This window comes from Balaenoptera physalus (genome assembly GCF_965194825.1).
Source record: "Balaenoptera physalus genome assembly, chromosome: 7".
Classification (NCBI taxonomy): Eukaryota; Metazoa; Chordata; class Mammalia; order Artiodactyla; family Balaenopteridae; genus Balaenoptera; species Balaenoptera physalus.
The window spans coordinates 104,688,818-104,832,996 of NC_138886.1; the positions used below are offsets into that span (position 1 = coordinate 104,688,818).

Sequence of the window (144,179 nt, forward strand, 5' to 3'; positions counted from 1 at the left end):
GTCCCTTGATATGTAGTGAAATGAGTAGAAAACTTATGTTCACAAAATAAAATCCTGCACACGAATGTTTATAGCAGGTTTATTCATGATTGCCAAAACTTGTAAGCAACCAAGATGTCCTTCAGCAGATGAATGAATAAATAAACTCTGGTACATCCAGCACTAAAAAAATGGGCTAGCAAGCCACGAAAAGACATGGAGAAACCTTAAATGCACATTACTCAGTGAAAGAAGCTATTCTGAAAAGGGTATGTACTGTATGATTTCAACTATATGACCTTCTGGAAAAGGTAAAACTATGAAGACAGTAAAAAGATCAGTGGTTGCCAGAGGTTGGTGTTTAGGAGGAATGAAGGAATAGTCAGAACAAAGAGAATCTTTAGGGCAGTGAAACTATTCTGTATGATACCACAACGGTAGATAACATGTAGATAAAGGTAGATAACATTTGTCCAAACCCATAGAATGTACAACCCTGAGCGTGAATCCTAATGTAAACTATGAACTTGGGGGGTGATTATTTACCAATGTAGGTTTACTGATGGTAACAAGTATACAACCTGGTGGGGGATGTTGAAAGTGCAGGAGGCCCTGGGGGGGGGGGATGCAGGGAGTGTATGGGAAATCTTTGTACTTTCCACCCAGCACCTCCCCCTTTTTGATCCACATTCTCCAGTCTCACATATGGTGCAAGACCACCACCTTCCTGTTTTTGTTACTTGGTTTTGAAGGACATGTCAGGCAGTTTTTAATTTTCCTGGCTGATCACTATTTTACATGATGTTGAACCTAGCCTCTCATTAATGCCCTGTGTAGATCTGACCATACTTTTGCTTTTTCACACAACCACATATGCATTTTTTAAATTGAATTACTTTAAAAACTTTTTAGTCAGTTGGTCACTTGTTTTGACCAATATAACATCATCCTTTTTTAAGTTAAAATAATTAATTTTTAATGTTCTGATATGAGTGGTGGTTTAATGCAATTATTGCTTATAATTTTCTCAAACAAGATACCAAATTAGGGATATCAAGGTTTAGGATCACTTGCAAAGGAAAATAAAACAATATTAATTGGCACCTATTAGTGAATCAGAATCATGTTCAGGAGTAAATATTCTTGTAAACTTCCAAATTTGCTGGCACATTTCTTCTAAGTTTCTGTGCAAAAGCCTTTTTCTTCCTAATGATGACCATGATGCTGTGTTCCCTTCATTTGATTTATGAAGGCTGTCTTCTTTTGGCTCAGGGTCAGTATGCTGAGTTTCTTCAAAGAGAACACACTCACTTTACCCCCTATAAAGATTACTGGTCCTTGGCACACATGGGATGTGGAGATTTACGCTTCCCGGGTATGTCTTGTTGCCTGAGGATGAGGGAGGCGTGCCATAAAGCTGCAGTAATTCCTTAATGGAGATCCACCTAGGGGCCTGTGAAATATTCATGCAGTGAAAATAGAAATCTGATTTATACAGATTTTTAGTATTATCCCAGGACCACTGCTCCATGAACTCTAAAGGTACCCTGAAGTTACTTTCAGTAAATCCATAACTGGAATGTGTTTGGGCATGTTGTCTGCTCTTGACAGGCCCACTGAAAATACGTTTGGGGTTTTCCAGAGTAACATTTTTAATTCATGGTAAAAAGTAGTTCCCAAACTTTTCAGAAATAATACCATTTGCTACTAGAGAATAAGTCAATGGACAAGACAAAATACCAGATTGCAAGCTTTTAAGAAAGAGATGTTGTTTCACTGAGAAAGAAAAATATCTCCTGCTAAATCCGACGTTAGCACCACAGTGGGCTTCTGAGGGACTTCTTCCTTCTACATTTGGCCCCCTCTCCTTGTCCTAAAAATGGGATCCCCCATGGTGTGTGTGTGTGGTGTGTGTAAGTGTGCAGTATGTGTGTGTGTATCACGTATACGTATTTTAATCAAGACATAGTTACAAACAGTGGAATGAATGTGTCTTAAGCTCACAGTTCAATGACTTACCAAATGCACATAGGCCTATGCAAACAATACTACAGCCAACACATAGAACACCTGCATTAACCTCCAATGTTCTTTTCCAGCAACTATTCTGATTTCAATTCCCGTCTATTAGTAAATACAATAGGAACAATTTTTGTCCAGCTTTTTTTTTTACTTAGCATAATGTTTTTAATATTCATCTATATTGTTGTATGTATCAGCAGTTTGTTCTTTTTAATTACTAAATACCACTCCATTGTATGAATATAACATAATATGTTTATCCATTCTACAGTTGATGGATTTTGGTTGTTTCCAGTTTTGGCCATTACTGATAAAATGGTTATTCTAGTGCAAGTCTTTTAGTGGATATATGCTTCTGTTTTCTTTGTGTGTGGTGGGGGTATAAGGAGAGTACGTACATATCTCCAAGTGGAATTCTTAGATCGGAAGAAGAGTGTATGTTTAATTTTATAAGATATTGTCAGCTTTCTAAATAGTTGTATAATCTTACACCACATCCAGCAATATATGAGAATTGCAGCAGCTTCATACCCTCACCAACACTTGGTATTGTCAGTCTTTTTAATTTTAGCCATCGTAGGGTTTGCAATGGTTGTACTGGTTGTAATAACTTTTTATGTGTTCATTAACCATTCATACACATGCCTTCTTAATTGAAATACTTGAAACAAATACACATACCGTTGCTTCTGAGAAACTAGAGATAAGATTATTTATTGATTCTTTTCCTATAGCCTTAAAAAATATAAGTGATAGGAAAGAATGAGAGTTCTTAATAGAGAATTCACTCTATTAAGCAGAGTGAATGCCAACAAATTGGCAAAATAGGTTTAAAATATTGTGGGGTTTTTGCTTTTCTATTTTGTTTCTTTGTCCCTCAGTTTGGGTGTTAGAGTCCTTGTGATGATATTTATCCTTATTTACCTACCTAATGAGACAAACTGTTTTCTTCATGACCTTCAAGACTTAGCTACCTGTTGTACATTTCTCTTATGGCCTTGCCAAAATAATCAGATATCAAAAGTAGTCACAAATTTCAGCCAAGGTAATGACAAATTATGAGGGCCACCATGTTACCTGCACACATTTTACTGTAGTATACATACATACCCACATACACAATTCATGAATGTTCAGCCAAACGAATTTGTATAAAATGAAGACGCTCAGATCAAAATGTAAACCATTTTTAACACTATAGCATATTCCCTAGCACCCCCCTCAATGATTACAACCACAAAGATAACCATTATTCTGATTTTCATTAAAATATATTGGTGTCACTTGTTTTTCAAAGTTTTATAAATGCAGTTATCCTATATGGACTCCTGTGACTGGCTTCTTTCCCTCAGCATTATGTCTATGAGAATTACCCATGTTGATGTGCAGAACAGTGGCAGCTTATTTTTCATCACTGAATAGTATTCCATTGTAAAAATGCACCACAATTCATTTGCCCATGCTAGCCAGGGGCACTGGGGTTATTTCCACCTTTTGGCCTTTGCAAATAATGCTATTAGTATTTATTTATTTATTTATTTATTTCAGGTGCACATATGTATGAATTTCAGTTTGATATGTATTGGCTGTGTGTATGTTCTACCTTAATAAAAACTAGTTTTCTAACATAGTTGTACTAATTGACACTTCCCAGACGTGCATAAGATTTCTTGTTGCTCTATATTCATACCAACATCTGATATTATCAGGGTTTTTTTGGTATTTTAGTCATTCTGGTGGGTGTGCTATTATTGTGTGTGCTCATTGTTGTTTTAATTTGCATATTCTTGATAATTAATAGAGTAGAGAATTTGTTTTTTGGAATAGGCTTTATTTTTCGGAGAAATTTTAGGTTTAAATAAACTGAAAGTAGAATTCCCATATATTCTCTCTTCCCTGCCCCACTAGAATTTCCTGTATTACTAACGTCTTGCATTTATGTGGTACATTTGTTACAATTGATGAAGCAATATTGATACATTATTATTAACTAAGGTCCATAGTTTACATTAGGGTTCACTTTTGGTGTTGTATGTTCTGTGGGTTTTGACAAATGCGTAATGACATGTGTCCACGGTTACAGTCTTATACAGAATAGTTTCACTGCCTTAACAATCCTCTGTGCTCTGCCTATTTATCCTCTCCCTCTTTCCCAATCCCTGAAAATTACACAATTTTTTACTGTTTTTATAGGTTTGCCTTTTCCAGAGTGTGATATAGTTGGAATCATATAAAATGTAACATTCTGAGACTGGCTTCTTTTACATGGCAATATACATTTAATGTACCTCCATGTATTTTCATGGCTTGATAGCTCATTTCTTTTTATCACTGAATAATATTCCATCATTTGGATGTACCATAGTTTATCCATTCACCTACTAAAGGACATCTTGGTTGCTTCCAAGTTTTGGCAATTATGAATACAGCTGATATAAATATCCATGTGTAGCCTTTTGTATGAATGTTAAATTTTCAATTCCTTTTGGTAAATACCAAGATACATGATTGCTGGATCATGTAGTAAAAGTATGTTTAGTTTTATAAGAAACTGTCTTCCAAAGTGGCTGTACTACCACCAATATGGATTTCTACCACCAATGAATAGACTTGCAGAACTTTGATATATTTATTAACCATTTGAATATTTTTTGGTGAAGTGCCTGTTCAAGTAAACTGCACATTTTTTAATTTGGTTGTCTTTTTTCTGTTTATTTTTAGAAGCTTTTATATAGTCTGGAAACCAATTGTTTGCTGATGTATATATATATATATATATATATATATATATATATATTTGTTGGATACAACTTTTGATGAAATGAGATTCTTACTGGTTGTTTTTGATGAAGAGAGGCTCTTAATTTTAATATAGTCCAAGATATCAATCTTTTATTTTATATTAGTAACTTGTGCCCTGTTTAAGAAATCTTTGCCTACCTGGGGCCATGAAAATACTTGCTTGATACATTCTAAAATCTTTATCATTTTCCTTTTTATACTTAGGTCTTCAATCTATTCAAAATGGATTTGTGTGTGTGCAGAGACATGGATCACTACTCACATTTTTCATAACGATATTTAATTGATACAGCACCACTTATTGAAAAGACTCTTCTTTCTCCATGCCCTGCAGTGGTACCCCTCTCATACACCAAAGTGACCATAGAGGTGTGGTCATGTCTTGCCTCTCTTGTTTCATCCTGATTGACTGTTTGACATTCCTTCTGCCAATGCCACACTCTTCATTGCTATAGTTTTGAGTCTTGAGGTCTGTAGTGTAAGGTCTCTAACTGTGTTCTTCAAGATTGTGTTTGCATTTATTAACTCTATACATCTTATATTAATTTTGAATCAACTTGTCAAATTTCCCAAAAACACCTGCTGGAATTTTTATTGAGATCGCACTGAATCTATGGATCTGTCCAGCAATATCTTGGCTTCCACCTCCAAACACAATCTTTGTTTTCATGTATTTTGGTCTTCTTTAATTGGTAGTGTTTTATAGTAAATTGTGTAATGGGCCTGTATATCCTTGGTGAATTTATTCCTAGGTATTTGGTATTTTTCTGATACTTCTATGCGTGGCATTATTATTAAAAATGTATTTTCTAATTTATTTCTAATACATAAAAATACCATTGATTATTGTACATTGACCTTTTATCTAGTGACTGCTTATTTCACTAATTATCCTGATATTATCTGTAGATGGCTTTGGACTTTGTACAAGTATGATCTTCTGAATAATCACAATTTAATTTTGTGATTAGGTTTTAATGAATATTTTACATCTTAAGTTCAATGATGAGATGACTGCTAATTTAGTAACTATCTGCTTCTCAATGCAATGAAATTGGGAAGGATATCAATGACTTCATGGATTATTTGGTCAATAAAGTGAGGGTTTTGAAGCCTGTAATAGTATGACAATGCATGGGATATATTCCTAAGTGACATCAGGAGGGTACAAAAGTGTTTGTATAGCTTAATTACAATAACTACTAAAACAGGTGCATGTGTGTAAACATGTTTGCACTTGAAAATCTGCATAGCTTTTGACTCAGCATTGCACTTCTAGGAATTTATCTTAAGAGTAATTTTAAATATGTTTGAAATTTCATCTAAAAGGATATTCATTATACCATTTTTCATCAAAGTAGAAACTTAGAGAAATAGCTTAAATGTCCAACCATATAGCCTGGGTTCATTTCATTATGATAGTATGATGGAATTATCGATATATAAAGACATTCAGAATGATATCATAGAATTAATTAAGGGAGAAAAATGTTCATGATAAAATAAGTGAAAAAACAGGTTGCAAAATCAAACAATCCCATTTTATCTCTCAGTAATTATGGGTGCATATACTCAAACCATATTGGGGGAACTTCCGGATTTGTCAACAGTAGTCATGTCTGTGTTGGAATTGGGGCAGATTTTATTTTCTCATTTCTGTTTTTACTGCTTTAAAATAATCGCCTATGATGAAAATGCACAAAATTGTATTTTAAGTAATTCATACATGTGTATTTGGAATATAAATGATATACGCAATAAACTATAAATAATACTTTTGTTAGGGGATTAAGATTGTTTGAAGATTTTTATCTTCTCTCTTATTTTTTTCAGTTTTCAGTAATATTGCTTCTAAAATGGAGGTATATAATAATTTGGAAGACCTCCAACAGGGAACAGTTTATGATGAATGTACTAAGAGCCAGAGTGACATTACTGGAGGAGGCTGATTCCTGGTGGAGGGTGAGAACAAGTCACAGCTGTCTTATGTCAAGGCCGTTTGGGCTGTAAATTGCTCCTTCAGGCTGGCATAGGGCTCAATTTCTTGGACAGAATTTACGTCACTAACATCTCACCAGAACAGGTTTTTAAAATAAAAAAGAATGCACTAGAACAGTAGAGAATCTTGTGCTGTTATCTCATTTTTTAAAACTTAGTTTTAAAAATAAAATCAAAACTACTTTTTCCCCACTTCTCTTTTAGGCATAGAATGGCTAATGGACCTGTAATAGTTTGCTAGGGCTGCTGTAACAGACTGCATGACTTAAACAACAGAAACTTATTGTCTCACAGTTCTGGAGGCTAGGAGTCTGAGATCAAGGTGTTGGCAGGGTTGGTTCCTCTGACAGCTGTGAGGGAAGGATCTGTTCCAGGCTTCTCTCTTCGGTGGTAGATGGTCATTTTCCCCCCTGTATCTTCATATTGTCTTCCTTCTATGTGTGTTTCTGTGTCCAAATTCTCCCTTTTCATAAGGACACCAGTCATGCTGAAGTCACACCTAATAAGCTCATTTTAATTTAATTACCTCTTTAAATACCCTATTTCCAAATATGGTCACATTCGAAGGTACTGGGGTTTAGGAGTTCCAACACATGAATTTTTTTTTTTTTTCGCTTGTTGAGTTTAATAACCACATTCTTGCAAAGGGTATAACAGAAAGAGGACTGAGTCATAAAAAGCAAAAGATGTTTGTATTACTATCCTAGGGCTGCTAACTCGGTGACTTATGACAAAAATTTATTCTCTCACAGTTCCAGAGGCCAGAGTCCAAAATGGAGCTGTCGGCAGGGCCATGCTCAGTCTGAAGGCTCTAAGAGACAAACTTTTCTTGTGTCTTCCAGCTTCTGGTGGCTCCTGGCATTCCGTGGCTTGTGGCAGCATCACCTCAATCCAACACATGAATTTTGGGCGACACAATTCAACCCACAAAAGTGACATTCTTATTTGTGTACTTATATGTTTGTCAGCTTAGTTTATGAGAGTTATAGCAATTATTTATGGTCAATTTTTTCCCCTCACCCACCTAACCTGGCATCTGGTTCATGGTAATGGTCCTGTGGTAATGAACAATATAACCAAGGCTTCTGATTGGACTGTGTTGTGGTATCTGGATTTTCATCTGCTGGGCATAGATGAACTTCTCATAGACCTTGACTTTCAGTGGTTTTCGCTTCCCAGAGGTGGGGAAGTCCTTCAATCTGACAGGACTTTTGTGATGGCAGATCCTAGAGCTATTGGAAGGAATTCTTGTCTCCAGATCATATCCTACCTTGTCAAAAGCACTGAGCACAAAACATAATAGCTGGTAGCCATTGTAACCTTTACATATAATAACTATCTGCTTTCACCCTATGGGATTCTAAGTGAGGATGAAGATGGACACACCAGAGATGAACTGGAGAGTTACAGGGTGAACAACAAGGCACAGGAAGATCAGTGGTTTCCAAAATATGGATGAGTTTTTAGAACTGGGATAGGTGTTAGATATGAACTGGCTGTCCCACTCCCTCATTTATGATAGGACCCTAAATGTCCAGTAGTGAGAGAATGGTTAAATTCAATAGAATAATTACATAACTACGGCAAACACCTACATGCAAAGCAGGATGGAAACCCATTAGTAGGTCTATGCCTAAGAGAATAGAAACATATGTCCACACAAAAACTTGCATACACATTTTCACAGCAGTATTATTCATAATATCCAAAAAAAAAATGGAAACAAACCAAATGTCTTTCAGTGGATGAATGGGTAAATAAATGTGGTACATCCATGCAATGGAATATTATTTGGCCATGAAAAGGAATTAAGTTCTGATACATGTTACCACATAGATGAAGTTTGAAAAAATCATGCTAAGCAAAATAAGCCAGACACAAAAGGCCACATATTGTATGAAAAATCCAGAATTCACATGAAATATCCAGAATAGGAAAATCCACAGAAACAGAAACCATACTAGTGAGGAACAAGGAGTGACTTCTCCTGGGTATGGGATTTCTTTTCATAAAATTTCCCGATGGTGACCGTGGCCTAACTGAGTATGGTAAAAAACACTAAACTGTACATTTATAGGGATGAATTTTATAGTATATGAATTATATCTCAATAAAGCTGTTATAGACTAAGGAGATGTATGAGAAGGCAGGAGAAAGCTGTATACAGAGGCTCTGGTTTTGAAATGGGGTGTTCACTTTATGACTTAGGTGTTCCTCTGAGTGCTGGAGGGGTGTAGCCTGTGGCCCATTGGACTGTGTAGCGGGAGGGGGCAGGGTCACTGGAGGAACTGAGATTGGATTGCTGGAGGTTGGATGGGTCAGCCAGGGGATGCTGTTCAAGTCACCAGAAAGATGGCAGGAGTAGTAGACAGGAGGACTGTGAACCCAGGTCCAGGGTCTTCCATGAGTGAGTAGGAGAGATGAGAAAGTCAAATTAGGTTTTATCAGCCCCTGTAGCCCCTGGGAGACATGATGACTATACTAAAGACTGTTTTACTTTAGACTATAGATTCTCTTTTCTTCTTTTTTAAAAAAAATTTTATTGAAGTATCATGTAGGTTTCATGTGTATAGCACAGTGATTCAATTATACATATGTATGTTCTTTTCCAGATTATTTTCCCTTACAGGTTATTACATAATATTGAGCATAGAAATCACAGATATTTTCATTTTGTACTACGGTAGTTGTAGATATCTCCAAATATCATTTACTCTCTTGCTTCTTTAGTTATTTACACTAGTTATGAGACTTGTGGCTAGATCTTGTTTTTCTTTTAATTTAATTTTTTTTATACAACAGGTTCTTATTAACTAATAATAAGTTATCTATTTTATACATATTAGTGTATATATGTCAATCTCCATCTCCCAATTCATCCCCCCCACACTTTCCCCCCTTGGTATCCATACATTTGTTCTCTACATCTGTGTCTCTATTTCTGCCTTGCAAACCGGTTCATCTGTACCATTTTTTTAGATTTCACACATACGCGTTAATATACGATATTTGTTTTCCTCTTTCTGACTTACTTCACTCTGTATGACAGTCTCTAGGTCCATCCACGTCTCTACAGATGACCCAATTTCTTTCCTTTCTATGGCTGAGTAATATTACATTGTATATATGTACCACATCTTCTTTATCCATTTGTCTGTTAATGGGTTTAGGTTGCTTCCATGACCTGGTTATTGTAAATAGTGCTGTAATAGAACAGGGTAGAAAGTCCAGAGATAAATCCAAGCACTTATGGTCAACTAATCTATGACAAAGAAGGCAAGGATATACAATGGAGAAGACACAGTCTCTCCAATAAGTAGTGCTGGGAAAACTGGACAGCTACATGTAAAGAATGAAATAGAACACTCCCTAACACCATACACAAAAATAAATTCAAAATGGATTAAAGACCTAAATGTAAGACCAGACACTATAAAACTCTTAGAGGAAAACATAGGAAGAACACACTTTGACATAAATCACAGCAAGGTCATTTTTGACCCATCTCCTAGAGTAATGGAAAAAAAACAAAAATAAACAAATGGGACCTAATGAAACTTAAAAGCTTTTGCACAGCAAAGAAAACTAGAAAAAAGACAAAAAGACAACCCTCAGAACAAGGGAAAATATTTGCAAACGAATCAACAGAAAAAAGACTAATCTCCAAAATATATAAACAGTTCATGCAGCTCAATATTAAAAAAAAAAAACCCAATTAAAAAATGGGCAGATGACCTAAATAGATATTTCTCCAAAGAAAACATACAGATGGGCAAGAGGCACATGAAAGGCTGCTCAACATCACTAATTATTAGAGAAATGCAAATCAAAATTACAATGAGAAAAATCTTCCAAAAAACAAAAGCCCAGGACCAGATGGCTTCACAGACGGATTCTATCAAACATTTAGAGAAGAGCTAACACCTATTCTTCTCAAACTCTTCCAAAATATAGCAGAGGGAGGAACACTCCCAAACTCATTCTATGAGGCCACCATCACCCTGATACCAAAACCAGACAAAGATATCACAGAAAAACTACAGGCCAATATCGCTGATGAACATAGATGCAAAAATCCTCAAGAAAATACTAGCAAACAGAATCCAACAACACATTAAAAGGATCATACACCATGATCAAGTGGGGTTTATCCCAGGAATGCAAGGATTCTTCAATATACGTAAATCAATCCACGTGATACACCATATTAAAAAATTGAAGGATAAAAACCCTATGATCATCTCAATAGATGCAGAAAAATCTTTTGACAAAATTCAACACCCATTTATGATAAAAAGCCTCCAGAAAATAGGCATAGAGGGAACTTACCTCAACATAAGAAAGGCCATATATGACAAACCCACAGCCAACATCCTTCTCAATGGTGAAAAACTGAAACCATTTCCACTAAGATCAGGAGCAGACAAGGTTGCCCACTCTTACCACTATTATTCAACATAGTTTTGGAAGTTTTATCCACAGCAATCTGAGAAGAAAAAGAAATAAAAGGAATCCAAATCAGAAAAGAAGAAATAAAACCATCACTGTCTGCAGATGACATGATACTATACATAGAGAATCGTAAAGATGCTGTCAGAAAACTACTAGAGCTAATCAATGAAATTGGTATAGTAGCAGTATACAAAATTAATGCACAGAAATCTCTTGCATTCCTATACACTAATGATGAAGAATCTGAAAGAGAAATTAAGGAAACACTCCCATTTACCATTGCAACAAAAAGAATAAAATACCTAGGAATAAACCTACCTAAGGAGACAAAAGACCTGTATGCAGAAAACTATAAAACACTTATGAAAGAAATTAAAGATGATACAAATAAATGGAGAGATACACCTTATTCTTGGATTGGGAGAATCAATACTGTGAAAATGACTCTACTACCCAAAGCAATCTACAGATTTAATGCAATCCTTATCAAACTACCACTGACATTTTTCACAGAACCAGAACAAAAAATTTTACAATTTGTATGGAAACACAAAGGACCCTGAATAGCCAAAGCAATCTTGAGAAAGAAAAACGGAGCTGGAGGAATCAGGCTCCTGGACTTCAGACTATACCACAAAGCTACAGTAATCAAGACAGTATGGTACTGGCACAAAAACAGAAACATAGATCAATGGAACAGGATAGAAAGCCCAGAGATAAAACCACGCACATATGGTCACCTTATGTTTGATAAAGGAGGCAAGAATATACAATGGAGAAAAGACAGCCTCTTCAATAAGTGGTGCTGGGAAAACTGGACAGCTACATGTAAAAGTATGAAATTAGAACACTCCCTAACACCATACACAAAAATAAACTCAAAATGGATTAAAGGCCTAAATGTAAGGCCAGATACTATAGAAGTCTTAGAGGAAAACATAGGCAGAACACTCTATGACATAAATCACAACAAGATCCTTTTTGACCCACCTCCTAGAGTGATGGAAATAAAAACATAAATAAAAAAATGGGACTTAATGAAACTTAAAAGCTTTTGCACAGCAAAGGAAACCATAAACAGGACGAAAAGACAACCCTCAGAATGGGAGAAAATATTTGCAAACAAAGCAGCAGACAAAGGATTAACCTCCAGAATATACAAGCAGGTCATGCAGCTCAATATCAAAAAAAACAAACAACATAATCCAAAAATGGGCAGAAGACCTAAATAGACATTTCTCCAAAGAAGATATACAGATTGCCAACAAACACATGAAAGGATGCTCAACATCAGTAATCATTAGAGAAATGCAAATCAAAACTACAATGAGGTATCACCTCACACCAGTCAGAATACCCATCATCAAAAAATCTACAAGCAATAAATGCCAGAGATGGTGTGGAGGAAAGGGAACCCTCTTGCACTGTTGGTGGGAATGTAAACTGATACAGTCACTAAGGAGAACAGTATGGAGGTTCCTTAAAAAACTAAAAATAGAACTTCCATACAACCTGGCAATCCCACTACTGGGCATATACCCTGAGGAAATAATAATTCAAAAAGAGTCATGTACCACAATGTTCATTGCAGCACTATTTACAATAGCCAGGACATGGAAGCAACCTAAGTGTCCATTGACAGATGAATGGATAAAGAAGATGTGGCACATATATACAATGGAATATTACTCAGCCATATAAGAAACGAAATTGAGTTATTTGTAGTGAGGTGGATGGACCTAGAGTCTGTCATACAGAGTGAAGTAAATCAGAAAGGGAAAAACAAATACTGTATGCTAACACATATATATGGAATCTAAAAAAAAAAAGGTTCTGAAGAACCTAGGGGCAGGGCAGGAATAAAGACGCAGACATAGAGAATGGACCTGAGGACGCAGGGAGGGGGAAGGGTAAGCTGGGATGAAGTGAGAGAGTGGCACTGACATATGTACATTACCAAATATAAAATAGATAGCTAGTGGGAAGCAGCCGCATAGTACAGGGAGATCAGCTCATGCTTTGTGACCACCTAGAGGGGTGGGATAGGGAGGTTGGGAGGGAGACGCAAGAGGGAGGGTATATGAGGATATATGTATACGTATAGCTGATTCACTTTGTTATACAGCAGAAACTAACACAACATTGTAAAGCAATTTTACTCCAATAAAGACGTTAAAAAAAAAACTGCAATGAGGTATCACCTCACACCGGTTAGAATGTGCATCATCAGAAAATCTACAAACAACAAATGCTGGAGAGGGTGTGGGGAAACAGGAACCCTCTTGCACTGTTGGTGGGAATGTAAATTGATACAGCCACTATGGAGAACAGTATGGAAGTTCCTTAAAAAACTAAAAATAGAATTACCATATGACCCAGCAATACCACTACTACAAATATACCCAGAGAAAACCATAATTCAAAAAGACACATGCACCCCAATGTTCATTGTAGACTACAGATTTTTTTTTTTTACTTTTTTAAATTTAATTTTTATTTTATATTACAGTTGATTTACAATGTTGTGTTAGTTTTGGGTGTACAGCAAAGTGGTTCAGTTATACATATACATATATCCATTCTTTTTCAGTTTCTTTTCCCATATAGATTATTACAGAATACTGAGTAGAGTTCCCTGTACTATACAGTAGGTCCTTGTTGATTATCTATTTCATATATAGTACTGTGTATATGTGAATCCCAAACTCCTAATTTATCCCTCCTCCCCACCTTTCCCCTTTGGTAACCATAAGTTTGTTTTTGAAGTCTGTGAGTCTCTTTCTGCTTAGGAAATAAGTTCATTTGTATCATCTTTTTAGATTTCACTTGTGATATCATATAGCACTTGTCTTTCTCTGTCTGACTTATTTCACTGAGCATAATATTCTCTGGGTCCATCATGTTGCTGTAGATGGCATTATTTTGTTCTTTTTCATGGCCGACTAATATTCCATTGTATGTATGTACCACATCTTCTTTATCCATTCTTCTGTTGATGGACATTCAGGTTGCCTCCATGTCTTGGCCATTGTAAATAGCGCTGCAATGAACATTGGATTAGGGTGCATGTATGTTTTTGAACTATGGTTTTCTCCAGATATATGCCCAGGATTGCTGGATCATATGTAGTTCTATTTTTAGTTTTTTAAGGAACCTCCATATTCTCCATAGTGGCTGTACCAATTTACATTCCCACCAACTGTGTAGGAGGGTTCCCTTTTCTCCACACCCTCCCCAGCATTTATTGTTTGTAGACTTTTTGATGATGGTCATTCTGACCAGAGTGATGCGATTCCTCATTGTAGTTTTGATCTGCATTTCTCTAATAAATAGCGATGTTGAGAGTCTTTTCATGTGCCTGTTGGCCATCTGTACGTCTTCTTTGGAGAAATGTTTATTTAGATCTTCTGCCCATTTTTTGATTGGGTTGTGTTTTTTGTTTTGATGTTGAGTTCCATGAGCTATTTGTATATTTTGGCAACTAATCCCTTGTAGGTTACTTTGTTTGCAAATATTTTCTCCCATTCTGTGGGTTGTCTTTTCGTTTTGTTTATGGTTTCCTGTGCTGTGCAAGACTACAGATTCTTGATGTGGAGTTTTTAAATGGACATCCTCTGAAATTGTATGCAAAATTCTACATGTGTACAACTAATGTGTATTTTTTTTCCTTTGGGGAGAGGATTTCATGACTCATCAGATTTTCAAAGCAGTGAGTGATAAAATAAAGAGGCCTAAGAATCGCTGCTGTCAAGGGTTTGTGTCAGGAATAACTCAATTTCCCACTCCCCCATGGTGGACCCTGAGGGGATTTAGCGTGGAGAAAAACAGGATAGTTGTCTTAGTTAGTTAAGGTGCATCTTCCGATACACAGAAAAGCACTAAAATCATTAACTTGACTGTTTGTTTTGTGATTAGCAGCAATCTTTTGATTTTTTTTTCCAACAAAAAGTCCTATATACCCTGGCTCCTCCCTTACCTCTTTGGAACAGTCCCTCAGAGCTATCTAAAAAGCTGTATCCCAGGCTATAGTCTTCAGTAAGTCTGCTGAATAAAACATACTTCTCAACTTTCAGGTTGTGCAATTTTTTTAGTTGACAGCACTGAGATTGCAGTTAATTACAGCATTCCTTTTTTATATCTCTCAGCATTTTCTAAATTCACTACAATTAACATTTTAAATCACAACAACAACAACAACAACAAACAAATAAAGAACCAAAGTCAGAGCATACTGCATTTGTTTTTGGTGGGATGGTTGGTGAAAACTTTGCATTTCAGAAATCTCCTGTTATTTATGCAGTTCTGTTAAATCTCCACCAAGACATCAGGAAAGGAGGTTTATAAAAATTTATTCAGCTGGCTTTGGACTGTAGGGAAGCAAAACTTGCCACCCCAAAATATCTCTTTGACATGCGGATTATTTCAAGCTAAGAACAACCAAGGCCCAAAAGACTCAGGAAGAAACTTTGGCCTTCCCCCTAATTTCCTGAAAGAATTTAGATAGAGGGCCTGTTCCTGGACTAGAGCTATCACCAGAGATAGCTGCAAGGAATATGGGCCAGGTGTGGTGGGGGAAGCTCGGCAGGGCCTAGAGAGCAGAGTCCACTGTGTGTCCCATTGTCTCTGCAGGGCCCAGCAAACATTTGTTTAACAAACATTTGCTTTTACCATGTCCTCCGCTTTGAAGTCCCAAACCACTATCCCCAACATCTTATTTCATCTCTAGCTGAAGGTGGTATTAAGGTGAGGGTTTTGGCCATTTTTGCAAGTTACTGGGTCTCTCCCATGTATACATATTATTAAACTTTTGTTTAATATGCTCCAGTTAACCTGTCTCATGTCAGTTTAATTCTTAGACCAGCCAGAAGAACTTAGAGAGGTACAAGAAATTTTCTTCCTCCCTGAAGGTCAATCTTGAAAATTCAGGAGATGGTCTCCTGGAAGCTTCAATACCTGGCACAGTCTGAGTGGTGCTGGTGCTGGACCCTGCTTGCTGTCCTGCAGCAGACCCTGGGAATCCACAAACAGGGATTCTCTTCTCCATCCCTACCTTCTTTCAGCTGAAATTACCTAAAATGAAACAAGAATGCCTTGTGATGGCAAAACAAGCTCTCGTGTGCAAGAGAGTGCAGGTTACTTGTCTGTGTTCAGAACTTAGAGGTGACTTTTAGGGTGAAGGGGACACACACTTTTCTCTTCGGTGGTCACTGGGGCAATGTGGGCATGGTAAGCATAAATGCTCTACCACACTGTACCTGTCCCTTAGACACAGAGGGTTTCTGCATCTCTCCACACCACCACCCCTTCCATGACTTCCAGTGGGTCCATGTAGTAGTTGCTTCTAATGCAGGAAGACTTTACATATGCTGTCTCATTTAATCTTCACAGTGGCCCATGCCATTTGGGTTTTCCTATTTCCATTTTATAGATAAGAAAACTGGAAGCTTAGACAGGTTGAATGATTTGGCCAGAATCCCACAACGTGGAGACAAGGTTCCTGTAGGACCTCTGAGTTTTCCTGGGCAATTATATAAGCTTGGGGAGTGACCGCAGGCTACATGGTGGTCCCTCAGGGGTGTGGACAGTGTGCTTGCTTGCAGAGAATGACTCACTGGGAGTTTTACTGTTCCTGAGCTGGGAAGTATCTCAGGGCTCTGAAGGACACTCCTGTGTGAAGAAGCCTCTGCTGCCCTGTGGGTCTTTGGAGGGATGAAATGACTCAGAAGCTCCCACATATTCTTTTCAGGCACCACAGACCATTCCTCCAGAATAATAAGGGTTCTGCTCTGTGGCTCCTTCCTAGTGGTAGAGGTGGTTCAGCATCATCTGTGGAGACAGTTGAGGGTCACACCTGTATGAAGAGGCTGTAGGCCATGCTCTAACACCAAATGAAGGACCAGATGAACTGTGTGACTGTTGGATTCATGACCCACACGTGTACTATGGCAGCAACACAGAAGCCCGCAGACCTCCTCCTGAGTGTCTTCTGAGGGTATTTCCAGCAAAATCCTGAGATGTCCTGCCAATACAGAGGAAGTACAGACTCCCAACTAGTCTGGGTACCGGAACACCATGCGAACTAGGAGATGTTTCAGAGCAACCAAGCTAGCTTTAGAAGGGCTTGCCAGGAAGCTTTTACACTTGACCCCTCATACACTCATTTATGGGTGACTTTCTTATTAATGGATGCTATAGACATTCCTTCCAGAAAATTCACTTACATGTGCACACAGTATTCGTTGGCAAGCTGGGAAGCTAGCACGTCACTGCACATTTGCACATTACACTGGAGGACATCATTAAAAGACCTCATCTTTCTGCTCCCTTGGGTGTTTTAATTCACCATGTGCGTCTCTGGGAGAGACATCCACCCTCTCCCCTAATGGGCCACCACATCTACAGGGCTCGGCTTCTTTAGACCTGTTCAGAGCAACTCGGGCAACAGACTCGGCTCACCGTCTGCAGATTTGGGCCAACCCTGGAAAGACTGGCTCGCCAAGGTCTCAAAAGAAGGATGATCACGTCAAGAGAAACTTTTGCTCTATCGGATATTTAACATCTATTTTATGATATGGAGCATATCTCCAGCCATTTTACCAGTGATCTATTTTTGATGATTGCTCTATAGTTTTTTCTCTCTATTCACATTCCAATGCTGTACTATGACTATAACAGCACAAACACTACAATTTGCCCCTCCAGGTTGATCCAGATTATACACCTAGGTGAAGATGCAGAAAACAGTTTCACATTGAGAGGCACCAGAACTTAAATAGAAGACAGACCTCTATTTCCCAAGAGCATTTGCAAATGCTCCCTGAACATTCCCACAGAATGTTCCCTGATGCAGCTTTGCATAGTGAAGTTCTGAGATGCCAGATTTAGTACAAGTTCCTCTCACTCTGCAAATGCCAAGATATGTGAACACATCTTTTGCAATGGGAACAAACCCTGAGGTATTCAAATCTTTGATGGCTTTGGTCATATTTCTTGGAAACATTTAACAACATTTCTAAACTGAATATTCAAGTGGTGGCTTCTCAAAGCTCCTTAAATGTCTTCAGCAAGAATGTTTTGAAGTGGTTCTCTCCTAATATGGGTCAGGTGGGCCTCTGTGGGGACTGGAAAGTTCACTCTCACACAGGAGAAGCTTCCCAGATAGGAACTGCCCAACTCCTTGGGAGAGGGGAGGGACCTGGCTGGGAATGGAGAGTGAAAGGGCTCATGCTCAGGTGGGACCAGGCCACACACAGCTGTACTGCTTGGAAGATGTTAGGAAAGGAGGATTGGCAGATGGGCCTCGCAGCCCGAGGGGCCTGGGTCCTCCCTGATTTGCAACCTATTAACTCTGTGATTTTGGGCAGGTCACTTAACTTCTCCAGTGATCAGTGCCCTTGTCTGTAAACTGCAACAATAAAAATATAACAACAATTTAAAATTCAATAGGTTGCTGGGAAGGTTAAATAAAATGATGTATTTAAATCACTTGATATGGTGCCTGGTCAATCGTGAGTGAATATAAAATGGAACACCATTTAACTATCACTGACAGGTTGGTCGTTTAAACTTTCTGAGCTGTGGTTTTCTCAACAACTGGAACCATTGCATGTGGGTTGTCTGGGCACACAGGCCATCATTTTATACCACCACACCCTCTTCTATGACAAAGACTTACTGGTGTCCACCATTGTGTCCCTGTTATATGGGATTAGAAGGGCCCTGGAGAGAGGGCTTTCCATGTCCTGTCAGAGGAACTTCTGATTCTAACAACATCTGCCCCAACTCCTGGGGCTCTTCCCATCACAATTCCTGCCTCTGTAAATCAGTGATCCTGTTTCTAAAAATCAGAACATCCTTAGCGTCAGATTGCTCACTGCTGAGCTGGTTCAAAGGAAGGCGACTTGGGTTCTGTTAAGAAATTTCAAAGGAAGTTTGGAGCAGTGGTAGCATTCTTGAAATGGCCATGTCAGTGAGGGACACAGGGCACAAAGGGCTGAGAGGCAGAGGAATGGTTGGGGTAGAAGGCTGGTGCTGAGGTCACCTGGGAGCAGAGCTTGGGGCAAGGACTGAAACCGAGCAGGACCCTATAGGGATCCTGGGTACAAAAGCCTTTATGTGTCCCATTCTCTGAGTTCCAAAGGGCAGGTTCAAACAGTTGCTAATCAGGGAAGGGAGGGGCTGCAGAGGCAAGGGAGGAAGAGTCAAGAAACAATAGTGTAGTCTTGGGGCAGGGTCCTGGTTTCCCTTCAAGGGATATACATAACATGATCTCTGAGCTCTTCTGCAGAACTAAAACCCCCACCAAATGGAAGACTTGATGAAGCACTCTTCATTCCAGAGAAGGTCACAGTTCGCCTATCATCACCTGACTCCAGATGATCTCTGGATTGAAGGTATGTGGGCCCTGCACCCACCCTAATCCTTATCAGCAACCTCACTGCCCCTTGACTTTAAAACTCACACACACACACCCCCTCCATTGGGACACACAGTTTTGAGGGCATTAGCCTGCTGTGGCCCCCTTTGCCTGGCAAAGCAATAAAGCTATTCTTTTCTATTTCACCCAAAACTCTTGTCTCCAAGATTTAATTGGGTGTCAGTGTACAGAGGCCAGATTCGGCTTCAGGACCAGTGGCTGAACACCTGTGCGGGAAGTTGTAACAGTCAGCTCTGCCTGCCTAACAAAGTACCAAGGATGGGGTGGCTTAAACAGTAGACACTTATTGTCTCACAGTTCTGGAGGCTGGAAGTTCAAGATCAAGGTGTCATCAGGGCTAGTTTCTCCTGAGGCCTCTCTTCTTGGCTTGTAGATGACCATCTTCTCTCTGTGTCCTCACATGGTTTCTCTTCTGTGCATTTCTGTGTCTTAATCTCCTCTTCTTAGAAGGATGTAAGCCAGATTGTATTAGGGCCCACCTTAATGACTTCATTTTAACTTAATAGTGATTAAGCTACTTTAAAGATTCTCTCCAAATACAGTTCCATTCAGAGGTACTGGGGGCTGGAACTCCAACATATGGCTTTTGAGAGACAAAATTCAGTCCATCATGAGGTTAAGCTTGATTCGTGGGCCTGCAGCTTTCCCAGAAAGGGAATTGAAAGGGGGAGGACTGGAGACCAAAGGACAGAAGTTTGCTGCAGTTCTGCTCATTGCCACACCACAGTACCCCAATTTCTGCTGCCCACTTCCTACCAACTCCAGGTCTCACATCCATCACAGAAGCCCTGAGTCCTGCTCTGTGGCTGGACTCTTCAGTAACAACATATGTCCAGTGTTGATGGATCACACATCGTCCACCAGTCCCCAGGGTATTCCATTTCACAGGCTGCTTGTTTGCTTATTTGCCAGGAGCCAAGGGGGAGGGTAGGGGGAGATCCACTGTTTTTTTTGCGTGATCTGTGTGGGTGGCCATAGTTGCACCCAGTTGGTTGAGAACTCATCGGGAAGGTGATAGCTGCTGCTTGAGCCCACCCCCTGGCTTGTACTGGCTACTTTACATCCACATCAAGAAGGTAGATGGGGATTTTAACTTAAACCCATTGTTTTAGATGTTTTTTAGAAGATACATAAATAGTTTGATAGTACCAGTGTTCTATATCATTAGCTAAAATTTTAAAAGTAACACATCTATGGAGCTCCTTTCCATGTGGCCTCCCTCTTTGTCTCTGTGTTGGGAGAAAAATGACTAGGTTTGGGAAACCACGTGCAGGGTTGAATGGTGCATACAACCCAAATGTCTCAGAAGCACACATTTCCCTGAGTGTGCACGCCTGGTCTTACCCAGTTTGGTGACCTCCACATTTGGTGTTGGAGGGGGTGCAAATGCTCCCATGACAGTGGCTGCTGGGGTATGTTGAGCCTGGGAGTGGTGGGCATGTTTCCCTCACATCCAGCTTCTCTGCTCCCAGGCTCAGCAGTCCCCCTCTTGGAGCCTCAGATGATTGTCTGGGACTTAGGGGTGCCCAGTATCACAGGCCACATGCAATCGTTATGAGGACCCTCAGAACAGGGAGTAGCTCAAATATACTCTCAGTGATGGTTATCATTTAAAGGGAAGCTTTCCTCTTTTGATTTGAAACACACTCTTCCAGGGTAAATGCCCCCTTTGGGTAACAGGATTTCAAAGTTCAAGCTCCCAAGGCCATCCCTCCCCTCTCTCATGTCAGCATGGGTAAAGGGGGAGTTTGGTCTGTGTCTGGCCAGTGGGACTGAACGGCCTCCACTAAGTGTTTTTGGTCTTGTCCATGAGGTCCTGATGATGTTTTCTGCAGGCACCTGATGCTGAAGTTCAAGGTCTCTGTCATGCTGCCCTCCATTCACTGGTGTCCTCACAACGGCAGCAACCCTGAGCCTCTGAGGTCCATTGGTCGCTTTATTACCTCCCACACCTCGTCCAGGGGATTCAGGAACTCTGAGTCACCTGCACTCCACAGGTGTGTCTTCAAGAGACGAGGTAATTTTCTCAGGTCCGTCTTTCTAGACCCCTTTTCTGCTCCACCATCCCCGGACATCCTGAGAGGGGCAGGAAAGCTGTCCTGGGCTTCCGGGCTTCTACGGGAGTGTCTCTCACAACCTACTTTTGCCCAAGTGTGGAGGACAAGGGTGCTGAGTCACCTTTCAAAGACTCAGGGAATGTCTCCAACTTTCTTTCTCTTCCTTCCCTGTTCTAAAAGGACATCTGTTACTATCTGGTTGGGAATGTCTCCTCCATAATATCTTCTCACTTCCTTGCCCCAGGACATCTCCATCTCCTGTCCCATCCCTTCTCCTGGGAGATAAACCTTATTCTCTTGATCCTAATGACAGAGGGGTTCAGGCTTAGGGGAAAACTGATTGACTGGCAGAGAAATATTAGGAAATATCAGGAAATATTGTTTATTGATAAAAATATTATCTCTGTTAGTAATCAGAGGAAAGAAACACGGCCTGTTATTACAGAGATGTCAACCCTACGCTATAATTAATCCATTAAAAATCAAAGATAGAAAATCCTTTCATTAGCTGCAGAAACTTATACTATCTTAGGGGGATATGTGTAAGAACCCTCATTTTCTTAGGCTAAATCAGAGGCCAAAGAATGTAGACTCTGTCTGTTTCTGGTGGGTTGGTCTGTTTCAGGGTTTGGCATATCCATAAGAGTATGAATTTGAAAACTTGAGAATATATTTCCAAACTTTCCTTCTATTCAATTCCTGTATCAGCACCGAAATCAAAGAAGTTAATAGGGAGCAGACACACACCTTTGAAAAGGGTAAATTTTATAAATAGACAAACTTGACTTTCTAAAATTTATTAGGGGCTTTTATTTAAAAGTAGGGTATAGTAAGAGGAACACTCAAAATTGAGATGTAAATCCGTGTACCATCAGTGCCAACACATGGTATAAAATGGTTCAAACTGAATCACAGGTGGTAGGTGAAAATGGCTTCTGTTCGGAGCTAAAGTCTGCCAAGTTCTTAAACTTGGATTCCCTTATTTCAGAACTTGATGATAATTTAGATTTCACTTGTAATAGAGTTTGAGGTGGTAGTATAGATAAAGAAAGGGTTTATTACACAAATTAATATTGTATCCAAGGTTGTGGAAATATGTTTAGCCTTGTGAACCAAACTGCTAAAGTACTTAAAATAATCTGTAACAAAATTAAATAATTGCCCAATAAAAGTTTATTATTATATATAATATTAATAATTATATATTAAAGCAGGAACTGGGTGACTGTAGTTGCCCATCAGCATGATCCACGCTTGTCAGCATGGTGTCCGACGCAGCCAACTTGGCTGAACTCAGAGGCCAGGTAAGCCTCGGGTGGGCTGCAATCTACCCTGATGGGTCCTTCACTGTTCATGTGTCAGTGCCAAAAACAAATGGCAAATTAATGGGAAAAGTACTTGCTGTTATCCCATTAATAATAAAATAAAGTAAAAGTACAGGTTTGGGGTCCATATCTCCTACTTAGTTCCTAAATTCCTCTGTCACCCATTAGGTGACAGTAGCAATATATATTTATCCATGATATTCATGTTTGAATGTATGTTTAAGAATGAAAATCATAATTAGCATCCCAGAAATCCTTACTAAAAAAATTAAAAGGTTAGAAAGAGAAAAACAACTCTTCCGCTATGAACCAGCCACACTGAACAGCTGAGGACCTCCAGAATGGGCTCTGTCCTGGTGGAGGCCGTAAAGCCTGGCCGTCCCCTCCCGCCTGGGGCTGAGGAAACACTCCTGGGAGTTGCAGCCCTCCTGGGAAGTGTGCTCACATCTAGGGCACAGCAAGGATGCCAAGGGTCAGGGGGCAAGGGGGACCTCCACTCCAACAGGACCAGCCTGGAATGGACACCTGAGACTCAACCACCGGCTGCTCTGGCCCCAGACGAGGCAGGGAGGATCACTCCCAGCAACTGTGGCTGTTAATGGAGAACTGCCCAGAGCCCACAGCAGTCCCACCGGCAATGTGGTCACACCAAGTACAAATTGTAACATGTCAAATCAATCAAATTAAAAAAAAAAACAACTGATTTTTTAAAAAAAGGAAAACTGGTTTCTTAGTGCTCAATCTCAATATTTTCCAATTAACATGTGAAAGAAGATTATTGATTAGGAAAGAAAAGTAGACCCAGACACATTGGTCCTGGGTTCTGTAACTTTCCTGGATTCTAGTCTGACTCTCTCTCTGCCTCTCCCATTTGTCATTTCTTATAGTCTCTCTCTCTCTCTCCCTGGCTCTGGGAACTGTAGTTTCCCTTGTTGTGGGCAGCTCTGGGAGGGGTGTGGAGGAAAGGAATGAAAGGTCACTGAGGACTTGGAGCAGAACCAGCTCTGAAAGACCAAATTCCAGGCCCTGAGAATGTCACATGGTGTCAGATCAAGGTTGGGAACAAGAAATTGGGGCTGACATTTGGAAGGGTTGATGGGGGAAGGAAGGGGAAAAGGAAAATGCGTAGAGATGGTTTTCATATGTTTAACTTTTTTGCTTGACTTAAACATATTGTTTCCCAAAGGTTGAACACCTCCTTTATAAAGAAAGAATAAAATAAAAGAAGCTTAGAGGTCGTACCAGTAACTAACTTACTTCTGAGTTTCCTGGAGGGTGTGCACAAAGAGGAGACAGAAAGAGCCAGCCCTAATGACAAGGATGAGCTCTGGAATGTTGACAAGGGGAATGACTGAGCAGCAATTTCTTCTTCCACATCAGAGTGGAATTTACATTCAATTCAGGAGCCCTCAGAGGAATTTCCCCCGTCTCTCATTTGGCCCGTGAATTTTCTGGCTAGGAAAATCTCTGAGCAGATGCAAATGTCAACAGTAGGGAGATCTGGTTGACAAAGAGAAGCAGCCTTTGTATCTCACTGCAGTTAAAAAAAAATCAAATTCCTAGTTTCATGGGCATGACTGCCCTTTTGTCAAAATCAGGGATCAGGGACAGGCTGGGGGTTGAGTGGAGCAGGTTCTTCATCCAAAAAGACATCTTTTAGTGACTTGGCCAAGGCTGGAGGAGTGGGGGACAGAATAGACCCCATGGACGTTGTTCCCAGAACAAGAGAGCAGGAGAGAGAGTGAAACTCAGCTCTTGTCTCCCGAGAGAACGGCGACCATGTGCCGAGCAAAACCTCCGCATTAAGGAAAGGATGCTTGTTTGAGGCCCAATTTACAACTGAGCAAAGGTAAAACTAGTGCTGCCTGCTGTTTAATACCCGTAAGGCAACATCCCTCCAGACTGCCCCCTGCCGGTGGCCAGGGCACTGGGCTGCAGGGGAGGGTCTGGTTCTCAATGACCTCTGCTGCTGAGAGCCCGTGCAGCTTCCAACAGGTTCCAGCTTCTCCACACGGAGGTGATCACTGAGATCTAGGATTCCAACCAAGAATGGAGGAATACATTTTAAAAAATTGACGAGACACATGTCTAATCCATCATCATGATTATTGATGAACATTCATTTGTAACTCCTGACTTGTGCCATGGTCTGTGAAGGTCAGTAAGGACAATACGTGGTCTCCCCCTTGGGCTGCCCAGTATGTGGTTAGAAAGGGGTATGTATGTGCTCTTAAAAAGGATGAAACAAGAGCTGTCACATAGAGCCACACACCGAAACCTCCTCTTACTAGATATGTGTATATATACAGATATACTTCGCAGTTTTATATAAATATGTAAATACATAAATATAAGTATATTCATATTTTTGGTTCCAGAACCCCTCTCTCCCCATACCAAAATTCACAGATGCTCATCTCTTACATAAAATGGCATAGTATTTGCATATAACCTACACATATCCTCCCACATACTTTAAATCATTTCTAGATTACTTTTAATACTTAATACAATGTAAATGTTAAGTAAATAGTTGTAAACACAATGTAAATGCTATGTAAATAGTTGCTGGCGCACAGCAAATTCAAGTTTTGCATTTTGGAAGTTTCTGGAATTTTTTTTCTGAATGTTTTCTATCCACGTAGGTTGAATCCTCAAATGCGGAACCTGCAAATACAACCAACTCTGTATATTAAATCTCACAAGGAAAGTAAAATTGGAAAGTCCTTAATTTATTGACTCAGCTCTTTAAATGAGTTAGTTCACAAAATGCATTTTACTAATTTCTAAAATTCTGGATTCAGAAACACGACAGCACTCTGGAAAAACCAAATTGGTGGTCAGTAAATGCATATATCTCAACCACCAAATAGGGGCTGCTGACTCCCTGAAAAGGCCAAAAAGCAAAGTCATCTCATTCTTATTCTTTATAACCGATGGATCTCGTATTTTTATAGGCATCACCTGCTTTGAGGGTCTTCTGCCAAGCAAAGCTATTTCTACAGAAAGAGTGGCAGGTGCTCGCTGGAGGCAATTTCTCATGCCAATTGTGTGCAAACAAAGAAAGGGCAGAGAGCATTTCCCTCACCATCCAAGTCTACAAAGGTTAACCCCCTGCATTTGCTGACCTACAGTGCACTCAGGGCTTCAGATGGAGATTAAGGCAATAACAGGATGCTCTGTAATTTGGACCAGCAGGCTCTTAGATAGGTAGATGCATTTCAGGGAGAATTTTAATGAACCCAGCCTCTTTTTTTTTTTTTTTTTTAATTTAGTTTCGGTTGCACGCAGGCTTTCCCTAGTTGCGGCAAGCAGGGGCTACTCTTTGTTGCAGTGTGCGGGCTTCTCATTGCAGAGGCTTCTCTTGTTATGGAACACAGGCTCTAGGTGCATAGGCTTCAATAGTTGCAGCACATGGGCTTAGTAGTTGCGGCACACGGGCCCTAGAGTGCGCAGGCTTCAGTAGTTGTGGCGCACGGGCTTAGTTGCTCTGCGGCATGTGGGATCTTCCCGGACCAGAGATCGAACCCATGTCCCCGGCATTGGTAGGCGGATTCTTAACCACTGCGCCGCCAGGGAAGTCCCTGAACCCTGTTTCTTGCATCTTCTACACCCTTTTCTACACAGAAAAGCACTACAATCATTAACTTGAGATGTCTGTTTTTTGTAACTAGCAATAATCTTTTACCAAGATGTATGCTTGACTGCATGTATTCCCTAACAAAAATCACGTATAAACTAGCCTCCCCTGCTTACCTCTTTGGAGCAGTTCCTTAAAGCCTTCTGACAGGCTGTCTCCCGGGCTATAGTCCTCATTCAAGACCCTGAATTAAACCTACCTCACAACTCTCACACTGTGTGTTTTTCTTTTCTTGACATGTGTGTCTTGTGACACAATGCTTAGAGATAAATTGCTATATCATGTCTTAAGAGATGGACTTCATCTTTTAAAGCCTGTATTTTAAAATATGGACTTTAAAGAAATCTGGGAAGGAGACTTCCATGCATTTCAAGTGCTGAACAAGATGCTTATAAGTTATTGATGTCTCTGTTGCTGACTCTGGGCTCTTCCATCTTGAAGCTGGGCAAGTACAGGCCTTGTAGGTCTGTGAGGTGCAACCCAACACTCCTACAATAGATGATTATGGAGTTTGTATTTTTCTGTGTCTAACTTGTACATAGGAAGCAAAGCCATGAGTTTCGAATGCTCAGAGGCCATTCCTCACCTCAGCTTAATTTTGTTCAGGTCGATAGCATTTTTTTTAAAGCTCACACATTTTGTTATTTTTAAAAAATCTTCAAGTTCCTAGATTGGGGCTTAAAGGTCCTAGTTTTTGAGCAGGGGTCTGTCCTTGAAATCTATCTGCAATCAAGCAGAAACTCTGCCAGCTTCAGTATTTCTTCTGTACACAAGCAACGTGCCATTTTCATTGGTCCTGGACACCAATAAATTCCTGGGGTGGCATGGTGTCATATATGTTCCTAATCCTCCAGGATGCTTAACAAAATAAGGTAATCCAAGCCCATGAATTAGCTGTTCACTGACTGCTGTGTGGTGATATTTCAGAGAAGCAAAGGGAAAAGAAACTCTAACGCAAGATATTCCCTCTGAAATAACCAAAATTACCATGACAATTGCTGGCACGTGCTGCACACATAACAGGTACATAATAAATGCAGAGGAAAGAGTTCGCAAGTACACAGGCTAATGTTGTCCATAATGCAAAGTGGCAGGGTGGATGGCCTGAATCTCATCCTTTCCATGCTGGCTCTAAGTGAAGGCTCACAAACCCCAAATAGGCCACCTCCTTTCTTTCCCTTTATGTCAAAGTGTAATTTTCAAACAACTAAACACATGACTCTCATACTCTCCTAGACTGAGGGTGTATCAAAGGTTTATTTATTTAACTCATTAAAGAGAAAACTAACAGGCAAAGGATGGCAAAGCCAGTTCAAAGGATGATATGAGGAAGTATAAACATGCATATACACATTCAGTGGGGAAAAAATACTGCTTGAGCTGTATCATTTTTATCACACAGAAATGATTTCCATCTCTAGTGGACAAAAATCACTGGCAATTCAACAACATTGTATTAAATTAACATCTAACTTTACAAAGTCTGGCAGTAAATAATAGTAAGCAGCAAGCCCGATAGTTTTTACTTCTTAGAACATCAGATGATTTTTAGGTGGGCTTGTTGGACAAAGTCGAATTATGCCATTTACTCTTTTTATCATTTTTCCTTTTTGTGATGTTTTTTCTTAACAATCAGTGCAAACAAGGTATATCCTGACTCTTAGAATGTTGAAGAAGGATCACCCTAAGCAGAAAAAAATAAAATGACTCATTATCCTAGTCTGATTTAGGATTTACCATCAATAAAATGATTATCACATTTGATCTGTCCCAAACCCTTTGATTTACTGTGCATCAAAAACAATTGTTCTCCTGAATCTAAGAGCTTTGTAAAGGCATTTCTCCCACTGTATTTGCTTATATAACACGAGCAATTCATTAAGGAAATAATTTGCATTTAATAGATGGTTATAGGGGCTTCCCTGGTGGCGCAGTGATTGAGAGTCTGCCTGCCAATGCAGGGGACACGGGTTCGAGCCTTGATCTGGGAAGATCCCACATGCCGCGGAGCAACTGGGCCCGTGAGCTACAATTACTGAGCCTGCGCGTCTGGAGCCTGTGCTCCGCAACAGGAGAGGCCGCGATAGTGAGAGGCCCGCGCACCGCGATGAAGAGTGGCCCCCGCCTGCCACAACTAGAGAAAGCCCTGGCACAGAAACGAAGACCCAACATAGCCAAAAATAAATAAATAAATTAATTAAAAAAAAAAAAAAGATGGTTATAATAAATTGTTATTAGGATCTACTGCTTGAATCAGGAGAGGAAAGAAAATGAAAACAGAAGTTCCTTATTTGAATAGTCATCTCTGCTTTGTTTATCAAAATAATGGCCAAAATCTGGGCAGGAATGTGTCAGAAGCCCCTTGCTAAAGGCAGTGCTGGTCAAGCTAGGAAAAGAACTTCTTGCTCTTGGGTGGGAATCATTTTCATTCACTGTTATTTTTCAGACATCATTTATCAAGTTAAGGAAGTTCCCTTCTCTTCCTAGTTTGTTAAGAAATTTTATCCTGAATGAATGTTGCATTTTGCTAAATGCTTTTTCTGTGTCTGTTGAGATAATCATATTAAATTAAACTTTTTACTTTGAGATTCTTGTAGATTCACATGAGGCTGTAAGAAATAATGAGAAGGATTCTGCATACCCTTTACTCAATGTTTCTGCCCAAGGTAACATCCCCCAAAACTGTAGTACAATATCACAACCAGGATATTGACATTGATACAGTCCAGATACGGAACATTTCCATCACCTAAAGGCTTCTTCCTGCTGTCTTTTCATAGCTACCCACACTTTTCTTACCTATTTTTGGGTTTTCTATTCTGTTCCAATGATTTTTTTGTCTACCGCCCCCCAATACCACATACTCTTGATTACTGTAGTTATAAAATAAGTCTTAAAATCTGGTAGACTGATTGCTCCTACTTTAAATTTTAAAAATTATTTTAGCTATTCTAGTTGCTTTGCCTTTCCCATACAAATTTTAGATTATGTTGTCTACATCTATAAAAAATCCTGCTGGGATTTTTATAGGAATTGTATTAAAACTGAATGTAAAAAATTTGTAACAATGTGTGTGGTGGATGTTAAGTAGACTTCCTGTGGTGATCATTTCACAATATATACAAATATCAAATCATTATGTTGTACATCTGAAACTAATATAATGTGTCTACTATAATTCAATTTTAAACAACTGAATATTAATTTGGGAAGAATTGACATCTTTACTATATTGAGTCTTCCAATCAATGAATGTGGTATGTTTCTTCTTTTGTTTAGAAGTTGTTTTCCTTCACCATCATTTTGTAGTTTCTAACATATAAAGCCTGTGCATGTTAGATTTACACTTAAGTACTTCATTTTTTGAGCAATTGTAAATGGTACTCTAATTTTAATTTTGGTTTCCACATGTTCATTGCTAGTATATAGAACTATAATTAATTTTTGAGTGTTGATTTTGTATCATAAGACCTTATTAAACTCAGTATTAAACTCACTTATAGAGGTTTTTTTTTTTTTTGTAGATTCTTTGGGTTTTCAACACAGACAACCAAACCACATTATTTGAAAATAGAGCCAGTTTTCTCTCTTTGTGATCTACATGCCTTTTATTTCCTTTTCTTTCCTCCTTGCACTAGCTAGAATTTCCAGTACCACATTGTTCAGTGGTGGTGAGAGCAAACATCCTTGCCTTGTCCCTGACTTTAGAGGAAAACATTCAGGTTTTCACCACTAAGTAGGCTATTAGCTGTAGGGTTTTTGTAGATGTTCTTTACCAAATTGAGGAAGTTCTCTTTTATTCTATTTTTCTAAAAGTTTTTATCATAAATAGGTGTTAAATTTAGTGAATAATTTTTCTTTATTGATTGACATGTGATCATGTAATTTTTCTTTTGTATGTTAATATTATGGTTTACAGTGATTGATTTCTGAATATTGAGCCAGCATTAATTGCATCCCTGGGATAAACCCCACTGGTGATAGTTTATAATTCTGTTTTATATATGCTGAATTCTATTTACTAATATTTTGTTAAGGATTTTGCAACTATATTCATATATTTTTCTGTAGTTTTATGTTTGCAATGTCTTAGTCTAGTTTTAGTACCAGGGTAAGACTAGCTTCAAAAAATAAAGTGGAAAATGTTTTCTTCTTTCTTATTTTCTGGAAGAGAACGTGTAGAATTTGTGTTAAGTCTTCTTTAAACATTTCATAGAATATTCCAGTGAAACCATATGGGCTTGGAGATTTCTTTTTTAGTGAGTTATTTTTTGTGAGTTCCATTCCCTTAAAAGTTAAAGGGTTACTCAAATTGTCATTTTCATATTGTTCAAGTTGTGGTAGATTGTATTTTCTGAGGAATTGGCTGATTCCATAAAAGTTGTCAGACGTGTGTGTTTATTTGTTCATGGTACTTCTTTATTATCCTTTTGATATCTCTAGTGTTTATAGTGATATCTTCTGTGTCATCCTTGATATTGGTAATTTGTCAGTCTTAGAAGTTTGTCAAATTTATTGATCTTTTCAAAGAACAAACTCTTTGTTTCATTGATAGTCACCATTGTTTTACTGTTTTCAGTTAAATTGATTTCTGCTCTCATTTTTATTATTTCCTTCCTTCTGCTTGCTTTGAGTTTATTTGGCTTTTTTCTATGTTCTTGGGGCAGGAGATTTTCCTCTTTTCTAACATACGCATTTAGTGCAATAAAATTTCTCTTACCACTGCTTTAGCTGTATTACACTGATTTTTTTGATATGTTACATATTCGTTTTCATTCAATTCAATGTGTTCTTTTGTTTCTCTTCAGACTTCCTTTTTGACAGTGGATTAAAGTATGTTGTTTAGTTTCCAAGTGTTGGAGATTTTCTTATTATCTTTCTATTACTGATTTCTAGGTTGATTATATTATAAACAGAAAATGCACTCTGTATAGTTTCAATATTTTTCAGTTTCTCAAGGTCTGCTTTATGGTCCAGGATATGATTTGCCTTTGTGTATGTTCCATGAGTGCTTGAATAGAATGTGTATTTTGTGTTGTTGGCTGTAGTGTTCTATAATGTCAATTAGATCCTGTTGATTGATGGTGTTGTTGAGTTTCTCTATAACTTTGCTGATTTTCTTGATAGGTGTATTAATTGGTAAGAGAGGGGTGTTGAAGTCTCCAATTATAATTGTGGATTTGTCCATTTTTCCTTTCAGTTTTTTTTCATTCTTTTAATTACTGTTTTTTTCTTCATATATTTTCCTGCTGTCTTGTTTAGTGCATACATGTTTAGGATTGCCATGTTCTTGGTGATTGACCTGTTTATCATTATATAATATTACTCTCTACCTCTGGTAATTTTACTTACTCTGAAGTCTACTTTATCTAATATTAATATAACCACTCTTGGGTTTTCTAAATTACTATTTGTATAAGATATATTTCTTCACCTTTTTACTTTCAACCTACCTATATAATTTTATTTGTACTGAGTTTCTTATAGATAGCATGAGTCATGTTTTTCAATCCATTCTGTCAATTTCTGTTTTTTAATTGGTGTATATAGACCATTTACTTTAAACATAATTTCTGATATATTAAGGCTTAAGTCAGTCATTTTATTTTTTGTTTTCTGTTTGTTCTGTTTCATGCTTCACTATTTTCTTTTTTCTACCTTGCAGTGAATCACTTGAACTTTTCTTTGGAATTCTATTTTGATTTATTTATAATGCTTTAAACATAGTTTTTGAGACTATAGAGTTATAGTGTATCTCTGTATAGCTTTTTTAGTGGTTGCTTAGGTATTGCATGTATATGTATAGCATCTATCTACTAGTGTCATAATTTCACCATTTTGGATGAAATATAGAAAACATCTCTTTTATGTTTCTTTGCATCTCTGTACCTTCCCCCATTTATAATATACTTGTCTTAAATATTTTTCCACATACACTTAGAACCACATCAGACAGTATATAATTTTTTGCCCAGCCATCAAACATAATTTAGAAAACTAAAGAAGAGACAGAAAGTCTGCTGTATTTACTCATATTTTTGCAACGTTCTTTCTTTCATTCTGATGTTCTCAAATTCCTTATTTGATTATTTCCTTCATGTTTAAAGAGCTTTCTTCAGCTATTTTTTTAGGGTAGGTATGCTGGTGACAAATTCTCTTAGTTTTCCTTCATTTGAAAATGTCATGTTTACCTCTTCACTACTGAAGGATGTAAGATTCTGTGTTGACAGTTCTTTGATGTGTCTTGGTGTGGATTTCCTTGGTTGATCTTATTTGGGGTTTGCATAGCTTCTGGAATCTCTAGGTTTATGTCTTTTGCCAAGTTTGAGTTGTTTTCAGCCATTATTTATTTGAGCCCTGATATCTTTTTTCTTTTCTTGCAGGATTTCCATTCTCTTGTTACTGCCAGTGGGGATAGAAATCTAGTCTCCTCACATGGTCTCCACTGACAGCATGGTGGTGAAGGCTCCTTCTGATTGAGTAGGAATGAAGGTCTTGGCTCTCTACTCAGGCTTCTCTGACATCACCTTGGGTGGAGGACTGGGGGCTGGGAGCACGTTGTTACAGCCTTATGAGGTTGGAAGTCTAGGCTCCCTACTTGGCCTTTGCTAATATTGGTAAGGATGGGTCCACAGTGTTTTCTGCATTGTTTAGCTGGAGTAAAGCCGATATTGTTTAAAAGTTTACTGACTTTAAAGGCTACTCTTCCTGGTCCTTTGGCTAAAGAAAGTCGGCTTTTGTCCAGGCTTTTTTTAGTCTGAACCCATTGGAGTGTCTGGTTGGCAGCTTCTCTAACACCCAGTTTGGGATACATGAGGCCAAAAGAAAACCCAGTAAATTCATCACCATGTTGGTCCTTAGGTCATGGTTTCTAGCTGGTCTTCCGTTTTTTCTCTATCTTTGAGAGTCCTCTTACTTTTTCTATTAGTGTGTGTGGGTATGTATGTTGAGAAATAAGGAAAAGTACATCTACTCCACCTTCCTGGAATTGGAAATGAGAATGTACTGATTGGTTTCTGAATGTGAAACCAACCTTGCATTCCTGAGATAATCCCCACTTTGTCATAATTTATCTTTTTATATGGATAATACAGTCCTCAATTTAGAGTTAATTATGCCACATAATTGAGGCAGGATTTTTCTGTGTAATCTACCCAAACTCAATGAATTTGATGTGTTATCAGCCAGATGGCAGGAAGAGGCACTATCCTAAGCCCTGTGTGAACATCAGACACCTACTTTTAATCCTTCCAGATGGTTCTTTCACAAAATGCTAATTATCATCAACAGATGAATGGGTAAACAAATTGTGATACATGCATAAAATGGAACACAACTCAGCAATTTTTAAACAATGAACTATTGATAGGATTGATAGGTGCTACAATGTGGATAAATCTCAAAATAACTTTGCTTGGTGAAAAAATCCCTACCAAAGCAAATGTATACTCTTCTATTTATATAAAATTCTTTAATTTATGGTGGCAGAAACCAGATGCACAGATGACTGTCTGTGGATATGGGTGCAAGAGGGAGAGATTACAAAGGGGAACGAAGACACTTTGGGGATAATGTGTACGATCACTATTTTGATTATGGTGATGGTTCATAAGTGTATACAAATGTTGATAGAGTTGTACATGTACTTTTTAAATATGCATTTTTTGTTGATTATGCTGTCTGACATCAAACTGTTAAAGCTGTTAAAAAAGGATAACCCCAAATGTTATGGCTCTCTTGCTATGTAGGGCATTAATCCCTTCTCTTCATCTTAACTTAGAATTCTAATTTCAAGTAGCCTTTTTTTCACTGACTATAGGTACTTGAGACCCTCAAATTCTCCTCTGAATCTCATTTGTCATCCTGCTGGCTCCCTCCTTAACAAGTTAGGCATGTGCTGACTGTGTACTTGAAGGAGAATTATGTTGTTATCATTTTGCAAGTTATCCTTTGACAACATCTACACCCATAAAAGTAACTTTACTTAAAATATCCATACAAATTCTTCAAGAGAAAATATCTATAGATTTAAGTCTGAAATATTCTTCTATCCCCCTTCCTCTACCACTGAACCTACAGAAGCAATTGTTTTATAATTGGATTTTTGACAACTTGAGGATTCTTAGTACACTATGAACTTAGAACAATATTTCATGATGTAAGGCATTATGTGAAAATGAAGATGAGAAACGGGAACACCTGTATATTTCAAGACAAATATTAAGATCTGTCTGGGAATTTGGGGAGATGGTGCAGAGTCCAGGAAAACAGTATAAGACAGAAAGTACATGGTCTTTAAAAGGAAGTACATATGAAAAACTGAGGGTATTGGTGACTTGTACTTCAGTATTTGGACTCATATATAACTGTCACAAGAGTAATTATCCTTTTGTTATGCACTCAAAGGAATAAGCCAGATGTCAAAATAATGGACAGAGATGCTGTAGGGAGAAAAGGGACTAAAAAGAAAACTGGGCAAGAGAGAGAAAGTAAAAGAGGGTTTGGATAAATGTATTTATGTTGACTTACCATTAAAGTTAGGGAACAACCTTTTGAAGCAAGAAGCTCTCAGCAATTCAGCTGAGGACCACGGTTGTCTGAGAAAACACAAGCAAGAAAGGATTCTGTGAGGTGTGCAGGCTCCCCTCCCCAGGGCTGCTGCTCCACCAGACCTCCTGAACATACCCCCAAGGTCAGATGACTCAGCAGACATGCTAAAAAGTATTCTAAAGAGGCAGACCTGAATTGAGGTTTCCAACTGACCTGGCTTAGTTTCCAGCATCTGACACCCTATTCATGAAAAAAATGATAGGCCTAGATGGAATTTCCTTCTTTCAAAGATGATTTATGAGCAAGAAATGTTCAACATCAGATCTGTATATAAATATTACCCTCACATCTACTGTTGCTACTCCCTTGGGAGAGGGGGAAAGTAAATAAATGTAAAAATAAAAAGTACATTTCAATTGCAATTATACCTTAATAAAGCTGGAAAAAAAATAAATCTAATATCATGAATAAAGGCTACTTGCTTTTTAATATATAGTAAAAATACATTTCAAGATAAGAATTGTTCCAAGCATAAGAAAAAAATTCAAATGATTGTAATCTAAAATGTCAAAGAAATTAAAGAAAAAATGGAACACTGAGAGAAAAAAAAGGAGCTCAAGGAAGAGATGTTTACAATTAAAGAAAAGGGGCTTCCCTGGTGGTGCAGTGGTTGAGAATCTGCCTGCCAATGCAGGGGACACGGGTTCGAGCCCTGGTCTGGGAAGATCCCACATGCCGCGGAGCAACTGGGCCCGTGAGCCACAACTACTGAACCTGCGCGTCTGGAGCCTGTGCTCCACAACAAGAGAGGCCACGATAGTGAGAGGCCTGCGCACTGCAATGAAGAGTGGCCCCCACTTGCCGCAACTAGAGAAAGCCCTCGCACAGAAACGAAGACCCAACACAGCTAAAAATAAATAAATAAATAAATAAATAAATTTATTAAAAAAAAAAATTAAAGAAAAGACAAGTTAATAAGAAAAGGTTAAAAGTGAGTTGGAAGGTTTGATGAGAAAAGAAATTTAAGATAGCATAGCACTATTACATTAATGAAAACTACATTAGAAGGAGCAAGAATAAAAATAGAGACTGCTGGAAACAGATTCAATGCAAAAACAGCTTTAAAAAGATCACATAAACAAAATGGAAAACTAGAAAAAGTTTTGGAGAGAATAAAGTATGTAGAAATGCAGATTAAGAAAATTCAACATGTCTAACTGAAAGACAGAAGAGAAAAATATTTGAAGTTCTGGTGGTGGTGGGACTTCAAGGATAAAAATGTGAGAAAAAAAAAAAAAGCCAAGTTGCCTAGAAGAAAGAAAATACATTGACCTCATAATTCCCCAAATAATTATTTTCAGTGGCAGAATACAGTGGAGAAATACGTTGATGATTATGAGGAGAAAAAACCTGACTTCAAATATTATGTATTCAAATTATCCTTCACTTAAAAGACAAGAGAAAGACATTCTTAAGCTTATATTCTTAGTGTATATAGCACCTATGTGTCCTCCTTAAAAAAGAAAGTTGACAGATCCAATCAATTGAAGAATTTAATGCAGAATTCCAAAAAGTGAAGCCATATTGGGAAATATTGCATCTGTTAAGATTAAATGTCTAATCTTTCATGATGTAAGAAAAGTTGATACTAAAATTTATGAATTAATAAAGATGTTGGCATATACGTGTATAATATATATACACACACACACACACATACACACAAAGGTAACCACTAAAAGAAATAAAAAGAGACAATAAAACTTTTAAATTACTAGGAGAAAAATAAGTACAACCTCCCCACACATACCACTCACCTAAACACACACACACACACACACACACACACACTCAAAGCAAACCAAACATTAAATTTTGCAAATATATCAAGCATATGTGTTACAACTATAGATATAAAATTTGTTATAAGACATGATTTCTTTGTTAGATCCAAAAGCTAATTCAATTACATGCCAAAGTAAGAGATACATTAAAATTTACAAAGCTTGAAATTAGAGGTTAGATAAAGATAAATCATGCTATTGGCATGAATATTTGAATTTAAAACAAAAGACATTAAAATTTATAAATTAACTCATTTTTAATGATGCAGGATATAGTCACAATAAAGATTAAAATCTCAGGGGCTTTCATGGACTAGATAATGTATCAACAAAACACAAAAGAAAACACCTACTCAAAATACAAAAAGAAATGCACAAAAATAAAAGTATAATAGGAAATGGTAAACCACTTCTTTCAGGACATCACAAAGTACAAATACCTGCCAAAATAAGAATATAGAGAATTTAAACAATGCTATTAATAATTTGTATTATATGTGATATGTGTGTGTACTATATATACATAAATTTCTGTATCTTACAGACAAATATGTCTGCTTTTAAGCACCCATTCAACACTGAACTCATTAAATATTTATAAAAATTGACCACAAAGAAGCCACAAAAATTTTTTAAATAGATCACAAAAATAAAACTGGTGCAGATCACATTCTGCACTTAAAACAAAAAGAAATAAGAAATTAATGATACAAAAAAGAGAGGGTGCCAAGATCGTTCCTTGGGAGAAAGAATAATCTCTTCAACAAATGGTACTGGGACAGCTGGAATTCTTTCATACAAAAGAATAAACTTAGACCACTAATTCACACCATACATAAAAATGAACTCAGAGTGGACCATCAACCAAATGTAAGAGCTAAATTTATAAAAATCTTAGAAGAAAAATATAAGGGTAAGTCTTCATTACCTTGGATTTGGCCATGGATTCTTAGATATGAGAATAAAAGCATGTGGAACAAAAGTAAAATAGATAAACTGAGCTTCATCAAAATTAAAAACTTCTGTGCATTATAGAACATTATCAAGAAAGTGAAAAGACAACACACAGAATGGGAGAAAATAATTGCAAATAATATATCTGTGAAAAGACTCTAGTATCAAGAATATATTAAGAACTTGTACAACCCAGATAGAAGTATGGATCTACATAATGAAAAGCACCAGAAATGATAACTACGTAAGAAAATTTACAACATATTTTTCTTATTATCTAAATGCTTGTAAATATAATTGTCTGTTTGAATGAAAATAATAACAATGTAGTGTAGGGCTTATATTTTGTAAAAGTAAAATGTTTGGTAATATTATGAAAGAAAGAGAAGAGAAATAGAAGTATACTATTTAAAGTTCTTATACTGTATGTGAAGTGGTATAATATCTCTTGAAGGTAGTTGGTGATAAATTAAATATGCACATTATAAAGCTTAAAGCAACCACTAAAATAACAAAACAAAGCATTATGGTTAATAAACTGACAAAGAAGATAAAACAGAATCACCAAAAATACTCAATTAATGCAAATGAAGTTAGAAAAAAGAGGAAAATGGAAACAAAGGACAGATATAACGGAGAGCAAATAACAAAATAATACGTTTAAATCAAACTATCCCATCTCCATTAAATGTAAATGATCTAAACACTCCAATTAAAAGACAAAATTGGGACTTCCCTGGTGGCGCAGTGGTAAAGAATCTACCTGCCAATGCAGGGAACATGGGTTCGATCCCCGGTCCTGGAATATCCCACATGTCACAGAGCAACTAAGCCCATGCACCACAACTACTGAGACCATGCGCCTAGAAGCCCATGCTGTCCAACGAAGAGTAGTCCCTGCTCACTGCAACTAGAGAAAGCCCACACAGCAAAGAAGACCCAAGCAGCCAAAAAATAGGAAAAATAAGACAAAAACTGAAGGCTGTCAGAATGGGTTAAAAAGAGCGATTCATCATATACATGTACTCAACTACATGTATATGATGCTTCCAAGAAATGCACTTTAAATATGACACAAATATATTAAAGCTAAAAGAAGTGAAAAGATACCACATCAACACTAATCAAAAGGAAGCTGGTGTAACTATATTAATATCAGAAAAAGTAGATTTCAGAGCAAAAAATATTGTCAAGGATAAAAAGATCATTTCAGAATGATAAAGAGGCAATTTCATTAGGAGGACATGATAATCTTATACATATGTGCACCTAATAGCAGAGTTTCAAAACAAATGAGTTAAAAACTGAAAGAACAGCAGAGAAATAGACAAATTCATAATTATAGTTGGAGTTTCAAAACCTTCTCTCAATAACTGATAGAATAAGTAGGCTGAAGTATTGGGTTGGCCAAAAGTTTCATTCAGGTTTTTCCATAAGATGTTATGGAAAAACCTGAATGAACTTTTTGGCCAACAGTATATAGAAGACAACACAATCAGCTAACGACCTAATTGACATTCATAGACTATTTTACATACACACACTGCTGTTTATGTTTATGTAGAATATGTTTATATTCTACAAGTGCACACAAAATGTTTACCAAGATAATGATATTATGGACTATAATCAAGTCTGAATAAGTCTAAAAGATTCAAGTCATGCAAAATATGTTCTCAGATCCCAGTGGAATTAAATTAAATCAATAAAAGAAAAACATCTGGAAAATCACCAAACAGAAACTAAATGTCACACTTTTAAATAACCCATGATTCAAAGAAAAAAGCAAAAGAGAAATTAGGCAGTGTTTTAACTAAATGAATATAAAACACAACATATTAAAATTTATGAAATGATACTAAGGCAGTAGTTAGGAGGACATTTATAGTAGTAAATATCTATATTAGGAAAAAAAAATAAGAAATTAGAGAAAGTAGAGCAAAGGAAACAAAGAGTAAGCAGAAGAAAGGAAATAATAAAGATCAGAGAAGAAATCAACTAAATGGAAAACAGAAAAACAATAGAGAAAATCAACAAAACTAAAAGCTCTTTCTTTGAGGAAGTCAATACAATTGATAAATCTTGAATCATATTTATCAAGAAAGAAAGAGAGAAGACACAAATTACTGATATTATGAATGAGAGATGTCATATTAGCACAGAATCAAAAGGTAATAAATGAATTGGAAGGGAATGCTGTGAACAACTTTCTGCCAATAAATTCAACAACTTAGATGAAATGCACAAATTTATTGATAGACACAAACTACTAAAGATCACTCAAGAAGAAATTGATAATCTGAATAGCCCTGCATCTACTACAGAAATTTATTTTGTAATCAAAATCCTTCTTCATATCCTGGATGAGATCCTGGAACAGAAAAAAAAAAAGGACATTAGGTAAAAACTAAGGAAATATGAGTAAAGTATGAACTTTACTTATTAATAACATCAATATTTGCTCATTAATTATAAAAAACGTATCATACTAATATAAGATGTTATAATAGGGGAAACTGGGTGGGAGGGTTTTGGGAACTCTTGGTACTATCTTTGCAAGATTTCTGTAAATATAAAACTGTTAAAAGATAAAATGTATTTTTAAAAAAAGTTAATAAATAATATGGTGCTCCTTCACACACATGTACATACACAAATCCCTCCCACAAAGATAACTCTAGGTCAGAATGACTTCAATGGTGAATTCTACCAAATATTTAAGAAAGAAATAATGCAAATTGTACACAATTTCTTCCAGAAAATTGAGGAGGAAGAAGATATACTTCTTAACTCATGATGGGGTTTTCATTTCCCAATACCAAAATCTGATAAAGACATTCTAAAGAAACTACAGACCAATATACCTCATGATTATAAACACCAAAATTCTGAATAAAATTTTAGAAAACCAATCCAGCAATACAATTAATCCCCATAATTTGTAGATGCCGTTTTTGTGAATTTGCCTACTTGCTAAAATTTACTAACAACTCCCTAATCAGTAGTCGAGGAGGAACAGTGAAATAGTTGAGCCTCCGGATATGCACATTCCCAGCTGAGTTTCAACAAAGTGCTGTTCTCTCGTCTTATTCCAGCTCTCATATTGTAAACAAGTGTTCTTTTTGCAGTATGTTTAGTGCTACTTTAAAAAATTTTTCTTCATTATCTTAATTGTGGTGATGGTTCCATAGGTGTATATGTCAAAACTTAAGCTGTATACTTTAAATATATACAGTTTTTATATTCTATGTCAGTACTTTACTATATCTCAAAAAAGCTGTTTCTAAAAGTCTATGAGATACCAGCAGAGCCGTTCCCCAAGTTAAAATTCATAGCTGTGAACCTTTACATTGCTTAATGAGAAATAATGACATAAATTAATAAAAAATTAGCCTCCAGAAATAAGAAAAATAAACAATAACCAAAAATGAATCAATGAAAAACCAAAAGAAGAAGTAAATACAGAAAAATAAAATAAAATAAAAAATGATAGAGCTGACAAATCTCAGAGCTTGTTCATTGTAAATGCCAGGGAAAGGCTGCTGCAACTACCCAGGCCTATTAATAAAAAAAGGAGGAAAAACATAAACACAGAAAATTAGCACTGTGTATAGGAACTTAGCTACAGGTCCAGAAAAAATAAAGATGTGTAACAGGACATATTTACTGATTTGTGCCAATAAATTTGAAATCTTGATTAAATAGATAATTTTCTAGGAAAATATCAATTATAAAATTTGACTGGATAAGAGATGAACAAAATTGACAAGACTTTAGCTAGACTCACTAAGAAAAAAAAAAGACAGATGGCTCAGATAAAAGCTGAAATTAAAGAGGAGAAATTACACTGGATACAAAACAAAATCTAAAGAGATCAACAAAGGCAGAAAAAATTGTGAAAATTCTTAAAGTGTTATTGCCTACATTGCCAAGCCCAAAGTGCTTTCCTGCTTTCAAAGAAAATATGATTCTGATGATATTTATATTGTTTGGCGCCTATAGGAAGACAAGAGGCTTCCAAATTTATACAATGAAACTGACATAACAGTGGTTTTCATATTTGACAAAGAGAACAGAAAAAAATGAAAACAGAGTCTGGCAGTATTAATATCCCCATTTAACAGATAGAAATCTTTAGGTTTAGAAATGTCAGGAAATTTGCCCTGAGCCACACCTTGTGGTCAGAAATAGAGTTGGCATTTGAATCCAAGTAAAGCAATTTTCAAACCTAAATTATCAACTGCTATTTAGCAATAAAAACCAAAAGTATTCCTTTTAAAGTCAGGATAAGACAGGGACACTCACTCAGACCTCTGTTGTTTAGTGTTGTTCTAAATGCTTTGCCAAAGCAATTAAATAAGAGGAGAAATCAGACTAAAGTGAAAGGGAAAAGATAAAATGAATATAATGAATTAATGTGACTCCACGCCTGGAAAACCATGATGACAACTATGTAGTCCCAAATGTTTTGGCAAAAATAATAACGATGATGGTGATAGTAAAATGTATTAAGGGATATGTGGGACTAGGGAAAAATTTTTAAGGGAAAAATGAACGATGTGAGCCGAGCTGCATCTGTTAATAACAATACATTATAATGCTAATATATGATGACACAGCATTGCACAGGGATAGACTAATAGAAGGAGGTGCTAGTTTGGCTCCTGCACAGCACCACAGTCTGAAAGCTCAGAAACAGATCCAAATGCATGCGATAACTCTGTGTATAAAAGTTGGCATTTCAAATAAAAGTGCGTTTGTGTGTGGAAAGGTAGCTTGTCATTTGGAATCACAAATATGCTTACTACCTACCTTATTCCAAAATACATTTCAGATAAATAAAAAATTAAGCCACAAAAGTACTGTAAACCAAACAGGTGCATTTTACATAGCTTTCCAAATTATGAAAATACTTTCTAAATATGCTGTAAATTCCAACATATTTGACATCACAAAGGAAAAGACTGATACGTTTGGCTCCATGAAAGCTTTCCTCATAATAACAAAAGAAATAGACAAATACCATGCCACCACGAAGTACAAATTACTAGCATTACATACATAACAAAGAGAAAATTCCTTAATATATAAGATGCTCATACGAATCAATAGGAAAAAGATAAACAATCCTTTAGAACATGGCCTGCAAAGGATTTGAACAAGTAGTTTACAGAATAAGAAACAGCAATGAGAGTAAACATATGAATAGAGGCTCAACTTCACCACTAATTTAACAGATGCAGATCTAAACAAGGTACAAGGTACCATTTCGTATCCATCAGATTAAAAGATTGACATTATCCAGTGCTGGCAAGGATGTGGGTAATCTTTTTGAAGGGAATGTAAATTGGTATCACCTTCTTTGGGCAGCCATTTAGCAATAATTTTCAAAATTTTAAATATGAATGACCTTTGATCCAACTCCATTTCTTAGGAATTTATCCTACAGAAATGCAGTACTGGCATAATTGTACAAACACAGACACACACACACACCATTGTGGTAAATACGTTGTTTTCAGGAGCTATTAAATAACTTACAATTTCCCTTAGGTATGAAATTTTCAGTAGCATTTTGAAATAAAATTGAACGCAGGCTGTCTACGTATCTCTAGAGAAAGGTGTTGTATGCTTGAAAATAATTCTTTATTTGCATACAACCTGTTGATGACTTCACTGGAGATTGGTGATTGCAAACTTCTTTTTTGCAAACTGAGAAAACCACCAGCATTTCCTCGTCAGGCAGAGGACACTAATTTATTTCTGGGAAAAGAAAGACACAGCATTTTATAACTGCTTGCTCAGGGACCGCAGACACAGGAATGCTTTTGTGAACCACTCCGTGGATATCCGGCAGCAGCTGTGTGGTCCCACTGCCTGGGAATGAAAACTGGCTCTGAGGCAGGGGAAAATCTCTTTGAGACAAGGAGCAGCGCATTAGTAATGGGCTGGTGCTCAGCAGCAAAGCCAAGATTTTTCTGGGAAGAGAACTCCTGCAGCCTTAGTTCATTAGCAACATAATCTGAGAGATCTGACTCAGATCCAGAGGCTTAGCCCCCTAAATGTGTAGAGAAACAAGAGAACTCTTCACACATTTAGGGAAGTTAAAATACGTTTTCCCTTTGGTTTTCAATGTGAAAAAAAACGAATTGTGAAATGCAGTACCTATGATCTTTAGAAGAGCTTGTTGAATTTAGAAGGGCTTGTTGAATTTGCTGGAATTTGATCTTGTTTAGACGCTAAATAAATAATAATCAATATTAATGGACAAACAGCTCAAGACTGCTGTATTTGTCAAAACAGGGATCTGGCATTTAAAATGATCCTATCACATCTTTTGCAAAGTGAATTCCTGGCTATGTCTCAGGTGTCTGTCCTAGAGCTGTCTCAGGTGGCCTTTTCCATTAAGGCAGGTCAACAAATGGGCTTCTTAGATTATTTGCTAAGAGTAAGTCAATTCTGAATGAAATGTCATCATTGTATTCCATATGTGAGGGGTTATTTTCTCATGTACCTAAAGAAGCATCACCGGACTCATGGAGATAAATAGACACACTATTATTGGACTCTAGATTTTTTTCATGGACGCTAATTATTTGCTGGCAGTGCATAAGCTTTGCCCCTGACAGGGCCACACACCTGGGGATGGCAAATGTGAGGCATTGTAAGATGCCGTCTGTAACCCACACAAACCTGGGCCATCCTGTTCTTATTTTTAGGACAGTCTCCCTGAGCATCCAACACCCACTGCCAAGCGCCCTCTCACCCAACTCCAGAGCCCTGCTGCAAAATGTGGGTCTTCAACCTGGGCTTTTCCTGAGACAGCAGCAAACGCACAGAAGAGAGAGAAGCACCCAGAAATCCTCTTCTGACACTTCCATCTCAAGGTTCCATTTCTTTATCCCTTCCCTCCAACCACACATGGCCCAGCCTCCACCCGCATAGGAACAGTGACTGTTCTTTCTCGACTTCCTCCTTCAACTCACTGCGTCTCATTCTCCCCCAGCTGGCTCCAAGCCATTTCTCCATTTCTCTGCAGGAGCCCCTGTTCTTTCTCATCTTCTTTAATTCAGCTCATCCACTCACTTCATTTCTCTGCCAAACAGAGACCAGCGGATGAGGAGAAACACACTGTCCCATAGAGGGTGGGGAAGGGAAAAGGTTATACATACAATTATTGTAACTTTTTCCCTGTCAAAGAGTAAAGAGTTTCTTGTCTTCCTTTAATTTCTGAGCACTTGCTACATGGTAGGGATTGTGGGGGGAGGGGAGGAGGGTTGACTAAAACACAGTTTCTGTCCTTGAGGAGCTTACTGTTCCCAGCTTTGACAACTCAGACAAACTTCTCTAGGACAAAAACAAGAAGAAAGAAACTAGTTGTTGGTCTAAATAAAGTTGGTTTCTCTCCCACTCAGCAGGTCATTAGTTTTCATCATTCTGAGGAGCACTCACCTTCCTGAGTGTTCTAGGAAGATAATTCTATTTGTAGTTGCTGTTCCGTCTTTCAAAAGTTCCCCCAAGAGACTCTCTCTACACCGGCAATCTTAGGAGTATCTTCGGAGTTCCTTTTAGAAGCCTTTGCCTTAACCCTAAGACAAGGATCTGAGTGTTCCTACCTTTTTGTGTGATGCTGCCATATGGTTTCCCAGGAGTTGAGATTATAAGTTATCTGTAAGTCAACCAAAACACATGGTAAATTCTAGAGTACTTCTTTTCCCCTTCTATAACTTTCCAATGAAATAAGAAACGTAAATTTATCTTCTAACTTGCTAGTAAACCGTTGGCTTTTGAAAACGATCTTAAGGTTTTAGTCAAACAATGAATTGAAGGTCTGGTGCTCTGAACACTTGAACTTCCATTGTCTCCCTTTTAAAATGTAATTCACAAGGACCAGTGCTTAAAACATTTTTTTAGTGGTTGCCATTTTCTTACTGGTATACTTACACATTTTGCAGATCAAGAAGCATAAGTAAGTGATTGGGAAGAGTCCTAGACAGGAAACAACGTGAGACCACGACTGTGCATTGTTCACCAGCTCTGAGCGTCGACCTGGCACATGTGATATATTCAATAATTATTTTGGTTAATGAACGAGTAAATTAAAGAAAAGGAATCTGGGGTTTCTACTCTGTTTCCTTGCTTTTCATAAGCATGACATACTCCAAGCCATGGAAAATCCTTTCAGATGTAAAAGACAAGATGTAATCTTTGTCCTTCTTACATAGCTTCTTAGAGACTGTCATTAAAGACACAGGCTGGCATGGAGAAATACCTCTGGAATGAATGGCATGCTGAATGTTATGGTTTAGCCCCAAATATCATGGGTTAGAATTCCCTTCCTATGGATGATATGTTCAAAGGATGGTGATGACGAAAGTATTTTAGGATGCTCTTTCTGCAGAAAATGTGACCTAATTTTGCCACATTCTTTCCCTTTGAACAGGGCAGTGGTGCCCTTGATCAGTAACTGTGCATTTGCTTAAGCAGTGCTGGGCATGGCCTTTGTCATGTTCACTGGTAGAAACTATGTAATGTGTGGTTGTAAATGCTCAGATTGTAAATATTATAAACCCAAACGTCTACTGCATTGTTTTGCTGTTTTTAGGTCATTCTTCCCAAGATTTCAAGACTTATGTAAATTTCGAGTTGACTCATTACATTTCCTGTATGTAAATTTTGAAATTCTGGAGACTGTTCGGGTTGCGGTGTCCACTTGGCTGTACACTTTCAAAAGAATCAGTGAGAAGATTCCAGGAGCACCAAACGCAATTAGAAACTTGGTCTTTGCTCAAAAAGGAAAGAAATAGTAACAGTAACTTAAATATTCAGGGTAATAACCTTTTAGTAAGTATTTAATTTTAAAAAAGTAAAATTGATTTTAAACTCTAGTTATAGATTGTTAAAATCAGTGATTGGGCTCAATATTTACAGTGATAGTTTTGTTCCCTTCATTCTTTCTAAACTGCCTACTGCCTGGCTGCTTGTATGAAATTCGAAGATTTTCAGTAATTTGTCTTTTTCATTTGTAATGGACAATTGGAAAGAAACTTATTACTAGTGGGAGTGTCTTCACTTGTTTTCTACTGTGAACTTCATAAGTTTTGAATATGAGGTAAACAACATTGGGAATTTGGAAGTTTGAAATCTTAAAGCAAAAGATCCTCTCAGCAAAGGGGTGTGCTTGTGGCAGAAGATGTGAGCTGGACAAGTGGCTGCCATGAAGGGACTTGGGTGAGTTTCTCCATGAGCCCCTGTAAAGTGGGAAGCAGAGAAAAGAGCCCATGAAGTTGCCCCAATGCTACCAAAGCACAAGTCACAGAACAGGCACAGTGCTGTTGAACAAACAAACGAATGTTGAACAAACAAATGAATGAAGAATGAATGAATGTTGAACAAACAAACGAATGAAGAATAAATGAATGAAAGTGAATTGTGGAGGATATTCAGGCTTTAGAAAACTTCCTGAAGTTTGAAATTTCCCAAAGTGAATGATTTCCTTCTGGTTTTGATTTGCCTTATTTCCTTCCTACTTGTTTCAGAAGAGGCCATGTTCTTGAGGAAAGTTTACTATCTGTAATCTATAGGGAGAAGCATCAGGTCACTGCCCCACAGGCTGTGGGGGAGATCAAAGGACACAGGGACTAGGGGCTTTAGCTAAGAGACCACAAAAGAATGGAAAAATGCTAAGTTTGGGATTAATGTGAAGGAACAGTGACAAAATGGGAACTGTCAGGGAGCCACTTAGAGAGGAATAATTGCATTTGGAAAATAAAACAAAGTTTTACTGGATGAGGTACAGGCAAATCGCACAAGTCTCTGTATGCCCATGCAGTTCATGAATGGTTGACCTGGGTAAACTGGGTATTGTATTCATTTCTGAAGTAAAATAATAGTAAAGATCTAAGCTAAATTACAAACATGATAAAGTAAATTTAAGATGATGTTTCATTAAAATGATACATGGTTAAATTATTGTCATACCAAAAGCCTTGCAAAACCAATCCTGCCAAAAGAAATCCATCATATTTCTCAGTGGCAACCACTTTAACTTTTTTATTTGTTTCTTTGAGTCATTATCTCCATTACTCTAAATAATATGCTTATGTTGTTTTTTGATTCCTTCAATTTTAGGTATTATTTAACTTCTGATAATTGAGAAGTTAGCTCTCTAATGCTACTGTCCACCTCCCTTCATCTACCCTTAAGTGTTGCAGTAGCACTACTCTTAGTTAAGAGACACATTATTGTGCTTTTGGAACTATGGTTTACCACAATTTTCCTTTCTTTGAGTCTGGTTTCCTCCAGTGTCTTTTAGATCTGCCTTTTTATCTAATGATGCCTTCCCTTTAATGGCCTTCACTTCCCCCTCCCATTCCCAAACCTCAGTGTTTCAGTTTCTTCCTGGAATTCCTTCCATTCTCTTGCAGTTTAGGTTGGTTGTTTCTTAGGACCACTAAACAGATGCTGTCCTGGAATTTCCTCACATCACTCTTCCTAGTGGAGACACTAGGAGTTTTCCAACTCCAATGATGCTCTTTGACATGATTTAGTGCCTCATTTTAGATAAACCCATCCTTAAGTATTTTCCAAAGAATGATCACAGGGAAAATAAGCTTTTTAAGTCCTTGCATGTTTACAATATCTTCATTCTGTCATTACACATGCAATATTTGGTGTGGTATTAGAACTATATGTTCAAAATTATTCTGCCTCAGAATTTTGAAGGCATTTCTCTATTGTTTTCAGCATCCAGACCAATGACATTCTTAACCATGTTCCTTTGAAAGTGGTATGTTTTTCTCAATTTAAAAAAAAAATTTTAAAGTATTTATTTATTTATTATTGGGGTATAATTGACATAGCATTATAGTTTCAGGTGTACAACATAATGATTAGATATTTGTAGATATTATAAATGATCACCACCACAGTAAGTCTATTTTTGACTTCAAAAATTTTCTTTATGGTTTTGTGACTTGAAATTCCATAATTATGTACCTGTCCTTGTTTTTTTTAAATTTATTGTGCTGGACTTTTAGAAGGTATGTTCAATCTGCAGATGAATGTCCTTCAATTCTGAGAAATTTCCTTGTATTATTTCTTGGATAATTTCTTCTCCTTAAGCTTTTTCTGCTCTTTTCATCTAGAACTCCAGTTCCTAGTAGGTGGACCACTGGATTTATCCTCTAGGTCTTTGTCTTCTCTCTTTCATTTCTCTCTGTCTTTTCTTATCTTCTGGAATAACTCCTTTTCCTTGTCTTCCAGCACATTTAAGTGAGCTTAAGCAACTCAAAACTGTTGCTTCCCTTATGTTCATAGTAGCACTATTTACAATAGCCTAGACACGGAAACGACCTAAATGTCCATCAACAGATGAATGGATAAAGACTATGCATAGCTGCTGCTCTATAGGCTGGCAGCCCATCAGAAATCAAAATGACATTTCTGCCTCTGTGAAATCTTTTCAAGGAATACTCCATAGTACCCTATTCTCCTTGCACCTCTCAAAATATTTCCTAAGCATGGATTTTTTAAAGATATTTTCACACCAATTACTTGCCTTAATTTATTTTGTACTATCTCATCAAAGGGGATACAGTGGCAGTCATCTGGCCTTTTTTCTGGGAGGATGACAAATGAACTTATCTATGAAATAGAAGCAGACTCACAGACACAGAGAACAGACTTGTGATTACCAAGGGGGAGGGTGGTGGGGAGAGATGGAGTGGGAGTTTGGGGTTAACTCCCCAGATGTAAACTATTATATATAGAATGGATAAACAACAAGGTCCTACTGTATAAAATAAGGAACTGTATACAATATCCTGGGTTAAACCATAATGGAAAAGAATATAAAAAAGAATGTATATATGCGTATAACTGAGTCACTTTGCTGTACAGCAGAAATTAACACAACATTGTAAATCAACTATACTTCAATAAAAAAATAAATTAAAAAAATAAAAATAAAATCAGAAATAAACCCTCAACTATTTAAAGTTTTTGGAAATTGTCCAAAAAGCATACAGAAAATGAAGAAATATTTATTCAAGAAAACCTATCAGATTTTGGCAAGAGTCTGTGACACTTGAGCCACAGTTCTTTCTTTCCCCACTCCTAGATCAGCATGCTAGGAGAACAGGGATACCTCTACTGCTGTCCCCAGTCAAAGACTGTGGTGTTTCCCTGGGAGGGACAGGATACCAGCTTTACTCATCCCCCTCCAGCTTTGTGTTTCAGAGATTAAATTCAAAACAAGTGCCGTTGAGCAGTCAGTAGCCTCATTCCCCGGCCCTTGCTCCACTTATAGGATTAAACCTCTACACCAGGCATGCAGCCAGAGAATACTGAGACCCTTATCATCCTCAGAGCAGGTCACTCATGAGGCAGAATTTCCATGCAGGTAAGGTCAAGTTGGGAAGACCAGAGGCTATATCCCCCAACCAGTGCCTTGCCTACAAACCAGGGGTATCTTTCTGAGAGAAGAGGATCATTGTCCCTGGCCCCAGTTCCAGGCCTGTTGCTCAGAGATTTTGCTCAGAAGGAGAGTCATGCTATAAGAACAGAGTTCCAACACTCTCCTCAAAGAAACTGACTTATTTGGAAGAGAGTATGGAGTAAGTGTAAGCCTGAGAGAATGCTCAAAAACAATGGAGATTTTGACAGTAAATAATGAATAGGAGGCTGGTAGCTTCTTGAGAGCTACAAGCTAAACCATAGGTCAGCTAAGTTACAGAGAATAACAGGAAAGAGACAGCTAATAAGAACAAACTTTAAAGTATGGCCTCAAAAATTACTCCTGTGAGGGGACTGAATTTAAATCAATTAGACAGATTTATTCCTCTAAATATTCTTGAAAATAATAGAACAATCAGCTCACAATTCAGTGGAGTATGATAACTGATGTGATATTAATAGAGAAAGAAAATTTTAAAAAGATGAAAGAGACAGTCAAGAGATCCCTGTTAAAACTGCTGTCATCCAGAGTGACTATGCATGTGTCCAAGATGGTGCCCTTGGAGAAGTGATATCAGAGTGGAAATAGATTACAGTAAAATACTCCAGCTAGATCATTAAACAAATAAGCAAGCAAATAGAAACAACAAGACCTGGTAAACTTGGGGGGGGGGTGTCAGTATCCAGAATTGTGAAAATATATTATCTTCATTTTAGATTTTCACTAAAAAATTTTGACATGCAAAGAAACAGGAAAACATGAATACACAGGAAAAAAATCAGACAACAGAAAGTGCCTCTGAAAGGACCCAAATGTCAAATTTAGCAGACAAATTATATAGGTTTGCTTATTCTAGCTTTTTCATATAAATGGAATCATACAATATGTGGTCATTTGTAACTGGTTTCCTTCACTTAGCTTAATGTTTTCAAGGTTCATTTATGTTGTAACATGTATTCACACTTCATTACATATTGTCTTATGCAGTTGTTTCTTAAATAAGAGAGTAGAGAAAAACAGAAGAAATATACATCTATACTGCCTTTTATAATTACACAATTACCCTTAAAGACTAAAGAAAGCCATGCATAAAAAATTAAAGAGGAGACCTTCAAGATGGCGGAGGAGTAAGATGTGGAGATCACCTTCCTCCCCACAAATATATTAAAAATACATCTAATTGTGGAACAACTCCTACAGAACACCTACTGAACACTGGCAGAAGACCTGAGACTTCCCAAAAGGCAAGAAAATCCCCACATAGCCAGGTAGGACAAAAGAAAAAACAGACACCAAAGAATAGGGACGGGACCTGCACTTCTGGGAGGGAGCTGTGAAGGAAGGAAAGTTTCCACAATCTAGGGAGCCCCTTCACTGGCAGGGATGCGGGGTGGGCAGGGGGGAAGCTTCAGAGCCACGGAGGAGAGCGCAGCAACAGGGGTGCAGAGGGCAAAGCGGAGAGATTCCCACACAGAGGATTGGTGCTGACCCGCACTCATCAACCTGAGATGCTTGTCTGCTCACCCATCAGGGTGAGTGGGGGCTGGGAGCTGAGGCTCAGGACTCGGAGGGCCCCAGGCAGAGGACTGGGGTTGGCAGCATGAAGACGGCCTGAAGGGAGCTAGTGCACCACAGCTAGCCAGAAGGGAGTCAGGGAAAGTCTGGACCTACCAAAGAGGCAAGAGACCATTGTTTTGGGATGTGCGAGGAGAGGGGATTCTTGCTCCATGTGCCCAGAGAAGGCAGAGCACTGCCTAAGCAAGCTCCAGAGATGGGCATGAGCCATGGCTATCGGCTCAGAACCCAAAGACGGGCATGAAATGCTAATGGTGCCACTGCTGCCACCAAGAATCCTGTGTGCAAGCACAGGTCACTACCCAAACCCCCCTGGGAGCCTGTGCAGCCCGCCACTGCCAAGGTCCCAAGATCCAAGGACAACTTCTCTGGGAGAACACACGGCACACCTCAAGCTGTTGCAATGTTACACTGGCCTCTGCTGCCACAGGCTCGCCCCACATTCCAATTATGTCTACGGTACCCCTCCCTCTTCCTGGCATGAGCGAGCAAGACAGCCCTAGTCAGTCGCTACTTTAACCTCCTCCTGTCTGGGTGGGGAACAGATGCCTGAGGGTGGCCTACACACAGAGGCAGGGCCAAAACCAAAGCTGAACCCCAGGAAATGTGCGAAAAAAAAGAGAAAGGGAAATTTTTTCCATGCAGCCTCAGGGGCAGCAGATTAAATCCCCACAATCAACTTGATGAACCTTGCATCTGTGGAATACCTGAATAGACAACAAATGCTCCCAAAATTGAGGCAGTGGATTTTGGAAGCAACTGTAGACTTGGGGTTTGCTTTCTGTGCCTGATTTGTTTCTGGTTTTTATGTTTATCTTAGTTTAGTTTTTAGTGCTTGTTATCATTGGTGGATTTTTTTATTGGTTTGGTTGCTCTCTTCTTTTTTTAAATTTTTTATTATGTTTTATTTTATTTTATTATTTTTAATTAAAAAAAATTTTTCCTTTCTTCTCTTTTTGTGAGTGTGTATGTGTATGTTTCTTCAGGTGATTTTGTCTTTTGAGATCTGCTTTCACCATTTGGTTTGAGTATCTATCAGTTTTTTTTTTTTTTCTTCCTTTTCTTTCAAGCCATGTGGCTGGCAGAGTCTTGGTGCTCTGGCCTGGTGTCAGGCCTGAGCCTCAAGGTGGGAGAGCCGAGTTCAGGACATTGGACCACCAGAGACCTCCCAGCCTCATGTAATATCAATCAGTGAGAGGACTCCCAGAGATCTCTGTCTGAACAATCAGACTAGCTCCAGCCAATGCCCAGCAAGCTCCAGTGCTGGATCCCCATGCCAAGCAACTAGAAAGAAAGGAAGACAACCTCACCCATTAGCAGAGAGGCTGCCTAAAGTCATGCTAAGTTCACAGACACCCAAAAATGTCCCACCGGACACAGCCTTTCCCATGAGAAGGACAAGATCCAGCCCCACCCACCAGACACAGGCACCAGTCCCCTCCACCAGGAAGCCTACACAAACCACTGAACCAACCTCACCCACTGGGGGCAGACACCAAAAACAATGGGGACTATGAACCTGCAGGCTACAAAAAGGAGACCCCCAAAGACAGTAATTTAAACAAAATGAGAAGTCAGAGAAATATGCAGCAGATGAAGGAGCAAGGTAAAAACCCACCAGACCAAACAAATGAAGAGGAAATAGGCAGTCTACCTGAAAAAGAATTCAGAGTAATGACATTAAAGATGAACCAAAATCTGGAAATAGAATGGAGAAAATACAAGAAACGTTTAACAGGGACCTAGAGGAACTAAAGAGCAAACAAACAATGATGAACAACACAATAAATGAAATTAAAAATTCTCTAGAAGGAACCAATAGCAGAATAACTGAGGCAGAAGAAAGGATAAGTGACCTGGAAGATAAAATAGTGGAAATAACTGCCACAGAGCAGAATAAAGAAAAAAGAATGAAAAGAATTGAGGACACTCTCATGACCACTGGGACAACATTAAATGCACCAACATTCGCATTACAAGGGTCCCAGAAGATGAATAGAAAAAGAAAGGGTCTGAGAAAATACTTGAAGAGATTATAGTTGAAAACTTCATTAACATGAGAAAGGAAATAGTCAATCAAGTCCAGGAAGCACAGAGAGTCCCATACAGGATAAATTCAAGGAAACACACTAAGACACATATTAATCAAATTATCAAAAATTAAATACAAAGAAAAAATATTAACAGCAGCAAGGGAAAAGCAACAAATAACATACAAGGGAATCTCCATAAGGTTAACAGCTGATACTCCAGCAGAAACTCTGCAAGCCAGAAGTGAGTGGCAGGACATATTTAAAGTGATGAAGGAGAAAAACCTACAACCAAGATTACTCTACCCAGCAAGGATCTCATTCAGATTTGACAGAGAAATGGAAACCTTTACAGACAAGCAAAAGCTAAGAGAATTCAGCACCACCAAATCAGCTTTACAACAAATGCTAAAGGAACTTCTCTAGGCAGGAAACACAAGAGAAGGAAAAGACCTACAAAAACAAACCCAAAACAATTAACAAAATGGTAATAAGAAAATACATATTGGTAATTACCTTAAATGTAAATGGATTAAATGCTCCAACCAAAAGACATAGACTGGCTGAATGGATACAAAAACAAGCCCCATATATATGCTGTCTACAAGAGACCCACTTCAGACCTAGGGACACATACAGACTGAAAGTGAGGGTATGGAAAAACTCATTCTATGCAAATGGAAATCAAAACAAAGCTGGACTACCAATTCTCATACCAGACAAAACAGACTTTAAATAAAGACTATTACAAGGGACAAAGAAGGACACTACATAATGATCAAGGGATCAATCCAAGAAGAGTATATAACAATTGTAAATATTTATGCACCCAACATAGGAGCACATCAATACCTAAGGCAAGTGTTAACAGCCATAAAAGGGGAAATCAACAGTAACACAATAATGGTAGGGAACTTTAACACCCCACTTTCACCAAGGTACAGATCGTCCAAAATGAAAATAAATAAGGAAACACAAGCTTTACATGACACATTAAACACAATGGACTTCATTGATATTTATAGGACATTCCATCCAAAATCAACAGAATACACTTTCTTCTCAAGTGCTCATGGAACATTCTCCAGAATAGATCATATCTTGGGTCACAGATCAAGCCTTGGTAAACTTAAGAAAATTGAAATAGTATCAAGTATGTTTTCCGACCACAACACTATGAGACTAGATATCAATTACAGGAAAAAAACCTGTAAAAAATACAAACCCATGGAGACTAAACAATATGTTGCTAAATAACCAAGAGATCACTGAAGAAATCAAAGACAAAATAAAAAAATACCTAGAAACAAATGACAATGAAACTACGAGAACCCAAAACCTGTGGGATGCAGCAAAAGTAGTTGTAAAAGGGAAGTTTATAGCTATATAATCCTACCTCAAGAAACAAGAAAAATCTCAAATATACAACCTAACCTTACTCATAAAGCAATTAGAGAAAGAACAACAACAATAACAAAAACAAAGTTAGCAGAAGGAAAGAAATCATAAAGATCAGAGGTCCCAAAACCAAACAAAGATATCACAAAAAAAGAAAACTACAGGCCATTATCACTGATGAACATAGATGCAAAAATCCTCAACAAAATACTAGCAAACAGAATCCAACAGCACATTAAAAGGATCATACACCATGATCAAGTGGGGTTTATCCCCGGAATGAAAGGATTCTTCCATATATGCAAATCAATCAAGGTGATACACCATATTAACACATTGAAGGAGAAATACTATATGATAATCTCAATAGATGCAGAAAAAGCTTTCAACAAAAGTCAACACCCATTTATGATAAAAAACCCTCCAGAAAGTAGGCATAGAGAGAACTTTCCTCAACATAATAAAGCCCATATATAACAAACCCACAGCCAACAAACTTTCTCAGTGGTGAAAAACTGAAACTATTTCCTCTAAGATTAGGCACAAGACTAGATTGCCCACTCTCACCACTATTATTCAACATAGTTTTGGAAGTTTTAGCCACAGCAGTCAGAGAAGAAAAAGAAATAAAAGGAATCCAAACCAGAAAAGAAGAAGTAAAACTGTCACTCTTTGCAGAGGACATGATACTATACATCGAGAATCCTAAAGATGCTACCAGAAAACTACTAGAGCTAATCAATGAATTTGGTAAAGTAGCAGGATACAAAATTAATGCACAGAAATCTCTTGCATTCCTATACACTAAGGATGAAAAATCTGAAAGAGAAATTAAGGAAACACTCCCATTTACCATTGCAACAAAAAGAGTAAAATACCTAGGAATAAACCTATCTAAGGAGACAAAAGACTTGTATGCAGAAAACTATAAGACACTGATGAAAGAAATTAAAGATGATACAAACAGATGGAGAGATATAACGTGTTCTTGGATTGGAAGAATCAACATTTTGAAAATGACTATACTACCCAAAGCAATCTACAGATTCAATGCAATCCCTGTCAAACTACCAATGGCATTTTTCACAGAACTAGAACAAAAAATTTCACAATTTGTATGGCAACACAAAAGACCCTGAATAGCCAAAGCAATCTTGAGAATGAAAAATGGAGCTAGAGGAATCAAGCTCCCTGACTTCAGACTATACTACAAAGCTACAGTAATCAAGACAGTATGGTACTGGTACAAAAACAGAAATATAGATCAATGGAACAAGATAGAAAGCCCAGAGATAAACCCACGCACATATGGTCACCTTATCTTTGATAAAAAAGGCAAGAATATACAGTGGAGAAAAGACAGCCTCTTCAATAAGTGGTGCTGGGAAAACTGGACAGCTACATGTTAAAGAATGAAATTAAAACAACTCCTAGCACCATACAAAAAAATAAACTCAAAATGGATTAAAGGTCTAAATGTAAGGTCATACACTACAAAACTCTTAGAGGAAAACATAGGCAGAACACTCTATGACATAAATCACAGCAAGATCCTTTTTGACCCACCTCCTAGAGAAATGGAAATAAAAACAAAAATAAACAAATAGGACCTTAAAAATAAAAGGTCCTATTTTATTTTATAAAAAATAAACAAATGGGAAACTTAAAAGCTTTTGCACAGCAAAGGAAACCATAAACATGACGAAAAGACAACCCTCAGAGTGCGAGGAAAAATTTGCAAACGAAGCAACGGACAAAGGATTAATCTCCAAAATATACAAACAGCTTATGCAGCTCATTATCAAAAAAAAAAAAAGTCAATCAAAAAATGGGCAGAAAACCTAAACAGACATTTCTCCAAAGAAGACCGACAGATTGCCAACAAACACAAGAAAGGATGCTCAGCATCACTAATCATTAGAAAAATGCACATGAAAACCACAATGAGGTATCACCTCACACCAGTCAGAATGGCCATCATCAAAAAATCTACAAACAATAAATGCTGGAGATGCTGTGGAGAAAAGGGAACCCTCTTGCACTGTTGGTGGGAATGTAAATTGATACAGCCACTATGGAGAACAGTATGGAGGTTCCTTAAAAAACTAAAAACAGAATTACCATATGAGCCAGCAACACCACTACTGGGTATATACCCTAAGAAAACCATAATTCAAGAAGAGGGCTTCCCTGGTGGTGCAGTGGTGACGAATCCGCCTGCTAATGCAGGGGACACTGGTTCGAGCCCTGGTCCGGAAAGATGCCAAATGCCGTGGAGCAACTAAGCCCGTGCACCACAACTACTGAGCCTGCGCTCTAGAGCCTGAGAGCCACAACTGCTGAGCCCACGTGCCACAACTACTGAAGCCCGCTCGCCTGGAGCTCATGATCTGCAACAAGAAGAGCCACTGCAATAAGAAACCCACACACTGCAACCAAGTGTAGCCCCTACTCGCCGCAACTAAAGCCTGCATGAAGCAGTGAAGACCCAATGTAGCCAAAAATATAAATAAAGAAATTAATTAAAAAAAAAAAAAAGAGACATGTACCACAATGTTCATTGCAGCACTATTTACAATAGCCAGGACATGGAAGCAACCTAAGTGTCCATCGACAGATGAATGGATAATGAATATATGGCACATATATTCAGTGGAATATTACTCAGCCATAAAAAGAAACGAAATTGAGTTATACAGTGAGGTGGTTGGACTTAGACTTGTCATACAGAGTGAAGTAAGTCAGAAAGAGAAAAACAAATATCGTATGCTAACACATATATACGGAATCTTAAAAAATGAAAATGTTCTGATGAACCTAGGGGCAGGACAGGAATAAAGACACAGATGTAGAGAATGGACTTGAGGTCATGGGGAAGGGGAAGTGGAAGCTTGGATGAAGTGAGAGAGTAGAATTGACATAGATACACTACCAAATGTAAAATAGCTAGTGTGAAGCAGCTGCATAGCACAGTGAAATCAGCTTGGTGCTTTGTGACACCTAGAGTGGTGGGATAGGGAGGGTGGGAGGGAGGCTCAAGAGGGAGGCTCTATTAGGATATATGTATACATATAGCTGATTCACTTTGTTGTACAGCAGTAACTAACACAACGTTGCAAAGCGTTTATACTCCCTAAAGATGTTTAAAAAAAAGAATTAAAGAAAGGTATGATAATTTTATCTCATCAAATAAAGAAAAAGGAGATCAGAAAATCAAATAAAGAGATAGAAACTAGAAAAAAATTAAATGTAAATTCTGGAACTAACATGAAAAATTCATTAGAGGACTCAGTAATAAATTTGAAATGGCAGAAGAATCAATGAACTTGAAGATATACTGATAGATATTAAGTAATCTGAAAAACAGAGGGAACAAAAAAGGAAGAGATATAAAGAGTCTCAGAGAAATATGGGACCCCATTAAGCACACCAATATGTATATATCAGAGGAGAGAAAGAAAGGAGAATAAAAAAATCTTCAAAGAAATAATGACTGAAAACTTTCAAAATTTGATGAAAAACAATGTTTGTATTATTGGGCATTAGTATATAGAAATGTAATATATTTTAAAAATTACAGCACAAAAGAAATGGATGGAAGCAGCTATATTGGAGTTAAGGAAATGAAGCCAGAGAGTAACTCAAATCCACAAGAACAAAATAAGAGACCTAGAAATGGCAAATAAGGTTAATATAGCAAACTCTTTAAATACATTCTTGCCATCTTTTCTTCTCAGAGCTTCTTTAGAAGACATATATATTGTATTAATTATAGCAATGTATATAGGTGTAGTGTGTATAACAATGATAGCACAAAATGAGAAAAGAAGGAAGAAATGTACACAAGAATAAGGTTTCTATATTTCACTAGAATTAAGTTAATATAAATCTGAAGTAGGTTATGATAAGATGTATATTGTAATCCCCAGAAGAACCACTAATAATATAAATTAAAACTATATAGTGAAGGAATTCCCTGCTTGTCCAGTAGTTAAGACTCCATACTTCCACTGCAGGGGGCATGGGTTCAGTCCCTGGTCAGGGAACTGAGATCCCCTATGCCATGCAGTGCGGCCAAAAATAAATAAATAAAAATACTTTAAAAATATATATATATATAGTGAAAAAATTATTAAAGTAATTAAAATCTTACTCTAAAAATTTTAACTTAATGGAAAGAAAGCAATTAAGGTGGATTAGACTTTTTCCTAATGAAAAACATGAAACACGTAGAAGTCATAATGTAAACAAACAGACATAAATTCAATCATATCAATATATAATCTTTTCAAGTATACAAGGAACATTCTCTAGGACAGACCATATGCAAGGCCATAAATCCACGTCTCAATAAGTGTAAAAGTATTAATCATACAAAGAAAGTCCTATGCCCAAAATGAAATGAAATTAGAATGCAATAACAGGAAAGAATTTAAGAAATTTACAATCATGAAAATTAAGCAACACATTCTAAATAAACAATGGTCAAAGAAGAAATCACAAGAAATATTTTAAAAACACTTTGAGATAAATGAAAATGAAGGAAAAACATGCCTAAAGTTATAGGATGCATCTAAAGTAGTGCTTATAGGGAAATTTATCACTGTAAAAGCCCACATGAAAATAAGATCTCAAATCAATAACTTAACAACCACCATAAGACACTGAAAAAAGAAGAGCAAAATAAACCTAAAACAGGCAAAAGGAAGGAAATACAGGTATAAGTGGGAATTAATGAAATAGATAAAAGGAAAACAATAGCAAAAATTTTAAAAACCAAAAGTTAGTTCTTCAAAAAGATCAATAGAATTGACAAACCTTTAACAAGACTGACCAAGAAAGAAATAACAAACATGCAAATTACTAAAATAAGGAATGAAAGAGGGGTGACACTACTGATCTTATAGAAATAAAGGAAATGTGATGAGCAACTGTATGCCCACAAATTAGATAACTTAGACTAAAATAAGTGGGCAAATTCCGAGGATGACACGAATTATAGAAACTGACTCAAGAAGAAATATACAATCTAAAGAGACGTATAAGAAGTAAAGATTTGGGTTAATAATCTAAAAACTTCTCACAAAGAAAAGCCCAGGCCCAGATAGCTTCACCGGTGAATTCTACCAAGGATTTAAAGAAGAATATCAACTTTTCACAAATTCTTTTGGAAAACAGAGATGGAGGGAGCTAATTCTATGAAGCCATATTACCCTGATACCAAAACCTGACAAAGACATCATCAGAAAAGAAAACTACAGGCTAGTATTCCTCATGAATATACATGCAAAAATCTTCAAGACAATATTAGCAAATTAAATCTAGCAATATATAAAAGGCTTATGCACTACGGCCAATTGGAATTTATCCCAGGAATGTAAAGTTGGTTTAACATTAAAAAATCAACTAATGTAACATACCATATTAATATAATAAACAAACAAACAAAATCCCCATAGGATCATCTCAATAGATGCAGAAAATAATTTGACAAATCCAATACTCAACATGATGAAAACTCTCAACATATTAGGAATAAAAGGTAACTTCCTCAATCTGTTAAAAGGTATCATTGAAAATCACACAGCTAACATCATACTTAATGGTAAAAGACTGAATACTTTCCCTGTAATATCAGGAACAAGACAAGGATTTCTGTTCCAAACCATTCTATTTAACATTTTCCTGGAGTTTCTAACCAGGACATTTAGGCAAGAAAAATCAATAAAGTATCCAGATTGGAAACTATATTTGCAGATGACATGATCTTGTATGTAGAAAACTTTAAGAAATCCATTAAACAACATTAGAACCAATAAATGAGTTCATCAAGGTGTCAGGATACAAGATCAATATTCAAATATTAATTATATTTTTACACATTTTCAATAAATAATCAGAATATGAATAAAATATTGATACCTGATGCAACATAGGTGAAAACATTATTTTAAGTGAAAGAAATCAGTCACAAAAGGCTCTGTAGTGTATGATTCCACTTACATAAAATATCCAGAATAGGCATTTCTATAGAGACAGAAAGCCTAGGACTGGAAAGTTGAGGAAAAATGAGTAGTGACTGGTAATGTATATGGAGTTTCTTTTTTTTGGAGACAGCAAGTAAGGGGGAGTGGGGAGTTTTTACTTAATGGATACAAGAGTTTCAGGATGGGATGATGAAAAAGCTCTGGAGATGGATGTTTTCACAACAATGTGAATGCCAACAACTTAATGCCAATGCACTGTTCGCTGAAAAATGATTAAAATGTTGATTAGAGCCTTTAGTTGATGATGTTATCGAGTTCTTCTATATACTTGCCAACTATTTTCCTAGTTGTCCTACAGATTTTGAGAGAGAAGTGTTGAAGTCCAATTGTAAGTGTGGATTTGTCTGTTCCTCCTTTATTTCTACGAGTTTTTCTTCACAGATTTTGAAACTCTCTTATTTGATGCATACATATTTAGGATTGCTATGTCTTTTTGGTAAGTTGACCCTTTTAACATTATGTAATGTTTGTCTCTGGTAATTTTCTTTGTGCTGAGGTTTCCTTCATCTGATATTATTACAGCCATTCTTCCCTTCTTTTGATATGTTTCCATGCAGTATGGCATATATTTTCCATCATTTTACTTTCAACCTATCCATATCAATATATTTGAAGTGATTTTCTTATAGACAGCATATTTTGGGTGTCATGAATTTTATATACTCTACCAATCTCCACCTTTAATTTATGTATTTAGAGCACTTACATTTAATGTAATTATCAATATGTTTGGGCTTAAGTTAGCTATTATTTTTTGTATTGTTTGTTCTCTCATTTTCATTTCTTTCTTTTCATTTTTCTGCCTTCCTGTGGGTTACTTGAATATTTTTAGACCTTCATTTTGATGTAACTACCATGTTTCTTTTGAGTGTATCTCTTTGTATAGCTTTTTGTGTGGTAGCTTTAGGTATTTAATTATACATACACAAGTTTTCATAGTCTGATGTCTTCAAAATTTTACTAGTTCAAGTGAAGGATAAAAACCTTCTTTTCTTTTACACCTTTTTAGTATTTCCCTATTTAGAATACACTTGTCCTAAAAATTTCCTCCATGTGTATTGAGAACAATATCAGAGTGTTATAGTTTTTACTCCAGCCATCCAACATAATTTAGAAAACTTAAGAGGAGGAGGAAAGTTTGTGGTATTTACCCATATTTTTGACTTTTTTCATTGATCTGTCTTTCTAATGCTTCAAGATTCCTTATTTTATTATTTCCTTTCTGTTGAAAGAACCTTCTTTAGCATTCTTTTAGGTTATGTTGGCTGGCAACACAGTTGCTTACTTTTTCTTCATCTGGGAATGTCTTGATTTCTCCTCCATTCTTAAAAAAAGTATTTTTCTAGGTATAAAATTCTGGGTTGGCAGCATTCCACCTCTCACCCCCCACTGCCGCCTGGACCTGAAAATGTTGAGCTATTTCTCTGTGGTCTCCATGGTTTCTGATGAGAAATTATCTGTCATTCAAATGGTTTTTCCCCTATAGGCAATATGTCATTCTCTTTCACTGGTTTCAACTTTTTTTTTCTTTGCTTTAATTTTCAGAGGTTAGACTAGAATTTATCTTGGTATCAGTTTCTTTGGATTTATTATGTTGGAATTTGCTCAGCCTCTTCTCCTTCCCCTCTCCCTCCCCCTCCCCTCCTCCCCTCCCCCCTCCTCCCTTTCTTCCCTCCCCCTTCCCCTCCCCTCCTCCCTCCCCCTCCTCCTTTTCCTTCTTCTTCTACTTCTTCTTCTTCTTCTTCTTCTTCTTCTCCTTCTTCTTCTTCTTCTTCTTCTTCTATGAATATCAAGTGTTCACTTGACATGAGATCTACCCTCTTAACAAATTAACATATACTAATGTTAACTTTAAGCACAATGCTATGTGGCAGCTCTCCAAACTTATCATATCAACTAACTGAAACTTTATATCCATTGAATAACAATTCCCAATATTTCCCTACCCCCAATCCCTGGCAGCCATTATTCTACTCTCTGCTTCTGTGTGTTTAACTATTTTATACACCTCATATAAGCGGTATCATGCAGTATTTGTCATTCTGTGATTGACTTATTTAACTTATCATATTGTTCTCAAGGTTCATCTATGTTGTTGCATTTCCTCCTTTTTAAAAGTTGAATAATATTTCACTATATATATACCACATCTTCTATATCAACTCATCCATTAATGGAAATTTAGGTTGTTTCCACATTTTGGCTATTGTGAGTAATGTTACAATAAACATGGGAGTTCAAATACCTCTTTGAGATCCTGATATAAGTTCTTTTGGATAAAAACCCAGAAGTAGGAGTGCTGGTTTATATGGTATTTCTATTTTTAATTTTTTGAGCAACCTCAATGCTGTTTTCCATAGCAGCTGTACATACCATTTCCCACTAACCATGTACAAGAGTTTCAATTTCTTCACATCCTTGCCAACACTTTTTTAAAATAAAAATAATAGCCATACTAACATATTAATAGTGTGAGGTAATATCTAATTGTGATTTTAATTTCCATTTCCCTGATGATTAGTGATGTTGAGCAATCATTTTGTATACCTGTTAGCTATTATATGTCTCCTTGAAGAAACTGATATTCAAGTCCTTTGTTCCTTTTTGAATTCAGTTATTTGGGGATTTTTTGCTGTTGAGCTGAAGGAGTTCCTTATACATTTTGGATATTAACTTCTTATCAGATCTGTGGTTTCCAAATAATTTCTCCCATTTTTTAGGTTGTTTACACTCTGTTGCCTCTCCACTCTGTTAAATATTTCCTTTGCTGTACAGAGGCTTTTAGATTTCAGTCCCACTTGCTCATTTTTTCTTCAGTTGCTTGTGTTTTTGGTGTCATATGCATGAAATCATTGTCAAGACCAATGTCATCAAGTTTTCACTTATGTTTTCCCTAAGAGTTTTACAGTTTCAGGTCTTACATTTTAGTGTTTAATCCATTTTGAGTTGATTTTTGTGTATGATGTAAAGTAAGAGTATAATTTCATTATTTTGTAAGTTGATATCCAGTTTTCCCACCATCATTTGTTGAAAAGACTACCTTGTCCCCATTCTGTATTTTTGGCACCCTTGTCAAAGATCAGTTGACCATACATAAATGGGGGAGGGATTATCTCTGGGCTTTCTATCCTTTTCTATTGGTCTATATGTCTATCTTTATGTCAATACCACACTTTTAAATTGTCATAGATTTGTAAGACATTGAAATCAGTAAGTGTATTACCTCCAGCTTTGCTTTCCTTTTGCAACATTTGAAGTCCTTTTTGGTTCAATGTGAATCTTAGGATGTTCTTTCCTGTTTTTGCTAAAATACCATTGTGATTTTGATAGGCATTACATTGACTCAAAGTTATTTTGGGTAGTATGTACATTTTAACAATATTAATTCTTCCATTCAATGAATACAGGATATCTTTCCATTTGTATGTGTCTTCATTGACTTCATTCATTAGTGATGTAGATGTCAGTATACAAGTCGTTCACAGCTTTCACTTACTGCTAGATATTTTATTCTTTTTGATGCTATCATAGATGGGATTGTTTCTTTAATTTCTTTTTCTGGTGCTCGCTTCGGCTGCACATATACTAAAATTGGAACAATACAGAGAGGCTTAGCATGACCCCTGAGCAAGGATGACATGCAAATTCATGAAGCATTCCATATTTTTTTGCAGTGACATGGATGAACCTAGAGATTGTCATACTGAATGAAGTAAGTCAGACAGAGAAGAACAAATATCACGTGATATCACTTACATGTGGAATCTAAAAAAAATGGTACAAATGAACTTATTTATAAAACAGAAGTAGAGTTACAGATGTAGAAAACAATCTTATGGTTATCTGGGGGAGAGGGGAAGAAGGAATAAATTGGAAGATTGGAATTGACATATACACCCTACTACATATAAAATAGATAGCTAATATGTACCTACTGTATAGCACAGGGAACTTTACTCAATATGCTGTAATGACCTATATGGGAAAAGAATCTAAAAAAGAGTGGATATATGTATATTTATAACTGATTCACTTTGCTGTACAGCAAAAAGCAACACAACATTGTAAATCAACTCTACTCCAATAAATTTTTTTAAATTTCCTTTTCTGATAGTTCATTGTTAATGTGCAGAACTGCAACTGTTCTTTGCATGTTAATTTTGTATCCTGTGACTTTACTGAATTCAGTTATTAGTTCTAACAGATTTTTTGTGCAGTCTTTAAAGTTTTCTACACATAAGATCCTATCATCTGCAAACAGAGATAGTTCTACTTCTTACTTTCTGATTTGGATGTCTTTTATTTCTTTTCTTGACTAATTTCTCTGGCTAGGACTTCTAGTACCATGCTTAGTTTTTAGAATCCAACCCTCATTTACAAAGTCAACTCTGCAGATCAAAGTTGTTACTGTGGAGGTCTTTCTGAGAATGTATGTTAACTAAACAAATAGTTAATCAATTACAAAGATATTAAATTTGTTTAGTAACATGCATAGTTGTGAATGAGTGTTGATAGGAAAAACGAGTTCATAATTGTAAGTGGTGAAAATACCAGCTATAACAACATAGAGGTACTGTGTTGAAAGTATGATGTGTTTCAAAGTGATTATAAAACTTTCAAACTAATTTCATATAGACATAATTTTTTAAATTTTATGTTGTCTAATGCATAAAACCATTACTAATATTTTACATTTTATAAACTTTGCTTCCATATACCCTTGAGCATTTGTCTTCTTTTAATTAAAAAATTTTCTACTTCTGGAAAATTGGGGCTCATATTGCTTCCCACCCTTTTCTACTCTAATATTAGACTCATAATTATATACATGGTTATGCTTCTGGCCATGGTTCTTAAATTCAAAGTATCATCTGGAAACCAATGTCTTAGTTTTTACTTATTACACTAATGAGGAAACTTGGGGAAGTCCTAAAATTCTGCAAACCCCTGTCTCAAATCTATCTTAATAAATATTGCCAAATAGTGGGTTGGTCTGTTAGACTCAGTTACTACAGTTGTCCCTTTGTATCCATGAGGGGTTGCTTCTAGAACCCCCCCACAGATACCAAAATCCGAGGATGCTCAAGTCCCTTATATAAAATGGCATACAATTTGTGTATAACCTACATATATCCTTCTATATACTTCGAATTATCTCTAGATTATTTATAGTACCTAAAACAATGTAAATACCATGTAAATCATTGTAAATACAATGTAAATAGTTGCCAGCATGCAGCAAATTCAAGTTTTGCTTTCAGGAACTTTCTGGAACTTCTTTTTAGTGAATATTTTTCATCTGTGGCTGATTATATCTGTGGGTTAGGAACTCACAGATATGTAGGGGTAACTGCTTTCTTTTCTGGACACTCCCCATAGTTCACGTTGGAAATGTCAGATATTAACTTATCTGAAAATAACAGATATTAACTTTGTTAGCTTTCTTTACAGCTAAAAAATGTCCATGTAACACAGTTCTGGCAAGTGGAATCCAAGGAGAAATTTATTGGAGGATTTCTAGAAATTTTTTCCTCCCTGATGAAAGAGGAAAGGAATGCAAGAAGAGCTCCTTTTCCAAATTTTATTTTTTCAACCTTTGGAGATGTTTGTATGAGGTTGTGATAATTAGAGCTGTGACAGTCATCTTGTGGTGATCAAGTGACAAGACTGAAGAATGGAGGATGTAAAATAATGTAAAATGCCAAGAAAAGAAAACAAGAGAAGAAGAGAGGAACAAAAGAGGTGTAAAAACAGACAAAAAAATTAACAAAATGGAAATAGTAAGTCCTTATTTACCAATAATTATTTTAAATATAAATGGATTAAATTTCCCAATATAATTACATAGAGTGGCTAAATGGATTTTAAAAAAAAACAAGATCTAACCAGTATGTTATCTATCAGAGATGCATTTTAGAGTTAAGGATACACGAGGCTGAAAGTAAATGAATGGAAAAAGATGTTTTATGCAAATGGTAACACAAAGAAATTATGGATAGCTATACCTACATCAGATAAAATAGACTTCAAGTTAAAAACTGTCACAAGAGACAAAAAAGGTCATTACATAATAATAAAGGGTCACTTCATCAGGAAGACATAACAATTATAAATATATATACAACCAGTGTCAGAGTACTTAAATATATAAAGCAAATATTAAGAGACCTGAAGTGAGAAATAGACAGCAATACAATAATAGTAAGGGATTTCAATATCCCACTTGAAATAATGGATATTGTAATATCTCCTCTTTCATTTTTAATTATATTTATTTGAGTGTTTTCTCTTTTTTTCTTATTTCAGCTAAGGGTTTGTTGATTTTGTTTGTCTTTTCAAAAATTTTCTTAGTTTTTTTAATATCTGATATTCAAAAAGAGTACTAAGAACACAGAATGGCGAACAAATAGTCTCTTCAATAAATGGTGTTGGGAAAACTGGGTATTCACATGCAGAAGAATGAAATTGGACCCTTATTTCATACCATACACAAAAATAAACTCATAATTGATTAAAGACAAACATAAAACTTGAAACCATAAAACTACTAGAAGAGAACATAGAGAAAAATCTTGACATTAGCCTGAGCAATGATTTTTTTGGGTATGACATCAAAAACACAGGAAACAAAAGTAAAAATAGACAAGTGAGGTTACATCAAACTAAAAAGCTTTTGCACAGAAAAGGAAACAATGGAGTGAAAAGGCAACCTATGGAATGGGAGAAAATATTTGCAAGCTGTATATATGATAAGGGGTTAATATCCAAAACATATAAGGAACTCCTTCAATTCAAAAGCAAAAAAAAACAAAAAACAAAAAAAACAAAACCCAAATAACCCAATTTTAAAAAAGAGCAATGACTAGAATATCAACCAGTTTCTTCAGGAAGACATGAAAATGGCCAACATGTATATAAAATGATGCTCAACATCACTAATCGTCAAAGAAATACAAATCAAAACCACAATATGATATCATCTCACACCTGTTAGAAATGTCATTATCAAAAGATGAAAGATTAACAAGCATTGGTGAGAATGTGGGGAAAAGGGAACTTTTATACACTATTGGTGGGAATGGAAATTGGTTCAGCCATTATGGAAAACAGTATGGGGTTCCTCAAAAAATTAAAAATAGGATTGCATATGATACAGAAATCCCATTTCTGGGTATATAGCCAAAGGAATGGAAATTAGAATCACCTGATACAAGAGATATCTGCCCTACATGTTTACTGCAGCATTATTCACAATAGCCAAGATATGGAGACAAACTAAATGTTGACCAATGGATGAATGGATAAAAAATGTGTGTGTGTGTGTGTGTGTGTGTGTGTGTGTGTGTGTGTGTGTATATATATATATGAATTATTAAGCCTAAAAGGGAGGAAATCATGTCAACTGTCCCAACAAGAATAGATCTAGAAGACATTATGCTAAGAAAACTAGCAAGCCACAGAAAGAAATATACTGCATGATGCCACTTATACGTGGAATCTATAGTCAAATAAAACAGTCAAACTCATAAAATCAGAGGTTATAATAGTGGTTTCCAGGGTCTTGGGGGGAAAGGGAAGTGGGGTAATGTTGGTCAAAGATTACAAATTTTCAGTTATGCAAGATGAATAAGTTCTGGAGGTCTAATGTACAGTATGGTGACAATAGTTAACACCACTGTATTGTATACTTGAAATTTGGTAAGAGGGTAGATTAAGTATTCTTATCAGGAAAAGGTAACTATGTGATGTGATGGATAAGTTAATAAACTTCATTGTGGTGACAACATATATCAAAGGTGTTTATCAATTGTACACCTTAATTATATACATTTTAATCTGTCATTTATACCACTATAAAGTTGAGGAAAATTTTTGAAGATTGAATTCATACCAACTATTTTTTTGATCTCAATAGAATGAAAGTAGAAATCAGAAACATAAGGAAAATGGGAAAATTCACAGATATGTGGAAATTAAACAACGCACTCAAAGAACGAATAAATTAAGAAATCACATTGTGGTCAAAAATGTACTTGATATGATCTTAAATATGTTAAGGCTTGTTTTGTGGCCTACCATGTGATCTCTACTGGAGAATGTTATGAATGTGCTTTAGAATAATGTGTATTCTTCTGCTCTTGGGTGGAAAGTTCTGTACATGTCTGTTAGGTTCATTTGGTCTATAGGATTCAAGTTCACTGATTCCTTATTGATTTTCTGTCTGGATAATTTATCTTTTATTGAAAGTGGGGTATTGAAGTCTCCTACTATTATTTCATTGCCATATCTTTCTGTCTTTAGATATATCAATATTTGCTTTATATTATTAAGTCTTCTGATGTTGAGTGTGTATATTTATAAATGTTATCTCTCCCTCTTGAATTTACTCTTTTGGTATTATGTAATGACCTTCTTTGTGTCTCATGACACTTTTAGACCTAAAGTTTATTTTATCTATTATTAGTATGGTTACTCCTCCTTCCTTTGCGTTACTATTTGCATGAAATACTTGTTTCCATCTATTCATTTTCAGCTTATGTGTGTCTTTAAAGGTAAGATGAGTTTCTTGTAGACAAATATGGTTGGATCCTGTGATTTTTTTTTTTTTAATCCATTTGGCTACTCTGTGCTTTTTGATTGGTGAGTTTAATCAGTTTACATTTAAAGTAATTATTAATAAGTAAGAACTTACTATCACATTTTGTTAATGTTTTCTGTCATTTTTCTGTCTATTTTTTTGTTCATTTTCGTCTCCCCCCGCACTGGAAATCTCATAATAAGTATTTTGGTCTGCTTGATATTGTCCTATAAGTGCCGTCATCAGTTTTCTTCATTCTTTCTTTCTTTCTTTCCTTATTTATTTGTTCCTGAGACTTGATAATTTTAATTGTCTATCTTCATGTTCACTAAACCTTTCTTCTGTTTGTTCAAATCTGATTTTGAACCCCTCTAGTTAATTTTTTTTTTTTAGTTACTGTACTTTTTAGCTCCATAATTTCTGTTCAGTTCTTTTTTATAATTTCCATCTTTTGTTGATTTTCTCATTTTGTTTATACATCATTTTCCTGATTCCCTTCCATTCTTTTTAAAGTTATTTTTTAATCATATTTAGATGTCACAAAGTAGATGGCAGTGTCTTAACTGTCAGGCCTGAAGGCCTCTTCCATGAATCAAGGGAAAACTAACGTTTTCTCCTTTCAAATAACAGCTGATTTCCTTCAGTTCTTTGTTTGTGTTTTTCCTTAGCACTTTGAGCATATTTAAAACATTTGTTTTAAAGTCTTTGTGTAGTAAGTTTGATGTTTTGGGCTTACTCAGGAATGATTTCTTTCAACCTAATTTGTTCATTAGAATGAGCAGTGCTTTCCTGTTTCTTTTTATGCCTTGTAATTTCTTTTTTCAAAGCTTGCCATTTGACTGTTAGAATGCAGTAACTTTGGAAATCACATTATCTTCTTTCTCCAAGGTTTGATATTTATATTGTTGAAAGTTATGTTAGTCTGTTTTGAGAGTTCTTCAAACTATTATGCAAAGACTATTCCTTGATGTGTGTGATCACTGAACTCTCTGTTCCTTTAGCTCATGCTCAGCTAATGTTTGACAGAGATTTCCTTTAATGACAGGAATTGAAACTAAGAAACAACAAGAAGAAAAAACAGAGAGCGAGAGAGAGAGAGAGAAAGACACACACACAGAGGGAGAGAGAGAGAGAGAACAACAGCCGCCTCTTCCAGTCTTTGCATGCCTATACCGCTTAGCTTAGGGATCAGCCCAGGTGAAAGCTTAAGGTTTTCTCAGGACTTTTCTGAGAAAAGTCCTGTGCATGTGAATGGCTTTCTAAATTCTGCCATACATATGACTGCTTTTGAATACTTCAATTTCCAAACAAGTCTCACCCCAGCTTCTTCTCTATGCCTTAGGTAGTCTATTGTATGTCCATCTTGTAGTTTTATGAGCAACTCCTGACACTTTTTCTGCCTGGATTCTGAGTTATGCAAAACAGATGAGCACCTGACAGCAGTCCTTCAAGTATCCCCAAACTGGTTAGAACAGTTGTACACAGTAGATGGCAAATAACATCTGCTCTGCTCCCTCCAGTTCTGATGGTAGAAGGGGACTGGAAACTGAGCTTCCACCTTCTCAAAACCAAGGCCACTGCCATGCTGAGAAGGGATGGGGCAAGTGTGAAAAAGGGTGTTTTTTTCTTGATTGGGTGTTTTCATGGTGTGTAAAGCTTTGACTATTTTCCAGAGCTTGTATCAAGTTGTTTCAGACAGTCCCTAGTTGTGTTTTTAATATTTCTTGGAAGAATGAGAGCTTGGAGCTTCCTAGCCCACCATGCTATCCCCTCTTTATTTTTTGATAAATAAGAATTTATTCTTTTGTTTCCTCTTCTTGGGATGCTCTTCCCCAGATGATTTCCTGGTTGGATCCCTCTCCTCCTTCGTGGTTTTGCTCAAATGTCACTTGCTCCATGAGACCTTTTGTCTCCACTTTGTCCTAACATTCACTATCCCCCTTTCCTTTTTTAAAATTTTCGTTTTGAGGCAATTGTAAACTCACAATAAGTTGTAAGAAATAATATAGAGAAATCCCATATACCATTTACCCAGTTTCCCCCACTGGTAAAAATTTGCAAAACTGCAGTACAATGTCACAACCAGAATATTGACATTAACACAGACAAGGTACAGAATTATTTCCATCACCCCAAGAGTCCCCTGTGTCACATTTTTATAGCCACACTCATCTCCCCATCTCATTTAACCCCATCTCTGACCCCTGAAAACCACTAATCTGTTCTCCATTTCTATAATTTTGTCATTTCAAGAATGTTATATAAATGGAATCATATAGTAGGTTATCTTTTGGAATTGCCTATTTATTTCAACATAATTCCTTGGACATTTATCCTAATTGTATCAATAGTTTGTTCCTTTTACCACTGACTTAGAGCCCAACTTATGGGTGTACTAGAGTTTATTTAACCCACTGACAGACATCTAGATTGTTTTTAGTTTTTTACCATTAACAGTAAAGCTGCACTGACCATTTGTGTGAGGTTTGTGTGTGAACGTAAGTTTTCATTTCTCTGGGACAAATGCCCAAGAGTATAATTGCTTAGTTAAATGGTAAATGCATGATTCAGAAGAACAGGTTTTTCTTGGCGCTTTCTTGTCTGTGTCTGTTGGCAGTCCCAGATTGGAGGCTTCTATAGTTCTCTGTGTGGGATATAAAGTCTGCAATAAGAAAACCCAGGGAACTTGCTGCCATGGCACACCTCAAGCCCTGTGGTCCCTAGACAGTTTACTTTCTTTTTCCGCCATTCAGAATCTCCCAATGCTTGCTATTGTGTTTTGTCCAGGGTTTTTAATTTTAAGAGGGAAGATGGATATGGCTATTCCATCCTACTGAATAGGAAGTCCTTCTTTACTTTCCCCAAAAATCTTATCACCACCTAACATAGTGTACAGGTTACTTATTTATTTACATATTTGTTTATCCTACATGGGAATAGAATCTCAGTGAATCAGGAAATTGTTGTTGTTCTCTGCCATCTCTCTGGAGCATAGAACAGAGCCTGGTTTAATAAAAATTTGTTGAATAAAGAAATGAGTAGGTGGTTGCCAGAGGGAAGGGGGTTTGGGGAATGGAAGGAAAGGGTGAAGGGGGTCAAGAGGTACAAACTCTCAGTTATAAAATAAATAAGTCCGGGTGATGTAATTTACAGCATGTTGACTATAATCAATAATATTGCAGAGCATACTTGAAAGTTGCCAAGAGAGTGAATCCTAAAAGTTAACTTTGTATGTTGGCGAATGGTAACTAGACTTATTGTAGTAATCATTTCACAATGCATACACGTATCAGATCATTAGGTCATACACCTAAAACCAATAGAATGTTATATATCAATTATACCTCTATTTAAAAAAAATGAAAGAGAGAAAAACAAAACAAAACAAAAAAGAAATTAGTAAATGACTGCTACCTTTCTTTTCTTTACAGTATTTCCTTGGTGTAGATTTCTAGTAAACTATAAATTTACTAGATCACAGTGCAATAACATTTTTGTGAATATTGAAAAATGTTACGATTTTTTTCTCCAAAAGATTAGATCACTTTGCACTGACACCATTAAAAAAATCTCTGTACAATTTTCACCTTTTAGTATTTCATGTCTGCAAAGGGGAACATCATCTTACAGTGGGTAAGGAGAAAAATCACCTGTGTACTTTTCTTCCCTCAGACCCCATCCTTAGGCCCAGGCACATCACCTGCATTCTCCTGGCCAAGTCAGTCACTTCCTCTTGCAGAGTCCTTGCAGCAGCCTCTCTCCACCAGCCTTCTGGAGTCCCAGCCTCACCCTCCTGCTGTATCCAGGCCTCAGAGGGAAGGGGGGCCCTGCACAGGAGTGAGCTATTGAAAAAGACTCTCCTTGACTAAACTTCAGCCAGGCTCCTCTGAACACCCTTCCCAAGTAGAATTCAGCTTTGAACCTCTGTGTCTTCCTTTGCATTGTCCAATTTTAGCAAAACTCCTGCTAAGTCAGTTTAGACAGAAACCCCCACCCTCAATATCTGATCACCCTCAATATCTGATCAAATTCCCTCATCCTTCTCCATCCTCCAGGTAATATCTGATCACCCTGGCATGCTATCAGCATTCCTGTCAATTTGGCTTAGCCAGAATCTTCCCTTACCTGTGATTCTTCCTCTTAGTAATTTTCCATCCACTTTCCACCACCCTGCTCCGTGGCTATAAATCCCCATTTGTCCATGATGTACCTGGAATTGAGCCCAGTTCTAAACTGAGACCTCTTTTCTTTTATTGCAGTAATTTCTGAATAAAATCTGCTTTCACTTCTTTCACATCTGTCTGGCTCTGGTTTTCTTTAACACTATGTTCCCAGGACTCCACACTGGAACTCTGGATGTTCTTCCTTGGAAGCACTGGTCCCTTGGCAGTGGACTCATTAGGCCTATGGTCAGTGCATTGTGGATTAAATTGACATTTATGGGTTGGCCTGGGGCCTTACTACCTTTTATCATGTCAATAGAAAAATGAGTTTTAGTTCCAAAAGACAAAATTACAAATGAGATTTCAGAAAGTACAGTTTTGCCTCCACTTCTGGCCTGGTTATCCTGTCTTTTTCTCAATCCAGCCTTCCAGGAACTGGACCCTGCCTGCACTGACTCGTAACTATTTAGCTAGGTGTTTAAATCAAACATCCACATGTTACCTTTGACACCTCATCCCTTCCTTAAGATCCATCACTGAGTCCTGTTGAGGAGACTCTTAAAACCTAACCCAACTCTCTCTATCTGGGTATCTTCGTTTCAACCATCCTGGACAAGTCCCTGAACTACTGAGTCACCTTGTAGTGACCTTTGGTGTCTCACAGTTCATTGTCTATGTATCAGCTAGGATGATCATTTGGAAACATAACTCATTGGCTATGGCTCCTCCACTCAATGCCTGCACCAGCTCTGGTCAGATGTGGAATAAGGTACAACCTCCTTACCCACTTTCATACCAGCAGAAGCTAGCCCTTGACCTCTTCCTTAAGCTTCTCTCTTCCCTGCTCCCCTTGTTCTCATCAAGCTGTGACCTCACAGGTGGATTTGTTTGGAGATGCTGAGCTCTTATCACCAGCACTTACTGCTGGCTCCTCCTTCCACCTCTGAACCTTTACTCTTGTGCACGTGACTGTCTCCTGCTCGGCATTTGGGGCTCAGTGTAGATGTCACCTCCGCTTCCTGGTCTCCCAGGACAAAGCAGCCACTCAACCTTACTCTACCCAACTGTAATTTGATCCCTGGATTGCACGTGTCAACGTGTGATATTGTGCTCACACAGGTACGGGTAATTGGTGTTTTATCGTCTGCTCCCACTAAGTGTAAGCTCCGGATACAAGTGTTTGTCTTGATAGTCTACACCATTGTATCTCCAGTGTCCAGACAGGGTCTGACATGTATTAAGTGCCCAATATTTATTTGTTGTATGATGCTCAATGAAATTCACATATTTCTCGCAGATTAGAAAAACATGGTATTGAGCTGGGGTCCCCTTGGCTTGAGGTCTGCTTGGGAGAAGACAATCTAAGCACACATTGCTCTAGTCCTTCTCTTTCCTAGGCATCTGTGACTCAAACAGAAGCTGATATCTTTTATTTTTTCTGGGATGTGGGCAAAGCAAAGACATCCATTGAGTCAATATATTGATTAAACACCAACTCTGTGTTGGGCCTCATGCTTGGACAGAATCTTCGTCTGGTCTGGAAGACAGACTGTAAAATAATTGTGAGACAGTATGGTAAGAACCATACTGGAGTTTTGGAGGTTGGGGGATCAGCAGGTGAAACGGTGAGGGGAATCCTAGGCAGGTGGGTCATGGCAAATGTGTTCATGGGGACATGAAGCAGATGTTACTCTTTAGAACTGTAAGTGGCTTATAAAGGCTGGTAGCACACAGCAGAAGGCATGGTTGGACAGGAGACATGGGCCTGGACAGTGAGGCCCTCAGCCCAGCACGAGGGGGCCATGGCCAGCACTGGTCCTTAGAGGGCCCATGCAGGTCCTGCTCTGCTGGGTTCCTTCCTGCAGAGAGGCCTCCACCAGGCCAAGAGGATGTGTCCACCTGGGACCTGCACTCCTCCTTCTAGATCATGTGTGGGGTACTCTAATCATCCAGAATTCTCTGTCCAAACATCCCGAGGGCTGACCACCCCTCCAGTGTGCACCCCTAGGCCTGAGGGGTGGCTGAACATATGCGTGTGTACAGAAATTAGAGGTACAGACTGACGTGTCCACATGCATGTGCATGAGTTCCTGGGTTGGGGTCTCCTTTGGACGGAGGCCTGGTCTGGGACCAGGGCTTTAAAATATTTAGACATATGGGATATGGACCATCCCTCCCCTTCCTGCTCTGAGAGGGTTTGTGTGGACCTGGTCTTGGAAGTTGTGAGCCACATGAGATTTATTTAGTCAGCAAGCACCCAAAGGGTCTAGGGGAGGGAGTGAAAGATCAGATGTGAATTTCCAAACTATCCCTGCGATGTTGTGTAAATAGGTGATGGATTAGAGTGGGCTTGTGACAGGGAGTTGTGCTAAAGTGGCCTCCACATGGCTGTGGATGGGGGGCATGGGCTCTGAGGTGGACTCGGGTTCTTCTTCTGGTTCTGACTATTAGTTAGGTAGACTTAGGCAAGTTACTTATTTCTCCAAGTCTCATTTCCCACAACTGTAAATAAAGTAAATCATCCCGAATCATCTGCAAATGTGAGTTCATTCCCATGCCATTATTAAGGAACAAGTCTTCCTGTGGTGCAGAAGCAGCCCTGGAAATGTATCCCAGCGTGGACCTTCTCTCCTACCAGAAAGGAGGTGGCCCATTCAGGAAATGAAACATCCCTTTGAGCTTTACCTTGGCCTGCTGGGGTGGAAATGTGTGGCATTCTGGACCCATGGACCCTCCTGGAAAGCTCGGAGAAGTCTTGGCTGCACATGTGTGGTACATTTGTGTGTCCATGCTTGGTGAGGCCGTGTTTGTGGGCTCTGATGGCTGAGTTTGTTTTTCTGCCTGGTGGGGCTGCAGTATTTCATTCTGGAAACCTCATTCAGATGACGTTGTTCTAATGGTTTTTGCAGAAGGTCAGTTGCCTTCTGAGAATCCAATATCTACCAGAGAAGGATTCAAGACTTCCTCAAAATATGATGGGAATAATTGTCTATGGATTTCCCCTAGGAATTTAGGGGGGATATTTTTTCTCTTATTAAATTTTAAAAAAAGGAAAGAAATTGCAGCCTGTGTTGTGCTTGGAAAGGAGGAAGAACCTCCAGATGTTCTTTGTTTTCTGCTTCGATGCAAGTACTACCACTTTCAAGATGTTTGGGGGGGGGCATTGCTTAGTGTGGAAGAGAAAAATTCCAGACTGGGACTGCTGGCGCCTGGCTTCCTGTCTACCATGGGGTGTCGGGGCACTCACTGACTTCGCCTCTTTGGTGGCCCTGTGGACCAGTGGGTAAGGACAAATAATCCTTCCAAATAAACAAGATCAAGACTTTTATTTAGTGTTTACGGTTAGACAATGGAAACATTCTGTGATTCATTTAATTCTCATGTCTGTGGGCAACTTAACCAGTCAGGGCCCTAGGTTCCTCATCTGTACAATAGGCAGAGCAAGAGAACCAAGCCCTTTGTCTTTTGGTGAGGGTTGGTGTGCCTCTTTTGCCTTCTGTGTGGCTACCACCTTCCTCAGCAGCACAGACAAGTGTGGGTGACAAGTGTGAACCAGTCTTCATACTGGGCTCTGGGGGTCCTTGACCACAGACTGTGGGAATGAGGTGAAGATATGTCCACCAGAAAAAAAAAATGCACAACCAAAAGTTGAGAATTATGATCTATTCGAGAACATTACTGAGGACTGTAGCCCGGGTAGGCAGCCTCTCAGATAGCTCTGAGGGACTATTCCAAAGAGGTAAAGAAGGAGTCAGGATATATAGGAGTTTTTGCTGAAAAAACAAACAAACAAACATGTAGTCAAACATCAAAAGGTTGCTGCTAAACACTAAAAACAGAGATCTCAAATTCATGATTTTTGTGATTTTCTATATGGGAAGATGCAAGAGTCTAGGCTCATAGAAATTATTCCTTTGATATGCATTTTAACTATCTGGGGCCAGTACCCAGTTTATCTCCATCCTGAATCCCCTCAGGGTACACGGTCAGGGGTGGCTGCAGTGGCTGATGGCTTGATGGTGGGCAAAATTCATTGCTTACCAGAATGGCAGGCAACGTTCTTTGTTTACTGAAAAGGCAGGCAAAATTTTTTGCCCACAGAGAGATGGTGAACAACTTGGTTAGGCATGTATATAAATGCCTCCTCCTATGACTGTAGTTTCTGGAATGTCCATCTTTTGCCAAGTACTGTGTTAGGGTTCTGCTTATATTATCAGTCAAAAAAAAAATATTGGTTGGCACCTATTTTAGCTATCAGGCTGGGTTCTGGGTGCCAGGGAGACATCCTGTTCTTCAGCAGACAAAACATGTATTTCCCAACCACCCCAGGATCCAGTGGGCAGAGATGTACACTTGCTCTTCATGACAGTTCCAAGTAGTGGCAGCCGCCACACTTCATACAGGAAGAGCCAAGACAGAAGTCACCCAATTTGTCCAGAAGTGACTTGTTACTGGCTCTGGCCTGGAGGCCCGGGTGTGAACTCGGCCATGCCTTTCCTAGGGTCTTCAAGACTACAGAGTCCCTTCCTGAGCCACGGTGACATGAAGACAAAAACACCTCATCAAAATTTTAAGGAGCTCTCAACAAATGAGAGTTTTAGACCACTATCAAGGCACATAACTGCCAAGTGGGTTGGGATTCACAGCCCAGATCTGACTCCCCACTCCTTGCACCAGCCCTGCAGCCCTCAAAGTGGGTCCCACACCACATGGCTGCACAGGGAATGAATGAGCACAGTAGCAATGCTGCAGGTTTTTCCAGAGAGGTTTCAGAGGGAGAGGCAGGTAGAGAAGACTCATGGAGAGAAGGCAGGAGGTGTGTTCTCTGCAGGGACAGTGGAAGAAAAGAGCCTGAGGGGCATTTGCACAGCCCAATGGGTCAGAGGCCAGGGGAAAAGAAATTGTAGGGAGCAGAAATGGAGATTAGGTTTGACCAGGGCATGGAGATGAGAATGAAGACAGGGGAACAGTGTATGCCTGCTCTGAGGGTCAGGCCAGAGTGTGAGCTCCCAGGGTGCCCTCCACAGCTGGTTAAGGCAGAATCGGGGTATGCATTGCTGCATTATAATTCCCCATATTGTGCCATTTATTTCCACAAGGGGAATAAATTCTTGATGTTGCTTGTTTCCTGACCCAGGGGAAGAGACCCAGGCATAGAAATGGCCCAGGACCCATGAGTCCTGCTCCTATGGTCATCCATTAGTGATGGAGGGGAGATGGCTCAGGACATCAGTGATAACAGGAAAAAGCAATCTGGGCTCCTAGCAGCCAATCCCAAGGTGAGCTCCTCACAATGTTCTGAGCGCACTAGAGAGAGGCGATAACAGAATCCCTGTTTGCAGAGTCATAGTTGAAGGAATTCTACTCGGAGGATGTCCTGAGTGTGCCTAGAGGGACCCACGCAGGTCCAGGATTGTCCAGTGCTTGGAGTGCTGCTTTCTTCTAGTTCTCGCTGTGACTGTATGCTCTCGTGTCTCATTACCTGAGACTTTTATTGGAACTAGAGGAAGGTAAGCTAATCATCTTGGGTTAATTCCGATTCCACGCTCCAGATGGGATTTGTACCCCTATTCCATGCATGTGTGTGGCCTCATGGGGTATAAGGGCTTTTGTGTTTACTGTCTGGATTCATCCTCCTGACAGTCTCCCGAGTGGTGGAGGTGCTATTAGACCATCTCCTAGGTGCACAGAGATTCAGCATCTGCCTGGGAACCAGGACTAGAGCTAGATTTCAGGTCAGCAGACCCCAACGTCATTCCCCAGCAGTGTTACGTTTTGTAAAGCTTTTTTTTCTTCTTTGTCATAATAATTGTAAGACACATTGGAGAATGCCGAAGAAAAATAAGTAATAATGATTGCTAATATTTATTGACCTCCATGCCGGGCTGTGCTGTAGACTCAAAAAGCATTACCTCAATTGAATGGGCTCCAGGGGTGACCTATTATCACTGTACTAAGAAGCCTCGATTTGAGCTGGTGCACAGGAGCCTATGAGGACATAATTCCTTGACAGGCCATGGATTTCAGCAGAAGCCAGCAGCATGTGTATTGGCTGTTTCTTTCACCCACATCAGCTCAAAATTTGCCCCTGTAAGCTCCCGGTTCAGCAGAGCCTGAGGGCTGCACTGTGTCATTTTGTGAGGGGAAGGTGGCTGGCATTGAGTCAACTTGGTGAACACGCTGCTAAACAGCCCTAAGTCCTGCATGCGCTGGTGGCTGAGGGCTGGCAGTGAGTCCTTCTGGACTTGGATTAAATAAAAGTTGTCACGATCTGTGTTTCATCAGTACTTAAAAAATAAAAAGAATCTGACACGGGTAAAAGGAAACAATTTTGCTGAGTATTTTGAAAAACTTAGGGAATTAAATACTTCATAAAAAATTAGGCAGGCTTGTCAGGTTTTATTAAAACAGCACATTTATGACTGCAGAGGTCCAGACCCAAGTTTTCTTGTTTGTTACTTTCTGTCCCTGGGGAAGTTGTCCTTGAACACAGCCTCTGTGGTAATATTCTAGGATGATAACAGTCACCGGCAATCCCTGAAGCCACTTGGGCAAAGAGAAAGAGGGAGAAAACGTTCAGTGCTTGCTGAAGGCTTTTCCTTTCTCCATTTATTGCCTGTTAGTTCCACATTTTACCTATTCCTTCAAATCCCCATCTGCCCCTTTCCTTCCCACTCAGCAGACATCCTAGGTTCCTGGCCCATACATGAGTATATGCTGATTAGGAGGAGGTCCTCCGTGTCATAAAACGATGTAAATCCAGATCACCTGCCTCAAGAATGATGGGTTTTCACCATGATGAGGCACCTTGTGCACTTCCCAACCTGTACAACTGGACACGATTACCTGACTTAACCTCCATCTCAGCAAGAAATTCAGAATGATGCTCCTCAAGTCCCGACTGCCTCTGGAGGATGTGTCCTTGCTCCTGATGGGCCTGTCTTTCTACTGAGCTGTGAACCCCCCTCCTTTGCCAGCTCCCTTCCTGTTTCTCTAAAACCATCACGTTGCCTATGCCTTTGGCCCTCCACCCACAAGCCACGCATTTGCGGACCTCAATTCCATTTGTCATCCGGCGCCTCATCTCCCCTTCCAGTCACAGCCGCGCTTCCCGGAAGCTTCCGCCTGCCCATCGCCTTCTGCACCCCGCGCCCAAGCCACTGCTTTCCCAGCATCCGGGACCCGCTACTACCTACTATGTGCACAGGATGCGGCCGGAGTCCCATCCTTGCCGCCTTGCTCTTCTCCCTTCACCCACCCTGGCAAGCGTCACCTGCACTAGGACTCCCATTGCTCAGGGTGGCGCCGCGGCTGCCCCTGCTGCCCCCTCCTCTGCCAGGCGCAGATCCCACGTGGGCTGCGAGGCACGCGTCCTCCCTGCGCCCCCAGCTCCTCGCACGGCCCCAGGCCCACGCCCGCTATCCGCAGAAGAGGAATCTACACAACTCCGACTCCTACCTTCTCTTCCACGACCCATCGCTTCTCCCGACAGCCTGCGGACCCTGCACTCGCCCCTCTCTCAGACCCTCACGCAGCTTCCTGCCAAAGGAAACGTAGGGCACCCACTTGCTGAACAGGAGTATTTGGGGAGGACTCCTCAGGTCACCTCTGAGCCTGTCTGTGGCCACCACGTGCACACTCTGAACACCCCCGTGCTTGACCATGCCGCCCTGCGTCCGCGCCGCCCGCGGGTGGCACCCCAGCAGGTCCATCTCCACTGAGGACCCCCTCCTTGGCGCTGCCAAAGCCTCGAGGCGCCCGCGGCCTCCTCCTTGCTCCCAGGACGTTCAGGTCCCGTTTCCTGTGCTCCCTAGCTAGCTGGGCGTCTTGGTCACAGCCCTAGAGGCTGCTCTGAGATCCCCGAAGTTCACTTGTCCGACTGTGCTTTCTCTGTGCCCTCCCACCGCAGCCTCCGGCTGACCTTGTGCCCTGTCCCCAGGCCTGCACGGAGCCTGCAACCAGAGGAGCTCAGGAAATGTTTTCTGGGCAAATGAAGAGGAAGTGCATTTTTACAGTCATGCCCCTGAAATGTTTGTCTGTTTGTTTTTCTTTCCAGCCTTCCTCCTTAAAGACTTTTGTTGCATTCTCCAGTCCCTGGCCTGCTCCTTTTAGAAGGCCCTGCTCCAGAAAGAGAAACAAGGAGAGTTTTCAGATAAGGCTCTCCACTTTGAAGTGCTTTGGATGTCCCAAGGCCGGTGTTCCAGACGACCTCCTGAGCCTCTCAGCCCCACCTTCGGGCCCGCACACCAGGGTCCACGCCTCACTCCGGGCAGACCTTGGCAGTGGGGGAACCAGTTATTTCCTTCTTAGATTGCAGCTCCCAAATCCTTATTTTGCCAACATATACTTTTCTGAAAAACAAACAAAATTAGCCACAGCATATAACCTAGCCAGTGCTTGCACAATTCTTTCTCCTCTTACTTTTTGTCTAACAGGACATAGAGAAATAGTACAAGGGGTTAATTGGAGCCCCAGTTGGCATTTTTACTGGAGATTAAACCCGTTTTTTAGTAGGTCAGCAGGTGAATGTCGCTAGCCTATTTCAGCTCATAACTTTCCTCCTAGAGACCTTCCATGTGTTCCTGAAAAATGCCTGGTTTGTTTTGTTGTCTTGTTGTTTTGTAATTGTATGATTTTAATTACGTACATGTTGCAAAGTTTTCGACCCACAACCCCTATTTCCAAAGAGCATGGTCTTCCTGGAGAATCTCCACTCATGTATAAGTGGGGAAGAGCCCCTTAGAGCTGGGCCTTCCATCCTGGTAAGAGCACTGGGGGTTCAGTGCCCTGAATCTGATGTTCCCTGTCCCCACCTATGCCTTCAATGGCTTAAACGAAGAGGCAGGGAGAGGATTCCTCAGGTTTCCTGGCCCTGCAGCACCCACTAGCCTCTGCTGCTCTTATCTCCCTCTCCTAGTGGCCAGAGGGGTGGGGTGGCCCACGCCTGGGGACTAGTGTTGTGTCCTTCCCCTGCAACAACCAGGATCTGGGATCTGGCCCGGATTTGGGGGTCTGGCCCCCAGTGGCACTTGCTCCCCGGAGGCCACCCTGGCCTTGGCAGCCTCCGCTCCGATGGTCATCCTGCTGTTCCCACACTCAAGGCCACCCCCCAAGGTGACCCCCTCCAAAGAGACCCTCAATCATCTCACCCCTCTCAAAGTCCTGCAGATGCAGTGCCCTACCACACATGGGGACACAGGTGGCTTCAGAGCCCCTCTGCTTTCAAATGGAGCAGGAGCCCTGTGGTGGCCGAGATGTGGTGAGCATGGCTGGAGTGAGTGTTGGGGTTGGTGTATTATCATTTTTGTTGCAGTCATCAAATATGACTTAATGAACTGGTGAGAAGGGTAATCTATTGTATTTACCCATATTTCTGCTCTCTCCAGGGTTTCTTCTTCCTTCCTGGTGCCCCAGGATTCCTTCTCGGTCATTGTTTTTCTGTCTGAAGAACTGATTTGGACCATTCTTTAAAGGGCAGCCTTCTCCACACAGACATGAGAGCCTGTGGGCAGCCGGCATGCAGCCACCTGTGTTCCAGGGCTCCTTCTGCAAGGCCCACACAGCCCCTGAAGTCCGTGCAGCCCCTGGGGTCTGGAGGAGGCACACAGAGACAGCTGCTCCCACTGCACGTGCAGTCTGCCTGCCCTAAAGTCCTCCTCCTCCAGCTTACAGACCCCATGCCAGCCCATCCCACTGACCCCATGCCAGCCCATCCCACTGACCCCATGCCAGCCCATTCCACTGACCCCATGCCAGCCCATCCCACTGACCCCATGCCAGCCCATCCCACTCGGTGCTGACTACCTGCTCCCTGTCCATCGCACTCTGGGGGGGGTGGGGTGCCTGAATTACCCAGCAACTCCAGTCTGGCTAAACCAATGAGCTCCTCTGCAGTTTGGTGGCCAAACCACACCTTCTTCAAGGAAGTCTGAACTCCTCCCAATGTTGTCCTTCTTTGGGTTTCTCCTTCGGGTTTCTCCTTCAGCCTTAGGAGAAACCCTATACCATATAGATGTCTGTATAGCCTATACTTATTATTTTATTACAGTTAATAATTCTTGTACTAAACTTCTTCCATTTAACATACTGCTTGGTTTCTATCTCTTGTTTGGACCCAGACTGATGTGTAAGCCCAAATGATTGTTGACAAATGTGCAGAAGGGATTCAGTTGAGGAAGGACAGCCTGTCCAACCAATGGCCTGGAGCAACTGGATATACACAGACCAAAAAGTCAACCTTAACATAAACTTCACACAGATTGGGAGAAGACACAAATCTATCAAAGGACTAAATCTAGAAAATATATAGAACTCTCAAAACTCCACAGTGAAAAGAACAAGCTATCCAATTGGCCATGAGATCTGAATAGACATTTTACTGACGAAGATACACAGATGGCAAATAGGCCAATGAGATGGCCAACATCATTAGCCATCAAGGAAATGCAAAATGAAATCACAGTGGGACATCACCATGTACCTATCACAATGGTGAAAATAAAAAGTGACAATTCCAAATGTTGAGGATGGAGAGAAGCTGAATCGCTCAGATGTTTCTGGTGAGAATGGAAAAGGAGACAGCCCCTCTGGAAAACAGATTGGCATTTTCTTACAAAATTAAACTGGCATTTTCTTATAAAATTAAACCTGCATTTATCAGATGATCCAGCAGTTGCATACATAGACATTTATTTAATAGAAATGAAGACATGTTCTCACAAAAACCTATAAACAGATTTTCATAGCAGCTTTATTTGTAATAGCCAAAACATGGGAAGAACCAAAATGTCCTTCAATGCGTGAATAGTTAAACTGGTATCTCTTTACCATAGAGCATCACTCAACAATAAAAAGAAATAAAGTAGTAAATGGAACATCACTCAGTAATAAAAATTCAAACAACTTGCATGGATTGCAAGGGAATTATGCTGAGTGAAAAAGACAATCCTAGAAAGTTACAGACCCTGTAATTCCATTTGTATAACATTCTTGAAGGACAGAATTATAGAGACAGAGAACAGATTGGTGGTGCCAGGAGTCAGGGATGGGAGTGGGAGGAAAGTGGGTGTGGTTATAAAAGCACCACATGTGAGATTTTGTGGAGATGGAGATGTTTATTATCTTGACTGTGGTAGTGGATACATGATCTTACTTAGGATAAAATTGCATAGAACTAGATGCACACAGATACACACATACAAATGAGTCATATGACGTGTATTGGGGAGATCTGAATAAGTGTGGAGTGTATCAAGGTCAATTTCCTGTTCTAATATCCCACTATAGTTTTGCAAGATGTTATCACTGGGAGAAACTGAGTAAAGGGTACACAGGATCTTTCTGTTATTTCTTACAACAACGTGTGAGTCAATGTTTATCACAAAATGAAAATTTTAATTTAAAAAGTCTCCCGTGACCTCACATCACCTTAGGTCCAACTTTTTCACACTCATTTAGCAAACATCTGTTGGTCCTTATTCATAAGTAGGAAACATGCTAGGAGTTTGGGACACAAAGGAGCATTACATGATGAGCTCTATAAAGAAATGATTACAGAATTGGGATCAGATATGATGATAAAGGTACACAGAGAGTGCTCTGGGAGGACAAAGAGGGACATTGAGTTTGACTGAGAGGACGTCTGGTGACATAGGTAGGAGGTGGGTTTCCACAGCAGGTGCCTTCTGTATCGGTTATCTATTGCTGAATAACAAACTACCCCAAAACTTAGAAGTTTAAAACAACACACATTACCTCGTGGTTTCTGTACCGTCAGGAACACGGGCACATCTTAGCTGAATCTTCTGCTTCAGGATGTCCTGTCGGCTGCAGCCAAGCTGGGCCATGTTCATCTTAATGCTCGCCTGGGGAAGGAGCTGCTTCCAAGGTCACATGGCTGTTGGCAGGATCCAGTTCCTTGCAGGCTGTTGGACCAAGGACCTTAATTCCTTGCCACGTGGGCCTCTGCAACGTGGCAGCTTGCTTCATCGAAACGTGCAAGACTGGGTCACAGTCTTTGCAATCAAGTCATAGAAGTGAGGGCCCATTATCTTTTCCATCTTCTGTTAATTAGAAGCAAGTTATTAGGTTCAGCCCACACTCTGAGGATGAATACCAGGGTGCAGGATTGTTGAAGGACTTCTCTGAGCTGACCCCGCCCCCACCTTCTAAGGCAGAGTTTGGAGGGCCATGAAGGAGCTGGAGCAGTTGTGTCCCAGACAATGGGAACACCGCGTGGTCAGGGGGAAGCTTTGCTGGGGGTGCAGGAGGGAGAAGCAGCCTAGGGCTTGGCATGCCAGGACCAAGGAGTGGAGGGGAGATGTAAGAGGTAAGAAATGGTCCTAGAGACCTGGCCAGTGGGGGGACAGGGGCCCTTGCCATCCCAGGCTGAGGGTTTGGACTTCATCAGTATGAATGAAGTGCTAGAGTAACAAAACACCGTGGCTGCAGCTTGAGACCATTCTAGCCTTTTTCTAATAACCCTCATGCTGCGTCTGAGACAGGCCCTGTGGTGTGGTGTGAACAAAACAGCCTCTGAACGTGGATGAGAGCAAGTCCAAAGGGCGGGGAGGGAAGAGATGCCAGCAAACCCGTCAGGCCAGCAGTGTGCCGTGAAGGCCATAATGTCGAGGGTAGTGTAGGTCACCAAGCAAAGGCCAGAGAGCATCTGAGAGCCTGTGGGGGCACAGGTGAGTCTGCGGAGGCTGGTGGGGTTTGCTGGGATGCCTGTTCTTAGCTTACACCAAACAGATTTCTCCCCTTGTTAGCTGGAAGGTGGCAAGTCGTTTCAGATTCCCGCTCACATTGAATGTTCCATTTACACCAAACTCCTCACTATGACCCAAACATAACACGGGCTGTGTGGCATGTGGGACTCTGTCGTGTACACGCCCTTTGCTGGCACTCTTGGCTTGTCCTGTGAATCCACCTATGTGTGGGGACACAAGTGATGTGTGAGGGCTCCTGGGCAACACAAACCTTCAGAGATCCTTGTGCTAAGGCTTCTCTCCAGCTCAGATGTGCTTCGCCCATATACTGAGATGCCCTGGGGGCTTGGCTGGTATCCCTCCATCTCCGTAACCCTGGACTGTGGTGCATGTCGAGTGCAGGGCAAAGCTGATTACATGAAGGAGGACATAAAAGAGAAAAAAGGGATCAGAGAAGGACATAAGGTAAGCAGAAAAAACAAGAGAAAGGCAGAAAAACAGAGCAAGCAGGAAGGAAGAAAGGAGGAAAGGAGGGAAGGAAGGAGGAAAACCTGCTCTCCATATTAACCATCTCCACAGGACCAGCACTGGGCTGGGCACTTCTTGGTTCTTAATGCGTATGAAATGACAATATTAAATCCAAAATCAGATCCTCCTTGTTTGTCTTGATGAATTGCACAACTGGTCAACCCTGTGGAGATCAACCTCACAGTAATGTTAGGGGTAGGGGACTAATTCACTGAATAGAAACACCCAAGTTCTAAACACTACAGCAGAGACTGCAACACTTTGGCAGCCACAGGATACACAAAGAGAACTTAATTAAAGTCATCTGATATCTTCAACATCTTTCTGTACGATGTCATTTTTAATGACCTCTGGGGGTTCCATCACTACAGATGTATCAAAGCTTTTTCAACAAATCTCTTATTTTTAGACTTTTACTTTATCCCTCCATTATTTATCTATTCTACTATTGATAGATGTTTGTCCGCATATTACTAACATATAATATCTTTGCCAGGTTAAGAAGAGGAAGAGAACTCATTGTTTTTTTTTTCCTCTTTTCCCAAGTTTATTGAGATATAATTGACATATAACATTGTGTAAGTTTAAGGTGTACAAAGTGTTGATTTGATACACTTATATATTGCACAATGATTACCATGGTAGCAGTAGCCTTAGCTAACACTTGCATTATGTCACATGATTACCATTTCTTTTTTGTAGTAAGAACATTTAAGATCTACTCTCTTAGCCACTTTTGCGTATATAATAGATAACTCATTGTTTTAATCTGCATTTTTGTTTGTGAAATGTTTCATTTATTTGTCCAATTCCAAAAGTGTCTGGGTATTCAGCTGTCTAATTTATATATGTTTAGAGTATGTATGCTTTTCATACAGTGATAAATATCATTCTTTTTTTACATTTGCCTATCTGGTTTAGACATGTTTAATCTACACATTTTATTTACTCATTTACTGTGTTTTGGGTGGAAGGAGAGAAGTTAGAACCATTATTTTTTAACTTCATTGTCTCTGCCTTGGATGTCCTGTTTAGAGTGCCCCTTCATCTGAAATGTATCTGCAGACTCATCTGTCTTTTCTTTCATTACTTTTATGTTTATTAAAGTGTTTCATTCATCTGCAGTTTATCCATATGGTATAAGGTCTTCAATATTTTTTCCAAATGGTTAGCAAATTTTCCCAATTCCCCTTCTTAAATAAAAAAAATAGTTTTTAAAATGCTTTTCTTCTCCTATATTAAATTCCTTTGTATATATTTGGATCTGTTCCTGGAATTTATGTCCTATTCTATTCATCTATCCATTCCTTAGCCTATGTCACTGTTTTAAATTACTGTAGTTTTCAAATATGATTCTGCTCTTGTGTGCTAAGCGACCCCTTCTTTCATTACTTCAATAAAATATATTAGCTGCTCTCAAGGATATTTTTTTCTCCCAGGTAAAATTTAAGGTAAAAGAAACCACTGTGGAAGCTGTTTTCCAGCACACTCCTGTTCTGCTCTGCACACCCATGCGTACCTGCTGCCATCCTGCAGAGCTGTCACTCTGCCAATCACGAGCGCAAATGGCAGGCCCAGCCTTCCCTTTGAGGTGTGTGTTTCCCTTCCTCCCCCGACAGAGCTGAAATAGCATGAAGGAAGGAAGAGCAGACTGTGCTTCAGTCACCAAGTGCAACACCTGGCTTGGGAGACTGCTTAGAGCTCAACCACAGCCTAGCAGGCAGCCCACAGGTGTTCCGGCGAGCAGAGAGCTAACAATGGCCAGGTGCTAGCAATTTCCTCAGAATGCCATTCCCAGAGCGGGGGTTGTCCGAGGGTCTGCTGGAAGGCCTCTCTGTGGGGATTCATCAAGACTCCTTCCAGGTCTGAGTACAGGAAATTGAGCTCTTTGGGCCAGGAGCCAGGTTAAACAGGATAGCCTCAAGATGCTCTGCAAGGCAGATGCTGATGAGGTGAAGGTAGGAGGCGTCCCCTCCACTCCCTCCCACAGGCCTCTGGTGCTTAGAGGGCAAGTGGACACCCTTCCTCCTCAGGCTAAAATGATGATGACCATTTCCTGGGAATTAAAATAAGGTTAGCAAAGCCAACAACTTCCTTACAGGCGAAAAATCAGCACCAAGCGCAGATAAGCAGCAGGGCAACCTCACTGGTGAGCCACCCGGTGGTCGCACAGGCCCTGCACATGGAAGGGCCACACCTGGCTGAATGCTCTGCTGTCACCATCTTGAAATTCATATTAATTTGGAGCAAGAGGCCCCACTCCCTCATTTTGCACTGGACCCACAAATTATGTAGTTGGTTCTAATAAGCAGTTTAGGAAAAAGTAGGATCTTTAATTCTAGTCAACTGGCTTGGAGCCTTCTCAAGTTCAAGCCCACAGCAGCTGGAGAGCACCATCAAATTATTCTTCCCTTTTTCTCTCTGGCATCTGAGTGCTCTCACTTCTTCTTAATTTTCCTCCCGCTATATTCCTTTAATTTAGTAATGATCTGCCGGACTCTCCTTCCAACCTGTGTGCACACCCAGCACACGCCTTCCGAACATATGTGAGCCCCAGTGTTTGAGACGGAGCCTTCACTGGGAAATGCTTTCTCAGCCTCCACAGAGAAGAGAACACCCGAGCTAATAACATCTTTCCCAGAAAGCCCTTGAGCAAGTGACTCTCTTTGTTTTAACTGGGGACCAAAAGCTCTTGAAAATGAATACGGATTTCAAGAGATAGATCAAGAACACAGTGCTATCTTAGGGAAATGTCATGTGGAGAAGTCAAGGTAATGACTTGTCAAAGAAGCAACCAAAAAGGCTGAACATGGGCCAGCTGTGGTTCAGACACACTGAGGGACAGTAGTGTTGGATGACACCCCCGAGACGACAGACCTGAGAATAAATGGGGATGGGTGGGTATGAATGGCTGAGGATGACACTTACCAGTTAGAAGAGACTGAGATGGATATTAAGAAGGAGGCAGTGACAATCTGACTTGCAAGGACACGCTATTTGCCAACCAGCACCCCCAAGCAGAAATAGAAATGGTTGAAGGTAAGTGCTGGACCTGAAATGCTGCTGAGATTTGGGGGTCAAGCATGGTGGCAAGCAGGAGAAAGAGGAAGATAATTTAAGGAAGAAAAGCACTGAAAGTCTAAGAGAATATTGTTTCTCAGCATCAGCTTACAAGCAGAAACACACACAGGGGGGCCTCTGCAGCCTTCTTACTGCACATTGGCCCCTCTGCATGGCCTTCCTGAACACTGCTGTCCTGAAAAGAAGGAGAGGAAAGTTCATTTCCCAAGCTCCAGCCTTGCCAGGAGTCTCTAATTTTACTTCCATCAGTGTGTACTGATGGATTTTGAAAGGGAGGAGGTGGATCATAAATAAAACACAGCCCGGAGCTGAGCCATAATCAGCTGCAGCTGCTGCTGGGACAGAGGCCTGACAGGCAAATTGCATCATGATGAAGCATTCTGAGATATGACACATTCTGTTTCCAGCATGGGTGTGGGGGAGGGAACAGTCTATTATTAGGAGCAGCCCTGAGACGTGAGGGTGCAGAATGCACTGCTCTGGATTAAAACCACATTTGCAGGGAACAAACTACAGAGGTGTGTTCAGACTTTCCCCAAGCTTGCAGGAAGGGGGCTTTGGACCATACATTTGCAAATTCCTTTATAATGTAGTTAGGTTTCTATGTTTTTCATCTAAATCTAAAAGCTGACGCCTTCTTTATGAGAATGTGGTTATTACGTCACCAGAAAATGTCCTAGAGCAGAGGCTGTTTAAATAGAACTAAGGTGCCGAGGAAAAGTGGGCACTCTGGCTGTGATCAGGGTCCTGGGGATTCACTTGGCTCAAGGTTGGACTTGGAGTGGGAAAATTTCTCTGATCATGTTTCTAGAGGTTTACACACTCTCCTTGTTTTGAAAAAGAGAATTATAAATCTCATTGCTTTGTATATCTAATACTTTCAATTGAAATAATTCCCTTCCAGATATAGAGGAAAATAAGTGTAACACAGTGTTAACATGAAGCTGCAGTCCAAAAAGAAAAGATGTTAATGCCTACATTTCTTTTTCTTTTAAAACTATTTTATTGAGGTATGGTTGCACCATTTTCATTCCTACCAACAGTGTACAAGTGTTCCCTTTTCTCCACATCTTCACCAACACTTTTTTTAAAAAATATAGTCATCCTAACAGGTGTGATGTACTATGTCAGTGTGATTTTGATTTGCATTTCCCTGATGATTAGTGATGTTGAGCATCTTTTCGTGTACTTTTTGGCCATTTGTAAGTCTTCTTTGGAAAAATGTCCATTTAGGTCCTTTGCCCATTTTAAAATTGGATTATATGTTATATTGCTATTGAGCTGTAGGAACCCTTATATAGTTTGGATATTAACCCCTTAGCAGATATATAGTTTGCAAATATTTTCTCACTGTTCTGTACGTTGCCTTTTTATTTTGTTAATTGTTTCCTTTAATGTGCAGAAGCTTTACTTTGATGTAGTCCCACTTATTTATTTCTGCTTTTGTTGCCTGTGTTTTTGGTGTCATATCCAAAAAATCATTACCAAAACCAATATCCAGGAGATTTTCCCCTGTGTTTTCTTCTAGGAGTTTTATGGTTTCATGTCTTATGTTTATTTTTAATCCATTTTGAGTTAATTATTTTGAATTAATTTTTATTAGAGTATAGCTGCTTTACAATGTTGTGTTAGTTTCTACTGTACAACAAAATGAATCAGCTATACATATACATATATTCCCTCTTTATGGATTTCCTTCCCATTTAGGTCACCACAGTGCATTAAGTAGAGTTCCCTGTGCCAAACAGTACGTTCTCATTAGTTGTCTATTTTATACATAGTATCAATAGTGTATATGTGTCAATCCCAATCTCCCAATTCCTCACCGCCTGCCCACTGTTTCCCCTTGGTATCCATACATTTGTTCTCTATGTCTGAATCTCTATTTCTTTTTTATTTTTTTTAACGTCTTTTTTGGAGTATAATAGCTTTACAATGTTGTGTTAGTTTCTGCTGTACAACAAAGTGAATCAGCTATATGTATACATATATCCCCATATCCCCTCCCTCTTGTGTCTCCCACCCACCCTCCGTATCCCACCCCTCTAGGTGGTCACAAAGCACCGAGCTGATCTCCCTGTGCTATGTGGCTACTTCTCACTAGCTATCTATTTTACATTTGGTAGTGTATATATGTCAATGCTACTCTCTCACTTCGTCCAAGCTTACCATTCCCCCTCCCTGTGTCCTCAAGTCCATTCTCTACATCTGAGTCTTTATTCCTGTCCTGCCCCTAGGTTCATCAGAACCATTTTTTTTTTTTAGACTCCATATATATCTGTTAGCATATGGTATTAGACGGTATTTGTTTTTCTCTTTCTGACTTACTTCACTCTGTATGACAGACTCTAAGTCCATCCACAACACTACAAATAACTCAATTTCATTTCTTTTTATGGCTCAGTAATATTCCATTGTATATATGTGCCACATCTTCTTTATCCATTCATCTGTTGATGGACACCTAGGTTGCTTCCATGTCCTGGCTATTGTAAACAGTGCTGCAGTGAACATTGTGGTACATGACTCTTTTTGAATTATGGTCTTCTCAGGGTATATGCCCAGTAGTGGGATTGCTGGGTCATATGGTAGTTCTATTTTTAGTTTTTTTAAGGAACCTCCATACTGTTCTTCATAGTGGCTGTATCGATTTACATTCCCACCAACAGTGCAAGAGGGTTCCCTTTTCTCCACATCCTCTCCAGCATTGATTGATTCTAGATTTTTTGATGATGCCCATTCTGACTGGTGTGAGGTGATACCTCATTGTAATTTTGACTTGCATTTCTCTAATGATTAGGGATGTTGAGCATCCTTTCATGTGTTTGTTGGCAATCTGTATATCTTCTTTGGAGAAATGTCTATTTAGATCTTCTACCCATTTTTGGATTGGGTTGTTTGTTTTTTGATATTGAACTGCATGAGCTGCTTGTATATTTTGGAGATTAATCTTTGTCACTTGCTTCATTTGCAAATATTTTCTCCCATTCTGAGGGTTGTCTTTTCGTCGTGTTTATGGTTTCCTTTGCTGTGCAAAAGCTTTTAAGTTTCATTAGGTCCCATTTGTTTATTTTTGTTTTTATTTCCATTTTTCTAGGAGGTGGGTCAAAAAGAATCTTGCTGTGATTTATGTCAAAGAGTGTTCATCCTATGTTTCCCTCTAAGAGTTTTATAGTGTCTGACGTTACATTTAGGTCTTTAATCCATTTTGAGTTTATTTTTGTGTATGGTGTTAGAGAGTGTTCTAATTTCATTCTTTTACATGTAGCTGTCCAGTTTTCCCAGCACCACTTATTGAAGAGGCTGTCTTTTCTCCACTCTATATTCTTGCCTCCTTTATCAAAGATAAGGTGACCATATGTGCATGGGTTTATCTCTGGGCTTTCTATCCTGTTCCATTGATCTATGTTTCTGTTTTTGTGCCAGTACCATACTGTCTTGATTACTGTAGCCTTGTAGTATAGGCTGAAGTCAGAGAGCCTGATTCCTCCAGCTTTGTTTTTCTTTCTTAAGATTGCTTTCGTTATTCAGGGTCTTTTGTGTTTCAAAACAAATTGTGAAATTTTTTGTTCTAGTTCTGTGAAAAATGCCATTGGTAGTTTGTTAGGGATTGCATTGAATCTGTAGATTACTTTGGGTAGTATAGTCATTTTCACAGTATTGATTCTTCCAATCCAAGAATATGGCATATCTCTTCATCTGTTTGTGTCATATTTAATTTCTTTCATCAGTGTCATAGTTTTCTGCATACAGGTCTTTTGTCTCCTTAGGTAGGTTTATTCCTAGGTATTTTATTCTTTTTTTTGCAATGGTAAATGGGAGTGTTTCCTTAATTTCTCTTTCAGATTTTTCATCCTTAGTGTATAGGAATGCAAGAGATTTCTGTGCATTAATTTTGTATCCTGCTACTTTACCAAAATCTTTGATTAGCTCTAGTAGTTTTCTGGTAACATCTTTAGGATTCTCTATGTATAGTATCATGTCATCTGCAAACAGTGAAAGCTTTACTTCTTGTTTCTGATTTGGATTCCTGTTATTTCTTTTTCATCTCTGATTGCTGTGGCTAAAACTTCCAAAACTATGTTGAATAATAGTGGTGAGAGTGGGCATCCTTGTCTTATTCCTGATTTTAGAGGAAATGGTTTCAGTTTTTTACCATTGAGAAGGATGTTGGCTGTGAGTTTGTCATATGCAGCCTTTATTATGTTGAGGTAAGTTCCCTCTATGCCTACTTTCTGGAGAGTTTTTATCATAAATGGGTGTTGAATTTTGTCAAAAGCTTTTTCTGCATCTATTGAGATTATCATATGGTTTTTCTCCTTCAATTTGTTCATATGGTGTATCACATTGATTGATTTGCATATATTGATGAATCCTTGCATTCCTAGGATCAACCTCACTTGATCATGGTGTATGATCATTTTAATGTGCTGTTGGATTCTGTTTGCTAGTATTTTGTTGAGGATTTTTGCATCTATGTCCATCAGTGACATTGGCCTGTAGTTTGCTTTTTTTGTGACGTCTTTGTCTGGTTTTGGTATCAGGGTGATGGTGGCCTTATAGAATGAGTTTGGAAGTGTTCGTCCCTGTGCTATATTTTGGATGAGTTTGAGAAGGATAGGTGTTAGCTCTTCTTTAAATGTTTCATAGAATTTACCTGTGAAGCCATCTGGTCCTGGGCTTTTGTTTGTTGGAGGATTTTTAATCACATTTTCAGTTTCAGTGCTTGTGATTGGTCTGTTCATATTTTCTATTTGTTAGTGGATCAGTATCAGAAGGTTGTGCTTTTCTAAGAATTTGTCCGTTTCTTCCACGTTGTCCATTTTATTGGCATATAGTTGCTTGTAGTAATCTCTCATGATCCTTTGTATTTCTGCAGTGTCAGTTGTTACTTCACCTTTTTCATTTCTAATTCTGTTGATTTGAGTCTTCTCCCCCCTTTTTTTTTTTGATGAGTCTGGCAAGTGGTTTATCAATTTTGTTTATCTTCTAAAAGAACCACATTTTAGTTTTATTGATCTTTGCTATTGTTTCCTTCATTTCTTTTTCATTTATTTCTGATCCAGTCTTTATGATTTCTTTCCTTCTACTAACTTTGGGGATTTTTGTTCTTCTTTCTCTAATTGCTTTAGGTGTAAGATTAGGTTGTTTATTTGAGATTTTTCTTGTTTCTTGATGTATGATTGTATTGCTATAAATTTCCCTCTTAGAACTGCTTTTGCTGCATCCCATAAGTTTTGGGTTGTCGTGTTTTCATTTTTATTTGTTTCTAGGTGTTTTTTGATTTCCTCTTTGATTTCTTCAGTGATCTCTTGGTTATTTAGTAGTGTATTGCTTGATCTCTATGTGTTTTTATTTTTTACAGATGTTTTCCTGTAATTGATATCCAGTCTCATAACATTGTGGTCGGAAAAGATATTTGATATGATTTCAATTTTCTTAAATTTACCAAAGCTTGACTCTTGACCCAAGATATGATCTATTCTGGAGAATGTTCATGAGCACTTGAGAAGAAACTGTATTCTGTTTTTTTGGATGGAATGTCCTATAAATATCAATGAAGTCCATCATGTTTAATGTGTCATTTAAAGCTTGTGTTTCCTTATTTATTTTCATTTTGGATGTTCTGTGCATTGGTGAAAGTGGGGTGTTAAAGTCCCCTACTATTATTGTTTTACTGCCCTTTTCCCCTTTTACGGCTGTTAGCATTCGCCTTATATATTGAGGTGCTCCTATGTTGGGTGCATAAATATTTACAATTGTTATATCTTCTTCTTTGATTGACCCCTTGATCATTATGTAGTGTCCTTCTTTGTCTCTTGTAATAGTCTTTTTTTTAAAGTCTATTTTTTCTGATATGAGAATTGCTAGTCCAGCTTTGTTTTGATTTCCATTTGCATGGAATATCTTTTTCCATCCCCTCACTTTCAGCCTGTATGTGTCCCTAGGTCTGAAGTGGGTCTCTTGTAGACAACATATATATGGGTCTTGTTTTTGTATCCATTCAGCCAGTTTATGTCTTTTGGTTGGAGCATTTAATTCATTTACATTTAAGGTAATTATCGATATGTATGTTCCTCTTGCCATTTTCTTAATAGTTTTGTGTTTGTTTTTGTAGGTCTTTTCCTTCTTTTGTGTTTCCTGCCTAGAGAAGTTCCTTTAGCATTTGTTGTAAAGCTGGTTTGGTGGTGCTGAATTCTCTTAGCTTTTGCTTGTCTGTAAAGGTTTTAATTTCTCCATTGAATCTGAATGAGATCCTTGCTGGCTACAGTAATCTTGGTTGTAAGTTCTTCCCTTTCATCACTTTAAATGAGTTAATTTTTTATTTTATATCCTGTAACTTCACTGATCTTGTTGATTTGTTCTGTTTTACCGTGGAGTTCTTAGGGTTTTTCTATTTATAAGATCATATCATCTTTGACAATTTTACTTCCTTCTTTCCAATTTGGAAACTTTTTATATCTTTTTTTGCCTAATTGCTCTGAATAGGACTTCTGTTCAACTTCTATGTTGAAAAGAAGTGGTGAGAGTGGGCATTCTTGTCTTGTTCCTGATCTTAGAGGAAGAGCTTTCAGATTTTCACCATTGAGTATAGCTCTGGGTTTGTGATAGATGTTTTTTTTTTTGTATTGAGGTACATTCCTTCTATACGTATTTTGTTGAGAGTTTTTATTATGAAGAGATGCTGAACTTTGTAAAATGCTTTTTCTACATCTATTGAGATGATCATGTGATTTTAGTCCTTCATTCTATTCATGTGTTGTATCACACTTATTAATTTGTTCCAGGGAGGAGTGAGCCTAGAGAGGCCAGGAGAACATCCCTGAGAAAACCAGATGGAGGCAGTTTCCAGGCCTGCTGGTCAGGTTTCCTCCCATTGTCTCTCCTTTAAGCCTTACTGTGGGGACATTAAAACTCAGTAGTGAGTGGGAGAGGAGGCTCAGGCTGCAGATTGCCCACTCCACCCATATGGGCCTTCTGGGGGAAGGAGGTGAAATCTTACCTTTGAATCAAGTTTATTCAAAGTGAGGTGAGGTGTAGAGAGGTGTTTATTTGAGCTCTTTCTTTTTCTTAATGCATACCTTTATCACCATAACCTTCCCTCTTAGAACTGCTTTTGCCGTATCCCATAAGTTTTGGCATGTTGTGTTTCTATTTTCACTTGCCTTAAGATATATTTTCATTTCCCTTTTGATTTCTTCTTTGATCCATTAATTCTTCTATTGTGTGTTGTTTAATTTCCACATGTTTTTGAATTTTATGATTTTCCTCCTGTTATTGATTTCTAGTTTCACACTATTGTGGTAGGAAAAGATACTTGACAGGATTTTGATCTTTTAAAATTTGCTTAGACTTTCTGATCTAACATATCCTGTTAGATATGTTATGTGTAATCCTGGAGAATATGCTATGTGTGCTTGAGAAGAATGTGTCTTCTGGTGCTTTGGATGGCATGTTCTGTATATATCATTAGGTCAATTTATTCAATATTGTTGTTCATGTCCACTGTTTCTTTATTGATTTTCTGTCTGAAAGATCTGTCCATTGTTGAAAGTGGAATATTGCAGTCCCCTACTAGAATTGTATTGCTATCTATGTCTCCCTTCAGTCTGTTAATACTTGTTTTATATATTTAACTACTCTGACATTAGTTGCATAATATTTACAATTGAGTCTATGGTGAAGTCAGAAGTCCACCTCACTCTCTCTCCCCCATGGGAGAGCTCTAGAGTGGAGGGTCTCTCTCTTGGCCCTACACGGCATAGGCTTGGGGGAGAGGTAACTCAGATAGAATGAAGCTGTCCTTCCTACCCTCTTCAGTGTGTCTTTTCTCATTTCTGTGTTCCACCAGGTGCTGTAATCTCTCACCTGGAATCCAGATCTCTCATGAAGGCATTTTCGTGTATGGATAGTCATTTATCTCCATGTTCCTGTGAGGCGATATGGACTGTAATGTCCTATTCTACCATATTGCTGTCATCACATCCTAATGGCTGCATTTCAAACAAGGTGCAAAGTGTACAAAGGAATCAGTTACAATTTGGTCTTGCCACTATAGGACACGTTCAAACACATCTAGACCTCATGTGTGAGAGATCATTTGTAAGGAGGATAATTTTGGGTGTGGGGTGGGTAGTTATGTAAATCCCAGCCCCCTATCAGGGGTGGAGGGCATTTGCCCTTTGACCTCTAGTCAAGAGAGGGGCTCCACAGGAGGCCTTGGAGAGTGTGCCCTGCCCACAGAAAGGGTCTTTTTCCTGTGTAAGAACAGGGGGTAGAACCACTGATGCTGGATATGGGCCTCATGCAGGAGGCAGCCAGCACTGAAGACCAGCTTAGCTCCCTTCATTCAGTGAGGAGAAGCTGGGCTGACCTCCAGCTTCTTGAGTAAACAACTAACAGAAGAAAGTGAACCCAACTACAGGGGAAAGTGCTGCAGGTGAGAGAAGCCCCAGGGAGCAGTGAGCCTAGAGAAGCCAGGAGAACACCCCTGAGAGAACCACATGGAAGTGCTTCCCAGGCCCACTGGGTAGGCTTCCTCCCATTTTCTCTCCTCCAAGCCTTAGTGTGGGGGCATTAAACCTCATTAGTGAGTGGGGAAGGAGGTCAAGCATAACAGAAGCCTCAGGCTGCAGACTGGCCAGCAGACTTAAAGTGACCCTCAGACTTTTGAAAACTTGATAATAATCAGAACACTTCCATCAAGAGGTTAAAAGAAGTATGAGGTCTGCTGGAATTTTCATCCAGGGCCAGGGGAAGGCATACCTCCATTGGATACCTTCTCAAGGTCTGTGCCTTAAAAGAGACAAAGAGAATGACATTTTATAATTGTGCTGCCTGAGTCCTGACTGTATAAAGTACACTTAGATGGGTTCTATTTCTTGTTAGCAACAACCTGGCCCTAGGAAGAATTGGAAACATTCAATGAACAATGCAAATTCAGAAAATCCAACAAATGGAAGCAGAAAAGAAAAGAAAAAAACCAAGAGACTCAAAATATGGTCCAGGGGACAGGCTACCACTTGGTTAAGGGACCACAGAGAGTGGATCCTGGGACCTAGACTGGGCAGGATTTAGGGTGGGCTTATCCTTGTCCTCTTCCTTTTCCCCTCTCTTTATTACCCCATTTGGAATATCCTCTGCCTCACTTGGATAAAGCAATTGTTTTGGAGTGATTTACCTAGAAAAGGCAATGTGTCTTTAACACTAGACACCCCTGCTTTGTGCTTTATGACACTGGAAGGATGAGTCACTGTTCCAGGGGACTTCCTGTAGCCCTCCAGACAGCTCCCATCTCAGGCACCGTGGGCGCAGATCACAGACCTGCAGGCCACGAGTCTGCCCTGGGATGGCTCAGGCAGCCACAGACAACCCTCCAAAAGATCTTAAGAGCCTGGTCCCGACTGAGAACTTGGTGGCCACAAGCAAATAAAAGCAATTTCCCTGAAGGCAGAGAGAAAAAGGAAAGCAAGAAAAAACAGTTTTTTCTTTGAACCGATTCTTTTAGATGAAGACAACATTCTGCTAAAATGAGAGACCGCAGGTGAGGCTGGCAGCTCCAGGAGCAGGAGGCCCCCAGCCGGGGCTCTGTGGTGTCCTCACAGCTCTGTCTTCCTGACTGCTGAAGCAGTGGGTGTCCACGCTCGCGTTGGCTGCCAGTCTGAAGTTGGTGTCCACAGTCACTCTGAAATGCCACCTGCCAGACTGGCTTCCCAAGCTGCACTTGTGCTTCACAGAAGCCACATTTCTGAGAAATTAGATAGGAGAGGGCAGGGCACAGGCCCGCTGTGGCCCACAGACAGCAGGTGGGCGGCTGCAGTGGCCGGCCCATGTGCTGGAGCCGCAGACAGCCACCAGCAAACCCCTGCCTATTCTCATCACAGAAGAGGCAGCTGCTTCGCCAGAGATGCAGAAAGCAGACTTAGAGCTGCTTCCTTGATATTTTATTTCCTTTTTTTAATAAAATAGGAAGTTGATGGCTCTCAGAAGTGTCATTTTATACTGCTGTGTACTAGATGGGTTTCTAGTATTTTTGAGGAGAAGCTGTAGAAATGTACGATGTTTGGCAGAATTCAAGGTGGGTGAACACCCACCTCTGATGTCCAGAAGCACCACTCACAGCCTGTACCTCTGTCAGGGACTCACAGGAAGCCTTGTGGTCCTAGTGTAGCCGCGTGGTCTGGGTTACTTCGCTAAACTTTTCAGGTGCACTTGTCTCGTGTGTAGCCTGGAGATAATTAGCCTCCATCTCATAGGGCTGTGGTTTGAATTCTATGCAATACCGCCTATAAGGCGTCTGGCAGAACATGGGCCATGGCTGCTTCCCTCGGTCCTCAAACCTCTGCTGAGGTCGGTCATCCTCCCACGGGCCCTTTTCTGAGACAGCCAAGGAGGAAGGAGGCCGAGGGAGACAGGAGGCTGGCAGTGGCACCAACCTTCCTCCTCTGTCCGCCTGGGGCTGGGGCACAGGCAGGAGGGACAGCAGGGGGTCTGAGAGGCGGGCCATGCGGGAGGGAGGTGGGCTGGTGCTGGACACCTGGGGAGGACCTGTCTGGGCCCCACTGTCAATCATATGTAAGGTTTTCCCAGCCCCCTGTAGAGTGAGCACATCTGTTGGACATCTGCACACTGAGAGGCCGGGTGAGATGCAGACCAGATAAACCCACCTTATTAGAAATACACAGCCCTTTGAAAGAGCTGTTTAAAATTCCCCACTTTTTTCTGCAGCGGATGCTCACCCCAAGCCCTCCCCCCTCTGATGGATGTGCGGGTTAACTCCTTCTTGAAAGCAAATTCTCCGGGCTGCCCCTTCCCACAGGCAGACAGAGCATGGTCACTGCAGGCGCTCGGAGATGACATTCCATTCCCGGCAAGATGGACCCCGGGACGCGTGAAGGGAACATGAAGGCTGTTCGTCCTGCACTGAGGAGACTGTAAATGACAGTCTCCAAGTGAACTGTCATGCTGGTGGCCCTGTGCAAAGCCTCCAGGCCAGTTATGTCTTCGCGCTGAGTACCTATCTCATGCCTGCATGTTCTCCAGCTCCATGTGAACATGCGGGGGCTTTGGACACGAGCTTCTCCTGGAAGTTTGCGGCAAGACACCAAATGGGAGCGGGCTCCTCCCGGAGCCGCGGATTTCCTGCTTACTCAAGATTAGGTCCCCACAGGCCCTGAAAAAAATCTAGTTCAGGGATTTTTCACATGCTTAAAGCAACTGAATGCTTTCTTCAGATAAATTTTTATGCAAAACCTAATATATGAAACCCATGAAAGAACAGCTTCTCTGATAGAAGGGGAGGGTTTCCCAGCCCTGGTTACAGGGATACTCTTGGCCTTGCGCCGGAGGCACTTTGCTGGAAACCCCACTGTTCCTCAAAGTGCACTTCGAAAACTCACTGTGCCAACTCAGGCTGCTCGTGAGTAGTGGAGACTGAGGCCACAGAAGCTGGTCATTCTACCCACCTGCAGAGGAAGGCTGAGCCCGTGCCCTGAAATCATTCTGCAGATACTGTTTCGAGGCCAATGCTGATGTCCCATTCAGGTCTTTAGTCTCTCTGTGCTCTCTTAAGGTGCAAGGAAGCGCTCAGGTTGCCTCATTAATAGAGGAATAAGGAGTTAGGGAGAAAGAATCTTGTAGCAAATATCTGTTCTGTGTAACAAACCATGCCAGAATTTAGTGACTTAAGACAATAATGTTATTTCTCACGGTTCTGTGGGTTGACTGCACTGTTTTTCTGCTGGTCTCACTCTAGGTGACTCACACGTTCAGCTGGAGATGGTGTTGCTGTTTTCTGTGATCCCCCTCTCAAAGAGGAGGAGGCATTGGTCCAGGGCAGGATTTGGGCTTCCTTTTCAAATACCCTATAATGTCCCAACATATCCATCCAGCTACATTTTTTAAAAAAATTTTTATTGGAGTATAATTGTTTTCCAATATCGTGTTAGTTTCAGGTGTACAGCCAAGTGATTCAGTTATCCATCCAGCTAAATTTGAAATGCATTCTACAATCAGTCATTCATTCAATAAACATTTGTTAGAGAGCCAGGAACTGGGTAGAGGCTGGCTGGCTGGATAGCACTCTTGACCTTTCCGAATTCACATGTGGAAAACAGATAACCCCAGTGCCATGCTTTGCTGGAGGCACTTTGAAAGCACAGAAAAGGAGCCCCAGATGCTGCCTGGGGAGGTCAAGGAGCTTTTCAGAAGAGGATAAGTCTATGCTGAGTCTTAAAAAATGTGCATGGTGTTGTCAGGGAGACATTGTGAGAAGGGACATCCATGGGAACAGATGATAAAGTGGAAGGTGATGGGTACAAAAGCTTGTCTTATTTAGAAGACACCAAGAAGTACTACTCTATTGAAACCAGTTTCTTACTTAAGAATTGGTTGCCACCCAAGGGAAAGGGTCACTTTTCATAATAAAAGGAGAAAAAATGGAGTGAACAAAAGTTTGAAGCATAGGTTCCATCCAGGAACCAGTGTCTTTGTCTGTATGTGTGTGGGGGGATTGGGAGGTGCCTATGAGGGCACTCGGTTAATATCAAACTGTGGCTTAAATTATTTATTAGGGGCTTAATTCCACCCAAATAACTTGAAATTCTTAGGAAGGCCATCCAGGTCTGGTACAATGATTCCATGATGTCTCAGTGCCCTGTTCTCTTGCTGGCTTTACCTTCTGCCATCTTTAGAACTCACCCCCAAGATTCCCTCATCCTGGGACATGGCCTCCACCCCCAAGTTTTTCTCATCATCCCAAATGACTGCTGCACCTCCAAACAATATATCTGCATTCCAGGTTCAAAAAGGAAAAAAAAAAAAGAAGGGAGTAGAAGGCACAAACCAATAGGATTAATTTCTTTAAAAGACTTTCCTTTGAAACCCTACCCACTATGTCCATATTCATCTCATTGTCTAGAATTGGGTTGCTTGACCACTCCTGGCAGCAATGCAGGATTAGAAGTCTCATTTTGTAGCTTGGAAACTAACACCCAGGAAAAAAATTAGACTCCTGCTAAGGCAGAAAGAAACAACGGATGCTGGATAGGCAATCAGCCATTTCTCCACAAGAGGCAATTGGGAAGCCTGGGAGAGAGGCTAAGGAGAGTGAATCCACAAAGAACGGCAGGAAGACTTTGAGAGCAAACTTTCCTCAGCTTGTCTTTGCTGGGAGACAACGCGGGGAGAGGTATGCATAACCTGTGTTAGTAGATGTCACATGCAAAGGTTCTAAGTTGCCCTCAAATGCCTTTTGTAACTAGATTCCTTTTCTTAAAGGATAAGTAGAATAGGCCATGGTATGTCACTGCAGTTTTCAGGTGAGTTTTACAGATCATCGTTAATTCTCTGAAACTTTAACAGAGAGGTTGTTTTGATGGGCTGTGAGGACCCACTGTTCTCATAGAGCTGACTCGTGGCTGTCCTAACAGAGCTTCCAGGAAAGCCAGAAGTGGAAAAATTCCCCATTTCGTGCTTGCGTTTCACCATCATGCGCCAGTTAATTAAAGCGACACAAGACTATTTTCCAAGATCCATAAAATCCATCCTGTCTCTCTGAGTCCATAACACAGCCGCAAGCAAGCAAATTGGGGCCAATTTATCTCCATTTGATTTGTTGATTTTGGGTGTCGCTCAACAGCTTCTCAAATGTATTTTGGAAGTTTGCTGTGTTTGAATTTTGGTGTCGTTTGCAGACTGGGTAATAAAAATGCAAAACGTAGCGGCTGTGCTAACAAAATAAATAAATAAATAAATGTGATCGAGAAAGGGGAACGTCATTTGGGTTCTGTTCCTGGCAGTTCATACAAGTTCATGATTGTTGTTGACTTAAGTAATGTGCAGACATGAAGTTGACAGGACTGGCTTCCTCATATTTGAACTTTATCCTTTTAAATCTTGTCTTTCCAAACCGGGGCAAGTCAAGCAAAAGCGCCGTGCCAGGGGGATTGAGTTGCAGTTACTTTTGAATTGCGTAGGGCCAGAGGGTTTTGTCCCTGAGGGCAAAAGCATCCATGGTGGCGAGTTCCTGGGTAGGCATGGCTGCCTGCCTCACTTCCACTTCTGAAGTGGTCCATCCACGGGACACTGCGGGCAGCTGTCCCATTCACAAGATGGCCTCCTCATGAGGCTAGAGTTATGATAACGACTCTCCATCATTACGATAACTTGCATTAGAGACACCCAAAGTCTCTGATGCAAGATTTGCCTCCTCTCCCCTTATTCTTTCAAGAATAATAAACAACTCCTTATCCAAACTCTGGGCTGATACGTATCTTTTGGGTTATGGAGACATGGAAAGAACAGCAACAAAGATGGCTTCCTACTCAGTTGAGAAATTCTGCCACTTGAAGCTTCAAACAATGAGCTGATGTTTGTGAAACACAAGATGTATAACTGTGAGCCCCTCTCAGACTCAAACTTAAAATCTGTGTGAGGACCATGGTCACTACACCCATGTTTCAAAAACATTATATGTTTTAATACAAAACTGGAGATATAGTGAGGCCAACAGATCAGGAGATCACTGCTGCTGAAAAGATAGCTTGTTACTCACAGTTCCCAAGGGGTGGGGGACATACCATGCCATGCAGGGCCACAGAGGGAGGCACCAGTGTCAGTCAGGAGGCAGAGGGAGAGGGAGAAAGCATGGGCAAGAGTCTTTATTGTGACTTCCATGGGAAGGAATGGGCAAGGCAGAATAAGCAGGCTTAGGATTGGCTATTTTGAATAATTTCAGTGGGCTCTGGGGCACGGGGGCAGTCCCTGGCTGTCTGGTACCTAGTCCTGGGGTGATTAGGGTAGGTGGTTAGTGGACCACAGTGTGAGAGCCTTAGAGAGGAAATGAGTGGGGTGTGGGCTCTGGATTGGTCACTTGTATTCGAAAAGAATTGGCTAATTCTGGGAAGGACAGTCCCTCCAGGATCAGGAAGGCCCCAGATGGCAAAGCTTCAGAATACAGAAAATAAAAGGCCTGGTTTGTAAAACCCAGTTCAGGCTGGTGAGCCAGGCAAAGTGTCTTGTGGAGCTGTATTTATTGGAGCAGGCATGGAGGATAGGCATAGCACCCACAAGTCTGCAAGAGCAATAAATGCCCAGGTGCTTCTCTTGTAGTACAAGCTCCAGTCTCTGGGAAGCAGCAGACCCTGGGGGCTTCTGCAAAGGCATCTTCCAGTGAGCACTCCAGAGGCAGGCTGGGCTTCTAGTGAGGCAGTTAGCCTGGCACCAGGCAGCACCACCTGCAGGGTGGAGGAGCACATGAGTTTCTAATAGAAGGCGTGCTTGCCTCCAACTGCTTACCTTCTCAGGTCTTTTGACTCCTTTTTAAATACAGAATATAATCTGCTTCCTGGAGACATGGATTACAGAACAAACCTTTGAGAACACTCGTGTGGAAGAAGTCATACCCTAGTACAATATCTATGGAGTCACATCCTTGATCCTGGTTTATGGCCTGTCAGGCCAGCTGCCTTCCCTGTTACACTCCAAGTAACAAGGTCAAAGCTTCTGCCTGAAACTCTCCAAGACTCCTTTGTACAGTGAGTATAAATACAGACTCTGGGGGTGGACAGGTGATGGGAGCAGGGCCTTCTGCCTCAGCATTCCCACAGATGATGCATTTTCCCCTTCCAGCAGCCTTGCTCCCTTTATGGGCACAGTGCCTTGTGGCTTTGTGTCTGCTTGGTTCCCAGGTGGCTGGCTTTCAGGCTGTTGCCCTAGGCAGGGTCCAGCCTGGTCCAGGAGGTGAGCGGGGGGGGGGAGGGTGATGACACGTCACCCTGCTCCCCCTGCAAAGACAGGGATGGTTTCAGGCAATAACTGATGCAAGGCCTTTTGGAGTCAATGTGGCGAAGTTTTACGAGGCAGGAGGACCTAGTCTGTTTACAGTTTTGGCAGGTGGTATCCTCTATGCGGTAAGGGTATAAGACTTCTGACAAGTTCTGCAAAACTACTTGTAGTAAACCTTGTTTGTGCCCTGTCCACACCACACATAGGCACTTTCCCAGGGTTCTGCAGTCTTTGTGGTGACAGTAGCCATGTTTCCACTCTAAGAACTGGAAGTGCAGGCACTCCTTCCCTGGCTGGGGGCTCCACAGCCACGACCTCTCACTTGATTTCACAGCAATTCACGTGTTAAATAGGCCAAGAGTGACCATCCCCGGCACACATGAGGAGTAGAGTTTCAGAGAGGCAACAATTTTAGTTTAAATGAGATGAGAGCTCAGAGTTCCTGAAACCAAGTCAAGAACTACCTTCCTGGTGATTCTGTCACAGCCATAGGAGCAAGGGACTCTGATCTAAAATGTTACATCCAGAGGGAGACCTTCAAGATGGCGGAGGAGTAAGACATGGAGATCACCTTCCTCCCCACAAATACATCAGAAATACATCTACATGTGGAACAACTCCTACTGAACGCTAGCAGAAGACCTCAGACTTCCCAAAAGGCAAGAAACGCCCCTCGTACCTGGGTAGGGCAAAAGAAAAAAGAAAAACAGAGACAAAAGAACAGGAACAGGACCTGCACCTCTGGGAGGGAGCTGTGAAGGAGGAAAAGTTTCCACACACTAGGAAGCCCCTTCACTGGCGGAGACTGGGGATGGGCGGGGGGGGGAAGCTTTGGAACCATGGAGGAGAGTGCAGCAACAAGGGTGCAGAGGGCAAAGCAGAGAGATTCCCACACAGAGGATTCAATGCCAACCAGCACTCATCAGCCTGAGAGGCTTGTATGCTCACCCGCTGGGGTAGGTGGGGGCTGGGAGATGAGGCTCTGGCTTCGGAGGTCAGATCGCAGGGAGAGGACTGGGGTTGGTGGTGTGAACACAGCCTGAAGGGGGCTAGTGCCCCACAACTAGCCGGGAGGGAGTTTCATCTAACACCATATACAAAAATAAACTCAAAATGGATTAAAGACCTAAATGTAAGGCCAGACACCATCAAACTCTTAGAGGAAAACATAGGTAGAACACTCTATGACATAAATCACAGCAAGATCCTTTTTAACCCACCTCCTAGAAAAATGGAAATAAAAACAAAAATAAACAAATGGGACCTAATGAAACTTAAAAGCTTTTGCACAGCAAAGGAAATCATAAACAAGACGAAAAGACAACCCTCAGAATGGGAGAAAATATTTGCAAATGAAGCAACTAACAAAGGATTAATCTCCAAAATTTACAAGCAGCTCATGAAGCTCAATATCAAAAAAACAAACAGTCCAATCCAAAAATGGGCAGAAGACCTAAATAGACATTTCTCCAAAGAAGATATACAGATTGCCAACAAACAAAGAAAGGATGTTCAACATCACTAAGCATTAGAGAAATGCAAATCTACATTGAGGTATCATCTCACACCAGTCAGAATGGTCATCATCAAAAATCTACAAACAATAAATGCTGGAGAGGGTATGGAGAAAAGGGAATCCTCTTGCACTGTTGGTGGGAATGTAAATTGATACAGCCACTATAGAGAACAGTATGGAGGTTCCTTAGAAAAACTAAAAATAGAAGTACCATACGACCCAGCAATCCCACTACTGGGCATACACCCTGTGAAAACCGTAATTCTAAAAGAGTCATGTACCAAAATGTTCATTGCAGCTCTATTTACAGTAGCCAGGACATGGAAGCAACCTAAGTGTCCATCGACAGATGAATGGATAAAGAAGATGTGGCACATATATACAATGGAATATTACTCAGCCATATAAGAAAGGAAATTGAGTTATTTGTAGTGAGGTGGATGGAACTAGAGGCTGTCATACAGAGTGAAGTAAATCAGAAAGAGAAAAACAAATACCGTATGCTAACATATATATGGAATTAAAAAAAAAAGTTTCCGAAGTACCTAGGGGCAGGACAGGAATAAAGTCGCAGACATGGAAAATGGACTTGAGGACATGAAGAGTGGGAAGGGTAAGCTGGGACGAAGTGAGAGAGTGGCATGGAAATATATACACTACTAAATGTAAAATAGCTAGTTGGAATCAGCTGCATAACACAGGGAGACTGGCTCGGTGCTTTGTGACCACCTGGAGGTGTGGGATAGGGAGGGTGGGAGGGAGACACAAGAAGGAGGAGATATGCGGATATATATATATATGTATAGCTGATTCACTTTGTTATAAATCAGAACTAACACACCACTGTAAAGCAATTATAATCCAATAAAGATGTTAAAAATAAATAAATAAATAAATAAATAAATAAATAAATAATTAAAGTGCTACATCCAGGATGCAGGACCCACTGAGCCACACTCATATCTTACAACTAAAACAGAAAGGAAATTTACTGGCTTTTACAACTCAAAGTCTCAAAGGCAGGGCTCCCTTCAGGCAATAACTGACCCAGGGGCTCAAATGCGTGATCAGGACTCATTTTCTGTCCTCCATTTCTCAAATGTGCTCTTCCAGTACTGGCATTCCCTTCATCATCTCAAAATGGTGTCAGCAGCTTCCTCTTCCTACTGCCAAGTTCCACCAGGGGCGGAGGGTAGGGAGGTATCTGCTTCCCTAGCAACCAAATGTCTTGCACTTGAGTGCTGTTGAATGTGATTGGACATTCTCAGGCCATATGATCACCCCTGAAGCAATCATGGTGGGTTTTATATCTTGATTGGCTGAAGGCCATTGTGGCACGCTCTTGGAGGCTGGATGGGAGGTAGTGTTAATCCCTCCCAGACCACATGCCCAGAAGAGGAGGCTTTGCCAGAGAGCATAAGAGGAAACATCCAATGTCTTATTCGTGAACCTGAGATGCCCTAATCTGGCCTTACTACATACTGGGTTAGGAGGTACTCTTCACTTTCAATATTCAATCCCCAGAGATTTATGACATAATGGAATTCATCCAAGAGAATTCAGTGGCATTGGGTGGAGGCTTTGCAGATGTACCCCATGACCTCTGGAACCTGGACCACAGAGTGGATGGACGTACTCTGCTCCCTCCATCAGCACATTCTTCCTCACAACACCCATGTTCCCTTCAAACATTCAGATTATCCCCTGTCCTTTGTTGACAACTCTGATTCTCTTGGAAAACAACTTGTGGTATGCTGGGGGCAATTATTCTGCACAAGAGCGATGTCAAAGAAGTTGAGTTTGCTAGAAAAGTTTCCTAAAATAATCTGATGAGGGGGAATCTCTTCAAAGCCGTATTCTCATGCCATAAAATAGTAAAATACATAAAACAAAACAAAGTAACCCAAGAGCTTGGTATCTCCAATAGATAAATTTTAAGAGTGGCAGAGCTAAAAGTGGAAAGGAGAAAGGATAGGAGAAATAAGTTTGTGGCCATAATTACACGTGTTCTTAGGCACAGTTTTGGCTAAGAAATACAGCTTCTGTACCACATGAGACTCTTTGATTGTGTTCTGCTCTGTCACTGTAGATTTGTGTTCTTCAGGCCAGATATGACAAAGCTATTTATTTTGTCCCAAATTCTGTGTCTATCATAGGACATATGATCACCACGTGGTCAGCTATGCCTTTCCCTAAATAAGATGAAGTGAGAAGAAATCTAGCACACTTTCCCACTCAACTATTCTTTTCATCAAAAAGAAAAATCAAAAATAGAGCTCTAAACAAAAGCTGGTACAACTCATCACAATTTAAAAAAATACCCAGGTTGGCAAGTTGCAAAAAAGTACAGTCATTGAGGTATAAGGAGAAAGACTAAATATGGCTCAATTTCTTAGAGACCATTCATCATGGTTCCATATTCTACATTAAGGAAACTAGACACAGTTAAGTGTTCCTGTTCTCAGAGGTCTTACTCATGGAACTGGAGCTGAATTCATTATCATCAGCCTCCCGGTAATCAATCGCTCTTCTCTTAAGTGTTCCTTAACTGTCAAAGCTAAGACTGCACACAAACCAATGTAACTGTAACGTCATATGGAAACAAATGTTCTCAAGGTAAGATTACTGAATCTTCTGGCAATAGCCTCATTTACAGGATCTGGCCAATCCCTGCCAAGACCATCCTGTGACTGCCTCCGGCCCTCATACCCTCTAAATCATGTCTAAATGTCTTCTGCCCCACCCATCACCCGCAGTTCCCTATGGTGTGTGGTCTCCTTGCTGTAGCAAATAAGAAATCCAATGTTGTCAACTACAGGTTTGCTCCTGTTGGTTGTTAGCTGATAGAAAACAAATACCGTATGCTAACACATATATATGGAATCTAAAAAAAAAAAAAAGGTTCTGAAGAACCGAGGGGCAGGACAGGAATAAAGACGCAGAGGCAGAGAATGGACTTGAGGACACGGGGAGGGGGAAGGGTAAGATGGGACGAAGTGAGAGAGTGGCATGGACGTATATACACTACCAAATGTAAAATAGATAGCTAGTGGGAAGCCTCATAGCACAGGGAGACCAGCTCAGTGCTTTGTGACGACCTACAAGGGTGGGATAGGGCAGGTTGGAGGGATACACAAGAGGGAGGGGATATGGGGATATATGTATATGTATAGTTGATTCACTTTGTTATAAAGCAGAAACTAACACACCTTTGTAAAGCAATTATACTCCAATAAAGATGTTAAAAATAAATAAATAAATATTATAATGTATACATGGAAAATACAAAATTGTATGAAAATATTAATAAAATTATAACCATATTTCATCTTTTTCCGGGAACAAGCAATCTCAGTTACTTTCAGTTTTCTTTATATTCATATGATTCTGCTGAATACACTTTCTAATTTTCATTTTTAATCAGGAAAACAGTTCAAACCGAACCAATATAGGTAAGGATATACCAGACACTTGCACACCTACCACCAAGATTCAATACTTGTAAACATTTTATCATCATGCTTCAGATCCTAGAAAAAACAAAAAGAAATAAAATATTAGAAATAAAGTTAAAATCCCTTCATCATCTGCTTGTTCTCCCTCTCACTGCAGAGGTAACCTCTGGGTTGATTTAAATCCATATATGCTGTGAACAGTCCCTATGGATGTGTGTATCCAAAAATAAGATAGATTATTGCTTTGCGTACTTTTAAAAATATGAAGTATTGATATTATACTTCATGTATTTTTTGTCATATACCTTTTCCTTGAATTATTATTTTTTGGCTATTTCATCCTAGTTAATTATATGTAGATCTAGTTCATTTAGTTTAAATACTTTGTAATATTCCATTGTGTGGATAAAACATTTATTTATCTATTCCTATGGATAAATAAACAGTTAATTGTTTCCAAAATTTTCACTATTACAAACAATACTGAAAAATTCCCTTATCCATGTGGCCCTGTGCTCACCAGGAAGTGGGATTTCTGGCCAGAGGGTTTGTGTCTCTTCATGTCTAATTGTGCTGGCAAAGTGCTCTCCAATGGTGGTTGTAGAGTTAGAGGAAAATCATCTCTGGCTGCCTTCGGCTGCCTCCCTAGACCGCATCGGGTTTGTCTGCAGTGGCAGTCGTGGCCATCCCCACATCCGCTCCCTTTCATCTGGGACACACATAAAGGAGTTTGCTCTTGAATCTTGTGGTTCGCAGAGCTACCTTCTGATCTCCCATCGCCCTGCTCCCGGGTGGAGCTCTGCGTGCTCTGGACGTTCCCGGAGACACAGCCGGGAGCCCACCCCCTGCCTCCCCCGCTGCCGCTCCCACCTCCCCGCCGCCCCCGTCCTTCCCCTGATTCTGTCAGCACACTGCTATCTGCAGGAAATCTTTCTGTTTAAAGTATTTAGATCCATTTCTGTTTTCTACCCTGAACTCTGATCCCTGCATACTCCCACCACCAATGTCGAAAAATTTCTATTTTTCCTCAGTATTAATGGACTGCTTTTTGCCAATCTGATAACTGGAAAGATGGTATTTAAGTGCTGTTTTGAGTTTTATCATGCTGAGCATCTTTTCACTTTTATAATCCATTTGGGTCTTTTCCTCTTTAATATATCTATTCATATTCTTTGCTTATTATATTAGACAGGCTAATTAACCCTACATACTGTAATATGTGGCTGAACATTGAGAAAAGTTAATTTTGCTCACTGCATGTCTGCTGTGAATCAGCTGTTTTGGGAATCGGGGCTTGTTTTACTGAGTGACTCAGCCATTTTAGGATCTTTTGCATTCAGCCATGGAGATAGAGAGAGAGAGAGAGAAAAAACATAGATGATGATGTGGGACATTTTAGGAGCCAGGCCTGGGAGGGGCTGCCCACATTCCACTGGCCAGAACTCAGTCATTTGGTCAACCTAACTTCAGAGCCTGGGAAATGTGAAGGTGTATATGGATCCAGGTGAGTGCTAATACTCTCTGTGAATTCTGCCCTGCTGGTCACAAACTATCAGGTTATTCCCCTCTGCCCATACATTCAACATCCTTATATCCCTCCCCAAGGAGACCATGAAAAATGCCATCAAGTCCCTATATCCAGCTCAGAGTCCAGGTGATGGATATTCCTCTCCCTCAGGTCCAGAGACAAAATTTCTCTATGGACTAGAAAGTCAAGTCATACCCCTCCTCCCTGCAGATCCTATGGCAGCAGTAGAGTGGGGCAGGACTCCTGCAATAAAACCTGTTCCGAACAAGGGAGAGAGGAAGACACAACATAGTTATTGGTTCAAAGTTGTAATGGATTCCCACCAGACAGTCTCTGGGATGGTGCCCTGCCCTTGGAGTATAGATTCCTTGATTAGGCCTTAATTAAACTCTCTAGGAGGAGCTCTCTATTCCATTGTGTTTGATGATACAATATCTAGAAAGCTCCTCCTCATCCATTTTATTGACCACATATGATACATGTGTTGAGGAAGAATATATACATTTGTCCTTGGGAATGTATAGACTTTGAAGCCTGCATCTTGCTCTTAAGTCTGTTCTGATCATCTACTGCTGTGTAACAAACACGTCAAAGGTTAGTAGCTTAAAATGAAAAGTCAGAGTCCAGGGGAGAGAACATAGACCTCCATTCCTTGATGGCAGGTGTGTTGATCACACTGTAAAGGAGCATGTGGGATGGGACATAGTGGTGTGGCCACTTTGGAAAATACAGCCTGCTACAGAGGCCCAAGAAGAGTCTTTGAACATTTTCATTGTCACCATTGTTTTTTCCATTAGTGGTTTTGTTGGCAACATGATTTCCTCAAAAGTTTGATAGGTATCTGGTCTATTTGTTTCCATTTAGGTCCAAACTCCAGTAACTATACCCATAGTTGTTTTTCTTCCCTGATTCAAGTCTTCTTTATTACTCTGTTTCCTTACCTCATTCCTCTTCCTCTCAACTTTCTGGAGGCTTTCTTGGGGCTCTCAGGCTTGTGTGAGAAGGCCACACCTACAGCCTCATCTTTCTCTTTATTCGCTGGAGAAGTTTTACTGTACTGTTGCTGGCCAAATTTTTAAAAAATCCCATCTCTTATTGCCTGTGATCTAGAAGCCCTTGGCTTTTCCAATTCTGAGTGACTGGAATTTGTGGAATTTTGCCCTGTTTCCTTTTATTTCTCCTTGTAAACTGCCTTCTTGAGCTCATCTCATTCTTGGAAGACCTTTCCAAATGTGGCCTTTACATACTTTGAACTTTTCTAATTTACTTTTCCTCCTTGAGCTGTTAGCTTAATTAGGCACATAATGTGCCTCCCAATTATCACAGGCAACAGTTCTATTAAATTTTTACCAAATCATAACATGGATTTCCATGCTTCCAGGATCACGTATTAGTTTCCTTGCCAACTGCTACCCAAAACTAAGGCAATGCCACAGATGTCAGGTTTTCATATGCAAGCCCCCCACCCCTGGCACTAATTTCTACATGGATAAGGTAATTAGCACTGGCTATTCTAAAAAACAACTCAAATATCTTGGAGGATTAACATCACAAACATTTATTTTCTGCTCATATCCTAGTCTGATGTGGATCTGACCTAGATAATGGCTTTTCTCCAAGTGTATCCAGGGATCTAGGATAGTTGGCCCTTGAACAATATGGGAACCAACCACCTACGCAGTTGAAAATCCATGTATAACTTTGACTCTCCCAAAACTTAACTACTAGTAGCCTTCTGTTGACTGGAACCCTTACCAATAATATAAACAGTCAATTAACACATATTTTGTATGTTATATGTATTATATATATAGTATTCTTAAAATAAGCTAGAGAAAAGATAATGTTAAGAAAATCATGAGGAAGAGAAAATACATTTACAGTACTGTACTGTACTTATCAATACCAAAGTTTATATTGTCGTTTACAAGATGAATTGTCTGTCAGTACCTACAGCAATATTCTTATAGGATACAAAATATTGTAGATGCTGTACATATTACTAACACTACACATCAAAAATGAAAAGATAATGTGAATTCATGTTTATTTACAGGTACTGTATTCATTGAAAAATCCACTTATAAGTGGACCCACACAATTCAAACCCATGTTGTTCAAGGCTCAGCTGTTTATTCCATTGTGTGGCTCTCCGTCTGGGAGGGCTTCACTTTCAGCCATGGAGATGGAGGATACAGAGCCCACAGAAGATAACACCAGATATCTTAGAGGCCAGAGCTACAAATGATAGACATCTCTTTGCTCAAATGTCATTGGCCAAATTTGACCATGTGGCCAGCCTAAGAAGGGAGACTGGTGAATAGAGAGAGGGTTGGATATGAGTAGGCAATCTTTGTCTCAATGTGGTTTTTTAATCTCCTTCTCATTGATGGATAGAAAATATTCATATTTTCAATAATCTAATCAGTAATATTATTACAAATATCTTTCCTAAACCCAGGCCTATCTACTGGAACTCTTAGAGTATCCTTTGTTATTTAAAAGTTTGAACTTAATTGAATGTACTACATTTTTCCTTTTACGGTTTCTGCTTCTGATGCTTACCTAAGAAATGCTTTCCTATGCTAAGGTCATAATATATTCTTCAGTGTTTTCTTGTAGGTCTTTATACCATCATTTTTCTGTGTGTGGAATTTTGGGATTGGATTTTTGCATTTTCAGCCTATATTTGACAAAGGGACCAGTTTGTTTCCTTAATGGTTTCTCATTTCCCAACATGGAAACACCACACTGGTCACATATCATGTTTCTAAACATAATGGCTCTCTTTCTGAACACTTGTTTAGTACCATTTTTCTGCTCAGTTATGAACTGAAAACAATATTTGTTATTTTATATTTCTAGGTAGTAGTTATATAGTTCACCTTATTGCCTGCACTGGAGGTTCACAATATTTTTAGAATAAAAATTGTAATTTTTATTGATATATGCTATTTCCTCTTATTATTAAATATTTTTCAAAAATGATTTTTATAACTGCATCCTATAAATACAACATAATTTGTTTAAATGCTTCCCTTGGTGAGCATTTATCTAATCCTATTTTATGTTACTGTTTAATCTTTGCCTCATTTCCTCTGGCCTCCCCCATCCCAGGGTTTTAAGAGCTTTATGGAATGACAAAGCTCCCGCTACTCTTTTTATCTTTCTGCTCAGACAGTAATTTGTTGAGGGGGTGCCCCCTGCTCCTCCTCATCCCTGATGCATTAATTGGGGCTCCCTGAGCCTCCCTCTGCCCTCTCTCTCCCCCTCTTACCCCTCCCACCACATACACCCCTTGTCCCTTGATTTACAACATTTCAATTTTGCAAAGAATATATATTCATATCTATTTTTTTACATATGATCATTTTCACTTTTATTACAGATAGTCTGTATGAAAAAGCTGTATTCTGTAATGACCTGACCGACAAGTCCCTATCTGGGGTGGGGTAGGGCAGTGCCCATGTGCATCAATTAGCTCATTTTTTTCCCATTAGTCACAGTGCCTGGTCTGATTCTCTTCTGTTCTATCACTTGAAGAATTGTATCAACAAGCTAGAATAAAATGGAATAAAAAGTAAACAAATGACATTGTAAAAATGAAAAAAAGTTTAACATTTACTTTTAAAAGATTAAAGCTAGAGGGAATAAAAAATATTAAAGCAGGAAAAAATAGCAATTATCTGTCTTGCTATGTATTTATCCACTTTATAGTGAGAATGTTTCTGTGAAAAAGAATCAGAAGTCAGAAAGACTGCTGAATCTGCTCTTGGCACTTCAAATTAACTCACTGTTTCTAAGACTAGGGATCTCCTGCCCAGAAAGGTAGGGAAACTTCATCACCCTGGATAGAGAGCCACAATGGGTGGGAGTGAGCACCAAATTCCTTCCCTCATCACCAGGGTAATGTGATGGTTGGTTGGAAAGCCTCTAGAAGGAAGTAACCTAAGAACAGATATACGTGTGAAAGAGCTTGAATTCCAGAATAGTGTGGAAGCTTTGGAAATTCAAGAAGGAGATCCCTCTTTTTAGCCTCAGACTAAAACCTATTGAGGCTGCCCCAAATTTTTCCCCCAAAACTTCAGAAATATTCATTGGAGGACTCCAGTGTTGCTCAGTATTATCTATTCTGGAAGAGAATGTTTTCTCATCTAATTGTACTTCATCAGATGGAGGCAAACCACTGATTGCAAATAGATCTTAGTTGCTTTCTGTTCAACACATTGAAGATTATAAATTTAAACCATGATTGGTGAATTTTCATAAATTTCTGAGACTGCAAAAAGCTTAAAAAGTTGACAAATGAGACAACCCACTTACAGCACAAAGTACTATAAGGACATATTTTGAAAAATTTCATGATGCATAAAATTATTACAGAATTTACTATTTAAAATAAACCCACTGAACTTCCTTGACTTATCTCTCCTCCCTGCTAAGCACAACTATAAACCCTGGAAGTAACATGAGAGATGACCAAAGGTGAACTCCAAATGATGGAAAGAGGAAGGCAACCTGGTTTGTGACCACAGGACTGAAGGATAAACACACGGACAGCGTGTCTTATGACATCTCACTCACAGAAGAAGGGAGCCCAGGCCCAGCATTTCCTGATTCCCAGCCCACTTCTGTTGGCAGCCCAGGCAGGTTGCCTCCTCCCTCAAATGAAACAGGAGTACTGCAACAACAGCAGACAAACCCAGCAACTGCCCAAAGATCCACTGGGGCTGCTGACAACTGGCAGCCAGTGGGGACACTGTTCTCCTTTGACACTTGGATTGGGACTCCCCTCACCACCCAGCTGTGGGCACCAGCAAGGGGTTCCATCACAACAAGGATCTGATGGGAGCCTTATTGCTCCACAGACTGGAGATGTGCTTTCTCCACTGAGAGGCCAGCCTGGGCACCAGCAGGGACCAGTGAGAGCCCAACAGCACAAGACACACCACTATCCCAAAATAGCACCACCAAGGCTCTGACATTTAGATTGCCACAAAAGTGGGACAAGACCTGTGTGCCTAACCTAAATAAGTTAAAATGAAAATAAATAAAATTATTAAATAAAATTTAAAACTTTAGTAGGACCCAGAGTCTTCTAAATAACAGCTAAAATATCCTGATTATAATTAAAAAATCATCTAGCATACCAAGAACCAAGACAATAACAACTTAAATGAGAAGACAATCAACTGAAGCCAACAGAGAGAAGAATCAGATGTTAGAAGTATCTGACAAGGATTTTAAAGCAACGATCATACTAGTGATTAATGAGTAATTGAAATTTTCTTGGAAAAATTAAAAGAAAATCTCATCAAAAAGATTAGGAATAAAAAGGAACCAAATGGAAATTATAGAACTGAAAAATACAATAACAGAAATAGAAAACTCTCTGAATGGGCTCAGTAGTAGAGTGGAGATGACAGAGGATAGAAACAGTGAATTTGAGGACAGATCAATAGAATTTACCTAAACTGAACAACCGTGAGAAAATAGACTAAAAACAATGAACAGAGACTCAGCAACATTTGGGACAATAAAAGATCCAACATTTGTATCATAGGAATCCCAGAAGGAAAAGAAAAAGAAAGTGGACGTGAAAGAGTATTTGAGGGAATAATGGCTAAAATTTTCCAAAATTTGGTGAAATAGATAAACCCATAGCTTTAAGAAGGTGGTCAAACCACAGATAGGATAAACACAAAGAAACCTCTACCAAGATACATTGCAATTAAACTTCTGAAAATAAAAACAAAGAAAAGCTCTTCAAAACAGCTGGAGAGAAAGGACACATTATCAATAGGGAATGCCAAGTCAAATGACAGAGGATTTCTCATTTGAAACTATGAAGCAAAAAAAAAAAAAAGGTACAATATTTTTTCAAGTGCTGAAAAAATGAACTGTCAACCATAAATTCTGTGTCTGGTAAAAATATTTTTCAGGATTGGATCAAGATGGCAGAGGAGTAGGACATAGAGCTCACCTTCTCCCACAAATGCATCAAAAATACGTCTACATGTGGAACAGTCCTCACAGAACATCTACTGAACACTGGCAGAAGACCTCAGACTTCCAAAAAGTCGAGAAAAATCTCCACATAGCTGAGTAGGACAAAAGAAGAAAAGAAAGAAAGAAGGAAAGGAATCGGGACAGGACATACACCCCTGGGAAGGAGCTGTGAAAGAGGAAAGGTTTCCGCAAACTGGGACGTCCCTTCACTGACTGGGAGATCAGCCAGGACAGAGGGGGAGCTTTGGAACTTTGGAGAAGAGCTCAGCAACTGGTTTATGGAGGGCAAAATGGAGGGGGCCCTGCACAGGTGGTCAGTGCTGCCCCAGCACTCCTCAGCTTGAGATGTTCATCCACTGGGGTGGGCAGGGGCTGGGGGCTGAGGCTCAGGCTTTGGAGGTCAGGCCCAGGGGAGAGGACTGGGGTTGGCTGCATGGAGACAGCCTGAGGGGACTATGGTATGGTGTGCCACAAACAAGGGAGTACGGGAGAAGCCCTGGGCCCACCAGAGAGGCAGGGCACCATTGTTTGGGGAGGGGCATGAAGAGATGAGTGGACCCACCATAGGAACTTCTTTCTCCACACACTCAGGCGGCACAGCACTGCCTACATGAGCTCTGGGAGCAGGCATGAGCTGACGTTGCCATCTCAGATTTCAGAGGTGGGCACAGACAACTGCCACCATTAAGGGTCCTGTGACCAGGCATCAACTGCTACCCCCACCTCCCCGGGAGTGCACACAGCCCACCACCACCAAGAGTCCCGCAACCAGGAGCCAACTGTTGACCTGCCTTCCTGGTAGCATGAGTGGGTGTGCACCTACACACCCCCTATCAGTGGGATAATGGTCAGCACATGCTGAGGAAAGAGATGGCAAGCATCAAAACCAAAAACAGCCCTCACACCAAAAAAAATATTATATCCACACAAGCTACACAGGGATGCTCCCTCATATAAATAGCTTTCCAAGGCTACAGTAGATAATTGTTTCTCCTAAATTCACAGAGTAAGAGAAATGTAAGCAAAATGAAAAAGCAAAGGAGCCACTCCCAGTTAAAAGACCAAGAGACTTCTCCTGAGGAAACAAAAAATGAAACAGACACTTCTTCAGTTCAACAGACACTGAGTTCAAAAAAGGAAGTAATGCAAACAATAAATGCTGGAGAGGATGTGGAGAAAAGGGAACCCTCTTGCACTGTTGGAGGGAATGTAAATTAATACAGCCACTATGGAGAACAGTTCCTTAAAAAACTAAAAATAGAACTACCATACGATCCAGCAATCCCACTACTGGGCATATAACCTGAGAAAACCATAATTCAAAAAGAGTCATGTACCACAATGTTCATTGCAGCTCTATTTACAATAGCCAGGACATGGAAGCAACCTAAGTGTCCACTGACAGATGAATGAATAAAGAAGATGTGGCACAAATATACAATGGAATATTACTCAGCCATAAAAAGAAAATGAAATTGAGTTATTTGTAGTGATGTGGATGGACCTAGAATCTGTCATACAGAGTGAAGTAAGTCAGAGAGAGAAAAACAAATGCCGTATGCTAACACATATACATGGAATCAAAAAAAAAAAAAAAAAAGGTTCTGAAGAACGTAGGGGCAGGACAAGAATAAAGACGTAGATGTAGAGAATGTACTTGAGGACACGGGGAGGGGGAAGGGTAAGCTGGGACGAAGTGAGAGAGTGGCATGGACATATATACACTACCAAATGTAAAATAGATAGCTAGTGGGAAGCAGCCGCATAGCACAGGGAGATCAGTTCGGGGCCTTGTGACCACCTAGAGGGGTGGGATAGGGAGGGTGGGAGGGAGACACAAGAGGGAGGAGATATGGGGATATATGTATATGTATAGCAGATTCACTTTGTTATAAAGCAGAAGCTAACTCACCATTGTAAAGCAATTATACTTCAATAAAGATGTTAAAAAAAAAGGAGGTAATGAAAATACTGAAGGAATTAAGGAAAACTATTGACAGAAATGCAGATTACTGTAAAAAGGAACTAAAAACTATAAGGAGGAGCCAAGAAAATTAGAAAATTCATTTGCTGACATGAAAGCTGAGCTAAAGGCAATGAACAGCAGAATGAATAATGCAGAAGAAAGAATAAGTGATCTGGAAGATAGAATAATGGAAATTATCCAATCAAAACAGCAGACAGAAAGCCAAATAAAAAATGAAAGCAATATAAGAGACTATGGGGTAGTATAAAACATCCCAATCTACACATAATAAGTATTCCAGAAGGAGAAGAAAGAGAAAAGGGGATTGAAAATATATTTGAAGAAATTATGGCTGAATATTTCCCAAACCTGAATAAGGAAACAGATATCCAGATACAGGAAGCACAGAGGGTCCCAAACAAGATGAACCCTAACAGACCTACACCAAGACATATTATAATAAAAATGGCAAAAGTTAAAGATAAAGAGAGGATTCTAAAGGCAGCAAGAGAAGAACAAAGAGTTAATTACAAGGGAACCCCCATAAGCCTATCAGCTTATTTCTCTACAGAAACACTGCAGGCCAGAAGGCAGTGGCAAAATATATTGAAAGTTGAAAGGGAAAAATCTGCAACCTAGAATACTCTACCCAGCAAGATTATCATTTAGAATAGGAGGAGAAATAAAGAATTTCTCAGACAAGAAAAAACTAAAAGAATACAGCAATACTAAACCTATCATAAAAGAAATTATTGAAAGATCTTCTCTAAATAGAAAAGAAACAAAAAGATATAGGAAGGAGGAAATCATAATTCAAAAGTCAATCACTTAAATTAGCCAGTATACAGATCAAAAAGAGGAAAAAAAAACCTATTTGTGAAAGCTATGATAAACACAAGGAACAGAAAAAGGATAAAAATGAAGATGTAAAAAAGGACATCAAAATCATAAAATGTGGGGAAGGAGAATATGAAAATGCAGATTCTTTTTTTTCTTTTTTTTAGAATATGTTTGAGCCTATATGACTATCATTCTAAAGCAAGCAGATATAGGAAGGGGTTAACATACTTGAAAAACAGGGTAACCACAAACCAAAAACATACAATAGATTCACAAAAACCAAAAAGAAGAGAACACAAGCATAAAATAAAAGGTCATCAACAAACCACAAATAGGAAAACAAAAAGAAAAAGAAAGGAACAAAGAAGAAACAAAGAGTCAACTGGAAAACAAGGTTTAATAAGGCAATAAATACATATCTATCAATAATTACCTTAAATGTCAACAGACTGAATGCTCCAATCAAAAGACATGGAGTGGCAAACTGGATTAAAAAACAAGAGCCTACAATATGCTGCCTACAAGAGACCCACCTTAGGGCAAAGGGCACACATAGATTGAAAGTGAGGAGATGGAAAAATACATTTCATGTAAACTGAAATGAAAAGAAAATGGAAGTTGCAATACTCATATCAGACAAAATATACTTTAAATCAAAGGCTGTAATGAAAGATAAAGAAGGACACTATATAATGATAAAAGGATCAATACAAGAAGAGGATTTTACACTCATCAACATATATTCACCTAATATAGGAGCACCAAAATACATAAAACAAATACTAACAGACATAGAGGGAGAAACTGATGAAAATACAATAATAGTAGGAGAATTTAACACCACACTCACATCAATGGACAGATATTCTAGACAGAAAATCAATAAGGCAACAGAGATCCTAAATGATACAAGAGAACAGTTAGACTTAATTGATATTTTCAGGACATTACATCCAAAAAAACCAGAATACACATTCTTTTCAAGTGCACATGGAACAGTCTCTAGGATTGACCACATACTAGGGCACAAAACTAACGTCAACAAATTTAAGAGTGTAGAAATTATTTCAAACATCTTCTCTGACCACAATGGCATGAAACTAGAAATCAACCACAAGGAAAGAAATGAGAAAAAAAACGATTACATGGAGACTAAATAACATGCTACTAAAAAAGCAATGGGTCAATGAGGAAATAAAAAAGGAAATTAAAAAATACCTTGAGACAAATGTCAATGAAAACACACCATACAAAATCTATGGGATGCAGCAAAAGTAGTTCTTGGAGGGAAGTTCATAGCGATACAGGCCTTCCTCAAAAAACAAGAAAAATCTCAAATAACCAACCTAACCTACCACTTAAAACAATTAGAAAAAGAAGAACAAACAAACAGCAGAAGGAAGGAAGTAAAGATCAGGGAGGAAATAAATAAAATAGAGATTAAAAAAATAGAAAAAAAAATCAATAAAACCAAGAGCTGTTTCTTTGAAAGGGTAAACAAAACTGATAAACCTCTGACCAGGCTCACCAAGAAGAAAAGAGAGAGAATCAAAATAAACAAAATAAGAAATGAAAAAAGAGAAATCTCAACTGATACTGCAGAAATACAAAAAACCATAAGAGAATACTATGAACAATTACGTGCCAATTAATTTGACAACCTAGAAGAAATGGACAACTTTCTAGAAACATACAGCCCACCAAAACTGAATCAAGAAGAAATAGAAGAAATAGATAATGTCTGGAAGATAAGAGATAAAATTGTCACTATATGCAAATGATATGACACTATATATAGAAAACCCTAAGGACTCCACACAAAAACTACTAGGTCTAATAAATGAATTCAGTAAAGTAGCAGGATACAAGATTAATATTAAGAAATTGGTTGCATTTCTTTACACTAACAATGAAATATCAAAAAGGGAACATAAAAAATATACCTTTTAAAATACCACCAAAAAAAAAAATGCCTAGGAATAAACCTGACCAAGGAGGTGAAAGATTTATATGCTGAGAACTATAAAAAATTAATAAAGGAAATTAAAGAGGATTCAAAGAAATGGAAAGATATCCCATGCTCTTGGATTGGAGGAATTAATATTGTTAAAATGGCAATACTACCCAAAACAATCTACAGATTTAATGCAACCCCTATCAAATTACTGATGACATTTTTCACAGAACTAGAACAAATAATCCAAAAATTCATATAGAACAATAAAAGACCCAGAATTGCCAAAGCAATCCTGAGGAAAAGCAACAAAGCAGGAGGCATAACTCTCCCAGACTTCAGACAATACTACAAAGCTACAGTAATCAAAACAGTGTGGTATTGATACAAAGCAGACATACAGATCAAAGGAACAGAATAGAGAGCCCAGAAGTAAATCCACATACCTATGGTCAATTAATCTTTGACAAAGGAGACAAAAATATACAATGGGGAAAAGACAGTCTCTTCAGCAAGTGGTGCTGGGAAAGTTGAACAGCTGCATGTAAATCAATGAAGTTAGAACACATCCTCACACCATGCACAAAAATAAACTCAAAATGGCTTAAAGGCTTAAGCACAAGACATGACACCATAAAACTCCTAGATGAGAGCATAAGCAAAATGTTCTCTGACATAAATCATACAAATGTTTCCTTAGGTCAGTCTCCCAAGGCAATAGAAATAAAAACAAAAATAAACAAATGAGACCTAATCAAACTTACAAGCTTTCGCACAGCAAAAGAAACCATAAAAAAAAAAAGAAAAGAAAAGACAACCTATGGAATGGGAGAAAATATTTGCAAATGATGTGACTGACAAGGGCTTAATCTCCAAAATATACAAACAGCTCATACAACTCAACAACAACAGAAAACAAACAATCCAAATGAAAAATGGACAGAGGACCTTAATAGACACTTCTCCAAAGAAGACATGAAGATGGCCAATAGGCACATGAACAGATGCTCAACATCACTAATTATTAGAGAGCTGCAAATCCAAACTACAGTGAGGCACCACCACTAAATGACCATCATTAAAAAGTCTACAAATAACGAATGCTGGAGAGGGTGTGGAGAAAAGGGAACCCTCCTACACTGTTAGTGGGAATGTAAGTTGGTGCAGCCACTATGGAAAACAGTATGGAGGTTCCTCAGAAAACTAAAAATAGAATTACTATATGATCCAGCAGTCCCACTCCTGGGCATATACCTGGACAGAACTGTAATTCAAAAAGATACATACACCCCTATGTTCATAGCAGCACTATTCACAATAGCCAAAACATGGAAACAACCTAAATGTCCATCCACAGATGAATGGATAAAGAAGATGTGGTACATACATACAATGGAATACTACTCAGCCATAAAAAAGAGCAAAACAATGCCCTTTGCAGGCATGCGGATGCAACTAGAGATTATCATACTAAATGAAGTAAGTCAGGAAAAGAAAGACAAATACCATATGATATCACTTATATATGGCACAAACAAACCTATCTACAGAACAGAAACAGACTCACAGACATAGAGATCAGACTTGTGGTTGTCAAGGGGGAGGGGGAGAGGGAGAGGGCAAGGGATGGACTGGGAGTTTGGGGTTGGTAGATGCAAACTATTACACTTAGAATGGATAAACAACAAGGTCCTACTGTATAGTACAGGGAACAATCTCTTGGGATAAACCATAATGGAAAAGAATAAAAAAAAAAGAATATGTGTATAACTGAGTCACTTTGCTGCACAGCAGAGATTGGTACAACATTGTAAATCAACTATACCTCAATAAAAAATAAATAAAAATAAAATAAAATAAAATCAACATCACAATAAAAAATAAATAAATTTTAAAAATAAAGTATTTCAGCAACAAAAATGGGAGAGGGAGGATAAATGAAAAAAGACTGGCAATATCTTGAAGACTGTTGAATCTGGGATGAATATCTGTGGGTTCATTTTGGGTGTTCATCTTATTTACTTTTTTTTGCTTATGTTTGAAAATTTTTAGAATAAAAATTAATTTATAAAAGAAAGTAATCAAAACGGTGTGGTATTGGCACAAAAACAGACATATAGATCAATGGAAAACATAGAGAGCCCTGAAATAAACCCATGCACCCATGGTCAATTAATCTATGATGAAAGAGGCAAGACTATACAATGGAGAAAAGACAGTCTCTTCAACAGGTGGTGTTGGGAAAGCTAGACAGCTATGTGTAAATCAATAAAATTAAAACATTCCCTCACACCATACACAAAAATAAACTCAAAATGGTCAAAGATCTAAATATAAAGCATGATACCATAAAATTCCTAGAAGAGAACATTAGCAAAGCATTCTTTGACATAAACTGTAGCAATATTTTCTTAGTCCAGTGTCCTAAGGCAAAAGAAATAAAAACAAAACCAAACAAATGGGACCTAATCAAACTTAAATGCTTTTGCACAGCAAAGTAAACCATCAACAAAACAAAAATACAACCTATGGAATGGGAAAAAATATTTGAAAACAATGTGACCAACAAGGGGTTAATATCCAAAATACACAAACAGTTCATACAACTCAATATCGAAAAAACAAACAACCTATCAAAAACTGGGCAGAAGAACTAAATAGATATTTTCCCAAATAAGGCAAACAGATGGCTAACAGGCACGTGAAAAGATGCTCAGCATTGCTAATTATTACAGAAATGCAAAAAAAAAAAAAAAAACTACAATGAGGTATCACCTCGCACCAGTCAGAATGACCACCATCAAAAATTCTACAAAAACTGAATGCTGGAGAGGGTGTAGAGAAAAGGGAACCCTTGCACACTGTTAGTGGGGATGTAAAATGGTGGAGGCACTATGGAAAATTATATGGAGGTTCCTTTAAAAACTAAAAATAGAGCTACCATATGATCCAGCAATCCCACTCCTGGGTATATATCTAGAAAAAAAGAAAACTCTAATTACAAAAGATACCTGCACCCCAATGTTCATAGCAGTACTATTTACAGTAGCCAAGACATAGAAGCAACACAAGTGCCCATCAACAGATGACTGGCTTAAGAAGAAGTGGCATATATATATATATATATACACACACACACACACACACACACACACACACACACACACACACACACACACACAATGGAATATTACTCAGCCATAAAAAAGAATGAACTATTGTCATTTGCAGCAACATGGATGGACCTAGAGAACATTATACTTAGTGAAGTAAGTCAGACAGAGATAGACAAATACTATATGATATCACTTATATGTGGAATCTAAAAACAATGCAAATGAATCTGTATACAAAATAGAAACAGACTCATGGACATAGAAAACAAACTTATTATTACCAAAGGGGAGAGGGAGGAGGGAGAGACAAATTAGGAGTATAGGATTATTCTAATAATATAGATAAGCAATATGATTTACTGCATAGCACCAGTAGTTATATTCAATATCTTGTAATAACCTATAATGAAATATAATCAGAAAAAAATAACTGAATTACTGTTGTACACCTGAAACTAACACAATATTGTAAATCAACTATACTTCAATTTTTTAAAAAAAGCAATGTGTAATGAGAAAATAATTAGCTACATCTTTTCCTGGAAAAATAGTTGGGAAAATGATTCCAAAGTAAAATGGCTCAACATTGCTAAATAAATGTATGGTGTCCACAAGGAGAGTAAGACCCTCTTCGGACAACATGGATCTTATTAATTGTGACTCCAGAGGTCAGAAACACATTATGGTGCTTTACTGGTCACCTATGAGCAAGTGAGATGAACTCATAAGTGAAGAGGGACCTAGGAATACTGGCAGGTAAGGGAGGTGGGATGTAGATGCAGCACTGGCTCCAGGGCAAGACCCACATATCAGAGATAAAGTTCAGAAAGTTTTATTGTCAGTTACAAGCTGAGAATGATGGTAGGTGAAAAATCAGGAAACTGTTGTATAGAGTGTGATTTCAACTACAATATACATTATATATGGGGAAGATGGTGATACAAGTAAACTGTGATGTGACTTATCACATATCATTGTAATATCCAGTGGAGCCACTAAAAACTATAAAACATCATATGTTCCAAAATACAAGTTGTAATCCTAAAAATATTCAAGAAGTTTGTTGCCACAGGAAGACGAAAAAAGATAGCAAGAAAGAACAGAAAAATGAAAAACAGAAGAAACAAATAGAAACAGTTATATTTCAGATTAATAAGATGAATAAAAACAAAAATTTTATTTTACCTTTATTCATTCTCTGATACACTTCCTTTCTTCATCTAGATCTGAATTTCTGATGTTTGTAATTTTCCTTCTCCCCAAAGAACTTCTTTTAATATTTCTTTTCAGGGCACATGTGCTGGGGATGAATTTCTTTGGTTTTTGTTTGGGAAAAATCTTTATTTCTCCTTCACTTTTGAAAAATCAACTTTGCTTGATATAGAATTCTAGGTTGGTGGATTTTTCATTCAGACTAAATATTTCACTCCACTCTCTTGTTGTTTGCATAGTTTCCAATGAGAAGTCTGCTGAAATTCTTATTGTTGTTTGTCTATAGGTTATGGTGTTCCCCTCCCCCCATCCCTTACCCTTGATTTCATGATTTAATGTTTGTCTTTAGTTTTCTGCAGTTTGAACATAATATACCTAAGGTGTATTAAATATATATATATAAAATATATATGATATATATTATATATATATTTCCTCTGCATTTTAGTTTTGGAAGCTTCTATTGGCCTGTCTTCAAGCTCACTGATTCTTCCCTTGCTGTTCAATCTACAAAAGGGCAATCAAAGCCATTCTTCATTTCTGTAACACTGCTTTTGAGTTCTAACATTTCCTTTAGATTCCTTCTCAGAATTTCCATCTCTCTGCTTTCATTACTGATCTGTTCTTGCAGGTTGTAGACTTTTTCCATTAGAGTGCTTAACATATTAATCATACTTATTTAAAATTCTCTGATAATTCCAACATCTGTGTATATCTGAGTCTAGTTCTGATACTTGCTTTGCCTTTTCAGACTGTGAGTTTTGGGGATTGTTTGTTCATTTTGCCTTTTAGCACTCCATGGTGGAAGATGGACAGGATTTTTTGGGTAATAGGAACTAAGGTAAACAGTCCTTCAGTTTGAGAATTTATGTTAATCTAGCCAGGTGTTGGGCTTTGATTAACATTTATAGCTGTAGGTGCCAGAGGCTTCAGCTCCTCTCATGTCCTTGCCTTCATCTCTATTCTCGACTTTGGGCTTCCCTAAGTGCTCCTTCTCAGAAAGAGTCTGTGGATTTTAGCCCTTTTTGCTGGAATCCACTCCTATTATATTGGAGCCCTGTTAGTGTGATGCTAAGATGTGGGGGAGGGAGAACATTCTATAATCTCATGATTAAATCTCAGTCCTTTTGTGGGCCTGTGTCTCAGGGCTGTGACCTTCACACATTTCTCCAATGATATAGCCCCCTGCCTTTGGTGGCTGCAGTGGAAGCAGTGCCCTTTCCCCAGCTGGGATAAGGCTCTGGTAAAGCCTTTCCCCTGGAGATAGGCCTTTGTTAGGGAGAAGACATGGAGATATTTCACAAGAATTATTCTTACCTTCCACCTGCCAGAAACAGTAGGATGTATCTTGGCTTTTCAACATGAGAACCTGTTGGAGTTTCTGAATGAAAAAAACCCCACAGAAGTAGGGTTCCCCCTAGGACTGCAGACCATGGGAATTTCTCACCCTCACACTGGTCCATGCTCAGCCTCCAGCAATGCATCAAAGTTATCACTTTTTTAAGAGTTCCTACCACTTTATGGCTCCAGCAGCTTCTGATCCAGGAAAGCACGTCTCAGGTGTGTCTCTCCAGATTTCAGGGTGGTGCCTTGATCTGTAACCTCAGTTCTCTGATGAGTCTGGGAAAAGTCATTGATTTTCAGTTCGTTCAGCTTTTGACAATTTACAAGCTCTTGACATGTCAAAGCTGAAACCAGAAGTTTGATTAATTTTTTAAAATATTTTTTAGTAAGTTTCCCTACCTAATACCCAGACTATGTGAAGTGGGGCTCCTTTGGAAAGTAGACTACAATGGAGCTCCCATGGAGTTTGCTATGGGCCAATCCCACCAAATAAAGAATTCATCTTATTTAATTCTGAGTTACTGGGGCCAGCCTAAGGGGGAGTTCCTTCATTTTTACCCCCCGAGGGAGTTAGGTGGGAGTGAGTCTACAGGCCACTGAAGAATAGGACTGTTTGGTGACCAAAGTAAATGGGGAAATCATGGTTTGAAAAGAAGCTTGGGGATTTGATGAATTATTTTGCACCAACAATAGGGAAATGGTATGACCTCCAATAAACACATAATTGTTTACCTCCTGGAGCAGGAAGCACTTAGGGGTTGTGGAAATTCCCAGGTCTTTTATGTGTCCTGGTTTCACCCTTTCTTAAACACTATCCCTTCTGAAATTTCAAATATATCCACATTCTGTTGAAATCTTGAAGCTTTAAAAATTTAGACTCTTGTCATCGTCTTATGTTCCTCATGCTACTCTTTCCTGTTACCTTCCCACAGGCAGCTTCTACTTAAGTCACATACTTGACCTCCTAAGCATTCTCTAGAGCCCCTGGGAGCTGTCCAATGAGAAATCATCACTGCTTTTTCTCAAGCAAATCTTGGCTCCTTCGTGTTTTGACACTCACTCCTTCCCTCCAGCCATTCATGCTCCTGCTGCTTTGACCCCTTTTACACCTCAGAAAACTTTAGAATTACCAGTCTTAGTTGGTGAGCGAGGGTGATTAAATTGGGAACATTTCTTACAACCTTGACTGGGGTTTGGGGGGCTTTTTAAAAAACAAAAGTTTCCTTCTCTCCAAGTGAAATCCCACACCAATGTTTGGATTTATAATGTGGCCTAGACCAATGTGTGGTTTTTCTGGTTCTGTTCTTTTTAGCATCCCTTGAGAGAATAAATGATAATGGAGAGGAACAATTTCACAAGGTCCTGGCTTCTCTTGCAACACAGTAGCTTTACTTGCCTGCTTTTATGTGCACCTTGGTACTGTCAGCTCAACAGATGGTGTCCTTACAGGCAATACTGGTACCTGCAGAGAAAAGACATCTTGGTATCTTTTCACGTCAGTCCTAGGTTAGACCCTTTCCAGCCATGCAGGGGTGTTGGTTTATGAGTGCTGCAGCAGTGAGCATAATGAATCATTTACCCAGTGGACATAAAAGACATACCAAGTGAAGTAACTTTAAATAATTAGCTTGGAGTGACTAGTAGCTAGGAAGTGGCTTTTAGAGATATCCAAGGTTGAGAGGGTATTTTTTGAAACCATTTGCTATAGATGATGAAAAAGTAGGGTTTACCCTCTTCATGTCTGCTCCTTCCAAATAGATGTGTCCAAAAAAACATTTTTCCCCCCATTCCTCTACTCTGCCACCCTGTTAAAACAAACAGGGATTTATGACCCAGTCCTCAATACATGTAAAATTTGTACAAAAATATCTTCTATGAAAATGGTTTGTAATCTGTAGACTTAATACCTGGGAGATGTCTTGAGATGTAAAATCCCATCTTTTAGGTTGTGGGGTTTTTGTTTTCTCCAAATAAATCTGATCTTTAAAGTTCAAAAAAAATTAATCTTCTGTCCAGCATGAACATTTTTTTTATTTTGAAAAATTTCAAACCTACAGAAAATTTCAAAGAAAGAACCACAATTAACATAGTGTTATATTTTCTCTCTACATACACAGCATTTTTTCTTTTGGCCTGAACTATCTGAAAGCAATTTACAGATATTATGACCTCACCCCTAAATACTTAAGCACGCATCTCCTAAGAAAAAAAGCATTCTTCTTATAACCACAATATTATTATCGTACTCGAGAAATGTAAGTCTACAATATATCTATTATGCTCCCATGTTTAAATTTCCTCAATGGCCCACAAAATGTCCTGTATAACTTTTAAAAAATGCATACTCCTATCCAATTCATGGTTGCCATTAATGAAGATCAGTCCTTCTGTCTTCTGTTGTCTGTCTTTCATGAATTGACATTATTGAAAAGTCCAAAAAAATCAAAGTCCAAAAAATTCTGCATTTATCTGAGTGTTTCCCCACATATTCAGGCTAAACATTTTGGCAAGAATGCTACACCAGTGTACTTCCACTAATTTGTGTTTTCCCCAGTATTAATGCTAGAAAATTTTCCATGAAGCATCTATTAACATTTTGCAGAGGACTAATATTCCATGGAACACAGTTTAGAGAACACTTGAATGGGAAAAAAAGTGAAACATACTAAAATGTTTAAATAAGAGTTTGTAGGGTAAAAAGCAGGTAAGGATTAAAAATTTTAAATCATGAACTTTATTTCCCTAAGTAATGTAAACTGAGCTTTCATAAAATTCAACACTTACCAAAAAACCCCACAAAACATTGTACAGATGAGCAACCTCAAGCTTAAAGAAAGGAAGTAACAACTCCTAAGTTCTATCTTTTTTGTAGTTACTGTGTTCAGGAGCTGAAATTTGAAACCAGGTTTGACTGGTTCCATGTTCTTTCCACTAGACCCTCTGCTTCCCTTCTTAGCCTCATGTTTTATTTTATGTAATTGACTATTCTTGGGTCTACAATTACTCTGACATAAAAGTGGTCTTTAAGTCTAAATAACAATAATGAAAGTGCTAAGGAAGACTAATTCATTTTTTATTGTTCCATATTCAATAAGAATCAACTCATGTCAAGCAATTGAGGAATGCCTAACCCCTGCCAAATGCATGTAATTAAGCAAATTATGTGTGGGGCCTGGGGTTTTGTCTCCAGATACTAATTATAATATAGTTCCCATTTACAACCATTTTCATTCAGCATAATTTGATCCTTGCTGTTGCCTAACGATGCTGTCTTTATTACATTACAGCAAACATTTGGGAGACATCAGTTTTCCCTAAAAATCTTAGAACTCAATTAAACTCAGATTTCACTACTTATTACAGAATCTAACAGGTTTTCAAAAAATTTGTTACCATTCTGACCTGCAGAGAGCTAGCAAATATTAAGCATGTTTGTTTTCATCTCCATTTCAGGCAAGATCCTTTGCCCCCAGGCAACTGACTTTCCGAGGGCAGTGAACATGGGTCCTTGCTTTTGGTACAAGTTAGGAAATAGTCAGTATGGATGGGTAACTATAAGAGCAAAAACTGTGAGTCCTTCACCCATCAAAAACCATGCCATGCTGTTATGGACTGAATTGTGCCCCACCCCCTCCTTCTCCACACACACAATTTGTGTGTTGAATTCCTAACTCCTACATCCTCAGAATGTGACTGTATTTGGAGATAGGGCCTTTAAAAAGGTAATTAAGGTAAAATGAGGTCATATGTGTGGGCTCTAATCCTGTATGACTGATGTCCTCATAAGAAGGGATTAGAACACAGACAACACATAGACACAGAGAGAAGGCAATCTGCAAGCCAAGAACAGAGGCCTCAAAAGAAACCAAACCTGCTGACACCTTGACCTAGGACTTTTATCTTCCAGAATTGTGAGAAAACAAATTTCTGATGTATTATCTATCCAGTTTGTAATATTTTACTATGGCAGCCCTAGAAAACAAGCACAGTGGTACTTAGAATTTTTAACTTTTATTTATTTTTTCTTTGACTCATTTTGTTGGTTTCCGCCACTGACTTGGGAGAATTGAATCTGTCTTCTTCACTATTGTATTTCAACATCCAGCACAGAGCAGAACATAATATTTCCTCAATAAATATTTGTTGCATGTTGACAAAAGAAAAAAAAAAAAACCATGCCATGTTTTAAAAACTTAAGTTGTGCTTCAGCTGAACGTTAAGCATTTACTCCAACAGGTTGGAAATTGCTTTGTGGCGTTTGAGTTCCCAGATCGTCAAACGTCCCCTGCCTCGCCCTCTACCTTGTACTTTTTTTTTTGAAGACAAAATATATATTTCTTATTATAGGTCAAAATATTACAATGAGATGGAGAAAGTGCAAATATTACAGGGACTGGTACATAAATGAATTTACATGTAATATCCTTTCTGCACATTGTTTCTATTTTACAGGAAGAAAACAGTAAAACAATAGCTAATATTATTGTGCAATTAGTATAAGATTTACATACATTACTTCATTTAATCTTTGTAACTATCCCTTCAAGTAGGTGCTCTTATCATTCTTTTTTTAAATTAATTTTTATTGGAGTATAGTTGTTTTACAATGTTGTGTTAGTTTCTACTGTACAGCAAAGTGAATCAGCTATACATATACATATATACCCTCTTTTTTGGATTTCCTTCCCATTTAGGTCACCACAGAGCATTGAGTAGGGTTTCCTGTGCTATACAGTAGGTTCTTATTCATTATATATATATATATATTTTTAATTAAATTCTTTTTAAAAATTTTTATTTATTTATTTATTTATTTATGGCTGTGTTGGGTCTTCATTTCTGTGTGAGGGCTTTCTCTAGTTGTGGCAAGCGGGGGCCACTCTTCATCGCGGTGCATGGGCCTCTCGCTATTGCGGCCTCTCTTGTTGTGGAGCACAGGCTCCAGACACGCGGGCTCAGTAATTGTGGCTCACGGGCCTAGCTGCTCTGTGGCATGTGGGATCTTCCCAGACCAGGGCTCGAACCCGTGTCCCCTGCATTAGCAGGCAGATTCTCAACCAGTGTGCCACCAGGGAAGCCCCTTCATTATATATTTTATACATAGTATCAATAGTGTATATATGTCAACCCCAACCTCCCAGTTCATCCCATTCCCCCTTACCCCTTGGTATCCATATATCTGTTCTCTATGTCTGTGTCTCTATTTCTGATTTGCAAATAAGATCATCTATACCATTTTTCTAGATTCCATATGCATTAATATATGATATTTGTTTTTCTCTTTCTGACTTACTTCACTCTGTATGACAGCCTCTAGGTCCATCCATGTCTCTACAAAAGACCCAGTTTCATTCATTTTTATGGCTGAGTATTATTCCATTGTATATATGCACCACCCAGGCTTGCCACTATTATTCAACATAGTTTTGAAAGTCCCTGCCACAGTAATCAGAGAAGAAAAAGAAATAAAAAAGGAATCCAAATTGGAAAAAGAGAAGTAAAACTGTAAAGTAAAGCCATATTTCAACATCTAGCACAGAGCAGAACATAATATTTCCTCAATAAATATTTGTTGCATGTTGACAAAAGAAAAAAAAAAAAAAAAACCATGCCATGCTTTAAAAACTTAAGTTGTGCTTCAGCTGAACATTAAGCATTTACTCCAACAGGTTGGAAATTGCTTTGTGGCATTTGAGTCCCCAGATCGTCAAATGTCCCCTGCTTCGCCCTCTACCTTGTACTTTTTTTTTGAAGACAAAATATATATTTCTTATTATAAGTCAAAATATTACAATGAGATGGAGAAAGTGCAAAGAAAATCCTAAAGATGCCACCAGAAAACTACTAGAGCTAATCAATGAATTTAGTAAAGTTGCAGGATACAAAATTAATGCACAGAAATCTCTTGCATTCCTATACATTAATGGTGAAATATCTGAAAGAAAAATTAAGAAAACACTCCCATTTACCACTGCAACAAAAAGAATAAAATACCTAGGAATAAACCTACCTAAAGAGGCAAAAAACCTGTATGCAGTAAACTAAGATACTGATGAAAGAAATCAAAGATAACACAAACAGATGGAGAGATATACCATGTTCTTGGATTGGAAGAATCAATATTGTGAAAATGACTATACTACCCAAAGCAATCTACAGATTCAATGCAATCTCTATCAAATTACCAATGTCATTTTTCACAGAACTAGAACAAAAAAATTTCACAATTTGTATGGAAACACAGAAGACCCTGAATAGCCAAAACAATCTTGAGAAAGAAAAACAAAGCTGGAGGAATCAGGATCCCTGACTTTAGACTATACTACAAAGCTACCATAATCAAGACACCATGGTACTGGCACAAAAACAGAAATATAGATCAATGGACCAGGATAGAAAGCCCAGCAATAAACTCACACACCTATGGTCACCTAATCTATGACAAAGGAGGCAAGAATATACAATGGAGAAAAGACAGTCTCTTCAATAAGTGGTGCTGGGAAAACTGGACAGCTACATGTAAAAGAATGAAATTAGAACACTCCCTAACACCATACACAAAAATACCCTGTATTTTTAAGCTTCCAAAGAGAGGAAGAAAAGAAGCCTGCAGGATGTGGACCTCTGCAGGCTGAGGCGGCCTGGCTGAACTCTGGCTCTGTCTCCCTGGCTTCATTAAGCACCAAGACTGGGAGGCGATGGACATTACACTTAACTTTTGGAGGTGATCTGGACCTGGAGGAAAGCAAAATCTACCAGTAAAACCGTAAACCGCCCTCCCCAGCCTCACTTCCCCATGGCTTCCAGGTGCCCCACTGACTTTCCCACCCTCCGCAGCACACAGGTCTCAGGCTCACCGCCCTCTACCACACGTCTGGAATCTTGGGCCCAGCACAAACACTTTGTGCGTTCCCCGTAGGCCTGTGATTTGGAATGCAGTTACAAAATTTAGTGTCTTAGGATCCCAATCCCTTCCCTTTTCCCCAACACATGGGGCATCCCATAATGATTCCTATTTACAGGAGACTCAGGTATATGGGCATGATTGGGCTGTTCCCTGCCTGACATCATGCTAGAGCCAGGGACTGTGTTATAGAGATGCTCCTGCAGTATTGATCTTAGAAAACAGAATGTAGGGATCAGGGCTAATATTAGAGTCCCCAAAGCAAAAGTCAAACGAAATCTACGAATCCTGATTGTTGTGTTCTGACTTAAGACCATTTGGCTGTTTCCAAATATCTGATTCTTTGGGAGAAACACTGGTAGCCTCTGAACAATAGAGGTAGGTGATCAGGAGCCTTGTCTCCTCTCTCCACTCTCCTTCCCAGGGGCTGCACTGAAAGCAATTCTAAGACTGAACACATACAGACATTTATTGGCTCAATTTATGAGCCAGCTTGTACAGAAACCTACATATAACATGAGTCCTTAAGCTTTAGTGATGCGTCAACCTTTCACGTCCTCTAGGAACCGCAACTCTGAGCACAAAATGCTCACGCAAGGCAAATGCAACCATTATGCAGGAGGCAGGGACAGTTCGTCTTCCAGCTGAATCTAGTAAAGGACTGAACAAATTTCTACACACAGGGCACCCCTCCAAAGGAGTGGGACTGCCGAGTCGGCTGGATACTTATACTCCATTCATGCAAGGGTGGAGGTACCTTTGAAAATCTTCCAGCCACCTAGTATAATGGATCCCCTTATTTCATCAAAGAAAAATTATTTCAAATAGCCCATGTGCTGATCAATGGGCCTGCTACTCCTGATTCTGATAGTGATATTTGAGGGCTTGCCTTGGCTGTTTCTGGACAGTGGATTCCAAGTTACGATCCTTCAGATACTAACTAACCATGTCTGGAGAGTGGATTCCACATTAGTGTCCTCCACATGGTAACTAAAAGCCCTGGGGAATTTAGAGCAATGTTAACTTACGTACACACACACACACACACACACACACACATCATCCTGTACTCAAGGATTTTAATGTAAATTACTGACAGTACAACCTATTGATAACAAAGACTGAAATTGCACTCTTGACCACTACTGATAGTCAAACATGGGCATTATACTTAAATCATACGTGCAAAGAAACCACACTTCCTGCATGTGTGACATTAAGAAAGTCATTTGACCTTTCTGAGTCCTAATTTCCAAATCTGCAAAATGAGGACAATAATGAGAGTGTGATTTACTTCCAAGAGTCGTTGCAAGAACCCCCATGAGATGAAATAAGTAAAGCCGTAAAGAGCAAGGAATATGAGTGAAGCGTCATTAGTTGTTCTCATCTCCAAGTGAAGACATTCAGGAGGATGAGCAGGAGAGTCTGCAGGCTTCTTCATGGAAGATTATACTGCTAGGAGACCGCAATGCATCATCAAAAGCCACACACCCAAAACAACCCCAAAGTCATATCTTTCTTCATAAATGAAAGCTCCTGGCTTTTGGTGGATGAAGGATGAAAGCCTTCCTGAGTCAAATGAAAACATTTTCTTTCATTGCCTCACACTGCGCTGTGAACAAGACTCTTCCCTGACAATAAGCTTCCCTATCTTCAAAGCATCTGTTCCTCCATCACTGACAATCATTTCCAAACTTCTGAACTGTGAGCTCTCTTATCAACTTTTGGTTGTAGTAACAGAAAAAACCCTAGTAAAGTTGATTTAGTTTGAAAATGGATCATCTTGGACCCAGAAGTGCAGCAGCAGTGTGGTTGGACATCAAGACTCGAGCCCTGTCTGCTTCCCTGTTCTGCCATCCACAGGAATGGGTAAGTAAACCACAGCAGGCATTCTACATGATGCAGTATCATTAGCCATTAAAGTTGTAATTGAGAAAAACCATGTGACATCATGGAAAAATACTAGAAATACTAGGAGAAAGACCCAGAGGATAAAAGTGTGCATAAATATGATTAGATTTGTCTCAAACAAAAGACTGCTTCAGAAAATGTAGAAGGAAATGGACCAAAATGTTAACAAGGGCTATAGTTAGCTTTTCTCTGTTTTTTTCCCCCACTTTTCAGTATTTTTGAAATTTTCTTTAGGGACTTTCAAAATGAAAGGATCTTATTTTAAAAGTGAAAAAGAGATAAAATAAAAAAGAAGTTGGAATATTTAGATCTCCCTGGGAAATTCTTGGGGAATATGTACTGCTTTGCTGTGGGTAATAGAGTTCTGTGTCTTTCTGACCCTGATTTAAAATTGAGTAACTATTATTTCCATTTCTTGGATATTTACACTATAATTAAGCTGACAGAGTAGAGTATGCTAAGGGCTAATTAAATTTTTGACTGATTCTGATAGAAAGCTCATTATTATACTATTTTATCAGGATACTGTTTCTTCCAGAGTTTCTCCACTTTCCTTTTAATGACTCATTTTGAAATAGATCAAACTTACAGAAAAGTTGTCAGAACAGTACAAAAAATTTCCCTATTTCCTACAACAGTTCAAATTTTACCACCTTTTATCCATCATACATTCTCTCTATCTGTATGTAATCATTGCATATTAATCTTTTTAAGAATCATTTGTCAGGCAGCTGCGGGAACCCCTAAATATTAGTGTGTTTTCTCACCAAGACATGCTCCTACGTAAACACTGTACTACCCTCTTAATCAAGAAATTAACATCAATACATTAGCATCCAACCTACAGATCCCATTCAAATATTGCTACTTTCCCAATACCACCTCGTTTCCTTTCTGGTCCATGATTCTGTCCAGGATCACACATTGCATGTTGTTGTCTTTTTAGTCTCCTCTAGTCTGGCACAATTCCTCACCCTTTTCCTATCTCTTGTGCTCTTGATGTAGGGAGAATGAGGCATGATGTTTACTCATGACAGACTCAGGCCATGGATCCTCAACAGGAACAATGTTGCGTTCAGCACATGCAGTATCAACTTCTCCCACCACTGCAGAGCATCACCTTGATCATCCTGGTGTCTGCAAGGTCTCTCCACTGCAAAGCCACCATCACCTCCTTCGTCATTGATTAGTATTTTGTGAAGATGCCCTCAGACTACAATTAATATCCTTTTTCCATCAAGTTCCACCCACGAACCACAGCATCTAGTAATGACTCCTGCCTGAATCACCATCCTTATGAGGATTTCCAAAAGATAATATTCTAATTCGATTATTCCCTTTACATGTATTAGTCAGCATTCTACTCCAGGGAAGAACTTTTTCTTTTCTTCCATTTATTCATTTATTTATATCAGCAAGTACTCCTGAGTGCCTATTTCACTTAATGGGTTGGAATCCATTACTATCATAATTTATTTTGATGCTCAAATTTTCCAAGGTGTGACTAGTAGAAACTTCTCTAGTCTTAATCCTGTATCTTTTAGATACAACTCGATCATAAGAAAATGCTGAAAAAATCCCTCAGCAATTTTATTCTGGTTGTCTAGAAAAATGAAAAGTACTCATGTCATAGAGTATCAATTTTTCAAAATTCTTTTCTTTCATTTCTCAGGAAAAATTTGGTTGAAATGGGAGTTCGTGATGATAAACTGTTGGATTTTCTAGCTTATACTTTAGAGATCTTCGTCACCAAAAGTTATTTCTCATTAACCTAAGATTTGGAGATATGGACCTACTTGTTAAAGACCACTCCTATGGTTGACCAGCTGTCCACCCATAAGTAACCAGCCTGATGTGGCCTACAGGTCATTACAGGCCCATGCTGGAGCACATGGCCAGCCCTGATGTTGGTGTCATACACTGTGTCATTGCAGGGACATTCTTAGAAGATCCAACTCTTTCCCACCCCACAGTCCATGCCAAGTGTCCATACCTGACTGAGTATATGGGCAGCAGTCTCCTTTCAAAGATGAGTATCTCTCTTTTTAAACTTTATAATGAAAATATGCCACATGCAAATAGACATACTACCTAAAGAATGTTGATCAAGGCTTGAGTTAGCAATTTTTGAGTATCATCTGTGTCAAACACTGTTCTGGGTGCTGGAGATAGACCAGGGGAAAAAAACAAAGTCCCTGTCTTTCTGGAGATTGAGATAGAAACTGACCATTAAAAAAGTGAGGAAGTTAACATGCATTATGTGAACTGGTGACATGTGAAATGAGAAAACTACATGGAGTAAAGGGAACAAAGAGTTTGGGTATGTGGAGGTGGGGGTTGTTGCTGTTAGAGCATTTTCAGAGAAGGTCCCGCTGATACAGTGCCATTTGAGGAGAGGCTGTGAGGACATGAGAGATGGTCTGGTGGAAGAGTGTTCCACTCTGATCAGCAAGGGTGAAGGGTGGAGGTGAGCACATCCGTCACGTGTCCAAGGAGCAAAAGAAGCCTGAGGGCTGGATGAATGGAGTGAGGGGAGAAGAGCTGGACATGGGATGAAAGAGGTAACAGGGGATAGGGTGGAGAGTCTTAGAGGCCACTTTAAGGGCTTTGGCTGTTACTCAGAGTGACCTGGGGCATCCTGAGAAAGCCTCAGAGAGAATACAAATGTAGCCCAACTTATATGCTTTAAAAGATTCTCTTTGGAAGTTATGTTGACAGTGGACTATCAGAGGGCAAGAGCAGAAATTGAAACACCAATTAGGAACTATGATAATAATCCTGGAGAGAGGTGGTGGTGGCTTGGGCCAGGGTGTTAATGGTGCAGGTGGTGAGAAATGGTCAGATCCCACACTATTTTCAAGGTAGATGCAAAAGGCTTTGCGAATGCATTGGAGATGGGTTACGAGAGAAAGATAAGTCTTGGTATTTGTTTGCCTCAGCTACTGGAAGGATGGAGTGGCTGCTTCCTGAGATGGGAGTGCTGCAGGATAACCAGGTTGGTAGGTGGGCTTTGTCTGAATGGAGTAAGTTTGAGATGCCTGTAAGACTTCCTAATGGAGAAAAGGCAGTTTAGCAGGGAGGTTGGGGTGGAGATACAGATATCTATTTGGAGATACAGATACAGTTGGAGTTAAAAGCCATGAGGCCAGATGGGTGTAACTAAGGAGTGAGTACAGATAGACGAAAAATAGAAGGGTCTAAGGCCATGCTTTGGAACATGCCAGCAGCTGAAGTTCACGAAGCTGAGAAGACAGCTCAGGAGACCATGCAAGGGTGGCCTGTGAGAGAGGAGAGAGCCAGAGGGTGCATGGAGATGAAGAGATGAAGGCATCTCAAGCAAGGAACAATGGGTTCCATCAAACCACATGATGGGTTATCTGATAACAGCCAAGGCTTAGACATTGGATTTAGCAAAATGGAGGTCACAGATGATCTTGACAAGGAGAATCTGTTGAGGAGGTGGAGACAAATCCTGGATGGAGTGAGTTTAAGGAGAGAGAGAGAAGGAAAGAGGAGAGAAAAAAGGAGACAACAGATACAAGCAACAAAACAAAATGTCAGAAACATTTTCGACCCCTTCTTCAACATGCTGTGAATAAGGTGAGATCCACTTGCTCACCAGCTCTAGGAATAGCAAACAACTTTCCCACTCTCTGAAAGCCACAGGTTTCTCATGGGGCAAAAGGAAAAGCAAGTCTAAATCAGAGGAATGGCTGGTGCTGCTGAACTTTGGCCCCTGGGATATAGAACAGGAATAGCCTGAAAAGAGGGACACTTTATTATTATCAGCTGAATTAAAAGCACAGCATTTTACATGGTTATTAGGAAGACCACAGCAAGTCCTGCAATGCCCATGTTGACTGATTACCTACAAATTCCTTTTTGATTTTGAAAACAAATGCTTAGTAAGTCTAGGCAGGATCTCTCCATTCCCATGATTGATCTGTCATTATTAAATGGAGACATTCTGCAAGCTTTAGGCATGCCATCATTTGCCTTTAAGACAGGCTGTTGTTAGATCTGAGCTCTGCACATTTGATTTGGAGAGGAAAACCAGAACCTAGCTGAAAATGCTGTATTTCCCACAGTATTGTACCCTTACACTCAGCTGGAGCTGAAACCGAATGACATCCATCTGCTGAGATGCCTTCCATTTTTCTGAAATGGCATTTGCTACTGTCACTTGAATGTGGAAATGAACAACAGGGCAAAGTTTCACTGGACTTTCCAAAGACTTGTCTGACCCTGCTAAAAGGAGGTCAGACCAAAGGGTGAAAAGAGAGAGAGAGAGGGAAAACACCCCATCATGCACAACTGGGGTTATATCCAGAGATTTTTAAATGTAGTTCAGACACGCCAGTTAACTTAGGGGAAGATAAATAATCTTGCTACTGTTGCTCTGTTTGGATGGAAGCATGACCCATGGCAACAGACTCGAGTGTCTCCCAAGAGCCCGGTCAGTGGCCAGCCCGGCCTGGAAGTCAGCTCGTGGTGTCCATGAACACCCAGCAGCACCCGGTAAAGCAGGAAGTTTTGTTAAACCAGCAGCTGCATCAAAGTATTGAGGAACTGAGATTGAAGTTAAAAAATGGGATTCAGAAATATTTGGGGTGAGCCTATGGCCGGCTTTCCCAGAACAACAAGTTTCCCTTTTGTCCTGGAGCAGCGATCACAGGGCCCACTTTCACTCTCTCGTCTGTCCCCACCTCCTGGAGCTCACCAGCACCAGGTGTGCAGTGATGACACGAGGACACAAGCCATGGTGTCCTCGGAGTCTGCTCTCTGAGGGCCAGTTGACCATGAGTTGCTACTTCATGGCTGTACTCACATAGCCAGGGTGCCTCTTCAGAGCATCTCAGGGTGGTCCCTTTGTGTTACTTCTCAACCATAGGGCTTATTTTCTTGATTACAACTGTTGATGCTTTTTCCTTTGTTTTGTTTCTTAGAAAAGATCTAGAGCTAAGGAGAAAGGATGTACCGCTAGCTGTACACGAAAAGTACAGCTAGCGATACTTGCTTGTTTTCCAAGCATCCTGGTCTTTCCCCCAGTGTGCAGCCCGTGTCAGTTGGAGTTTAAGCTCATCACAGTCAGGGATATACCTTGGGCTTCCCTTCTGGTGCTAACAGAATCCTGGCTATGGAGCCACTCAGTCGGGGATGGGTTGACCGATTAATCATATAACATCTCCATCTGTAATAAATTTTCAAGAATTCTCCCAGTAATCATTTTCATGAAATATGTCCAATACTATCTCTTGCCTTACCCCCACTTTCGGGTATTTCTAATAGCATGTAAAATAAACATAAGCCATCTCATTACAAAGTTATGTTGTGAGGTTTAGCAGAAATGGTCCCATCATGTTGTATCCAGCATTCAGAGGACAGGCTACACTGAGTACTACCACCAGCCAAGCTCAGTCCTCAAACCCACCACTTTCTGTATTTCCAGTGGGGCCATTTGTTTCCTGGTCTTCTGGAAATCTATGGGTTGTGCAGTTGGCACAAGCTCCTGTTGACTTGTTCTCCAGTCGCTGGCTTCATTTCGTGAGTCATTTCCAAGACCCTGGAAGAGGAGAGGGACGTTCTCCTTGCTGTTGCATCCTATTTCTCAAGCACTGCCCAGCAGCGGCTTCTGCCCACAGGCAGGGCTCTCAGGATCTCTTGTCCCCCTACTTCCTAAACTCCAGAACCTCAGTTTTGTCGGGGTCGACATCATGCTCAGCCTAAAACAATATTTCCCAGACTTCTTCACAGATGAGAGTGGCCATGTCTGAATCTGGCCAACGAGATGTAAGTGGAAGTTTCCAGACTGTCTCCTGGCATGTAGCCTTTGCCCTCTCCTCCTTCCTTCAGGGAACAAAGACCAGGGTAGTGTTTCAGCCATCTTGTGCTCTCTGTCCACATTCTGGAGCCATGCTATTACCCTAGATAATCTAGAAAAACAAAACATATAACTTGACCCTTGACCTGCATTTGAGTGTCTGTTACTAGGATCTGAATGAAGCCGCTAAGAG

At 39.3% G+C, this 144,179-nt stretch overlaps 1 long non-coding RNA gene across 1 annotated transcript; it reads left to right on the plus strand.

Moving 5' to 3' along the window:
- Positions 1 to 4,790: 4,790 nt before the first annotated feature.
- LOC309665173 lies at positions 4,791 to 59,626 on the plus strand. Its single transcript, XR_014266266.1, has 2 exons — positions 4,791 to 11,432; positions 56,277 to 59,626. It is a non-coding gene; the product is annotated as an uncharacterized lncRNA (long non-coding RNA).
- The last annotated feature ends 84,553 nt before the right edge of the window (positions 59,627 to 144,179 follow it).